This window comes from Hakea prostrata, chromosome 1 (genome assembly GCF_041222555.1).
Source record: "Hakea prostrata isolate BN-2017 chromosome 1, UWA_Hpros_2, whole genome shotgun sequence".
NCBI lineage: Eukaryota > Viridiplantae > Streptophyta > Magnoliopsida > Proteales > Proteaceae > Hakea > Hakea prostrata.
In genome coordinates this window covers 27,924,284-28,043,521 of record NC_142600.1, presented here as the reverse complement: position 1 = coordinate 28,043,521, position 119,238 = coordinate 27,924,284, and the positions used below count along the sequence as shown (strand labels likewise).

At 37.9% G+C, this 119,238-nt stretch overlaps 6 protein-coding genes and 1 pseudogene across 12 annotated transcripts; 1 reads left to right on the top strand and 6 right to left on the bottom strand.

Moving 5' to 3' along the window:
- Positions 1 to 1,031: 1,031 nt before the first annotated feature.
- On the bottom strand, positions 1,032 to 14,259 carry LOC149028588 (E3 ubiquitin ligase PARAQUAT TOLERANCE 3-like). 2 transcript variants are annotated; one of them, XM_089137978.1, is made up of 15 exons: positions 13,171 to 14,259; positions 12,623 to 12,722; positions 12,339 to 12,423; positions 12,057 to 12,223; positions 11,814 to 11,893; positions 11,638 to 11,706; positions 11,383 to 11,539; positions 11,158 to 11,306; positions 7,063 to 7,227; positions 6,606 to 6,953; positions 6,313 to 6,354; positions 5,610 to 5,865; positions 5,166 to 5,285; positions 4,838 to 4,913; positions 1,032 to 2,341 (listed from the first exon to the last, which is right to left on the bottom strand). In XM_089137978.1, the coding sequence occupies exons 1-15, from the start codon at positions 13,334 to 13,336 to the stop codon at positions 1,562 to 1,564; spliced, it is 2,760 nt and encodes a 919-aa protein (XP_088994104.1). In that variant the 5' UTR covers positions 13,337 to 14,259; the 3' UTR covers positions 1,032 to 1,561. The 2 variants fall into 2 exon arrangements, with proteins under 2 accessions (XP_088994104.1, XP_088994100.1); XM_089137974.1 differs by having other exon boundaries at positions 1,034 to 2,341; positions 4,838 to 4,916.
- Positions 14,260 to 29,831: 15,572 nt separating this feature from the next.
- LOC149028587 (transcription repressor OFP11-like) lies at positions 29,832 to 30,723 on the top strand. The gene has a single exon (XM_089148795.1). The coding sequence runs from the start codon at positions 29,919 to 29,921 to the stop codon at positions 30,627 to 30,629; it is 711 nt and encodes a 236-aa protein (XP_089004921.1). The 5' UTR covers positions 29,832 to 29,918; the 3' UTR covers positions 30,630 to 30,723.
- Positions 30,724 to 36,479: 5,756 nt separating this feature from the next.
- On the bottom strand, positions 36,480 to 39,955 carry LOC149028586 (prefoldin subunit 2 pseudogene; annotated as a pseudogene). The gene is made up of 2 exons (XR_016170332.1): positions 39,774 to 39,955; positions 36,480 to 37,195 (listed from the first exon to the last, which is right to left on the bottom strand). The product of XR_016170332.1 is annotated as a prefoldin subunit 2 pseudogene (transcript).
- An 8,937-nt stretch (positions 39,956 to 48,892) lies between these two features.
- LOC149028585 (cysteine synthase) lies at positions 48,893 to 55,231 on the bottom strand. 3 transcript variants are annotated; one of them, XM_089137944.1, is made up of 11 exons: positions 55,051 to 55,231; positions 53,994 to 54,058; positions 53,785 to 53,894; positions 53,625 to 53,682; positions 52,558 to 52,821; positions 52,342 to 52,479; positions 52,180 to 52,231; positions 51,059 to 51,138; positions 50,144 to 50,203; positions 49,912 to 49,992; positions 48,893 to 49,142 (listed from the first exon to the last, which is right to left on the bottom strand). In XM_089137944.1, the coding sequence occupies exons 2-11, from the start codon at positions 54,033 to 54,035 to the stop codon at positions 49,050 to 49,052; spliced, it is 978 nt and encodes a 325-aa protein (XP_088994070.1). In that variant the 5' UTR covers positions 54,036 to 54,058; positions 55,051 to 55,231; the 3' UTR covers positions 48,893 to 49,049. The 3 variants fall into 3 exon arrangements, with proteins under 3 accessions (XP_088994070.1, XP_088994062.1, XP_088994078.1); XM_089137936.1 differs by lacking the exon at positions 55,051 to 55,231 and adding an exon at positions 54,486 to 54,986; XM_089137952.1 differs by lacking the exon at positions 55,051 to 55,231 and adding an exon at positions 54,398 to 54,472.
- A 16,589-nt stretch (positions 55,232 to 71,820) lies between these two features.
- LOC149028584 (small ribosomal subunit protein eS1) lies at positions 71,821 to 77,199 on the bottom strand. The gene is made up of 7 exons (XM_089137926.1): positions 77,091 to 77,199; positions 76,963 to 77,010; positions 76,761 to 76,866; positions 73,627 to 73,764; positions 73,325 to 73,510; positions 72,927 to 73,127; positions 71,821 to 72,436 (listed from the first exon to the last, which is right to left on the bottom strand). The coding sequence occupies exons 1-7, from the start codon at positions 77,099 to 77,101 to the stop codon at positions 72,344 to 72,346; spliced, it is 783 nt and encodes a 260-aa protein (XP_088994052.1). The 5' UTR covers positions 77,102 to 77,199; the 3' UTR covers positions 71,821 to 72,343.
- A 4,483-nt stretch (positions 77,200 to 81,682) lies between these two features.
- Positions 81,683 to 107,249, bottom strand: LOC149028583 (Ribosomal L18p/L5e family protein). 3 transcript variants are annotated; one of them, XM_089137908.1, is made up of 4 exons: positions 106,675 to 107,249; positions 97,524 to 97,632; positions 83,689 to 83,819; positions 81,683 to 83,577 (listed from the first exon to the last, which is right to left on the bottom strand). In XM_089137908.1, exon 4 carries the CDS (start codon positions 83,375 to 83,377, stop codon positions 82,307 to 82,309), a length of 1,071 nt encoding a protein of 356 aa, XP_088994034.1. In that variant the 5' UTR covers positions 83,378 to 83,577; positions 83,689 to 83,819; positions 97,524 to 97,632; positions 106,675 to 107,249; the 3' UTR covers positions 81,683 to 82,306. The 3 variants fall into 3 exon arrangements, with proteins under 3 accessions (XP_088994034.1, XP_088994026.1, XP_088994041.1); XM_089137900.1 differs by having other exon boundaries at positions 83,689 to 83,797; XM_089137915.1 differs by lacking the exons at positions 97,524 to 97,632; positions 106,675 to 107,249 and adding an exon at positions 88,572 to 88,761 and having other exon boundaries at positions 83,689 to 83,797.
- A 3,963-nt stretch (positions 107,250 to 111,212) lies between these two features.
- On the bottom strand, positions 111,213 to 116,294 carry LOC149028582 (small ribosomal subunit protein eS1-like). Its single transcript, XM_089137890.1, has 7 exons — positions 116,156 to 116,294; positions 116,028 to 116,075; positions 115,828 to 115,933; positions 112,592 to 112,729; positions 112,291 to 112,476; positions 111,893 to 112,093; positions 111,213 to 111,465 (listed from the first exon to the last, which is right to left on the bottom strand). Exons 1-7 carry the CDS (start codon positions 116,164 to 116,166, stop codon positions 111,373 to 111,375), a joined length of 783 nt encoding a protein of 260 aa, XP_088994016.1. The 5' UTR covers positions 116,167 to 116,294; the 3' UTR covers positions 111,213 to 111,372.
- Between the last annotated feature and the right edge of the window lie 2,944 nt (positions 116,295 to 119,238).

Below are 119,238 nucleotides of genomic sequence, written 5' to 3'. Positions count from 1 at the left end.
TTCCCCAGCATGTTAGTCTCACAATATATGGCGGAATGTGAGAGAGGCAAATGACGCCTTGAGTTGTAGAATGTCCATAATAATTGAGAATATCTTACAAGGAGCTTCTTTTTTTTTTGCCAAAACTTACAAGGAGCTTCATGTGGGTGGTGTTGCAAGATGTAAGTCAGGGCTTGATTGTCAGTTTCTACTTCAATATCAGTCAGAAGAAAATCTTGGGCCTATTGTAAGGCTTGACGTATTGCCATAGCTTCGATAATGAGAATGTCTTGGGACTCAATTCTCCGTCCAAAATAGAAGAGCATGCAACCTCGATGATCCCGAGCAATACCGCTTTATCCTGCTGCCCTACGATCTTTGAAAAAGAATCCATCCACATTCAACTTGAATTGTGGGGGGTGTGGTGCTTCCCATTTTTATTCATAATGGTGTTCTACTTAGAAGCAGATTTTTCTGGTTTCCGACTATAGAATTGAAGACCTTTCCAAATTTGAAAAGTAACCTGAGATGGCGAGGGACGCTCCTATATATCAATGAGTTTCCACAAAAGTCATATCGCTATAGGAGTGGTAGTTGACCCTCCTATCAATGGGTTATCATGCCATTGGTGGATCAGACTTGTGAGTTTCTCCACAAGAATACCCTGCCGAATCATTGTAGGGAAGTGCAGAGCCTCCCAAAGAGGGAGGGTAAGGTGACAAATAACGAAAATGTGATATGGGGTTGTTTAGTGAGGATATAAACCATAATATTTCCTATTATATTAGTTTTTAGTAAAAACATGCCGATCTTCCAAACCTAAATCATGTGAGGATGGATAATGAGTAAGTTTATATTGGGGGTGCAGGCAGTTCCATATACCACAAGGACCGTCAAACCCATGACCTTTTGTTTTTGTTAGGTGTTGTCGTTGCCAACTGAACAACTCTCCTCCTCATATAAAGCAACTAATTCCAATAAGAAATCATGAATCATTTGAAATCAGCATGTCGACCAACCCAAAAGACCGAAAATTTTCAGATCCAGATGTACCTATTCCGATACAGAACCCAGTTCGATCGATCCCAACAATTTTGCTTCTTGCCCTAACTTGAGGTCCCGAGATTTGCGTTTTAGGATCGGCAATTCTAGGATCTCTTTCCATAAATCATCGGCAATCACCCCTCAGGTTCAGGTGAGACGTGAGAGGGGATCAGAAGGTTTATCAGAATAAGATAACAAAAGCGCTCAAACAACGTAATTCAAGGAACCGGCAAATTAGAAAATTTTATTTATCTCATTATTGATATGAAAGGAGTAAAAAGCTTAGAAGGTAAAGAACAAGAAAAAGAAATTGATTCAAAGGTTTTATTGTATAGATAAGTATAATCACCCTCCTCCGTCTTATGAAGGATGACCAAATCGGTAAACATACAAAGCGAATGATTCTTCCTCTCTTCTCTCTTTTCCTCTCGTTCGTTCATCTTCCTCTCGCCACCCCTCTGGGCATCCGTCGATGAGCGCGCGCCAGAGACAGACAGACAGATACGGCCACCGGCCAGACCTAGGGCTTTCTTTGTCCCTACCTGTGCTTGCTACTGTACCCTCGTTCTCGCTCATGGTCTCTCCCGCGATCTCGATCTCGCTCTCGTTCCCTCGAGCTTCGAGAAGGCCGGGCTTCATCTTCCCATTCGTCAGGTGGCGGCAGAGGTGGTGGCTCATACCGTGAAGGTCTCCTCTTGAAATGACGCTCGTCGTCGCTGGAGTCGTGATCCACCATGCTCTTTCGTCGTCCAATTAAGCCAGTTCCGGCACTCGCACTAGACGACACCACAGCAGCCGCACCCTTTACCGGAGGCTTCCACTCGTCACGGTAACCATTAGACGATGCCCTGTTATGAGATGATGGAGAGGGCTCCATATCTTTATACCCGTTGGCAACGACTTCCTTTGTCTCCTCCGTCGAAGCCGAGAGCTTCCTCTTCTTACTGCCTCCTTCCTCGGGAAAACTAATACGAGAAAACACGCTCCCCTTCAGCTTCCGCTCGGCGGCGGCGGCGGCGGCTGCTGATGTTGATGATGATGATGCAACCTTGGGTGGTGGTGGTGCCTCCACAGCTGATACCGTTCGAGCGTCATCTTCGTCCTGGTGGTGGCGATGATGATGGTGATGGTGCTGCTCCTGGCGGTGGTGGCGATGGTCATGGTAATCGTCGTCATGACGGGGCGGGTGCTCTGATCTCTTTTTCCCGTGCCGAGTTGTCTCGCCTTCGCGTGAGAACCGCTCCCGACTCGAGGCTCTTTCATCCTCAATTCTGTGGTGGTGGGCGTGATCCGCGCTCCCAATGTGCGACCCAGGCCTCTGCAGCCATCCGTGAAAATAACAGGTCAACAACTTAACGTAACCGGCTTCAAGTATCCCAAGAACTTATCATATCGTATAAAAGGATAAAACAAAACAAAATCACCAAAGAGAGAAAGAAAAAGAAAAGGAAGACCATTGAAAATATTTTAATTACCGCTACACTTTCTACATATATTTAGGATTTTTTTTTTAATTGGTATTTAAGCATCCTGACTTAGACGGGAAGCAGACCCACATAATATCTACCAATCTACCAACCACTTAAAATTACTCTAATAATTTAACTTTCGGGGCCCAGTCTAGGTCACTGATTTGTTAGTGAACTAATATTAACCATAAATTACCCGTTGCTCCACTCGGGTAGCTTTATTAATTCTCTTACATGACGTTTGGACATTTGAAAAGAAATGTGTTATGTAAATGGCATTGGCGCAGGTCAAATGAAGCAAGCCATATTCGCATTCAAAAAGCTCAAGCCTGCTCAGAATCAGGTCAAACAACTCCATTTCAAAGACTGCAGTGATTGGCCAGAACCCGAAGAGAGCGTTGATTATAAGAGCTCCACATCATTAGGTAATGAGCTAGGGCCCAACCATTTCCAACAGTGAGATTGGAATCTTAGAATCCTGATGAAACTAGCTTCGAATACCAATGGGTGAGAATACATTCGTATCCCATCTTTGGCCTAAAAATTCCCTTTTGCTAGCTGGGAAGTGTGCTCCTTAGCGACTAGATTTCTTGCACGACTCCTTGAAAACAGACAAAAGAACGAGTTTCCTCAGCCTCCTCACTCCACTCTCCCGACCCAATCCAAATTAAGGATACAAAGCAGGGTGACCAAGTAATTTTAAAAAGTCAAAACCGTATTTACCGCAAAATCCTTATACAGTAGGGTTTTTTGGCAGACACTACCCCCTACCAAAGAAAAACAGCCACTTACATTGATGTAAGGATGTGATGCTATGAATTATAGGCGTCCCAATTAAACAACCTGAATTTCCTATCTATCAAGAACTATCTTAATAGAAAACACTGCAGGTAAGCATCAAAACTATTATGCAATACGGCTTCACAAGGTAGATTGTAACCTGACAACCACTTATCTTGGCACGATAAACATTGCTAGGCCGTGAAGGAAGCATTAAAAGCAGAATATGGAGTCAAATGAGACCATCTAGGCTGTTTCAGCACTGGGGTGCTCCAACGACAGCGATATGTGCCAAAAGACAACTGCTAAATGCACAGATGCCCCCTCCATGTTTCAGATTGGTTATTACTCGCATATTAAGTTAATTAAATTTTCAACATCCTAATTGAACCCAATGCAAAAATCACTAGCAGAATATAAGCCCTTAAAACTTCAACATACAGGTGGATGCCCTCTCCAACTAACCTGCAGCCTCACCCCATCATTGAAAACTCTATTTTCTTTAAAAAAAAAAAAAGGAAGAAAGAAGGAAAGAAAGAAAAGAAGCAGAAAGAATACAACCAACCATACTATCTTTGTTTTTATACAACTAACCGGACAACACAGATATAACCTACAGCACAACATAAAACAACAATGCCGACGATTCGTCTCAAAGACACTGAATCGCATGGGCCATTTCACAAACGCGCATCATAGTAATGATACAAATGAACCCACATACCATATCTCCTAATGACATCATTATCCCCCTTTTACAGCAAACCAAAATGAGGTGAATTCTTCCACATCCTATACCTTTCTAAGTTTTTAAACAGTCCAACTGCCTTTTAAGATACAAAAGTTTCAGGTGCTAATTAAATTGGTGTGAAGCCTACTCTCATTTCAAAGCAGAAGGGCTGCATATGCTTTTCTTTTCCTTACAAAAAATACTACAATGCAGTGCGACTTTCCAATTTCCACACATTTAAGAGTTCTTTCAAGGTCATACCATACATTCCAGGCAACAAGGGTGGAAGGGTGGGAAGCCAACTAAATAATAACCTGAAATGCATGTTAGGGTATGGCCCAACTTTATAACCACCACAACTTCTATACGCATTAATGGTATTCGAGGCCAACCTTGGAGGATCATGCAAGGCGTGCATAATTCTAGACTGTGTATTCAATTTGAGAGAAATAATTGGTAGGCTAGTAAATAAAGTCAACAACTACGATGAGGGAAAATCTACAAGGAATCAAATCAATCTACCAAGGAATCAAATCTCCCAAGTATGGGCGACGACTGAACATCATCCATGGAAAGTCTAGCCCATAAATCTTAATAACCTAAATGGATATCTTTCCAAGTACTAGCTTTAGATTTTATGATCTAGAGAAAACGAGTCCAAGTGGAAAAAAGGGTAAAACCAAAAAGGGCAAGTAAAATAAAATTGAAAAAAAAAAAAAAAAAAAGACAGAAAATAGCATTTCCTGACCAAATTTTCAAATGCATGAAACACAACCACCTGAATACATGTGAATAGAGAAAACAAAAGCAAAATTGAATAATAAAAGAGACATACAGGTTTCGATTTCATCGAAGAAACACCACCACTGCTGCTAACTTCCCTAGCACCATCAAGTTCCTTTGAACGCTCCCTGCTGCACAAGGCAAAATGCCGCTAATTGAATTCAGTACAATCTTTTTAAGAAAGTTCACTGAAAATAATGGGCAATTCTGACTGTATTCACTGACAGTCAACAGATGAAAATTAACCAAACGATGTTTATGTAGACACGTGCACAACTTGAAAACTATTAACATCCAGGACACTCGGAATCACAACCACACATTATTGACATAATGAGGATGACTGATCACATATTCAATTGAGTTATAAAGCACCAAACCTTCCACGTTGCCTCTCAATTTCCCGCTTTCTCCTTAGGTCAGCCTTCCGAGCCTCGAATTCCTCCCTGCTCATAACCGGTGGTACTGGGTATGTGCCCATTGCCAACTCAGAGAGATCCCTGAACATTTGAAATTTTCTAACTTTAACTCATATACTGATTCTGACAAAATAAGACCTCACAATGGAAAACATACACACCGAACAAAAACTTGGTGAAGTTCCAAGGCATAGTATCCCCACACACTTTGGGCAAACCCAGTGCCAATGGATCCCGCACTAGCAGATTCCGGGTGCATTTTCCCTACACAGCCTTACCCCCTACAATTTTTGCAGAGAAGCCGTTTTGATACCTTGACCTCAGGCTACAATTATGGTCCACCGAACATTGTGCCAAGGCCCACCCCCCACAGTTTTAAATAAAAATATATTGTACAGTCTATACCTCTGGGGTGGTACAGCAGGTAACATAAATCCCTGGCCTCCAACATACGGATCTTGAGGAACCATTCCTCCAAAGGGTACATCAAAGGGGCCAGGAGCATAACCCATATAGGGCATACCACCAGGGTAAGGAGCAGCATATCCATCCATCCCGAACTGCATGCCAGACCAGTAAGGGTTATAAGCTGAAGGACCAAGAGGCATCATATAGTTCTCAGCTGCAATATCCTGGGAGCTTCTCCACTGCATATCTGCAGCTGCAAACATCAAGACAATGTTAAAAAGAACAAGAACAAAAAGCAGCAACAAAAAATGTAAAATTTAAATAAAAAAAAAAGGGTAAAGAGGAACATTAGAGAGAAGGGGGGGAATAAAAGAGAGGGAGTGTTATCACTCGGTAGTCCACGAGAGTTATCACACTTGTTTGTTGTAGTTTACACTCTTATCAATATCCATAAAGAACAGGGCATAGATATCAGAGAAATTTTGGTAACGAAATTGTAAAATTTAAATAAAAAAAAAAGGGTAAAGAGGAACATTAGAGAGAAGGGGGGGAATAAAAGAGAGGGAGTGTTATCACTCGGTAGTCCACGAGAGTTATCACACTTGTTTGTTGTAGTTTACACTCTTATCAATATCCATAAAGAACAGGGCATAGATATCAGAGAAATTTTGGTAACGAAATTGTGCTGGAGAAGACAAACCATTTAAAGGCAAACGGGGTTTCTTCTTCTTCTTCTTTCTGACTGCAAACAAGAGCAAATTTCAACACATACACAATCAGCCTTTCTTCAATAAGCCAAATACAATTAAATCTGTCATAATGCAGCTCCTTACAAAGGTCTATAGATCACAGTCTCATACACAATGTTGCAGCCTAAGGTTATGACATTAGATATGAGAAAACTGGATGTTTACTGAGAAGGCATATAGAGGACAAAACAACTCAAAAGAGTAAAAAACTGAGATTGCATGCTTATCCATATAAGATCTTTACCTAGCTCACCAGCTTGCAGCTTCTGCTGCACTTCCTCCTCAGGAAGTGGTGCACTGCATTGTGATGTTGCTTCCTTCACACTTGCGGACTCACGTGTAGCTTCAGAAATATCCACTGTCTTTGTGATTCTACCTTTCTCCACAGATGGCTGTGGAGCACTCATGGCGGGTTGATTGTCATTCACAGTGTCCTTCAAATCTGGAGGAACATCCTTAGTTGGTGGTGGTACATGCTCTCCCTTTGAAGTAGTAGCAGAAAAAGCCGGCGGCGGTACTTGGTCTCCCTTTGAAGTAGCAGAAAAAGTTGGTGATGGTACTTTGGGTTGTGCAGGGCGAGCAGATTCCATATCTGAAAACATAAGAAAGCAGACTAAGTATCAAAAAATAAGATTAAAAAAAAATAATGATCATCTATAAAATAGTCATAGAAATGAATACAACTAGAACACAATCTGAACCTCGTATCTGCAACATGCTCCCTGCATTTTCAGCACTGCTGTTATTGGACTCCAGAAAGCGGTTGATGGTATCCCTCACTGTCTTATTAGGCAGAAGATCATCTGCAAGTATATTTGTTGCGCCACAAACACAACTTGATTTTGACAGAATGTGGTCCCTGATACCTGATAAATTTTCAGAAATCCACATATCACAAGTGTAGGGATCAACATTCTTTTCTAATACAGAAAAAGCCATACCCACTGGTTAGATGTATTAACCATGGGCCTTGCAAGGAGAACTCAACAATACAGAGTAAAAAAAATGGTGATCAATATGGAGATCCAGTTTTTTGCACATAAATATTTTACAATTGATCCAGTGGAACTATCTCATCACAAGAGCATTCAGAAAGGCAGAAAATTCCCATTCTTCTATCTTAGTTCAAAAGGTATGTGAGTGAACAAATCATGGTTGTGAGTGTGATTGAAGCTCTAAACATCCTTAAGTCTTGGTTCTATGATGATCAGTGGATACAAAGTCGCCTCTTTTTCAATAGGAGTAGATAATTGTCGCAGGGAACAGCAATTCATCAGAGTCAAACCAACTAAAAATTTTAGACATAAATTGCTAATCCAGAGCACTATTAACCAAAAGAAGTCATTTACTTAATGAAGTTCACCAGGATGTTGTAGAATTAGAACCCGTCAGGACTTCACATTTTATCCTGGTTGTGAACTCTTATCTCATAGCAAAAGATTGACGTGGAAGGCAAGCACCCAGGGTTTTTGGCCGCTTAATAAATGGAAACCTACATAAAGAATCTCAAGGCTCACAGGGCCTGACAAGATGGGTTTGCAGGGTTCTCTCATCAGCCAAAATAGTAAGAGATTGAAAGATGCAAGGAATCCAGCCATCAAAGGACACATACAGGAGGAGCAAGAGTACAACAGAGAAGAAGAAGAACAACAAAGTAAGGAACCACAGAGGACCAGAATGAAGAGATGGAAGAAATATCATATCACCTGCTGTAGCACAAATTTTACTAAAATAAACAACTCAAATAAATCCATTCATCAAATCTATCTTTTGCAGGTTAGAAACTTGCATTTAGAACGGGAAAAGTAAGACTCCTAGTTACGGGTGTCAATTTGGTAGTGAAACCACCCATATAAAACCACACAGGTCCGAACCATTTCAAAATTGATATGGTACAGTTTTTAAAAACAGTTTCTATTTCAGTACACTATGGTAACGATTTTGGGTGCACTAGCACAGTATACACAGAAACCATACTGCACAAAACCATTTATACTATTTATATCGTCTTTGTACCATTTTACACTGTTCATATACACAGTCGTACCCTATACATTCCATTTGCATATATAGTTTTTATACTGCAACTACACCATTTCGTAAATGTAGATACAAAATGGCACAGTACAGTTTCCGTTTTGGGTATGCATTTTCTTGATCATTACCGAAACCATACCATTGACTTTAAGTCCTACCTAGACTCTAAACTGAAAGAAACGCCACCACTACCCATCTGTAAAAAACAAAAGATGGCAAGACATATCTACACAACAGATCTGAATAGACGAATAGATAAACCATTCTCTCTGATGAGACAGAACTAAATCTAGGTTCTTGATGCAGTAGAGAATGTCTAAAAGGATTGACTGGGCTCTGAGATAATTTGGGCCCACGGCTGGGTTCCGAAGTCATCAAGCTTCTTATTTTTGGGTTTATTGATGTAATGGGCCTAATTTATAAGCCCATAAAAAATGGGGGGGATAAGTTTTGTCTATAAGTCTTCCTCTCTTGAATTTCTGACCTTCTTAATTCCCCAACCCTACTTTATTTCATTTCTATTTTCATACTCCACAACGAACCCAAATTTTCAACTTAGATCTACACCTATCTAACCATATGAGGACAGCTCCAAACTTTAGGGATCATCCCTATATCCATCACCTAGGTTTTCTCCAAGATTCATCCCATATCTCAAGAACCCAAGTTTCCTTCCAGTTTCAATCCTTTCCAATAACTTTTCATCCCATATTTCAAGAACCTGCCCCCACTACAATAAACCTCTCCAAAACTATCCAACCACTATAACCTATGTTCTTATGCATCCCAATCAACTAACAAAAACTTAAAACCTGGACCTTACTTTTCAAGTTAAGATCCCAGAAAGCTGGTCCTTTGTTGAACCTCTTCAGTCCAGGGCGCATCATTTCTCAAGTGATTAAGCTGGATTAAGGCAGTGAAAGCTCCTCCATCAGAACACGTAGCTGGCAAAGAATATTTTTGGTCAATTGCAGACATACCTCAAAGCAAGATATTTCATCCTCCAATGCACTCTTCAGAAAGAAAGGTTCAAAATTTGCAGTTCCATAATGATTCTATGTTCTTCTGCATGACCAGCATTTCTTTTCATTTAATAAATGAAAAGAAAAAAATGAACCTTCTAATAAAAACTGACAAGGAAAGTTTGAATATCTATTAATGGAATATTCATAACAGACTATACAAAAGGCTTTGTTATATGCATAACGTATCCAGCTAGACATGGCCATGCCATCAGAACACATTTAACATACTAGTATGATACATTTGTTGATCCTAAAGTTAGCCTCACACTTGTGGCCTACATCACTAAATTCCCAGGTAAGTCAGTAATTGCATTCATGTTGATGCCAGTTGAATTGGCCAGGTTAAATTGGTGTGTCCTCAAAGAATGATATCTTTAAGAGGAATAACTGTATCATTGTCCCAGTAGCATATGCCTTGTGAGTTTGAGAAAACTAAAGTTCATTGTGATGCATCTGGAATACTTTTGTAACTTGGTATCAGAGACAGCAAGTTGGATCTTCAAGCCCTGCCAAGTGAGAATTTGCTTCGTGCCCCTTGCTGCAAGGTGATGGAATCGCATGCAGAGCTATGCATGTCCACGTTGTGTGCATCCGTCCGGGCACATCTGAAGGAGTGGTGTGGTTGTCGAAATAAACTATGATACTGCTAAACAGCTTGATCTTTTGGCGGTAAGCAGTTGTACCAGGTTGATCAAAATGTAACCGTCACACGCTGACAAAAATCACACTAACCATGTCCAAGATTAATTCATTTCTATCTAATGTAGAGAAGAGAGACAGAACATGGATTAACAGTGGGTCTTCCAAAAGACCTAAACCCCTACTACAGCTACTTCCCTCATTTCCAAAATTCTGAGATTGATTTGATGAGGGTGCGACAGAAAATGAGAAGTTCTCATTCCTAGACTAATATAGTGGATGAATAAATAATTTGGAAATCTAAAACAAACACAATAAAAGCTACAACCTTTTTGGATGGAAAAGGCATATCATTGTTTAGCTCCTTCAATATCTCTGTGGATTTGCCCCATCTCCAGAGCTAAGCCTCCAGGGAGTGCTAGCGCACCCCATGACCAGGCTGTGCCATATACATCTTCTTGATATCCACCCAGTCAGCCATTGGGATGTCCAAAACACAGTCCAGTCATATGATGCGCTCCGTGGATGTTCCAATCCCTGGGAGACGAGCTCAATCCATATCTCTCCTCCCAATAACTCCAAGCAGCCTATTTTACATGGATACATATTGTAAAAAATTCATTCACACCACACACTTGCCAAAATCAAAAAACATAGTTGTTGGTTTAGGTGTCAAGGAGCCTTTTGCTGGAAAGGCACTATTTGTTCAACGGACCTCACCTAGGCACTGCCCCTACACCATAAAAATTATGCATGAACCACAGAACTTTGGGTCTTAGGAAGTTGATAACTACAATAAGACCACTGTAAGACCACCAAGTCATCATTCTAGATAAATGCAATACATATGATACTTCCTTTAACTTATTTTACATGGACAATAGACTGGTTTCTCATTACCATCAGAAACTACTCATACTCGCTGCGTCGCTCAAACAGGCAATCTTGAAACACAAAAAATGACAACTCCAGAGTACCAATGAAAAGGTTGTACAGGTACAAATTTACTAGTTTATACACCATTAAAGAGAAGTCAACATAGATGGGAATAGAATATAAAGCACAAAGTATGCAATTGAACAATGTGACACTCACATTTGTCACAAAAACTTGTAAAACAGCACTTGCTTGTCAGGACTGCATCTTTCATTACTTCCTTACACAATGGACAGCGAAGTTCAGGTGGAAGTTCACTTGTTGGCCGAGTGGAAGGTAAACCTTCAATTTCCCTCTCAAAAGCAGCTCTATTTTAAATGATGCCCATCAGATAACATATGAGGCAATCAAACATCACCAACAGAAAAGCTGAATAAGTCTTACTCATTTGGTCTTAAAACAGCCACAGCACCACTTGGTAAAGCGTACGAGCCATCTGGCGTGGTCATCAGCATTGACTTTGGAATACCAGTTGGAGGTTTCACCCTTTTGATGTCATAGTTGGGATCACCATTTGTAGGACAATGCTGAATAAAATGCCCTGAACAGAACACCGATAGCCACAATTATATATAGCCACTACAGCACCACTTTTCAGGAAAAAACACCAAAGCTTTAACGACGAATAGTCTAACACACCAGGCACTTTGCATCTGTGGCAAATATAACCTACTGGAGGAGTCTTTCGCTCTGACCCAACTGCCCGACCTTCAATTAGAAAATTAGAGAACTTAAGACTCACCACAGCCAGAACTTAACACAATGTAAAAATAAAAAATATTTGTATAATTAAACATAAGAAACAGAAAAATCACCAAAACCCCGACCACCCATCATTCTTCCTCCCATGCCCCTTCCAAAACCTCTGCCAGAGCCGAAGCCATCCTGAGTTTGCCTATAACCAATTACAATTTCAAACATAAATATATTCCACATTTGTCAAGAGAAACCCCATCATTATTCAACACTCCTTTTTTTTTTTTTTTGGGGGGGGGGGGGGGGTAATATCATTATTCAACACTGCTGCATAAAGGAAAATGACAGGGATAGCATCTCACCGCTGCCAGTCCAAGGCAGGAGTATCAATTAAAGCCCTAATCTTGCTATCCTCATCAGCTTTACTTGGAGGAGGAGCATCCTGCACTGGGTTACTAGATTGCACTGGCAGCGCTTCCGGAATGGCATATAAATCATTACCAAATTCATCCCATTCCGACTCCTCAGGCTGTGCCAGAAAATGAAGCAAATCCAAAATAGTATCATAGACATGCCACCAAACCATGCAAAGACAGATATCTCGAAGATACACAGTGAAATAATTATTACGAATCAATGCTTACAAATCTTGCCGCAGAAGAATCTGGCACCAGACAGCTGCTCTTTGCAGGTTGAGCATCCTCTACCTTATTCTCTAATACTTTAGACCTGCAGGAGCATAACACATTGCGAAACTCAACCATTACTCTGGAACTTACCTTGCAACGAACAATTCGAAAGCCTATGGTACGAGAACTACAGAATGGTAGAAAGCTGGAAGCAATGGCACAACTCCCATCTTAACCAGAGAAATATAGCCCATAAAATCAAGAAAGTAAGAGTCATGATTTAAGGTCTGAGATAGTACTCGTCTTGTTCAGCAACAATGGGCATGCGAGGACGTCCAGGAACTCGACGAATTAAAACAGAAGTATTTTTTGGTATCAGTGTGGCTTCATCAGTATACTCTGAAATTGCAAATCAAAGAACAGAACGTCTATAAAATACTGCAAAAGATATTATCCACCCATGTAACCAAAAATGTAACTGAAAGAGCCCCCAAGCCGACCAAATCAACCAATTAAGCAAAAACCCAACTCTGAGCACGATCTCACAGCCCAGAAATACCTCCAAAAGTGATAGATACTCTCTGCCCTAAATTTTAAAGCTTAATCTCCCTAGGCAATGATCACATCAAGTCTTCTCGCGTCCGAAAAATGCTGAATAGTGAGTCCAATCGTATATTGATCAAACATCAATACACCAATCAGAAGAGGAGCATGCCCAGGGCCGAGACAGAACTAAGATGCTATAACTAATGAAACTAAGGGAAAAGGCATGTTGAAACGAGTTGCACAAAAACTGAGAAATGCTTAATGTCTATAAATCCATGAAATCTTAGGGAAAAGGACAAACCTTCATTAGACTGGGCGTTGGAGACCATGAGGTCAAAGTCAGTACCCCTGCCCAAGTGCTTGGATTCAAATATTTTTTCTTTCAAATTCGCAACTGATATGAAATGACCGTCAATAGAAATAGAGTCGTAATCTTTTGCACTTTTAAACTTATAGTATACAGCCATGATTTCTTTTCTTTTTCCTCCCTCAGCTCTAAACTAAAGAGATGAGAACAAATTGCGCCGATGTTGGCAGGAAACTAAGAGGCCGTAAAAAGCCACCCCAAAAAAAAAATATTAAGACCTGGTATTGCACTTCAAAAGAAATTGAAAATGAAAATAGCTCATGAATACAAGAAATTTAATCTTTTTCCCCCAGACGACTCCTGTAGCTTCTGCTAACAATAACCTATGGCCGCAAGAGGAATTGAAGATCTCTTCGAAGCAGAAGTAACCTCCGATTGCTAGAAGAAACATGTAAGGCACTCCAAAATTTGATTTATAAGCTGCTTAAAAACGCAGATCTTCCTTGCGACGATCTGTAAGAAAATTTTCCGAATGACGAAAACCAAACAAAGCCGCCGGCGAGAAACTCGTAGCTTTACGATACAGGAACTCCACCTGGTGCGCGAATTCGACGCTTTCGATTAGAGTGCAATAAAGCGATCTTCCACAGTCAAGAAATCTGGAGAAGAAAAATCCAACAATCGCGATATCGAAACCCGACAGATCAGCACGGTAACTGAAATTCTCTCTGCTAAAAATTTCAACTTGATAACAGATCCAAGATCCGCAGCACAAACCCTGTACTGATTTACACGACCGCGAGAGCAAAACGAATCCGTCGAAAGAAAACGGCGATTCAAGGATTCGAAGTCTGCACGGAGAAATCAACTGATAATAGAAAAATCACTTCAATGAGCAATAATCGAAGCCTTAAAACGATTAAGTATATGAAGAAGGAGGTTAGGGCACCACAGAGACGAGCAGATCAGATGAGGACGGCGACGAACAGCGCCGAGGGTTTCGGTTTTCCGACCTTTGTAGCGAAAGGCGCATCGAGCCTATTCATATCTTTCGCATGACAACCGTGGTTAAGCCTGCCTGAATTCCTGTCTAAGAGGGCTGTAGTCTAGTTCACACAAGCCTAACCATAGTTAACTTGCGTAGTTCGTAAGAAGGGAATACTGCCACGTCATTGTCTCGCGGATGGGCTAAGGCCGTGTCTAGGCCCACCAAGACTGGGTAGATAGAACTGCCCAGATTTTTCCAGATTCGGTAAAGATTTTATTAAAAAAATAATTCTAATCTTCAGATTCTCCGATTTCGACGCAATCTTTCCTGAACTGTTGGCTCGTCTCATTCTTTAGCAAAACCAGTTACTTGGTCCGACCAACACGGTCAAACCGAGTGATTTTTTTTCCCTAAATATCTTTTTTTTTTTGGCAAATTTTACCTTTAAGTATTGACCCTTATAATTTTTCAAATTGACATCGCGAGAGAGAAATACCTTTGGTCTTTTTTCCTGGATAATTTTCATCTAAACCAAACTTCACTTTTATTCTAGTTTAAGTTTTCTTTTGCATATAGTTCCTTGTGGTTTCAAGAAATGATTAAATAATGACACGCTAGCAGAGGAAATTTCCGATGGAGCGGTGAAATGCGTAGAGATCGGAAAGAACACCAACGGCTAAAGCACTCTGTTGGGCCGACACTGACACTGAGAGACGAAAGCTAGGGGAGCAAATGGGATTAGATACCCCAGTAGTCCTAGCCGTAAACGATGGATACTATGCGTTGTGCATATCAACCCGTGCAGTGCTGTAGCTAACACGTTCTGAAAGACGAAATTTGATATTTCAAACTCATCGCAGTATATGAATGAATTTTCAATTCAAATTAAGACGTGATTCTCACCTAATCATTCGTTTAATTAACTTCATGACGAAAATATCCTTGTGTCCTTTAGATTTTTTTTAATTTTAGTTTTACTATACTAAAATAGATACAATCAAAATAATTAAATAAATGAAAAGCATTACCAAACTAATTGAAAATACCCTCGTAAAAATAGTAGATTTTGAAAACAAAGACGGAATACGAACAGTTGTTCTGCAACTTCACAAATGAAGGAGGAAGACAAACAGGTTTGTTTCAAATCCATCATTTGGCTCTTTATTGTTGGGTGTCGAAGCTCAAACCTCAATACAGGTTTTGATCTTCTTCCTAAAACATTTGTTCAATTCTAACTTTTTTTTATTCTTATTTTAATGTTTAGTCCCAATTGTCTACTTAGTTTAAGTAAGTATGTTATATTATGCTACAACCTAAATCATTGGGATGCTTTCATGGTGATCGAAACACTTGCAGCTACCATTGCTCCAAATCAAGCTTCAAAACGGAACAAAGGATTTAGGAGGAGATTCAAAACCTCCAATCGAGGATTGAAAACCAAGACGTCAATACAGAAAAATAAATAGCTAAATAAAGTAGATTTTATACCTTTCGCCTTCGTTGTGAGATGTTGCAAAGGGAGGTGTGATACCTCAAATATTTTTATATTATTATTTTATCATTAAATGGAAATGTTTAAATCCTCAAGATTATTAAAGGATCATGGTGGTTGGAATCATGTGTCAATGGTTTAACCAAATGGTTCCGAGTGTAATTAAATTATAGTTCAAATAGAACTAGCTTCCAACTAATATCATATTATCACGAGTTTTCTCACATTGTGAATGCTGAATATATGTATTTGAATTACTTGTTGAGTTCTTTTGAACTCATCCCTTGTGAAATTTTGTTTTAGATTCTATTGGAGATCAAGATACCTCGACGTTTCAAGATTATGAGATGCCGACAACCGATGTGGACAATATATCAAATTACTAGAGTGACGATGTGCACGGTGACATGTATCATGTCTTGACTATACACATACATAGATTAGTCCTACACTTTGGAAGACGAATACTATTCTAGAAACTAAGACATTTGAGTTTTATATTTATCATTTGGTTAAAGACACATACTTGATGTAAACCTTAGGAGATTTGACTTCTTTATAGTTTCACTTTCAAGTTTTGACTTCGTTTTCCATCTGAGATCCTTATACTTAATATTATTTAAACATTTGATTATTTTATTGATTCTTGCTCATGATTATGTTATTATATGGTGTGGTGTGTGATTAACTTGAAACTTGATCTTGTGACTGTAGATCACTCCTTCGAGTATTTGGGTGGATTGAATACTGGTTAAGTGGATGTGACAGATTTGGCAGTTGAGTCGTAACTGAATGCAACAGTTTGCTACCATCTATGGGAACGACAAAGAGAAGTCAAGGCAGTGAGCAATAGTTTGGGGGTGGAGACTCGATTAAGGAGGAATTGTAGCAACTCAAAAGGACTGAAGATGACTAATTCGTCAATTCTAAGTTGGAATATTTTTTCAGCTACTACAAACTATAAAAGACTGTAGACAACACTTAAAGGTTATATCAAAATTAACTTAATGTAGTCATTCTTGTAAGCCAAACAATGTTGCAAAGAATAAAGTTCATGATTGTTTGCTGAGCATGTTTCTTAAACTCAAAATCCCCATAACCCAGCAAATTGGAAGAAAAGCAAATTTATTCGGTGCTACATGTTCAAGCTACAACTTAACTCTGATGAAATATCTAATACCCAAAGTTAAAAATATCAGGAAAAGAACTTCGATTAAGAAACAGAAAGGGCCAAACTCTTCATACATTTTATTGATCAAATTCTTGCACCTGTTACATCCAGTACTATAGCAAGACCTTATTCTTGTTAGTGTCTTGAAATGGTATGTGTTGATACGAAATCTTGCTTGTCCTTCCCTGTCACGAACCTGCAAAATACGTGCTCGACCTTGTGTGGTCGAGGTACGTCTCCGACGAGCAAGTCAATACCAATGATATGATTTCAACTACTCAATAGAGAATTCAAGTAATTGATCACACAAAGTATGAATACTTACTACATAAAGCTTGCCTGAGGTGCTTATATAGCTTTAGATATCAGAGTTAGACTCCTAATATAACTCTAAGAAGAGTTTTGTTAGGAAAGTAATTCTAGAAAGAGTCTTTTACCTGACTTATCCTTTCTAGGAAGTTGGCAGATGATAGAAGTTTATCCTAATCAGGTACTCTTGACACGATGGTTGGACCGTCCATTAACACTATGGTCGAGACAATTGTATTGAACCCGTTGGTCGGACTGGTCAAGGTAGAATGACTATTTTAGTCATTAACAATATGTTAGCATAATACAACTCTCTCTGTCATTCACATTTTAAGCAGAATGACATTCTATGTACTATCAACAATCATAAATCTTAGTTAACTTATAAACCAAATCTGAACTCTCCAGAGATATCCGGAAACAACCAACATACCAGACATGCACTAATGACCTGCAGAATCTGAAGAAAATGGTTTCTAAAATTTCAAACCATGTATAAATCCTGCTTAAAGGAGTGTAGGTAAACTAAGAGATCTACAGTAGTCAAGAAAAACCAAGGTGTAGAAGTATAACTTATAATTCATAATTTCCCTGGGATGGCAAGAAAAGTAGGTAATAGTATATTTCAATTGCCCCTTCTTTTTAGTGTTTTGAGTCTGTTCTTGGGTTTTATATGTAAGTCTGCAAGGAGCCATGGCCTTGGCAACAAAATTTTGGTTTATTAGATTGAGGATTGTTTTTTTCTCTGTGAGAGAGTGTTACGAGATGCCGATGGTGAGAGACCTCCATCTGACAGGGACTAACCTATCGTCTTCTTGCCTGCTTCAATTTTTTTCTCCTTATTTTCCCCCCTTCAATTTATTGTCCTGAAATTTCCGGAAAATCTGAGTAACTCATAAGAGTATTTAATATTGTTGGATCTGTGGTATGTGATCTTCTTTTGGACTGGTCAACATTATCCTCTCCTTTATTCAGATGTCCTTCAGCAGCTTTCCATGCAGTTAAACTCTTTAGTTTCTGCCCATGCTTGTTGAATTTCACCATAAACATGTCAAAATTTCATTCTTTTTTGGTGTTCACTAGAATCTAAAAGTAAACATCAACAGATAATAGACCAACAATAAAAGCCAAATAAGCAAAGAGACTTCTCATCAGAGCATCAGTGGGAGTAGCAGCATCGATAAACTAGGTCCAGGAAACCACTAAGCAACCTAGAATGAAGCACTATGACAAATGGAAGACTGAATACCAGATCCCCTAGCAACAATGAAGGTTAGTCCCTAGTCTGTGAGCTTCTGCCTTAGAATTCCCAGTCATAATATGCACGCATCAGAGTGAAGAAGTGGATGTATAGAAAATGTAGAACAGTAAATAAGGATTTCAAAGCACATTAACATCACAGTATGATCACCTCACCTCTGCACCCCCAACAACAATATGGGCCCTATGATCAATTCTCTTAGTGACTGTAACACCATTGACTGAACAGAGAAACGCATCTGGCTACAAGCAGCATTTTCAAGAACTGAATAATAATTCCAACAAAGGCAATGTAGTGAAGCCATGAGGGATAGACCTCAAGACAACTTCTTAGTAAATAAAAACAGAAGAATGGATGAATCAGCTCTAACTAGTCTTGAATTTCTCTATCAAACATTGCCAGGTCAACCTATATAAGAAATGCAAATTACAGAATGATGATTAGTAAGACTAGAAGCCTAAAATGTAAAACATGACTTTATAAGAAACTTCCAACTAAATTACCAAATTACAATTTCGATAGACAGTAATATGATTTTTGAATACAGTCTGGAAGTATCCTAGCAAGTTAAGGTGTAGCAATTCCAACACATCCATCACTTGGACCAGAATTTAGGAGAACTATGGTTGTCACTCTTTTTCCATACATCCATTGAAACATTCTGCCTTTGTTATCAATGAGGTAAACATTTTCCATCAGAATAGGTTCAGACATGTAGGACATAGAACCTGAAAAGCATTAATAACATCAGACGAGCTGAGCTAGTTATGACTATCAACTTCAGCTACAATTTGAAGATAAATATTCTGAAAGAATATGTGCAAATAAAGGTAATAAATACTGACTTACTCATAAACAGAAACACAAATAACTTTTTGGATTAAGAGATAAACTATAACTGATGGTAAATTGGCCATGTACAAGAGGAGGTCATAAATTCCGGTTGATACATCTGGCCTACCTGAAGACCTAAAAGGTTAGATCTGTGGCCACACTTAAGTGGAAAAATATCCTAACTAATTTCCAAAAGTTGCAGTTTGGGCTGCCATGACATCCAGCAGTGCTGAGCTCAAGAATCAGGGAAAAATAAAGAAAAGAGAAAAACTAAACAACAGCAACAACAGTAAAAACAAAACAAAAAAACAAGTCAATTGAGCTAAAAAAGACTGTTGATTGTTGTGCCTGCCAAGTGTCAATAATTCAGCCCCAAACTGCAACACCCTGCACTTTTAGGGAACTGGAGAGGATTAAGAATCATCCCATACACCATACCTGAAATCAAGATTTGGGCCTGGAAGCTAAAATCCTATAAACCCTAATTTTGAATTTCACAAACCCTAACCCTTATTCACAAGTTCGATTTTGGTTCTAATTGGATCATGGAAGAACTGGCTCCTACTGAGGACTACATTAGAATTGACTAATTGTATATTGGTGAATCTATGCCCGGTAAGAACTCAATCCCAGTGAATAAACTAAAAACTCAGTAAAGCATTTGCTTTCAACAAAGCTCTCAAGCAACCATGCCATTGATATCAAAACCATTGACAAGGAGACTTACTAGGCTTTGCAGTGATCTTAACATGATCTGATCATGGAAGACTTAAGGGTCATTTAATGCATTTTGAGAGTTCCATGAATCACTAGTGTAGAACTAAGAAAACTGAGATAATTCTGTTCTGCTCCATGTACCTGAACAATCTGAGTTTCAGCCCCCAAAATTTGAAATTTGTGTAACAGCTGGACTCTGCAAAACATGATTGCCTTATTAGTTTATGAACCATTAAGCACAAAAGACATTATTAACATACCGTAACATCAATAAATTCTAAAAAATTAAACCAAGGAAGGCTATATAGCATGTTTGGTTCACTACTAATGGAGAGCTAAATAGTACAACAATATAGGTCAAAATTTTCTTCAATTGTTTTCCCCCAAGCAAGATCCTTTCCACAAATTCCATCTCCTTCCAACTTGCTCCAACCATTTTTAGCTTGTAAACCGAATGATGATTTAAAATAATCACTACATTCCTTATTTCTTTTCCCTTCTTCACCTTGGAAGAAAGAAAAAAAATACAAAGAACTACATGATGTTCACTAAATCTCGATCCTATGAAGATAACTGGATCCTTGACTGAGATTCCCTTCTTTTTCAATTATATGACATTTTTTCACTGTCTCAACTCTTTCTGTTACTTATTTCCTAATTTACCTGGGTGAAAGAATGGATTCTGGGCCAGAAAAAGAAAATGATATGTGAAATTGTTTCACATCACCAGAGAGGAATTCATGGAGGGCCTCTAGAAGGGGAAAGAGATCACACAATGACACACTCTAAAAGAGTAAAACCAAACTTTCTGTTCAATTTGTCTTTCTAGTTTACATAATTTTATTTTAAAGACAAAAGTAAAATACTCCTAAAGCAAATTCTATAATTGAAATAGAATTTACATGGCATCCCAATAGAAGACTGTAGTATGAGAAGAAATAAAGGATTCGGCCATGTCTTGTTGATGATTGAGGGATCTGCACCGCACACCAGAACTATTGTTGTAATCACAATACTCCTTTAGAGCTGAAACGTACATGAAGTACTTTCTTTAAGGTATTTAGACACCCCGAATTGTGCAATACGGGTTCTAAAAGTGTCTTCACCCTAAGATCAGTCAGCTCAAACCTTTAAGGTTGCACCCCAGAAAGGTTTACTCAAGGTATAATCAGGTTATGTTCACTGCTTAACAGAATAACAGGGAGAGAGAGAGAGAGAAAGAGGAGGAGGAATTCTATGTGTCAAGAATGAGCACGAAATTGAGTTTATATAGAGCCCCAAAGGCTGTGGGTGAAAGGGTAAGGCTGTGAGGGTACCTTTCAGCTCAACTCTCTTCAGCAAGGTACCTCCAGCTGACCTCCCTACAGGAGAGTGCCACTCAAATGGCATCTCCACGTATTCACCCAGTAGTGGGCTTTCCAGAATAGGGCCCATGACAAACTGGGCCCTTCCGGATCAAGTCCCAAGTCCCAAGTCCCAAGTCATATAGATATATTAATATTAATATTAATATATATATCTATCTAATCATGGCAGGGTCACTATAGGGTTCAAGTAAATTAATAATACCTGGGCTCTTACTATATAAAAACCATATAATCAGATCCTCTCCACCCGATGTGGGACTAAATAAAACCATGGATAAAAGACACAATTAAAATAAATAAAATATTTATATAAAGTTTTAAACATATTTACAACATGTCTTTACAGCTTTAAAGTCACAATGCAGAAAATAAAGCAAAAAGTATAACAGGTCAATGGAGTGATCAAATCATACATAAAAATATAAAATAGAATAGTGTTGCTCCAAAATCCTCCATCTCTTGGGTGGGTGTAGGAGTTAATGATGTCTTACCAAACGAGAGTCCAAGTGACTGTTTTTATAGTTGGAAGATGTTATGGAGGCAACTGATGATAATCGTTGGATGGCCAGATATGATTCCCAATTATCCTCTCGAAGGAACCAGTACAAAAGCTCACTTTAAGCACGCTTGACAAGGCCCACTATTGGTTATGTTGATTTTTCTAACTAATTCACGTTTTTACTATAAAAATGTGTATTCCTAGATTTCATGAATCTAGGGATTCACACAACCAAACGGGCATAAATTTTCCATTTACGAATGATTCATGTAACCAAAGAGACAAAAATAAAAGATAGGTTGATTACTTAAAAATATTAGGGTAGATGAAGAAATAAGAATTTACTTTTGTGGGGGGGGGGGGGGAATTATAGGTGAAACTTTCAAGAGGAGACTTGAGTAAATGGAGAATCAGTACAAGGGAGATAGAGAATTTTTTTTAAACAGATTCAATGCTAAAATCCAGTCATTTTCTCCTTCGTTTTTGAGTAATTTTTTTTCTCCTTCTTGGATATGTGATTTTTTTTGGAAATCCAATTTAACAGCATACTAGTCCTTCTCCAATATAACTCATATTAATTTTAATTTATGAAATGTTTGTCATATGATCTACTCCTTACTGTGGAAGATCAAGAGACGAGACACTGTTAAGGACTTCATCAGGAAAGAGAATCAGGATCGATGATGTACTACTTGAAGGGTGCCCATCACCGATTGAAGACTATATAGGCTTGTTATGGGTCCCAAATCTATGCCTCAAGACTGTTTTACCAACCGGCCAACAACGAAGGTGAAGGTGAAGCAAGAGAGTCAATAAGCATGGGTGCAAGACAATCTGGGTATGTACAACCTTCCCAAGTGCACCAGTAGTAGTGGTGTTTCAAGGATGGATGTTTGTTTGTGATTGCAATTAATACATCAAGGTTCAGACAGTTCTAATGCCATTGATGGGAGACGTAAGAGAAGACGGTTTCATGGATTGAAGTGGTATTTTTTCTTTTTTCTTTCTTTCTTTCTTCTTCTTCTTTTTTTTTTTTATTTATTTATTTTTTATTAAGTTTAAATGTGAAACGAGTGGTAGAGATTTTGTTTCGACTACAAGTCTTGATATGGACCATAGGATACATTGCGCTATTCATTTATTGTGCAGCACGCAAGTAGAGCTCTTCATGGATGTGTCTATTTGACTAGTAAAGAGTATGATCTTGTCATTGTAGGGTTTCTGTTGGCATTGAGTGTCCATGCCAAGTGTGTAATAATCCCTGTATTTCTAACTTGAAACTTGTATTGTAAGTTCAAGTACCGAAGTTCTAGTCAGAAGGAGTTGTGGGCTATCCGGATTGAAGCCCATGATCTAGACCCTAAGCTCATGAATTTGGATAATGCTAGTAAAGAACTTGCTTAACTGGGAATCCAAAGAAGATCCAGTCGAAATCCGGATGGATTGGGCAGATAGATTTCCAGCATGAGACAAGTCAAATTGGAAGAAGTCTGTGAATAAGGTGAGAGCCCCCCACGTGTTGGTTTAAGTTAATTTGGTGTTAGGGATCAACCATGAGAGCAAAGCACCCGAGTACTGAAAAGTACTAGGGGGTACTTGCTTAAGGCGGTTGATTAGCTAACAAACCGCCCCCAAGCGTCTAGTCGGTTGGGCTGCGGGATTTAAACCCTATTTTACCCTTAGCACCCTATAAATAGTCATCCATAACCTAATTTCACATTATTATATTCGATGAGGCTACCGTGGACTAAGTAAAGGCTATGTATACGTGGTTGGTGGTGAAAAACCCTCGATTCATGAAGAAAGCTTGGATCTTGCTTTGACTTTTAGATCTTTTAGAGGTTAGTTAAACATTCTTTTATTTTATTTGAATATATTGTAGAGAGTAGTTTCTCCCTCTAGAATTCTATAGTGGTGAGTTGGAGTGATTAGATCATATTCAATCGATGATCTCGATTGGATCATGCCAAGAGATGGATTTTCATATCTGAATCAATGGCTGATCTTGTCGAAGAAGATGTGGATTCAAATAATTCTTCTTCTGTGATCTGATGTGGGTGACCTCTCTGGAGTTCTAAGAACGAAGTTCGGAGTTGAATCAATCCAAAATCATATTGATGATGTGTGATCAAAAGTCTGGATTTTAGACTTGGAAAACTGCCAGAAAAGCTGGCAGTTGCTTAAGGAGGTCGATTGGACCAATTGGCTTAAGCAACTGACCTACTTCCAAAGGCTATTTGGATGTTGTTTTTGCTCTGATTGGATCTCATACCTTAATGAAACTTCTTAATATTAATCTAGGTGATCTTTGAGGTCAATTGGAGTGGTTATTTGAAAGATTTAATACACTTTTTTGTGGTATTTCTGCTAAAATAGGTAAGTTTACAATTGCATGTATGGTTGAAATGTTATGATGAAATGCCTATCATTATGAACATATTTGTAGCCTCATAACCTACTGTAATAGTAGCTAAATTTGCTTATTTGATAATGACATGTTATAGATAATGTTAGATGTATTTAATTTATTACTTGATGTGGAATGATGTGTTTGGTGTGACTATGATTGAAGATTATCCTTGATGGGTATTCCTAGCTTGGAATATCAGGGATTATGGTATGAGATACTGTTCTTTGATGTCCCTAACATTATCGTGATTATTGGTTTACATACCTAGGAGGTCTAGATTGCATGGTTAGGTACCCTCACATATTAATACCCTTTCGGTAGGGGTATTGAAGTCGAATTACTCGTGATAACAGTGACGTGACTTTGTTTCATCCAACAATGATAGCCAGCCATAAGGAGATTCACTGATCCACTATTGATCATGCAATGATAGGGTTGCATATGTAAGGGTTGGGTTCATGGACGCCCAATAGGCGACTTGGGAGTCATGAGGACACATAAGAGCATCCGCCCTAACGATATGTGGATAACCATAGGGTTAGGGAATGGAGTCCAACAGAGGTAATCAGTCCGTGAGGATTTTCATTCCTAGGTGGAGAAGGATATTGAATTGAGTTGGTTGATGTCATATGGGAGGTACCTGGACCAGATGTAGTATGTTACTGACTTACCGTAGGACCTTGCATTGGATTAGAATCTCCGACATGCACTAGTACTCATGCCAATGTTTGTGGTGGGAGAGTCTTGACCTCAACCCCAACCAATGTTAATTAACAAGGACCGTACCCTCTTACCCAAGATCTTAATAGAGGTAGCCAGTTCGTGAGGGATCAAAGTGACGAGACCTACCTATAGGAGGGCAGGTGTTATATCTTAAAGCATGTTTGCCTTATTAGAGACTTGCATGGTTAGCTTCTAGATGCATCCATACTTTAGCTTATCACCTTTTCATTTTTACTCAAGATGTGCTTGTGATGTCGATGTGTATATGGGATTGTTGCCTTATTGAGTTTGTCAGAACTCATTTCTGTGGATTGTCTCTATTTTTCTTCAGATGACTATACAGAGAAGCGGGAGAAGTTCCTATGTATGGAAGAACTCCACTGAAGACACTGTGAAAATGTTAATGGAAATTGGTGCTGCACAACACGAAGCCTCATGCGGGTGCATGAAGTGCTCTTATGACACCTATTGATAGAAAGAGGATTCAAGTGGTTCATCATTTGGATAGGTCGATGAGAAAGGATTTTATGACGCCTTTTATTGAGAGACTAGAAAAAGGGTGCACCAGTCCTAAGAAAGACAAGATTAATAATTAATTCATTATATTTTCTAGAACATTCTTTTGGATACATTTCCTTCGATTCACCTTGGATTACATTTATTACTCTTCATTAGATTTTTGGACTCTATTTCTTTACATTAATTATTGAACTGTTCTTTGCTATCTTGATTTGGCGTCGTGTGTATTTATTATTATTGATGGCTAAACCATGGATCTTATGGCTGTGGATTGCACCCACAGATTGTTGGATAGGTCCAATACCGGCAAGTGGGGTGTGACAAAGTGGGGGTTGGGTGTGGACCCTGTAGCCCACATGATCAAGGGTGGAAATAATTTCAAATACATGAATTATTTATGGGGTTGCAAGATTATCCTAGATGGTTCAAAGGTACAAGTTTGATCTTGATCATGAGATTCATGGTTTGTTATGAGTTTATTTGTTTAAGTTCAATATTTTGTCCTTAAAAACAAGTAGATATGGATTTTGATAAGGGTCAGAGTTAGGTTGGGTTTGTATATTTCAAGTTTGAAATCGGATATCTTTTTGGTAAAACACACAAGTACTGTAACCTATATCAGATATCTTTTTAGTAAAGTATGGTAACAATATGGAATAACGAGTCGTCTTATTATTTCTTGGTTATGATCATGGTCAAGACCACCAAGAGGTTGGCTCAACTAGCAATAACCAACACCTCTTTTTTGAGAGATCAAGAGTTTGATTCTCTTTGGGTATATGTTATATTTCCTTCACCCGTCCCCCTTTCAGACCTTGATTGTGTCCTGCACATTAAATGTGCAGGACACGTTCAACGAGATCATCAGTCGTCGGATCAAGATCTCGACTATTGAAATCAATGGTTGAGATTGAGATCTCACTTGAAATCTCAACCGGATCCCAATCCAACGCTTCGCTGCATAGTTCTACGTATTAAGTTCGCAGGACTAAAGCAAAATACCCCCCCTCCTTTCACCCTCTTGTTTTAGGAGTCCGGATCCTCACCCCATCGGGGGAGCACAGACTGCTCCCCGACGGCTTCCCAACCACACAAACATGTGGGGCCCACAAATAAAAATTTAAAGTTTTTTTTTATTTTTTTCAAAAAATATTTTTCACCTGTGGGCCCCACGTATTTGGTTGGTTGGAAAGCTGTCGGGGAGCAGTCTGTGCTCCCCCGACGGGGTGAGGATCCGGATTCTTGTTTTAGCTATAAAAAGCTCTCTTTTAAAAAATAAATAAAATATCTAATTTAGTCCAGCCAGCCTGGTTTCATGCTTAGAGGGTCAAGGCTAGGTTAAGGCATTTAAGGTTAGGCTCAAGATTTCGAAAAATGTAAACCCAGCGTGACCATGTTGTAGACTGTTGAGATAGGGTTTCCAAGTAGGTGTGGGGGTGTGGATCGGTCTCCTAACTCACATGATCAAGAAGGGAAACTGGGAAAGAATTCCCAAAGAGAAGAATTTGGTTTTTTGGTGAAAGAAATTGAAGATCTCCAAAGTAAGGAATTGAAGAAGGCAAAATAAAGCATCCGATGAAGAATGTGGAACACAAGAGGACATCAAAATTGACCACGGTTTGAACTTGAAGAGGTAATTAATTGATTTTGGCCAAGTGCTAGCTACTCCAAAACGGCGGGAAAAACGTATGGGAAAAAGTATGGACAAAGCTAGGGTAAAAGTAAAACTATTAAAAGAAAAACCAATTGGTTTTATTTATTATGATCAACTCTTCGCTAGCTTCTGGGCGAGAATGAGAAATAATTCAAGGCTCAGAGCTCAATCAAGGTTCCAAATCCTTATGATTGGTTTCCCCTTTCAATAGGTTCAGGTGTTCTGGATTTAGATTTAGGACCACCCAAACCATGAATCGACAGGATAAAACCTACTTTTGTTTTGGTAGAAGAGGATAAAAAAAACACACTCATACAGTAAATTAAAAACACTGAAACCTGTTTCCTGGAAGGAATTACAGTAAGAACAAGGAGGAACTCGTGCCCCCTTGTCCTGTCAAGAAAGTTCCTCCACAAATTTCTTTTGAGCAGTTCTTGTGCTGTGCATAAGCATGACAAACACTGTTTGGGAACTGGGAAGGTAACCATTATTTGTCTGTGAACTCCAGGAAAATCTTGACATTCACCCATCAAAACAAAACAGTGTGTACGTCAATCTCATATGGCTTCATCCACAAGCAGAGTACGATCGATTAGAACATTGAGGCACCTCATCCCCATTGATCAATAATTGATCGAAGCTGCTTATTCATTCAAAAACAATAATAATTGAAGAAGTTTCAAGAAATGGAAGACGTTAGGGCGTACAGCTGATTGCTGTCCAAGAAGAGCCAAGGGGTCCCCTCCATAATCTAATAACTGAAAATCTGGAATTGTTGGGAAGAACTTTGTGTTAGGCCGGAGCAGCGTGGATCAAGACAAGAAGAGCATTGATCGATAATCGATCTTGTGAGTGGTCCTTATAGCTACCCTACCATTCTTCCTAGCTAGTTTGTTGCATGTAATTAAGGGAATGAAAGTTATAAGTACTTCATTGAATCATCTTCAACGACATGACTTTTTAGAATACAACTAGTTTTCATGTTCATCTCGCTCCATTGATTAGTATGTTTTCACATCTAGTAATTTCTTGTTCTTTCTCCTGCTAATCCCTATAACAGCCCTTATATTCTTATATATAGCTAAGTTGTCTGTTGGGCTGCCATCCTAGTGACCTATATGACCCTAAATAATAAATCAATGTTCAAGAAAAATGAAAAATTTTCATTTTTGATGAAAATTTCCCGTGTGACCAAAGATTGGGATTTTATACATAGCATCTACACTACACACACCATACTATGGTGTGTATAGATATTTGCTATGGTGTTGGAGAAAAGCTAAATCTGAATACGTTGATTGAGACTATCTTTGACATAAAATTTAAGGTAAATATCACTTATCATTCCTCTTAGCTGAACAAATAACACTTACACCCCCTCTTATTTGGATAATATCACTTACCTCTTTTCTTACCTAGCAAATATATCAAACACTTCCCCTCTGTTAACTTTCATTGTTAAATTTAATTTTTTATGTTAAATTTCTTTTTAAAACTCCAAAATACTTTTGACTGAAAATATTTTTTTAATTTAAACTCTAAATTACCTTAATCACCCTAGCAGCTAAAATACTAAATTATCCTCAATTAAAATAATTATTAAAAACCAAAATACCATACTTAAAACCTATATTTAATTATTAAAACCCCAACATACCCTTTTTTTTTATTTTTTTATCAAACAACTAAAAAAACACGAACTGCTTGATATAAAAATGCAATTTCAATACTGAATTATCAAAACGGTATGTTGGGCTTTCAATAATTAAAGATAATTTAAATTTTAACTATGGTGTTTTGATTTTTAATAATTATTTAATTGATGGTAATTATGTATTTTAACTGCTATAGCGATTACAATAACTTATGATTTAAACTAAAAAAAATATTTTTAACCAAGGTAGTTTGGGATTTTAGAAAAATATTTAATGATAAAAGTTAAATTTAACTAATAAAGTTAACAAAAGGGAGGTGTTTAATATATTTGCCAAAGTAAAAAGAGAGGTAAGTGATATTATCCAAGAGGAGTTATAAGTGTTATTTGTCTAGTTAACAGGAGAGGTAAGTGATATTTACCCTAAAGTTTATTTTAAGATTTTTTCATAAAATTATTTACTTGAAAAAAAAATAAGACATAAAATTTTACTTCTAGTTTTTTACTTTTTATTTTTTATTTTTAATAAAAATTTTACTTACTCCCAAAGAAGAAAATATATAAGGAAAATTTTCCTAGAAAAGTTTTTGCTTTAAAACAGCCGAAGCCTAACCAAGACTAGAAAGTAGAAACCCTAAATTTTGGGGATGAAGATTTTTCACCTTTTAGGAACCTTACATTGTAGGAGTTGCGGGTGGAACCACGTGCCTTTCCCTGCAATGCACGTAGAAGTTGATATTGAGGTAGTGGGACCCAATGGAAGGAATATTTGAAGGGCGCCCCACCGTATGTTAGACGAGACGTTATCCATAATTACCTTCCGATCTGTTCCCAGTGATAAGGGTACAATGATGAACGCTACACTGTATGATAGAATAGTAAATCCTACATATCTAAGTATCTAACGTCACATCATGAAGCTTGGGGCCCCACCTCATGTGCATGTCTTTCTTTTCTTTTCCTTTCAAGGCCTATGCCTAGTCTCGTCCTTCACATTTAGAGGCCATATATAGTTTCTAATTTCTTCACTTTTTGAACCTGCAACTACTTTTCTTACTCTTGCTCTCGCTCTCGCTCTCTTTCGCTCTCCGGCTTTGGTTGGTGCTCGCAGGGGAGACGAAGAAGAAGGTGATAGAAGCAAACAATGGCGAATATGCTTGGCAGAAACCTTCACCTATGCTTTTCAAAACGCAAACGCCCAAAAGTATCAACGCAATCGCCTCGCACGTCTTTTGCTGTGAGCGATGACGAGAATATCACACACACAACATCGATTCTGGTAAAGAATTTCAACTCTTTGTACGATCTAACCTCAACTTCGAAATCAATGAGCCTTTCGAGCGAAGATTTCTCATCATTAGACTGTGAAGACCTTGAAACTACTGTGCCTGATTTCGCTACCGTCTTCGCTTCTGAACGCTTCTTCTTTTCTTCCCCTGGTCGTTCCAATTCTATTGTTGATTCACTCGATTCGCTACAGGATCGTTATTCTCTATCTGAAGAAACTGAAAAACTATTAATGAACGGCAGCATTCCTATCTTAACTTACTCGCCGGATCCTTATACGGATTTCAGGCGATCAATGCAGGAGATGGTTGACGCACGCCAATTGCTTGACGTAAGGGCTGATTGGGATTACTTACAAGAGCTGCTTCTGTGCTATCTGAATCTTAACCCTAAACAAACCCATAAGTTCATCATCGGCGCCTTTTCTGATCTCCTCGTCAGTCTCATGGAATCGTCGTCATCGTCGACGGAATCAGATGAAAGCAGCAGCAGCAATCCCTTTGGCTCCGACGTTTCCTCCGGCAGCTGTATGATTTCATGGCGATTGCGTACCATGTCCATTTCATAAAGTATTACTTATTACTTTTTCTCTTTTCTAGGAATTTCAGTTGTGGTAACGTTTCTGTCTTTCTTGTTGGTACTTTTGGTTGTGTTTGTTTGTATATAGCATTTTATGTTGTCTTGTTACACTCACTCTCTCTCTCTCTCTCTCTCTCTCTCTCTCTCATTATCTTACTTGCATTTCCTTTTTGTTTTTCTTCTAAAAAAGTTCCTGACTGTATATGGAGCACAGAGAAGATCCCAGCAAACGAACACCCAGAGACTCCACGCTATCACAGATGACAGATATGGTAAAAATAGATTGAACCCATCTACTTGATTCTTTGTTAGGGTTAGGGTCTGAGGGAAGGGTAAAATTCATGCCCACCTTTGTCGACATTATCTCACTGGGTCTGCAATGGCAGACCTGCCCAATTGGACGATTTGGACTACTGGTCGTCTGTGCACTGAGCATGTTCGATATAAGTAAGAAATGAAAAGAAACAAAACACAAAGAGAAAGAGAGAGAGATGTTGTTTTTCGTGCTTTTAGTGAAGCAGTTGTCCGCAGGTTCAATTCTAGGTTACTGTGACGAAATCTTTTTCTCCCTCTGCCTTGAACAGATTTTTTTCCCCCTTCTCAATGAATGATATCTTTTAAAGTAAATGGCTTTCAGTTTCAGATCAGCTGTGTAAATTGTGCCATTGTTAACGAATTGGGTTGCTGTGACCACGTTGATGGCTGAACGAGACGTGGTTTCCATAACTGAACCCTAATTCTAGGTAATCTGGTCACGTTGGTCCTATTTATAATATGGGTAAGTTTTAATTATAGGGATTAATGGAGATTGTCACCCATAGGTCGCCTTGCAGTGTTGGAATGCGAACTACCATGCCTCTACCATAAGCTTCACCACCTTGATTTGCTTACAGTTACAAGGCAAGAAATCTCTCTCTCTCTCTCTCACTCACACACACACCCAGATGATGAAAAACTCTTAGACCGGTCAAATGGGTTAACATGTGAAAGTTCTGGGGTCTCTAGAACTGAAGTATCACATGGAGGATGGATGGATTCCATGGCCACTGCTTATGTCTTCTTGTGTGGCTGGTCTGGTAGCAACAGTGGTTCCAGCTAGCTAATTTGCATATACAGTCCTTGTCTGACACCTATCTTTTTGTTGACGTAAATGTCATTATCTTACATTGGTGTGGACTGTGAAATGTATGTAGGACAAACAGTCGACATAGACATGCAAGGGCAAGTGATTGGCCTGGTTTGGCAACCTAATCAGTGTCAGTCACCTTCTTGCACCTCTATGGGAGCCAACAAGAATGACAATTTTATGTAGAGTTAGAATAGTGAATTAGGTCTGTTTTGGTTTTACCAGAAGTTATTCTTCAGATCGCAATGGAGTCTGCGTTATATATACTTATCCAATCTCTAACCTAGAAATGACTCCATAAACCAGACTACCAGATCTCTTTGATTATTGAGAGATTAAGGTTAATTGGGTGCATGGGAAGTTATTTTTTGCTTCCTTCCTAGTTTTTGGAACACTAGGGGCCACGAGTTTTGGGACCAACTTTATAAATAGATTTATAAGTTTAGTCTCTACTCATTGTTTTATATTCAGAAATATTTAATTAACTAGAATATCTAAGAAAAATGAATGCAGAGGCCCCTCCAAAGCCATGGCCAAATTCCCCCCTTCACTTGGAGAAGAAATAAAAACCTCAACTCCCTTCATTAGGTTTGATTTGCCTGATTCTCCAAGTTTTGAATGGTAGTTACAATTAAAACAATTAGTTTTTGAACTAAGTGAGGAACTAAACTATAGAATAACCCTAGAAATACAAAAATGAATGAGACCTAACAGTTAAGAAACAGTTGTGCAGATACTCATGGATGATGTGACTTAAAAACCTTCCAGGATGTATACATGTATGAACCATAGTTTGAATTTTTTTTAAAATTTTTGCAAATTCGTTTTCGGTCGCCATGAAAACAAAAATTTAGCTCAGGATGAAAATGTGGATGCATCGGTCGAAATTTTGCCCGGTTTATAAAAGAGGTGAAATGTTTGAAATTTCGCTCAATTCAAGCAAAATTTCAACTTTGGTTCCATAGAGCTGTTTTTACATTCCAAGTGTGGATTGGCTTTGTTTGAGTCAGTCTTCATTTTCGATGCATACTTGCATGCATGGTTCTTACTAAAAAATACGTGCAATGTGTGGATCCAATAGTGTCTCAGTCAGATCTTAGAATTTTTCATCTTAGAAGACATGTTACGATTGGGAACACTATTTTAGATTAGATTTTAAGCAAAGATAATACTCTTAGTATTTTTATTGACATTAAATTACGATAAAAATTGAGAATCATGCCAGAATGTCCCGAAAAACCTATTAAAACTTAAGGTTGAAATTAAAAAAAAAAATAATAATAATAGATTCTAAAATTTTGGCAAAAGTTTTGACAACTTTTGCCAAAATTTAAAAATCTGAGATTGATTCAACCTTCTGGACCAATCATAGCTATCTTAAACAGAAACTCAAATCCCACAAAGAAAAAAAAAGTTCTCCACTGAAAAAGTCATTTGGGCCCTTCACAACCCCAAAGAAGTGACTTGAAAAGTACTAAAGATAACGTCAACCTCAATATACAATATCCTCTGCAACTAGTTTTCTCAAATCTCCATTATTTAAAAAAAAAATTTGTAGATTTTTTTTTTGTATTGGAATTGACTGATTCAATAAGATAAACTAAATTGAATGTGACACACAATGGTAAAAAATCGACCTTTAAACCGATAGTCAAAATTTGCTTATGAATAAGATAAACTAAATTGAATGTGACACACAATGGTAAAAATAGACCTATAAACGGATAGTCAAAATTTGCTTATGAATTTGAATTCGCAATTTGTATTCATTTATGGGTGTCCATATCTGAAAATTTTCTTATCAAAAAATATCTGTATCTGTCTACTAAGTAATCGGATTAAGATTTGGATAATTATTTATCAAATCGGATAATATCCTTATAAAAATTTATCTAGATAGAGTAAAATATTCAACATTTTTTTTCTCTAAAAAGGGATAATTGCTTTAGAGATTCTTTCCTCCATGACAAGGCGTTGCTTGCGAAGGTGGCCTGACGTTTGTGAAAAATGAATGACCATCAATTTCTCTTTGGATGAAAGACATTTGTCTATCAATCACATCCAAAGGTTGAAGTAAAATTTAAAAAATATAAGTTTTTTAAATTTTAATTTAATCTTAACCTTTAGATGTGAATGATGAACATGTGTTCTCCATCGAAAGGGAAATGGATGGTGCATTTCTTTGTCAAAAATAAACCTCGATTCCAAATGGGAGCATCTTATGAAGAAAAATTAATTTCCTGACTGTGAATTTGTTGATGCAAGATTGGGTCATTTCCTTTCATGGGGTTGGAGGGGAATCTTGATCGGGTTTGTACTGGTCAGTTGGTACGTGATGGGTCGACTGTAGACATATATATGGAGGGAGCTGTCACCTGTGGGTTCCAACATCCAACATTGGAGTCTTATAAGATCCCAAGGGTGAAACCGCAGAAGTGTGATTTAGTTTGATTTGGTGGCCAACATAATAAATCAGGAGGAGAAGACATAGAGGATTGAGATTTTTAATCAGATTTTCTAGCCTCATGAGTGGTGTTGTTGCAGCAATCTGCCAGATTAAACTCCCTCTTTGCCAACAGCAGAATAACCTTTGCTGGAACTGGAAGGCTAGCAAAAATGGATTGTTTACACTGTGAAGTGAGCATATCATATCACATGTTGTGCATGTAACCAACGACGATAACAGTCCCTCGTGCAGCAGCCCTGTACGTACGTTGCGTGGTTCTGTTGTGCAACAACAATTAAGGAAATTTGGAAGACAATCTAGAAGAGCAGCACCTTCACCTTCACCTTCACCTTCGATCCTAAGATTTAGACTAATTGCCTTTGGAAAGCTTGTGCGGTTGGTCTTCAATTCCAACTGGTGAGGGACTTATCCAGCGTAATATCCCTATCGACCTCACTGTTGCAGGTGTGGTGTTTCCCCTGAAATTGTGTATCATTTGCTTATGTTGTGCCCTTTCGCCAAAGGGGTGTGCTTTGCCTCTCCTGCATTTGTTCAATATATTGTTCGCATGGATGACCAAATGGCTGGGGCTGGGGTGCCTCGTTCAGTGATTGAGTAGCCAAATGGGGTACTGATCAGTCTAGTCTAGGGAAAAAGGATAAGGTATAGTGTCAAATGAATCCTAGTAACTTATTATTTTCCACTTTAATTTAGACTAACATATGCAAGTACCTCATCAGTAAGGATGTCAATTCCATATGATATCCAATATCAAATATACATGTATCTTATGCTAGTGTTGTTGTATCGAAAATCAAATATCATATGCAAGTCATACCATACCTTACTATATTTATTCAATATAAAATGATGACGGCATTTAGTATGATATTGGTATGGCATTATTTCATTTAATCATTTGTATCATTTTGTCCATACCATTACCAAATACTATAAATATCTTATAATTATATTGTATCATATTTATTTAGTATAGTTTTTTTTTTAGTCAAAAGAAAAACTTATAAATTTCATTAACTGAAGGCATCCATGATGTCAAAATATATACGGGAAACAATGAAGTTAGCTGGTTTCACCCACTAGACCATGGATATCTTGTGTTTCAAGCAACCAGAAGTTAAGAAATAGGAAGACTCAAAGGCCTATTAGTCCATCTAAAGTAAATTGAAGAGGAAAAAAGAAAAGAGAGTTCGAATATCTTCAATTATATCAGAGGTGGCCCCCGACCATAGAAACTAGAGCATGACTGAGTGCTGCAACTAAGGATGAACAACCAGAGAAGACTATCAGACTATATAACCAGAGAAGCATGACTGAGTGCTGCAACTAAAGATGAACAACCAGAGAAGACTATCAGACTATATAACCAGAGAAAACTATCAGACCATGCACTAATCAAGGTGAAGTGTTTTTTTTTCGGTAAAATGCCCTGATTGAAACAAAATCATTTTAGTATATGTCCTCTTATGCAACAATCTGGGAATTCACCTGATCTTCCATTCCATTATTCATTTTCACAAACTGTAATTGTCAAAAGGGGAAAAAATGGAGCAGCAAGCGTAAATTTCTAATCTACATAGTTTTTTTTTTTGGTAATTTTATAATAATATTCATGGTTTGTACTCTGTAAATGGAGGGGACCACATGTTTTCTGGAAGAAGCAATTACTGCTGTCCACGCAAAATTTCGCAGCATAAAAATGAACTTGTTCATATCAAAAGTAGTGGTAAATCAATCTGTTTTCATGTAGAAGCCTCTTAATGGAAAAAAACTCAAGTCTTCGATGGCACAAGTTATGGTGATGATTCCGGTTAAACTACATACAGATGCTTCTCAAGTTCAGAGAACCGAAAGAGCAGCAGTTGGAGTAGTTATGAAAGACCATGACAGACTCTTGGACGGTGTCACAAAAAATCCCAGTCTAGATCAACAAAGAAAGGCCTACAACCCTAGTCTCCAACTTACCTAGATAGGTTTTTTGGTTTTATGACTATATGAGAGGTTGATAACCTCCCTATGCTTTCTGCAGTTTGTTCTCCAAAAGAACATTACAGTGGTTGAAGCTAAATCGCCTGATGAGAAGAGCTAGCATTCCGTGACCCACCCATTTAAGACCAGAAACCCATTACTCACTTCCATGCATACACTGAAAACTGGAAGAAATTTAGTTGCAGCCTTAACAGCAACATGTACACTAAATGAAAGTAGTACAGCAAGGTCTCCAAGAGTTGCTTCAGGGATGTGCACTTAAGGATGAATAGATACCAGTTGACAAATTTAACAGTGCTTTGTCAATGATATAGTTGCCTTTACTATGTAAATGATAGCATTCATAACAAAGATAATAGTTTAAATAGATTCAGTATCAAGTATCAACAGCCAACAAGGATATAAAAACAGGGCAAGAGAAGACTATCAAACCAAACTTTCATTTCAACAAAAAATAAAATACAAACCGTTAATGAAAAGCTCAGACCATTGATCATTCATTCTTAGTGCCTGCAGGACCCACAAGAACTCCTTGGGCAGAACCTTCCTTCCGCGCTCCCTCATCCTTCACTTCACTGTCTGATTTTCTAATCCTGATTTTATATTTTGCCTCAAATTCAGACATCTCCTTTTTCTTCTTTTCCAGTGCTTCATTCATCCGAGAAATCACCTCCTCAAGACCCTCTTTGTTACGGTGGACTGCTGGGAGGACCTCCTTGATGGTTCTCTCCACTAGCACACCTCCAATCATCCGGTAGCATCGCCTGGATGGATCGAGTGGCTGTATGGCTCCAATCACCAAAGAGTGTTCACTCACTTCCATCTCCAATTCTGTAATTTTTGAGTGAAGTTGATTGATTTCAGACCTCATGGTGCCATATATGTGGGCAACTGCTTGCTCATTCATTGGCTCCTTACCATCTCCTTCAGCTTTGTTCAACATGACTGTAAACCTTACTACCTCAGAGAAGACCTAAAGAAGACAACACAATAGTTATACCGCTTTATCGTTAGTGGGAGGGGGAACCTAAAACATTTCAGTGGAATTTCACAATCCATTTATTCAAGGATGATATAACTTATTGATCAAAAAGCTTAAAAAAGATTGTACACATGTATCATTCATCTCTATCAGCTGCCTTGACCAGGTTGATTTTACCAAGATCTCGATAAGTATGTGCATTTTAACGGAAGCTTGTTTTAGGCTAAATAAAATAAAATTGTTTCTTGTAAATCTTGTTTGAGTGCTAAGAGACATAATATGCAATAAATTTATGAAGACACATGGTTATTTAAGAAATAGTCAAAGACTTAAAATTTCTATTACAGTGAAGTGTCATTATATAAACACCCAACACAAGTACAATGAATAATACATAAGTCATCGATACTTTACTCCCTAGTCTTCCATATCTCAACCCCCTTGCAACAATACAAGACTACGTGACTGCCTACCAATGAGGTCAAGATTCTCAGTATATATTTGGGAATTCACCTGGATTCTTGATATATTCAAAATCTCAAGTGAGGTTTTTGTTCCATAATAAAGCATTTTATTTAAAATTTGGTATGCCCTTTCATCCCAGTAAGGCTGAGGTACTGGAGATAATTGAGATCTTGCCAAGTTTTGGTACAGCTACATATTTAAAACAAACAAACAAGCGATTGAATCTAATGCATGTTTGGGCAGTCACCAAGAGATGTTATCGCAAATTAACACAATAGATCTGATAATAAACAGATATGGGACCAAGCACCTGGCTAGGTTAGTAAATGGTCAGAAAAATCCATGGAAAAAGAAGGCAAAAAGAAAGTAAAAATTCAATGTCATAGACTCCCATGAAAGACAACAGGCTATTGATCTAATCAGGACGAGACAGAGAGGGAGGCAATTGCTAGCAGAACATGAGCTAGCACACATCCATTATTCAGCACGTCAAGAAACTGCCACATGCAAAATTTCTTTCTAGTATAAAAAATACATCTTCTCTTTCAGGTATCATACAAAACAGTTAGTAGATGGATCCTTCAAAGAAATTTAGTATTCATACAGTAAATAAAACTAGAGTACTGTTTTGTTATCATGTTACCTACTGAAGCAATACAATCAAGGAAAAAACTATCATTATTCATTTTCATCTTCAGTACAGTTTCCAGCCTACCAAACATCACATGAAATGCTGTAATTCATCACTGAGCTTTGTACTGCCTCAATCTTATAAAGAAATAATTGTTAGTTTGAATTGGGTTGCTTACCCAATCAGTAAACACACACTTATATATGCAGTCTTTTATACTTATCAGAAGTCTACCTGAGTATGGACTTGTCACACCATACGGTAAGGGGTTGAGAGATATCAGGTTTTCAAAAGTTTCTTCACGACAACAAATGGAAATGGGAAAAACAAACAAAAGGAAGGGCATCTCATTTTTATTCTGACATTATACCCAAGGTGATGCACCCACCCTTCCCCTCCTAAATTCAAGGAACCTTTGCAGCCACGGCTTGCAGTTTCAGTAAAGTGATGCATAGCAAAATATAAAGCAAATGTTATCTTTTCAGGAGTTCAGAATTACCATTTTCTTTCTTCTGGGTTTTGATGTAGCTTAACATTATTGACAATTTATCTTTTCAGGGGTTCAGAATCATCACTTTCCTTTAAAAAAAAAAATTTGTGCATGAATAGAAGAACACTAAAATTTGACATAATTTTGACACTGATGAATACAAGAAATATTGACTGCTATTTCAAGAGTTCTTATGAAATTGAAATTCTAAAACGAAAGAAGGTAACTCTGAATATCCAGAATAACGATTTTAATGAAAAAGCTGACCAAACAAATCAAAGAGGATTCCCAAGCCTGGAACCAGGCTAAGCTTTAGAGAGTTTCGATATCCGAGAACAAGAAAAGGAGTTAGAATGATTGAATAACCTCAACGCCTCTGCCAACAGAAAAACCACCACCAAACAAAGGAGTGATAACAGCAGTATAAGTACTCAATCAGGAAATTGGAGAAGCAAAGCTACTGAGTTCTGATCATTTTAAAGAATGATTCAAGCAAAACTATACTAATTAAAAGTGGATCATTCAAGCAGAGCATTGCATTGCAATTAAAAGCAACGCAGGAGGAATTCTTCATCATTGTTTAGAATGTGAAAGTCATGGCTCCTGCCAGCAACATTCATAACCTTGGATTAGGGTTCACCATAGCCACGAAAACGTATTACAGATTCAGTCCCCATTTTTTCTTTTCGTTGCGTGGTTTTTGGGGGGTGGGTTTGTTACATTTGGAAAAGCCAGTTCACTTAGTTTTGATCATTACGAAGACTAATTTCTTTCTTCTTTTTGCACAAAATTACGAAGACTAATTCAAGCAACCAAAGAAGATCCAAACTCAAAAACCAGAAACGATAAAACCCTCTTCCGGAATGCATCGCCAAGAGGGGTTGTGAATCTTTCACTAAGTTCGGATGAAACTCAAGTGACACTAACATCAACTTATCCCCAAATACACACAAAAACAGAGGCGGAGAGAGAGAGAAACTCACCAACTGTCCGGGATGGGCGTTGACAGAGAAAGAGAGGAGATGGAAGTGATGTCGGGACGCAGGGGCAGCGAACAGAGAATGGGAGAGCACCGGGCTAAAGGAGAAGGAACAGGTCCAGGGCTTAGATGGCTTTAGGACTTCACTAGAGGGCTCTGATCTATGTAGAATATGTTCTACCCGTCATATAGGGGATTGGGCTTCTTTTATATCTTTTTCATTACATTTTTAAGAGGGTGATCCCCTAGTGGGTTGGTTTGGTATGTCTTGTACAATACAGGTACATATAATTATAATTTTGTTATATTTATAATTGGAATGTGTTTTATTATTTGAGCGAGAGAAGAAATTGTAATTGTATGTGAATTAGAGTTTAGGGTTTTATACTTTTATTACAAGTAGTCTTTACGGGATAACTTAGATAACAGTGTAGGTAAAATTAACACTTTGGAAAATATAAAAGTGGTGAGGTTTTTTTGGAAATAATGAATTTTTTTTTTCACTGGTGGAATTGGAAGGCAATATTGTCTAACCATGTTAAATTCTTTGCGGTCGTGCATCCCTCCCCAACACATCTCTGGTCCATCTTGTTAGGAGTTGGAATTTTCAACATGTGAGAAGAAGAGAATTTTGCTCTCCTAATACCCCTCTACTATATGTTTAAGAGGGAAATCTACTTTTGATTCCACTTTATCAGTGTTCAAAGATGCATTCCTCTCCCAAACATAGAACAAAATTCCATCGAAACTTGCGGAATTTACATTGAAATTTTCCATTTTGGAAAATGCGAAACGAAACTCATGAGGACAAAAAAAAAATCCTCAGTTCAATTGGAGTGCTAGACTTCAAAACTAATGGAGTTACTGTATCTTGGAGGTGAGATTGCAAATTCAACACAGTCTACACTATTTAAGGGGCAATCAAGGATCCTACATTTGTGTACGCCTCAACTCATCATTCTTTCATGCTTACTTTGTTGTTTTGGGATTGAAGTTGAGCTCATCATGGGTAAGTGCTTCGGACTTAAGAGATCTTATAGTCATTCATTTCTTTATACTATCTATTGTGGGTTCTTGTTTCATACTATTTCTAACAAGCTTAAGGTGTTTGATCAGTATAAGGCATGACCAACAACAACGAGACCCTCACACCTTATTCAAGGACCTTTGACTTGAACCCTCTAATGATTGCCGAAGATTTCAATGAACGTGGAACTGCCTTTCTACCATCCAATGTCATACCTCAAATGGTAATACTCCATCCCACCATGGAGAAGATGCAAATAGTTTATGAGTTTGATAAGATTGACCAGTTTTTAGTGATCAAAACAATGTTGCTATTCACTTTGACCAAAATTGGGGTTACTTTTGCCATAACAGAACCAAAACCATAACAAACTGAGAATCCGGTTCAAGAGGCAAAGAGGATGGCTTGGGAGGATGTTGATTACCAGTATAAGATCGGATACCGAACTCACTCTCACTTAAGTTGTACAATGTCTATAGTGCATATGATTATACCTATATGATTTGGGAGGCACTCCCAAATAAGTACATTTTGGAGGATGTCGGTAATGGCAAATATGTAATGGCTAACTTCTTGAACTTTGTCATGATTGTTGATGAGGAAATTCCCCCTCATATTGATTATTATCAGGTTTTGATAGGCAAACTAGCCAAGGAAAAGATGATCTTGTTGGATGCTTTTGTCACTAATTCTTTGACTGAGAAGCTTCCTACCTCTTGGAACACATTTTAAACCTTCTATAAAACACACAAGAGAAAGGAGTGGACTTTTGAAAATGTTGTTGTTTGGATAAAGATCGAAGAAAGGAACAGAGCAAGGGACAAGAAAGAGAAGAGAAGTGGAGTTCCAAAACTCTAGGCCAATTTTGTTTAGTGAGAACATGATTCTAGGCAAAACTAAGCTTCATCATGGAACCTTTTTGGGTAAACCATCATGGATTTCAAGTCTCCTAGAAGAAAGGAGAAGAAGAATTAGAGGGAAAAAATAGTTTTATCTCGATTGTATTGGTTGGCTTCTATGTAATGCCCCGCATCTTTTTCTAGTATTATTTTATTATTGTGGGCGAATGTGTCATTGTGATCGAGGTCAGACATAGTTTGTGGGTCCCACACGTGGATTGCCGACCAAGCGAGAATGATCGCGTAAATTTTTGGACCTAGGGTATGATATTGCCCGTGGGCCCTGCTAAGATATTCGCGGGCCCACAAGCCCATAACAAAGCCCATTAGTCCTATAATTAAATATATATTATATGTATAATTATATATATTATATATAATATATATTACCGACTTAGAGGACCGACTAAGAGGATGAACCGACTAGAGGAGGGGGGGGCGGAGCCATTAGAGGAGCAGAGGAGAGTGAGAGATCAGAGAGAGGGGGCGGGCAGGGGGTTGTCAGGGGAGAGGGGGAGAGTAGGAGGAGAGGAGCAGAGGGAGGGAATGGATTTCAGATTTTGCAAAAACGTCTTAAGGAGGAGAGGAAAGAGGAAGAGGAGGAATAAGAGGAGGGTGAGAAACGAAGCAATTGAAATAGAGTTGCAGAGGTTAAGGAGGGAGGAGGAGATAAGTGGAGAGGAGGAGAGAGGGGGAAGACCGTAGAAGAGAGGGTTGCAGAGGGGAGTGATAGGAGGGAGGGAGAAGTGGGGAGAAGAGGAGAGAGATGAGTGGAGAGAAAGTGGAATAAAACAAGTGAAGAGAGGGGCTGTAGGGAGGAGAGGAATGAGAGGAAGGAGAGAGTGGAGAGAGGGAGAGAGGAAACCGTGGGGAGGAGAGAGGAAGAAAGAGGAGAGAGAATGAGAGGAAAAGAGAGAAAGGAGGAGAGAGAGAAATAATATGGGGAAAATTCCCTGTTGGCCCTCGTTTCGTAATTTCCGTTGATCGATCGAGATGCAAGGAGAGCGAATTATGAAGGAACCAAGGTCGGACCGCACGGCGGTGTAATATTGAACAACCTATGTATGATAAGTGGGTATTTTCCTTTAAGTGGGTATTTTCCTTTAATAGATATGTGCATGCACATGATAACATAAAGTCCATTTTATTCATTCATTGATGCAATATATGGAAGGTGCATGATATATGTATGTTTGTGTATTGAACAAAATGCCTGGTTGGATGCGGCCTAATGATTTGACCGATCTTGACTTGGATGCTAATAGTATTCTTGAGCTGTCATCATGAATTTGAAAGGATGTTTATGCATGTTAAATGTAAATTATCATGCTCTCATATGTAAATGATGAAATGTCATAAACTATGTTCAGATGAGATTGAATGATGCTTATGATTATCGATATGGAATTGTCATGCTCACATATTTACATGATTGAATTGCGTGATTGTGTTCGGATGAGCCGAATGATGACTGGATTGAAAATGTTCATGGAAATATGCGAGCATGGTAAAGCAATTTTAAGAAAGAGTAAAAGAATAAAGGTTAAAGGCTTCGAAGACTCGGTACTTATGTCCCAAATGGGAGGGCATGAGCGGCTTCTATGTCCTGGGAGGGCATGAAGCAAGACCGAAGTGAAAAGAAAAGAAAGGAAATAAAAGAAATAAAGAAAGGAATAAATGTAATGGCTTCGAAGTCCCGGTACTTTGTCCCAAATGGGAGGGCATGAGCGAGGCTGAAAAGTGGAAAGATATACTAGGCCGATGATGGCCTCTCGTAGAGAACACCGGCCTTGAGCCAAGAGCCGATGCCACTTGTGTGGTTTTGGCCGATGCCACTTGTGTGGTTGAGGCTGATGCCACTTGTGTGGTTTGGCCGTGGTGCTCTCTCTGGGGGTGCGCTTGGTCTAGTTTAATGAAAAAGGAAAAGGAAAAGGAAAAGAAAGGAAAAAGGAACAAGAAAATGATAAAGGAAAAGAAGAAGAGGAAGTTTGGAATGTATGATGTTATAGATTTTGATGTGATAATCGATGCATAATGAATTGCCCGACTTACTTACATGGTTGTCTTTATTGCTTCCGCCGCAAAGCTCATTATTGTAAATGTTGACAGGTACTCAAATTCATGATAAAGGCAAGATGTTGCCACCTGTCAATGCCTTTAAAGATGAAGATGTAATCTCATATTCATTTCGTTACGTTTGATGTTTGTATAACTGGACAGTGAATGTATATATTTGTTTGAGACTGTATGTATTGATCTAGACATTGTTGAAAGGTCAAATGTAAATATAACAGGACTTTAGACTGTGTACATATATATGTTTATGGGTCAAACTCTCAACCAGGTTGTTTGTTTTTGAGAATGTTTTGTCTAGCATTTTGTTTTATTGATTATAAAGAGGTGTTAACGAAGAGGAGCTGTCACGTGCCCTAGTGGAATGTACATGATGTGGGCCCCACTAAGCCTGTGAGAACTGGGGTCGTGACATTCTATCTTTGCCATTTTGTGTTTTCTTTCTATTATGGAGCCTACACAATCGATATAGTTAGACTTGTTACATATGCCTTTACCTGTTTTATTTACCTATACTTAGTCTTTACACCTATAAATACTCTTGTACTTACTTGATACATAAGTCTGACAAGGCCATGGGACATATATAATATTAATTAATTAATATTAAATATCTATAATGGGACTTGGGACTTGGAGATGTGGGGCGTGGGTTATGATCCAGAAAACCTATTTTTGGGTTTTGCTATGGGAGGTGACTGTACAATTAGTCACAACTCTTTCCCTTCAGAGGTGACCTTATGAATAGATGACACTCTCTTATATAGGTGTCCATACGGGTTTAGGAGTATAAACTAGAAATTAAAACAAGAGTTTGCTCTCTGGTTTTTTGGAGTAGAAAAATTCGTATTCTGAAAAGTGAAAATATTATTGTTTTACTTTCTTCCCTTCCTGTGTTGCATACTACCTTCATATCTCCTCTGCAAGTAGAATATGTTGGAGTGATAACTTTCAGATCTAAAGGAGTTGTTGTATCTTGGAGATGAGGATGCCCAAGGTCAAATCCGATCAGCACTTAAGGGGGCGTTCAAATACCTTAAAAAAAGTATTGTTTGGTACACCTCAACTCACCTTGTTCGAGAATAATATTACTTTGTGATTCTGTGTCTTATTGTTTGATATTGGTCTACTGATTCTAACATGGGAGCGTCAAGATCATTTGATCTTGAGCTGGTTAATTGCTTCGGTTTTGAAAGAATTCTTCCGCATATTATTAGGGCTCAATCTTCTCATGAAGCCTGGGAGAAGTTGAATCAAGTGTTTTCCTCTGGCTTGCTATTAGGGATTCTTGAATTGAAGAATAATTTGTTAAGAATCTAGGGAGGTTCTCTCTCTGGTGAACTCGTTGGTTGCAACAAATTCACCAATTCCAGATGAAGATTTGGTGTTAGCGACACTTAAGAGGTTGGGAGAGGAGTTCACGTGACTTTACTACTTCTATTCTTCTTTGGGCAAACACTACTTGGTTCAATGATTTGTAGGCTGTTTTGTTTAACTCAAGCAGTGCATTTACGGGCCTTTGCTTCTCAATTGGTTGCTTTAATTGTTTCTACCAACATTGATGTTAGAAATAATTCTTCAAGGTCTGGGCTGTTTCTTTTCCTCAGAACACCTCTGTTCGTAGTTCTTCTGAGAATGTTCAAAATAATTATGGTTATCGTGGAAGGTCAAGGAATTTTACTTATGGAAGAACCATGGAATCGGAGGTTTATTGGTAGGAATGGTTATAACTCTAATGTGAATCCTTGCTTCAGGGGTTCTAGTAATGCAAATTCAAATGGTTCTTTTGACTTTAATGATCTATGTGTTGTTGGTCAAGGCAATAATTCTGAAACCGTCTCTTCTAATGGTGGTATGAGTTCCCCTTCTTTCATGCATGAGTCTTGGATTGTCTATCAATTTTTCAGTGTTGATGGCCATATGTGTGCTCAGTGTCCACAACGCTTTAACCATGTCTCATATGGTTTGGTTAATTTGGCCTCATAGTGTTCAACAGATGCATGGTTTAAGTGTTTTAATTCATCTCCTCTGTTAGGGACAGATGTTGTTTGTGTTATAACCCGCTTTCTAATGTGCCTTGTAATCATAGTCAATCTGCCCCCATTCCTGTTGATGCTTGTAATGGACCTAATGATCCACCTAATGCTGACGGGCCTTTTGGCTTTCTAGCATATGGGTCTTTTCTTGGATTGACTCAAATTGAGGTGTGTCCTTTAGTTCATAATTCAACTGTTGGTGTTGAGGTTAATCATGAACCTACTCCTAGGACGTTCTCTAAAACGATTCAACTTGGTTCTTTGGTTGCCAAGAAAAATGGGTTGCAACAACAAAGTTCGCCTTTGGTATGGCCAAATGATTCAGTTCTCAAAATGGTAACTTGTTCTCAAACTGTTTCCTTAAAACCCAGACTCAAGTTGAATCAGTCAGCGTCCTGTGAAGATGAAGTAGTGCCTTCTACCTATGCTCAAGCTGCAAAGTCTTTACATTGGGGAACTGCTATGCAAGACAACGAAGTGTTTTCTATGGTTCTTCAAGAAGAGCGATAACGTGAATTGCGGATTACTCATTCTGTACCTACTCATCCTGATGTTGCTGCCCTTGCCGCTACTCGCAATAATTATAGCTGTGTGAGTCGTTCTTCTGGCATTCATCGCTCATCCTAAGTGTGATCATTGTGAACGTGAAGGGCACTTGAAGGCTCATTGTTATAAACTCCATGGTTTTCCTCCTAAAGTGTCATATTCAAGTTCCTCTTCATCCAGTGTTGCGTGGCTCCTAGCTCTAGCCCATCTCTCACAGTTGAACAGTATCGAGTTTAATGCATTATTCATAACGGTACCTAAATTTAGTACCTCCAAGCAATTCTCAAAATGTTTTTTTTTTTTTGGATGAATCTCAGAATATTATTGGGGGCCAATGGGTCTTTCGTATTAAACAAAACCCGGATGGTTCAATAGAGTGATACAAAGCTCCCTAGTTGCTAAGGGGTTTAATCAACGTTCGGGATTCAGTTTTTTTGATACCTATAGTTCAATTGTTAATCAAACAACAACTCAGATCATGTTCTCTATTGCTATCACTAACAATTGGCCAGTATGACAATTAGATGTCTCTAACACTTTTTTCTAAGGGGGATTTTCTACTCATGTTTGTTATCTAAAGAAATATTTATATGGTCTAAAAGCAAGCTCCTTGCGCTTGGTACGTGAGCTTACCAACTTTATTACTTCTTATGGGTTGTTGGGTCACAGACCAATATGTCAATTTTTTACTACAAAACCGCAACAGTCGCTCTCTATTTTCTTACTTACATGGATGACATCCTTGTTACTAGGAATAGTTTAGAAGCTATCTCTTATGTTCTTAAGGCTCTTGCCACCGTCTTTGCTATAAAATATTTGGATGATCTTCATTATTTCTTGGGTATCGAAGCCAAGTGTACTTTTGATGGTCTTTTGCTTTCACAACATAAGTATTACTAGTGATTTGCTAGGTTGTACTAAAATGGGTGATGCACAACCCATGGCTTTGCCTGTTGCTTCTAGCCTTTCTCTTTCCCTTTTTGAAGGTCGTCCTTTTGCTTGATGGGACCGAGTATTGTCATACCAATGGCGCTCTACAATACTTAATTAATACTTGCCTAGGTATTGCCTTCACAATGAGTGATGTAGCACAGTTTATGCATGTGCCAACTGATGTTCATTGGAGTGCAGTTAAGAGTATCCTTCGTTATTTGCAGGGAACCTCTACTTTTGGACTTTTATTTTCTAGTCAATCTATTGGCTGGCTATTCTGATTTGGAGTGGGTAGGGTGCCCTCATGATTTTCTGTCTATTACGGTTTACGGTTTTTTGTGTTTATCTGGGCAATCACCTTATCTCTTGGACTGCTAGGAAGCTGAAGATTGTCTCACGTTCTTCTACTGAGGCGGAATACCACACTATTGCCTCTATTGCTACAAGACTTATTTGGATTCACTCATTGCTTGGCAAGATTGGGGCATTTCTTCCTTCAGCTCCATTAATTTGGTGTGATAACATTGAGGCGACATATATGACTGTCAACCCTATATTTCATGCTAGCACAAAGCATGAGGAGATAGATTTCCACTTTGTGTGGGATTTGGTATCATCTGGGTAGTTTTCGGTAAAGCTTGTATCCATTGTTGATCAACTTGCCGACTTGCTAGCTAAAGGTCTTACTCAAGCTTGATTTCTTTCTCTTCGAGACAAGCTTACGGTGTTGTTTCCATTACACTTGAGAAGGCGTGTTGAGGAGCATACACAATTAGCGTAGCTAGACTTGTTACATATGCCTTTACCTGTTTCAGTTACCTGTACTTAGCCATTGTACCTATAAATACTCTTATACTTACTTGATACATAATATACGAAACATTAGTTTCCACACTTTACTTTCCTGAACCTGTCTGCATAAGTAGGGTTCCAGCCTGAATTGCTATTGCAATCTCTTTACTTCCACCGCCCCCCCCAGGGGCCCCGGGGCCCTTTTCCTTTTTTTTTTGTCCCCCCCCCTTTTTTTTTTGTGGGCGCCCCCCCCGGGGGCCCGCGGGCCCCCCCCGGGGGGGGCCCCTTCCCCCTTCTCCTATCTTTGTATAAATGAGTTCTTTATTCATCCAAGAAAAGAAAATATCTAATAGAAATTTGTACTCATCAAAACGTCAGATTAAAGGAATGAAGAAAAAAATGAGAAGTACTGAACAAATCACTAAATACAAGCCCTTAAAATCTCATGCTTTCTACCACAAATAAAAAATAGAAAAAAGAGCTCACGCTCACATTTCAGAATTCCATGATTGAGCTTTGACGGTGGAAACGATAATGCCAGCGTCGGACCACCCTTTGCTCTTTTTTTCTACTTTTCTCCATTTGGCTTTACATTAGATGAATTGAGATTCCACTAGTGTCTAGTATTAATGATTGAAGAATGAGTTTGTTTTTAAAAAAAAAAAATGTTTTTTTTTATAAAGGAATTATAATCATAATCTGTTCTTTCACTTATATCTTAAAGGAGTAAAATTTGGCTGCTGGCAGCTAAGGAGATGAAATCCTATGATTTGGGCATACTAAATAACATAAGTTACTTAACAGAAACCTCAAAACAGAGACAGGAATAACCTCCATCATAAAAATGAAATTGTTATTGAGCAAGAAAAATCACATAAAACAAACCCAGAACCAAGAACAATTCAACTAAGACACGATATTTCTTCCCAATTCAGACCCAGCAAGCAGGTAAAGCTAAAATCCTCAGATACACATCAAGGCTCGAAAATCATGTTCTCTGCCTCACGCCTTACAGTGTCAAACAGCACAGAGGATAGATAACGCTCGCCGAAGCTGGGGAACACGGCCTGTACAACAACAGAATGAGAAAGTTTAGTGAAGATGGAATATGAAACACAAACAGCAGAAACAGGTGAGTTAAAACATCACCAGTTACTAATAGAAAAATATCTCCATCATCAAGAAGACCAGAAAAGGAAATAAATTTCATGGTTTAAAAACTTCTGAAAAGGAAATTAATTTCATGGTTTATGAAAACACACAGAACAGAAACAGGTGAATAAAACATTACCAGGCACCAATAGAAAAGTAGCTCCACCGTCAAAAAGACCAGAAAAGAAATAAATTTCATGGTTTAAAAACTTCCGAAAAGGAAATTACACATGATCCACCCCATCTCAATTTATGGGCTAGTATCTAAATAGATGATAGCCTGTATATTATAGAAACCAGAGTATCTTAACCTCTTAGTTAGCCATTTGGATTTTAAGGATCATTAGACAGTAATTTTTATTTTATTTTTATTTTATTTTTATTTTTTGATAAGTAAGCGATGTAATTCTGTAGATGAAGACTGATATATGTGATTTCTGGGATATGGTTCATCCAAAAATGTCTCACAAAATTGGATGATGATTCAATTTGGATCAGATGTAACAACTAATCAAACACATCATCCAAACGATCTAGTAAAGTTACCCCGATGTGATTTTCTTAACAGCATATGAACTGCCAAACAAATGTCCAAAAATCATATAAAGTAGAATATAATTAGGTCAAATTTGGCATTGAGATATCTACAAAGCAAAATGAACTGTCTACAACAGCCTGACTTACCACAATGAGTTTTCCAGCATTTTCTGGTCTTTTGGCGATCTTAATTGCAGCAGCTGCAGCAGCACCAGATGATATTCCAACCTGTAACCATTATCCCCAAAATCATTAGAAACCGAAAGACCAGACATCCAACTACAGGCAGAATAGATATTATGTGATAATCCAAATACCAATCCTCTGTAATTGTCCTGAAAATATGTTAACGGAGATTTTAGTGGGTTCACAAACTTACCAGCAAACCTTCTTTCAATGCAAGGTTCTTTGCAGTTTCAATAGCTTCCTCACTTGATATCTAGACATCACAGAGACATGAAAATCAACAAATGCTAGTCCTTTTTGGTAAAGCTTTAACGGTGTGCACACATGGAGATTCATACATGCAAATTAAGTGCATTTTTCAATAAGGTTCATCAGAGTCACAGTAAACAACGATTTCGGGCATGGCCCACCTCCACTAGTCTGACAAGCAGGGGCTCAAGAACAAATTCATTGCCATATGGGTGACAAATAATTACCAGTAACTCCAGCTTCACGCAAGCGACTTGTAGCCCGCTATCCAAACTGAGGATGGTTTTCTTGGAGTTAGTTTTACGTGGAGGAATCATATCATACCATTACCAGGGGATTCATACACTATAATAAGGAAGTATCTGACTGTTAAAATGTCAACCAGAAGAAAAGTCCCAAGACCTGAGACCTCAACCTATGGGGTATACGCAAGGCCAGTAACTAGACTAGGCATCCGTTGCAATAAGATAATGGAGGTCATCACTTATCAAACGTGGGATTCCAGGAAAATGACTTCTCGGATACTGCAGTCTTGATGAACTACAATGACCATAGTCTGCACGGCTTGAAGGCATTAATTTGTGATGGTTTTGGAATGTGTGAGTTTTGAGGATGGAGGGTGAGTTGAGGTGAGCATCAAGGACAAACTATCTCCCATTCATGTCATTGGCAAGTATTGGAAATTCTGGACATGCAATATTTCATCAACAGAGGAACAAATACTTTTCTTTTGACAGGGATCTCACTGCAAACCACTTTTAATAAAGGATGCAACAACGGCAGTTTCATAAAGCACCACTAGATAAATACAAAGTCAAAACTTTTTCATGAAAAGCAAGTTCATACTCCAGAGTCTTACTTGAATAATCTCATCAATGAGATCAACTTCCAAAACCCCTGGAATAAAACCAGCTCCAATACCCTGGATCTTGTGTGGACCTAATATGGTTAAACACAAAATGCATCAACCAAGAGAAAACAGTTATGATATAAAGTCAATTTGAGGAAACAAAATAACCATGGCTTATCACAATTACATAGTTGAAATTGCCAAAGACAAATATGGGTGCATAAAATTTTCATGTTAGAACTTCATAAATCTAAAGAAAGGAAATTATAGCGCCCACTGAAATCTCTGCAGATGGAACAATTGAAGCATTATCAAGAGAGGAAATTCATACAATTGAAAGGAACATTGATTATTCTTATCCATGAATTCCACATCAAAAGAGCTGTGTCTGAAGGATGAATCTTCTAAAGCACTACCAACGCTATAAGAGTCTGTATATCTTCTCATATGAACATATCTTTTATTTAACTAGACCGCAATTTCATTAACTTCCTTTAAATTAAAACAGTATATTTGAAAGAACTCATAAAGGGCATCCAGTGCATGAGGCTGCTGCTCCTGCAGGGTATGGGAGGGGTAGATATATGCAGCATTAACCTCCCTTCTTCACAGGACAGACTCTTTCAAGTTTCAAACCCACAACCAAGGTGGCAAGTTTTTAAAGTACTCAAGCATAACACATTATACACCTACTTGAAATACAAACACCTCATACTATGGAAAATATTAAAACATCAACCAAATCTCTTGAAGACTTTTGAGTATTTTTTCACTCATTCGTTATTAATTAGATCTTAAAAGTACATTGCATATTTTCTGGCAGCTTAACTACCAATAGGGTGCATAAGATATATTCATGTGTGGCCCCTGAACAAACAATTTTAAGTTCTATTCTATTTATTTAGTTCTCACGTAAGCACATTCCTTCAACTGATTAATTGCGACCATATGTAAACTGTTCTTTTCCAGAAAAAGGTTATCATTTGCAGCTTTAAAGTTTCTACTTACTACAGGATCCAAAAGAGGCACAGGATAGGATGCAGAGAGTACAGCAAGGTTCTCATAAAGAGATGGAACGTTAGAAGAAAAATAAAAAAGACATGAGTTCCAATACATCCAAGACTACTCACCAGGCTTTCCCCCAGCAAGAACTGCACTTTCAGTTGGTTCCACAGCATACAGCTAAAAGAACAGAAAAAACATGTTTAGCAAACATCAAATGAAAAACTTGCATATGGTAAATGATTCGGTAAATACTCTGAACTTCAGTTCTTATGTATGACCAGACTAACCTTGATATTTGGGTTTTGTTCTTTGAGAAATTTCCCAGCACCAGTTATTGTACCACCTGTACCTATACCAGAGACAAAGGCATCCACTTGCCCACCTGAACCTTTCCAGATCTCCGGTCCAGTGGTTTCATAATGAATCTACAATGTCAAATAAAATTTGTCAGTAGGTCCTGTTACTGAGCTCATAATCTGAATATGATATTTGACAACTACTACCTTGGGATTGGCAGGATTTTCGAACTGCTGTAAGATAAAAGAATTGGGGGTCTTCGCTGCAATCTCCTCTGCCTTCTGAACAGCCCCCTTCATACCCCTAGCTGGATCAGTGAGAACCAATTCAGCTCCAAAAGCTCGGAGAATGATCCTCCTCTCAAGACTCATTGAAGCAGGCATTGTAATGATAAGCTTGTAACGCTTAGCTGCTGCCATGAAGGCTAACCCAATGCCAGTGTTTCCACTTGTGGGCTCAATGAGGACACTCTTCAGCCATCATCATTAAAAGACGTACATAACACAGGAAATTCATTAGGTTCCAAGAATTAATAGTGAAAAGTAATCTTCCCACAACTTCAACTAAACAATTGTTGGAGCAATAATTAATTGATGCATGCAGATCAGACCACTAATGTCCCCTTGTGTGTTGATAAGCAATGAAGCCATTTATTAAAACTCAAGTGCAATTTATTGAATTTTTACAAACTGGAAAGCAAAGGGAAGTACAATAATTTCTTACAAGGCTACACCGGGTGAAGCAAAACCACAAATTGTATATTCTTGAAAGTTGATAAAAACATGAAGGGAGAGGGTTTTCTGAGCAAACAGGAAATAGAACAGTAACAAAGTGCATCCAAGTGGTATTGTACATGGGAGGGCAGCAAGGCCATTTCAAGCTTGAAAAGGAGAGATAGACATGGGGATGCTGGTGAAAGATGCCTCAGCAGCTCAACATACCTTCTCCGAAACATCATTTATTTATTTATACTAGCTATCCAATATATTCACTATTCACTTGCTGCATAACTTGCCACAATTGTGTGGTACTTGAAAACAGTAAAGCCCAATGGAGTATATCTATAAAAAAAAATTGCAATGAGAGTAATGATTTGCAAAACCGGCTGGATTGGTCTTTTACTCTGTATCAGAGTGACTGGCTGGACATAATCCGGATTGGGATCATATCGATTTCCCTCTCCGGGAATAATATTTTTATCCCTCTCCCACCACACTTATTTCCTCTTTGGAAGGATAGCACTCCTAACAGAGGGGAAGAAGAATAAACCAACCTCCCCTGGAGTAATGAGACCCTTTTCCTCTGCGTCAGTGATCATACTATAACCAATCCTGCAAGTTGGACGAAAGGGTATGAGAATAATTATCTAATTCAAATCAACATAGAAAAAGCAAAATTCATTAGAAGTTGACAAGCAAAACTGGGATTAATACCTGTCCTTAACACTAGAGCAAGGTTCCATCATCTCTAGCTTGGCAGCAACCCGGGCAGCGCAGCCCTCCACAACGTTGTTGAGATAGACTAACGGGGTATTTCCTATTAACTGTTCAAGACGATTTCAAAATATCATAATTAAGCAACTATAACAGTGTGCACACAAAAATGAAAGAAAGCAGGAAGTCCTGGAATGGATACAACGTACTTCAGTAACATCCTTTGCGATTGTAGACCCTTCCATTGCCATCTTCTCAGTCAGTCAACTGCAAGCTGAAAGGGAAGAGAAATAAGATACAATTGCACAGAAATAATCAAGTTAAACAAAATAAAGTTTAAGGAATCCAACATGCATCCCCTATCACTGGAAAATTAGATTAAAAAATAAAGGCCCGATAGAGATAGAGAGGGAGCTTGAAACCGAAAAATCAAGAATACTTTCAGGAAAATTAAAAGAGTTGGAAAACCAGAACTATGTAGAACTCTCCAACACCCATTTCTGAAAAATCCGGAAAGCAAGAAAGCATCTAAACATTAAAACACAGAAACTTGCATGAAATCAACAAACTAAAAGTAAGAGTCAATAGGAATGCAAAAAATCAACATTCCAACCATGGAAGAAAGAAAGAAAGAAAGAAACAGAGAAATCGTTCATTCACAGCAAAAGAAAAACGAGATACGAAGCATCTTCATATCTCACCGAATATATCTGTAATCGCGGCCAGTAGCAATGGCGGGGTTGCCTAGAATATATAGCAAGCAGCTTGGCTGTGACGTAAAATTTATTATTCTGTATCGAAGTGGCCTAGGAGTGGTTGAGATTTAAGAAATCAAAGAAGCTTGGCTAGAAGGTCAAATTGATTGTTCTTCGGATCCAACCTCGCAATTAAAATTTGATTACAACTATTCGCATCATCATTCTAATTGGCACATCTTCTTCCAGGAAAAAAATTTAGTTAACCCATCTTATTAAAAATTATATGACAGGGACCATTAAAAAGAAAAATTGGAAAACGATTGGAAAACTATAGAGCAACAATAATTGTTGTTTTGAACCCAAAGAAAAAGAACAATTATCGTTGAAAACATTTTTGTTTTTTCTATTGTGATGAAACTTGAGAATGAAGAAAAAGAATAATTATTGGATTGTTTTCTAAGTAAGAAGTCAGAAGATAATGGAAATAAGACAACGAGGAGAAGTAGTGAAGAGAATTATTAATGAAACCCTATGCAATCAGAAAAGATTGAGAAAGGAGAAACCTTACCAGACCACCAGAACAACTACGGGCCCTCCTCTCTAGTTCTTGTTCCCCACTAATTTGATTCTTGAGTGTTCCTTGATGAAGCTCAAGGTTAATATTGTATATCAACTATTTTTCAGGTCAAAACTGCGAAAATAGCCGCCGCCTGCGACTATAAATCGACTTGAGTTTCAAAGCTGTTGAATTTTATTCTCGTTTGGTAAAAAGCTGTTTATTAAATGACGTAATCGTTAAATATTCAAGTTCACGTGGTTTTCTTCGAGAAAATATTTTCTGTTTTGCACAAGCACAGATACACCAAATAATTGGTTGAGATAAAAAAAATTATTAAAAAAACTATTAATTTTTTAAATTTAAAACTTAATTTTAATTTTCACTCAATTAAACGTGCAGTAGAGATTTTTTTTTTCCACCTTTTTTTTCTTATGAGCTCCATATTTCTAGGTAACGAAAAAATAATAAAAGGATAAATTATTATAAAATTTCCACTTTCATGTCATGAATCACGCGATTCCATTTTATAAGGCTTTGTTGGTGAGAAAACTATAAAAGCCGAAAATGGTGAAAGAAAAGAGCTGGCAGAAATAAATAAATAAATATAAAAGGACGAATTGGAAATCTCTAGTGGTTTATATAATACATTGATCTTCGCACTTCCTACGTGGCACTCGTTTTTAAAATGGAAGATAACATGGGAAGGGAATATTACTTCGTGGCTACGCATGTCTCAACAGATGCTGAGATTTTTTTTTTGCTTGTTACACACTTGTCACACCGTCAGAATGACAGCTGTGGCCATGCTTACTATCTATTGTAATCTACTTCAAGTATTTAATACTATACACTACGCGCCCTTTATTAAAAAAAATATTACTTAGATTCCGTGTAAATTTGGGAGCGACGTGGTTCAGTCTATTTTTTCCGATAAGTGACATGTGTCCTAATATCACATGTCGAAATTCGTTATATGTCACATTAAAAAAAATTTTAAATATAATTGCAATTTATAGATTTGACTTGTAAATAAACCTCAACCCTTTATGTAATAATAGAATACATGTCATACTTCTTCAAAAAAATATATGATCTTATTTTCGAGGATAAAATTCTTGGGAGAGACTACTCTTGCCTATCATCAAATTTCGAATTTGCCAGTTTGGTATGTGGGCCCGACCACATCATGTACCTTTAAGCCCCATACTTTTAAACTTGGGCAGGCCCATCCCCATGCATGACTGATGCTGACCTTTACAGTATCATATCACATGCATTTGGATTTACGTGATTTACGCCTTCCATATATATTAAAGATGAGAATATTACATAATATACCTCTCTCTACTGGGAAACATTAGTTTTATCAACCGAGCAATCCTAACATGATTGGCTTCCACATATCAGGTGAGTTTTTATGGATGTGTCTTATGGGTGACGTGGAAGCATCAAGAGAGAAGTTTCAAAACTTTCACCCTTCATTCCGGGGGCAGAAGAAGATGAAATCGGACGGTGGCGACCTTTATTCAGATGGGTATTTTTTGGAATTTGCCTTCAAGAACACTAGAACTGTCTAGAAACGGACTTCTAGAGTTATTAATGAGCTGTGTCATATCGGTCGAAATCTAAACGGATCAAAGCCGAGTTAACGATTCAGGAAGTGTTGGATTTTAAAAATCATGAATAACAGAGACGTCAATTTTGCATTTATGGTTGATGATATCTGAGAGAACATTTCCTTTTCCTTCCACGTGTGAGGGGGTGCAATTTGCAAACACCACTTTCATTCCTTTTTAAAGGAAAAAAAGAAACAGGTCTTCTCACAAGAAAGAACGAAAGAAAGAAAAAAGCATCAATCAATATCACGATGGACCATGGCTGATGGCCACAGCTGTTTGGTTCAGTGAATAAACCTCACCAGCCTACGCTACATTTATATCGTCTATACGTTTTCATCGTTGCCTTTGCGCCGCGTCAAGTTTACAGTATTCCTGTTTATCCGAAAGTAAAAAAGAAAAAATTACAGTATTCCTCTAATTTTTGCATCGTATGTGCTCCTGTAAATTGGAAAAACATCCTCCACTGTTCACAGTGCACAAATATATCTAATGATTGGCTGAGCTTTTACAAGACAATTGAAGATTTTTTAAATTTAAATTTGAGCTTTTAATCTCAACCAATCATTTGGGTATAAAAATGTACCACTGTACACAACAAAGAATGTCAGCAATTTGGGCAATACTAGTGGTGGAGGTCAGTTGGATAAGACCATGGCGAACCTGATCGCGAACCACATGACAATCAATCTCGATGTGCTTGGTGCGCTCGTGAAAGACTGGATTCACATATTGGATTCACAGAAATATGTAATGCAGCTTGATTGTCATAAAATAAATGTATTGGTTGAGGGACCATGACACAAAGATCTTGGAGCAATGTAACTAACCACATGAGTTCACAAGTGGTGACGGCCATGGCACGATATTCAACCTCAGCAGATGTGTCACGCCCTCCCAGCCGGTACCCTATCTGGCATACCCGAGAGTGTGATCCACAGCCCGAAGATCAGGTATCGAGTGATCAACCTCCCACATAAACAATAACATAATCATGAACAATCATAACAAGAGTGCGGAAAATAAATCATAGATCCAATAAAGAAAGAATGAAGCATAAATGAATCAGAATAATAGATATAATCAAAGTATCAAACAGATAAGTAAAGTGAGGCAAAAATCCCACTTTACAACCAGCGGAAAGTAGCTCTAAAAGAATAAACTAGACAAAATCTAATCCCAATAACAAGTACATTGGGTAACTAAATTGTTCTCCACTTTATAGACAACATCCTTGTAAGTGTAAATCTCATAAATAGCACAAGGACGCTTCCACTCAATGGTCGGACTAAGCATCGTACGGAGCATAACCACTCGCGGAATCTTCAGAGTAATTGTGGTAACCGCAATCACCTTCCTGGAGATATGCCTCTTCACCTTGCGCTTCTTCATAGGGACCGTCATAGTACTCGAGACTGCAGGATAGTCTAACAACATTGTACAATAAAGGAATGAGTTTCAAAGAAACTCAAGGAGGCGATTAAAAATCCATAATAACATAAATGGCAGGATTCCGAACAATCATGAATGCAATATGATATGAGACAAGCAATGAATGAATGAATCTAACTCTATGCATGATGGTCTCTATTGGCAGACATGCTTTAAGTCATAGCACCGTACTTCTTTAGGAAAGTCCACTCACATCCTCAACCATTTAAGATATCTTGGATTCTCTCACGGATCATTTCACCGGTCTTGAGCAGCCGATCCGTAATGGGTCCTTCATCCCTCGGACAAACCTTGGCGGGGGGTTAAGTCAACACACTCTCTCACAACCATTTGGTATAAGTACTTGGCGCATGTCGGGGTAAAACCTAGCCAAATGCAAGTCTTCTACTTAGTTACATCAAGTCGATCCGGATACTTCCATTCCTCGTCCCCGACGATCCTTTCCGGTATCCTTCACACTAGAGTCGGCGTATCCTATGGCACCGACCAACTCGGACTACGGACTCATCAACCCTATTGATCATCCACATATGGTAAACGGGAAGCTCTCACGTCCTCTCACGGGTTGGTTACCGGTCTTAAGCGCCCGTGAGCCCAAGTCTAACCATATGCAACCCTACCAATAAATGGCCCCCACAATGTGATTCCTGTCCTCTCACGGGTTGGTTACCGGTCTTGAGCGCCCATGAATCCCCATTGCTACCACGGGTCGTTCGGTCTCAATACCCCCTCCGATTAGGGTCGACATAACAGGACATCCTAGCCAAACACTACTAGACAATCCTAGATATGTCATCCAACAGGTTAGGAAGGTGTCCAGAGGGCATCTCCGGAAACATCCCATAATATTCCCGTAGTAGTCCAAGGACAGAAGTGTCGAAAGGACACCTCTCCTTCCCAAACCATACTTAAGCATACACATGCATCAATTCATATCATCACATATATGGTAACTTCATATATGGAAAGAAATCGATAATTACAATCACTTGTATATAATTGGTAAGTAAATCATACATGAATCAATTTATTATGAATAAGTAATGCTACTGTAATCAAAGTTATGCAACAAAGTAGTATATCATTGTAAGAATCTAATTTAGGAAACATATTAATGATATTCAAATATAGAAACTAGATTCATGCTATCTATGTAATTAAGGAAATAACCATCCTTACCTTTTATAACTCGCAAGGAATCCTAAGAAATCAAGTAAGATCTTGGCAAACTTGAGAAGAAGGTCCTAAACAAGTATATACAACATATTAGGAAAGATCCCTAACAAAAGATATCAAAACATCCGAAACAGACCAAATCTGGAGTTGCTTGTACTCATTGGTCGAGTGGATTGGTCGAGTGGTCCAACAGCGACCAATCAGTCGACCAATGCGGATTAAGCCTATAAAATCGAGTTTTAAGATATGAAATCCGAATTTGGTGGTTCAAAAGGGTACTAATCAAGGGGTAGACTACATCAGTAGTATTCTAACAAATAGGGGACCTCAAAACACCAATCAAATCAAGATATCAAGATCCAAATTAGGAAACAAAAAGTTACCATAATTAACTCAACCATGGATCTTGATGAATTTGAAATAGAAAACAAAGACAAGAACAATAGGAGGATGGATCATTGCTTTCGGGTAATGAAAACATGAAACATACATAGATCTTCATGGAATAAGGCTTAGAAGCATAAATCTAAATAAGGAAATAAAACCTACCATATATGTAACTATCATGCATCATGAAGAACACATAGTATGGTAGAAGAGAACAACTAGAAATCTATAGATTATGGATCATGGAAAGAAAACACAGATAATTAACTACTAACATGATCCAAGAAGAAACAAAGAAGATCCACAGAATTCAGATTAGAAGTTTAACGAGAGATTAAATCATGGTTTGATCATGATTCCTTCAAAAGCTTGCAATGATCATGGTTAAGATCATTGTTCTAGCCTCAAATCCTTAGGATGATCATGAGAACATGTTCGGAGATGTTTGCAACAGAGAATGCAGCATCTCTTCTACTGTCTCAACTCAAAAAGGAAAGAAAAACAAAGATGGAGGAGAAGAAGAGAGAGTAGACATACCTTTTGATGCAAAAAGAAGAGTTTCGACGAAGATCCGTCAAGAAAACAACAAGGATGCAAGAGAGATGACTTGCAGAGGTCTTTGGTTCGCTCCGGAGGGTTTGGAGGCAGCAAATACGAAGTGGACTCGAGATTGGACTTAAATAGAGCAAGAACAACCTAATTGCCAAAGACAAGACTCATTGGTCGAGTGGATTGGTCGACTGGCCCATCGACCAATCAAGGGACCAATGCGGACAACCAGAAGACCAAAACAGGGAATTGAAGGTCCAGATCAAATCCAATCCTAAAGGGGTTTTGCACACAAGTCAAGTGACTTACCTAATAGGTAGAAATGCCTTCAAACCCAGATAGAGAGCACTCCAAGTCCATCAACTAATTAGATCTTCATCAGGATTCAGTTTCCATAAATAGAACCTCATCATCAACTTTCATGGATTCAAAGCCAGACACCAAGTCCTCTACTGGGATGGCCCAAAGCTGACTTCTTACTTTACTTCGGGTCATCGGACCTACAAATAACAAGGTTTCCGGGTCAAGGTTAGGGCTGGGTTTTACAAGATGAGTGGGACACAGTTGCTTGTTTTTTAGATTTTCAAGATAAAGGGCTAAAACCAAGAAACACACAATATCCAATGGTAGATCGTCGAGTCATAGGGCAACTTGCCCAATCTGAATCACAATAATCACGGAGTGATAACTCACTATCAGCAGATAAAAAAATCCCTTGTCTTGGAGCGCCATGGAGGTAACGTAGTAAACGATTAGCAGCATCCATATGAGGTTTACGAAGCTCATGCATGAATTGACTAAGAATATTCACAGTGTGAACAATATCTGGACGATTAATTGTGAGATAAATAAGTCGACCCAATAACCGACGGTATGGTGTTGGATCTGCTAAGGGCTCACCATCAGAAGCAGTTAACTTGAGGTGTTGTTCCATTGGAAGTTGAGTCGGATTAATACCTGTGAAACCAACATCAGTTAAGATGTCCAATGTGTATTTTCGTTGGTTAATGAAAATACCTTTCTTGGAACGGGCCACCTCAAGACCAAGGAAATATTTAAGCGATCCAAGATCTTTAATCCGGAAATGTTGCTGAAGAAGTGATTTTAAGTTGGAAATCACAGATGTGTCAGAAACAACAATTAAAATATCATCAACATAAACAAGCACAAAGGTAGATGAAGACTCTGTAAGTAGAGAAAATAAGAGTAATCTGCCTTAGATTGTGTATATCCAAGATCAATAAGGGCACCAGAAAGCTTGGAAAACCAATTACGGGATGCTTGCTTAAGCCCATATAGTAATTTGTGCAAGCAACAAACCAATTTCTCCCCCTTTCGATGATACCAGGCGGAAGTGTAACAACCCCCGTATTTCTAACCCGATATCCGTATTGCAGATCTGAGAACCCGAAGGTCTAGTTGGGTAAGTTTGTGGACTGTTCGGATAGAAGTCCATGATCCATACCCTGAACCCATGGATCTGGATCCCCTATCTAAAGAGCCTGCCTTGCTAGGTAGTTGGTCTTCTGGAAGGCAAGTGATGTCTGGAGATGTCCGGAATGAAGGTAAGATCTCCCCTATCTCTTCTTTAGGGCTAGGTTGTACTTGGATATCAACCCCCTAGCAAAAGCACCATTGTATGGCAAATTACATGGGGGCGGTTGCTAGTGGCGGTCGATTGAACCAAGCGACCGCCCGGTCTATTTTTTGGGTTTTGCCCTATTTTGCCCCCTGACTTCTATAAAAGGTAACCCTCGTCCAACTTATGAATATTTTATTCGTGGTTACCGTTTTTGGAGATCAGACGGGTGCGGAAAAGTGCCGAAAGTGGATCTGAAGTGCTGGCAGTGAGCTGGAGATCAGTCCTTCCCTTTTTCTGGTGTTATGAAGTGAGGTAATGGATTCACCCTTCACCCTTTATCTCATTTGTCTTTAAATTTCGTGTTAACCCATCCCCTCATCATTGTGGTTACCTTTTTGATTCAATTGTGACTCTCTTTCCAATCTTCTTGAGGTGATTCATCCGAAAACGAAACCCTGCTTTCGTGAAAAGGATAATCCAGTCAAGGGGAGGGTTCTGGGTAATCCAATGATGGAAATTGTTAGGATTCCTTCACCCTTTGGCTATAGGAGTGTTAGATTCGATATTTAGGTCATGATCACTCAAAATCCGGATTGAAAACGGGTGATCAGAAGCCTAAGTTTCGGATTGAAACTCTCTGTTTTTGGGGCGGTCACTAGTGGCGGTCGCTCAATCTAAGCCACCGGCATGAGCGACTGGCTCGTAAACAGTGACCAAATGACTTTTGGTTTTGATCCACCTTGATTCAATAACTTATATATTATTGTAACCCTGTGTTTAGGTATACTCTGTTGAAAAGAAAGTCTTGTAATAGTTTACGGATCTCTTTTTACGGACAGTTTACTTATATGCAGGTAAGGACATTCAATCATATCTTATGAATAGACTTGAACATGCTAGTCCAGTGTCTGTTAGCATTAGCCTTTCTTTATATATGCTGCTGTAGTCATGTCTTATATATTAATCTTGTTATATTACTGTTGTTTGTCTTGTTTACACATATACTTTGTTGGTTAGGATTGTAATATACTGATGATACATAGTGTGAGGTTTTGATGGATGAGGTATTCCTTTGGGATATCTTAGCTTGGGATATCAGAAGGCTGTGGAATGGGACATATGCCTGCTGATGTCTCCAGCACTGTCATGACTGTTTGATGACATTCTTAGGTAGAGTCTAGAATTGCATGGCTAGGTACCCCACATGCTACTACCCTTCCGGTAGGGGGATTGAAACCGGATGACCCGTGATGACAGTGATGTGACGTTGGTCTACTGTTAGTCATATAAATATGGTAGGGTTGCATATGTTAGGGTTGGGCTCATAGACGTCCAAGGAACGGACTGGGAGTTGTGAGGAGTCATGAGAGCTTTCGCCCCAATAATATATGGATGACCATAGGGTTAAGGAGTGGAGTCCAACAACGGTAGCCAGTCCATGAGGATTCTCATTCCTAGGTTGCGAAGGATACTGAACCGAGTTGGTTGGTGCCATAGGGGATGTATCTGGACTTCATGTAGACATGTTACCAGTATGACCTTGCATTGGAATAGAAACCCCGACATGCGCTAGTACTCATTACCAATGGTCGTGGTGAGAGAGTGTTGACTTAACCCCAGCCATGGTTTGAGAGCCAGGTGTGGACTTTCCCTTTTTGCCCAGGATTCCTACAAAGGTAACCAGTCCTTGCCGGATCAGAGTAACTAGACTTACCCAGAAGAGAGCTGGTGTATATCTTAAAGCATGTCAGCTGTTAGAGACCTGCATAGTTAGAAATCATAGTATCATTCATACTTTGCACTCATTCATATCATTTATGCATTTATGCTTTATTGGATAATTGATGGGAATTGTAATTGTTCTTACTAAGTTCTCTAGAACTCACTCATTTATTTGTATATGTTTATTAGTCTGCACAGAATAAGAAAATGTATCAGAAGATGGACTGGTTTCCTATGAAGGAACCATCCCGTATGAAGAAGATGTGGCACCGACAGTGAAAAATGGAGATAGCCTGTGCGGGAGCTCCTGCAGGTGCATGGAGTGCGCTTATCGCACCTATTGATGGTCAGAGACGAAAAGTGGCTAGACTGTACGCTCAACGAATGGAGAAGAACTGGAGGACACCCTATCTGGAAATTCATAAAAAACACTATTTAGACTTAGAAAAGGAAATTGGAAAGAAACTGATATAATTCTTTTGAATTGCTTCCGCTGAACTCGTATTCGTTTTATTCATTATTCTTTCATTTATTATTGTTGTTGGAGTATTTGAATTCTTGTAATTCTTTAATTTAGTTATTGAACATTTATTGCTCTTGATTGTCTATATTTGTATTTATTATTGTTGATAGATAAAACCGTGGATCCTGTGACGGATCACTCCCACGTGTTGTCGGGTGGGTAACCGAGACCAACGGGTGGGGTGATCATTACCATTGTAATTATATAAATTACTAAAATTTCCTTCCAAACTTAATTTCATTACTCCCTTAGAACAACGTCATAGTTCATTTTTGTTCTAAGAAAGCTGAAGTTTCGGGCATAGGGAAACTAGAATCTGACGAATTATGATATCCTATTTTTTTGATCAATCATGCACGCATATATGTCATCCTATGATATCATATCCTAAGTTACCTAGAAATAATCTTCCAATGTGAGAAAGATTCTATCTTATTGCATTCTCATTGCTTTATTGGCAACCATGCTTATGGCTTACTACTTATAAGGCTAAGATACCTGGCTATATGTGTTATGAGTATATTCATAACATCAACCATAGTCTGCATGTGTGTTTAATTGGTGATTGAGGCCGTCTAAATCATTTTCTGGACATTTGGAATTTGATCCTTGTAGTAATATGTTTTGGCATAATTAATTTTTTTTTTATGAGAATAAAATTTAGATTAAAACGAAATTAGTGCTGTAAGCACTTATAAAGGCTACATATTGTACTATTACAGTCATCCACCTGAGAGATTCCTATGTCTACATAATATTCAAAATACAATTGAAGCATTGGGTTGTGGAAATCAAAATAATGCACCTGTTTGGATATATTAGCGAGGTTCATTAACTTAGGTAATTCTTTGAGAGACCATTTTTCTCCTGATAGGCAGGGTAAAATCTTCGAAATGAGATGATAGTTTGTCCAAATTTTGTTTATCCTTATCCCCTTTTCTGTCGCTTTGTCCATTCCTATCTGAATGACGTCAAGCATTGTCTCTAGAATTCCATTTGTTTTCTTATTTTCAAAATTGACAGACTGTAATTGTCCATCCTATACATCCCAATTTTGGCATGATTATGATGGATCCACTTCCCCAATTTTTTTATAAATTTTGTTTCTAGTCACTGTTTTAGAGTCAAGAATTGATTCTGATGTTCTTATCCATTCCCACCACGCCCCCCTCCCCCCAAAAAAATAATAAATATATATATATATATATATATATATATATATATATATATATATATATATATATATATATATATTTCTGGTGATGCCATCATCAAGTAGATTGTCAAAAACCTGAATTTCATCTGGATTATTCCAAATGGTGTTTATAAAATTCCTTTTGGAGTTTTCCTAGACAGTTTTTCAACTGGGGCAGTTTCTACTTTACTTTAAATAAGTAGAATGGTCTTCTTTCACCTACCTGGTTTGACAATTAATTTGTTCATCAATGATCTAGATATTCTCTCTGCCACAATTTTCCACCTTGTCCCTTTGACATGAAGACTTGAAAGGAGCAAAGAACCTAAATTTTCCTCTCTAAGCATCTTTGTGTGGATTCTACGTTGATTCTTGCCCTATTTGTTCTTTGCTTTGGGAAATGGGTATTCTAAATAATCAAATTCAACTACGTGCATATACACGTGGAGTTTGCTAGTAATAATAAATAGAGTAGTTTTCATTTGGACCCCTGAAGGCTTAATATATGTCATTTTTAGTTCAAATAAATGGATACTTTGCATCTGCCTCCCATGAGGTATCCAATAAGATCAATTAAGGACAAATTGTGATTTTTATGATCACATACCTTCACATCTATTATACCGTAAGATTTGCATAATTTCTTCACATTTAAATCCAACGATAAAAAAATAAAAAAAATAGAATATTTACATCTTGTAAATTTATAAATTATTAAACCTTTGAATATATTAACCAAAAAAAAAAAAAACCTTTGAATATAAAATCAAATAATGTGGCTTCACTGTAAAAATTATTTTTTATTTTGACATTTAAAGATTTAAAGATTTAAAGTTTTTTAATTTACAAAATCTAACTCCTTGGATGCATTGTCTCTGTGTCGTTCTAAACCTAGGTTTTCCAATTTCAGATTAATTGGAAGAACGGATTGGATAAAGGATCAGCATCTCCAATGCCGGCCATTACCAATATGCAAGAATCTACCCCCGAAACGACCGTTACCAATATGCAAGATTCAAGAGCTTTAAAGATTGCAGTTCATTAACCAAGAGCAACAACTAGTTATCATGAGGAGAATCAATTAGTTCTAGGAGAGCATAAGAGAAAGCGTAAAATCTCACTTTTAATAGCTTCTCACCCTTCTGTGATTAGCTTTTGATTCTTGTTCTTCTCCTTCTGCTACTTTCTTTCAACAGTTCTGATGTTTGTTTCTTAGATTCATTGTCTTTTCTACGGAATTTTTTTCCCTTTTCGAAAACCCAGAAGCCCCATCATCTGTTTCAAGTGACTTTCCCCAATTTAGTTTGGTTTCTTTCTTTTCTGCCAACAATGTTGTCTGGGTTTTCAGGCGGTGGCGATTTCTACAATTCTAACGGGATCGGTGGTGGATCGGCGGCGATTAACAACACCCAAATTAGGTATCGGTCTCAACTTGGAGGAATTCTCCGGGATGGCTCTTCCCAGATGATCCTTCCTCGAAGAACTGACATGGTTGCAAAGCGACCCCTTTCAGAACTAGAGATACAGCACCACCTACAACAACATCATCATCAGCAGCAGTTGGGAGCAGGAGCATTTCCTCTAGAACATTGGTTGTTGCTCTTGGTTAATGATCTGCAATCTCTGAAGCTCCTGAATCTTGCATACTGGTAACGGTCGTTTCAGGGGTAGATTCTTGCATATTGGTAATGGCGGGCGCTAGAGGTGCTGGTCCTTTATCTAATCCATTCTTCCAATTAATCTCCAATTAATCTGAAATCGGAAACCCTAGGTTTAGAACGACAGGGAGATACAATGCATCTAAGAGGTTGATTTTGTAAATTAAGAAACTTCAAGTCTTTAAATGTAAAAATAAAATTTTTTACAAGTGAATCCATACTATTTAATTTTATATTCAAAGGTTTAATAATTTATAAATTTACAAGATGTAAATATCCCACTCATTTGATTTTCACCATTGGATTTAATTGTGAATAAATGATGCAAATCTTTACGGTAGAATAGATGTGAGGGTATTGTGGTCATAAAAATCACAATTTGTTCTTAATTGATCTTATTGGATACCTCAGCGGAGGCAGATGCAAAGTGTCCATTTATTTGGACTAAAAATGAAATAGTCCAAACCTCAAGGGGTCCAAATGAAAATTACTCTAATAGATAAGTAAACTATTACTTCTCCTCCTTTTTTTCTTTACCCTTTTAAGATTATTGATTAAATACATCTTTTATTGTTTTTTAAGATTTTGCTTTTTCTTTTTCTTTTTCTTTTATGTAGAACTTTCTTACTTCTATTTTATAGGAATCATTAAATGTGAGCAGATGTATTTTCTTTTCTATTTTTCTTTAAATCTTTAATCTAAATCCACTAAACATGATCAGATCCATCTATGGAAAAGAAAGGAAAAAAAAAACTATAATAATTTCCTATTAAAAAAATGAGAATACAGAGGAAAAATGATAAATCAAAGGAATTTTACTATAATTTGAACATTTTGAAATATTGAGGAGTAGTAATAAAACTTCATATGGTATTTATTGACTTATAAAAAGTTTATGACAGTGTTTTTAGAGCATTAATTTGACAAATACTAGAAAAAAGAAGTATTGCAAGTAAATATATAGACATAGTTAAGGATATGTATATGATTTAGTGACAAATGTAAGAATAGTGGGGGAACAAAGTAATGGAATTTCTAATTACAGTTGGGCTACATCAATGATCAACTTTAAGTCTTTATTCGCACTTGTAAGCTAATATTTATTTGCACTTGTAATAGATGAATTAACTAAAAATTTCAAAACGAAGTCCCTTGGTGTATGATTTTTGCTGATGTTATTGTCGGGCCCGGGAAATTGGGGCCAACACGAGGACAACTTCCCTGGGCCCCCCTGGGTTCCCCTTTTTTTTTATATGAGTCCCTTTTGGGGCCCCTTTTGCTGGTAACTTTGTTGTTTTTTTTCGTATGATTGTATCTTCAAAAGACCTGACTTCCCCCTGTCTGCCTTTTTTTGGGGTCCCTGTGTTTTTCCTTCTGTGCTTTTTTTCTATTTCTCTCGTCTTTCTTCCTATGTTCTTTTTGGTCCTTTGGTTTTTCCCTTTTCCTCCCCTTTGGTTGGGTGGATACGGTTGGTTGTTGGTTTTTTTCTGGTCTTTGTTTCGTTTTTTTTTTCTTTCTTTCCCCGTTTGGGTTGGTGTGGGGGGGGGGTTGGTTGGGTTGTTTCTGGGTGCTTTCCCTTTTTTCCTTTTTTCTCTTGGGGGGGGGGGGCCTTGCTTTCCTGGGGGGCTGTGGTTTCGTGTGGGGTCTTTTTTTCCGGGGGGGGCCTGGCCCCCTCGCCCGTGGTCCGCCCGTATTGTTTGATAAATGAGACTCACTTGGGGATTAATAATAAGTTATAATCATGGAGAGCAACTATGGAATCAAGAGGCTTTAAATTAAGTAGAAAAAAGACAGAATATCTAGTTTAGTCATGATCGGGTAGACGATGAGTTGGTGAAACTTGACGATGAGTTGGTGAAAATTGGCGATAAGGAGATTCCTTAGAGTGATTCTTTTAAGTACATAGGTTCAATCATAAACAAAATATGTGATATAGAGGATGATGTTTCCCAAAGACTTAAAATAGGGTGGATGAAGTGGAGAAGTGCATCTTGGGTCTTGTGTGATCGATGTATTCCATTAAAGCTTAAAGAAAAATTATAAATTATATAGGACCATCGTTTGACCAATTATGACATTCGGTGTAAAGTGTTAGGTTGTTAAAAAGAATTATAAAGATAAACTAAGCGTAACAAAAATGAGGGCTAAAGATGGATGGATGGCAAAACTAGGAAGGATAAGATAAGGAATGATCATATTAGAGTTGGTTTGGAAATTGATACCATAAGTGATAAGCTTCAGGCATGGCCATGTTCAACGAAGACCCATAAATGTCCCTGAAAGGAAAAGTGATATAATCCATATTAAAGGAATTAGAAAAACTAGGAGTAAACCTAAAATAACTTAAAAAGTATGAGAAATGATATGTATAGTTTAGGCCTTGTATCTGGCATGACCTAAAAAAGAACTAAATGGAAGACAAGATTCCATATAGCCAATCCCATTTAGTTGTGACAAGACTTATTGTTGTTGTTGTAGATAATAGATCATTTTCGGGAGAGTAAATAGAAAAAGGAAATATAAAATTTTTTCCATATATGTTTTTAGGTTTCTAAATCCATAAAACCCAAGATCGCTCTATGGACTCAAAAATTGGGCGGAGGCCCCATCCAGGGTACAGAGGGGCTAGGATGGGTCCAAGATCACTAAGACCTAGTTGACACTACTTAGCTATACCATATCTTTTCTCCTTTCTCTTCGGTGAAGAGAATTTCATTCAAAAGAATTTGCAGGTGAAGTATCTCAGAAGTGAACAACCAAGGAGAGGGTTACCATTCAATCCAGGAAGCACATGACATGGATGGAAAAATGGATGGAAAACCAGAATTCCAAGGGGATATCCTTTTCTTATTTTTTTTTTTGTGGTTTTTAATATTTGCTTTGTTTCGCACTTCCTTTTCTGTTGTTGTTTGTTGTGGACTTTGTTGAACTTTTGAATTAGTTATGGTTTCTTTTTGTTTGTTTGTTATGCCTGGGGTTGGGGTTTCTGTTTTATGTTTTTTGGTTTTTGTTAGTCGGTTTTTTTGTGTTGGCCTTTGTGTGTTTTGGTTTTTTGTTTTTTATGTCTCTGTGTTGGGGTGTTTTTTTTGTTTTTATTTGTTTATGTTTGTGTTTGTTCTTTTTGTTTGTGGGCTCTGGTTTTTTGTGCTGGTGGTTTTGGTTTTTGTTTTTTCACATTTTATCGTTGGTGTATTTTTTTTGGTTTTCTTCTTCCGGCGCTCCTCCGGGCTTTGTTCGGGAAAACTACAAAAATAAAGCAAGTGAGCAAATACTGACACCATATATCATGAAAGTAATTATAGCTTCTAAGATGTTCCATCTAACAGGAGTACACGCAGATTCGGGAACCACATAATTATGAAGTTTGGAAAAGAAATGCTATTGTGGCACGAGTAGCATTTCCGTACACCTACTTGAATTGGGAGTACATTTACAATCAAAATCCTTTGTTCCTTTTCTTATATCTTTAAATCTCTTCTCTAAATTTGCCTCCTATCATTCTCTTATTCTAAGTGGTGGAATTTTCTCGGTCAAATTGGCAAAACAAGCGTTGTTAAAAATAAGAATGGCATCATGAGACTACACCTCAAAACCATTGTGGAAGTTTTGATAGAAATTACCCCTACATCCTCAATTTAAAACTTTATTTTGGTAGATCTTGAATGCAAGATTTCGCATTTGAGTATAAGTCTATTTTAAGACGGCTAAGTCCATGACATCGGCACATGAGGCTTAGGGAATATAGATATTGTTGAGGTTTTAATTGTCGAACTTCGCATAAGAATAAATCAAGCCCGAATCTCACAAGTCAAGCTAGTAATGTGTGGTATAACATGTCAAAGAAGTGATTGACCTAATTCACAACCTAAAAAACAAACAATGCCCACTTGCTCATGTTTCCTTTTTGGCAAACTTAGTTTTTTGTATTAAAGGTATAGCCACCAGGAATTTCAGAACCCAACAGTCTAATTATAATTCACCTATTTAACCCATGGATAGTCAATAAAACTTAAGAATGATTGGAACGTAGTGGGCCAAACTAAGCTTCGTAATTGTCTTTCTTAGTAATTAAGTTTAACTTTTTATCAAAAAAAATAAAAAAATGTTCCTTGTAAAACTTCATTGTCTTGCCCCATTTTTGACTTAATAGAATTGCAGAACAAGTCAGACATAAATGGTTTGAAATAGTTTTCAGGACAACTGACACCGAAAGGATGGGCAACGGACGGAAAATGAAATTGATACAACCAAACATAGGATTTTTATTTGCGGCAGCAGTTTGCCCCATTGCTGTGGCTAACTAAAAGACAACAACACGATGTGATGATGGAATTCAAAAATATCCTTCCCATATCTGCAAAGCAGATAAATGCTATCCGGTCACAAGAACAGACAAAGCTTGGCATCGAGTGTGACTTCAGGGGTTGGGGTTTGTCAAATGGCAAAATAAACTGATTTTTTGGTTAATGACTTCTCTTTTTTATTTAAGATAAACAAAGTCATATTACTTAAAAACACTTGCAACCACCATAAGTTTGCAAGCCATTTGCTTGTATCCCTGTAGCTTTTAACATTAATAACCCATTGATGAATCACTAGAGATGGGAATGCCTTAACCCTAATATTTTGTGTGATACTAGCTATTTAATCATTAAATTAGCTATTACATGAATTGCCAAAAAAGTAACAAGTTTTGGGTAAGAGATTTGGTAATGCAGTGTAACTACTCCAGACCTCTTCCACTTCCACTCTTTAAGCCTTTGCAGTGTTTAACCCTTGTAATCCCACAAGTGTTGCTTTTAATATATCTCCAATGTTCAGCTTGGGTAAACTAGACAAAATTGACAGATGTAATATGTTCTTTTATACCAACTAAGTCTAACATTATATTAATGTGTACAGGAATTCTTAACAAATGGATGAAAACTACTGGATGGAGCATGGGGATTTTTGGAAGCAGAAGTGGTGGTTCCTGTCATTAAAATGAGGAACATTATTAAAAGTACAAGGGAAAACGCTAACCGTGCTCACGTTGAAGCCCTACATGAAACAAGCAATAAACTCTAGCCCTTTAAATAAATGGGGATCACTACAATCAATGGATTATGGATTCTGCAGTAACAAGCCACAACTATAATTGCTGCGGGATTGAGAAAAAAAATTAAGGCATCATGCCACTCTTTCCTATCAAAACTTTCTGAAATAGTTGCTGCCACAGGAATGGCAGCACCAGGAAGGACAAAATTTAGCAGACAATGGGGCAATGGACCATAGAGGAGGCAAAATTTATGTTCCTGCTTCTTAACATCAAATAATTGAACTACACAATACAAGCCAAAATCCTTGCCTGGTTAGTTAAGCTTTTCACCAGCATCAAGGATGAATAATACTTCCAAAATTTGATCAAACGATGAGAAGGGAAAAAAATGCTGAACCTATAATTTAAGCTCCAACTACTTCACTATCCTCGGCCGCTGGTTCCTCGGCCGGCCTGTCCACCTTCACGCCAACATCCTCTGAATAATCCCCATGGACCTGCAAACACAGCCAAGGATGACTAAGCATTGAATACATTTGACGACTACCGCTGTATAATACAGCAAAAAAGGATAGACTAGATATCATCTGTGACACATTTTTCGAACCATCTAATCCACTGGATAGGACATAATGATCCTTACTTAAAATGCTCGTGATATTAGTTGTTTCATGATTAGGAACTCAAATATAGCAAGCAAACAAAAAAGCCAAGAACTGCATACTTAAGGCACGCTAAAACTGCTTAGTCAAAAGTGATGACACAAAAGGACCATTCCTCAAGGCTTGTATCCAACCTCCCCCCCCCCCCCCCCCCAAAAAAAAAAAAAAAGAAAAGAAAGAAAGAAAAGAAAAAAGAGGGAGGAGAAATAAGAAAACTACCATGTACTTAGCAGAGACAAATTACAAGGAGAATATTCAACCAGAATCTAAAGCAAAAATAAATATATAAATAAAAGCAGGTACAAAAGGACCATAAGAGACTTGCCTCCATCAACTTGCCAAGATCAAACTTGGGAGCTTTCAAGATCTTAACCTTTCGAATAAAGACATTCTGTAGGGGGTAAATGCTAGAAGTGGCCTTCTCAATTTCCTTCCCTATCATCTCAGGGATGAACTTCTGTACCAACTCCTTCAAGTCACATGAAGTCGCCTGGTTTACCATAATTTCCCTCATCTTACGGCGAATCTGATAAGAACTCCAATCAAAATCCATATTAGGAAAAGTCAACCAAATTCACATAATCTAACATGATAAAATGCAAATGCGTTACATGTGTATCTGGCAAGCCAGAAAAGCAGGAAAAATATCAAACCATACACATACAAGGTATGGAATAATAGAATAAACGGAACTTGCAAAACAAAATAATAATAATAATTCACCTGCCGAATCTGGCTTGTTTGTGCATAACAGGTTCGCTTAACCTGGTTAGGTCGTCTCTTTGTGAATCCAATGCAGAACATCCTCAAAGTATAATTGTCTGTAGTCTTCACATCAACATGTGCCTCAATCAAGGTCTGCCACTTACGTACCAAAGACCTCAACTTGTCTGTAGTGAAATTCATTCCCTGAGAAAACACAACTTTTTGAGCACATCTTTTCCTATGATCTTTTCAACAATAAGTTGGCAGCTGAAGGAAAGAGGAAAGATAAAAACAGAATAAGACATATAATATATGATTACCCAAAAGTTAGTGAGGACATTCTTCCCTTGAACGTCCTCAGCTCTGAGTCGGATCTTCCTATAGGACTGATCCTCATCATTCTGAAGGTCAGCAAGAGAAACCTCAAACACTCGGTGCTTAAGTCCTTCGGAGGCAATCTGGAACAGAAAGTAAACAATTTAAGACTTTAAATTATTTTAAAAGTATTTATATCCACAGTGATCAAAGCAGTACAGTGAGCATCACATTTGAGAGCTCCCCTAAGCACCATGGCGCTTAAGCAGCCGCATAGCATCGCCTTGGCAAACAAAGCATTCTAGTGCACATTTTTCTTATACGACCATTCTATTTGGCACAAACAGCATGCTAAAACTTTTAAAATTCTAGTTATAAGCTAAACAAATATCAAGGAGCCATGATAATGCAAGACTATCTTTACCCAAAAAAAAAAAAAAAGAGTTCATCTTATCATAATAAGAACTAATAAGTTCTACTCTTTTTACAATTAGGTTTCTTTCGCTTTTAATGTTAAAATGGTTCCATGCTTCTCGTTTCAAAGTAACAAAGTGAACCACCAACCAATATGAGGCGTTGCGGAAATCCTGATTGTAGAAAAGGACCCCAAAAATGATATCTAAATAGAAAATGTCAAAAAAGTGACTACTCAGCCCATAGGACGTCATATGGCATACAAGGCGTCCCCTTGGCATCACCTAGAGACACAAAGTGTAGATTCTTTTGGATACACAAAAAATGTGTGATCGCCCTCGGCCTCCTAAGACGGACATCTTGGTGATGCTTGGGTAACTATCTTAATACCAAACCAAAATAAACAACAAAATTATATTCTATTTCATTCTTGAAATGCTTGGTAAAGCACAAAGCAGCTAACATCTGATGGAAGAAGAAAGAGGTGCAAGATATCAAAGCAATGCATATGGACCACCACCGGATGAGTTAATTAAGGTTACCATGTGTGATACATATAGAGTTAATTGTTTAAGTTGGTCCAGGTCTCTACAAAGGCAGCCATTGTCATTGTTTGAGCAGAATAAATGAATATAAGAAATACAGAGACTTTATAGCAAAGTTAACAGAAAGATTCCATGTTTTTACACCAAGGATAGCTGAAGATGAGGGACACGGACTTAGAGAGCCACTCCCCAAACCCCAAACCATCCCCCCCCCACCAAAAAATAAAAAACCATTTCCTACAATTTTTTTCTCCCTTCTTTTAGTTTCCCTTTCCTTGCTTCATATTCTGTGAAGATTCCTTAAGGATTGAGATAATCCAAATTCAATAACATACGAAACTGCTTAATATGGTTCCAACTTCGGGAGTTAAAATGCCTGTGTTCATATCTGCTCTAGTTTTGGCTGGAAGGCTTCATGTTCACACAATTCTATATTCCTTCATCAAATGGAAAAGCATATAACTCCCTCAACAACCACCCTATTCAATTCCAATTCTAGCCCTTTCCATCAGCTGAGCAATGATATCTGCAAACCTCCTATTTCAATTTCAATTTCATATATCACTTCGGTCCCTCAGAATCTCATAAAACTTGCACCAAAGCTTCTTCATACATAGCCCTACACTTGGGCATCATTGGAAGGCCCGCTGCAGCACTAATTTGCAAATTACCTCCAACCTACTAATTTGGTATTGCTGCCATATATCTTAATTCAGCCAACCCCAAATTGGTAAAAAGTTTCAGTAGTGTCCCCAATCCAAACATCACAGCTTAAATAAATGAGAAATACATTATCAGACTTAACTCTTCTTTCCCCCTTTTACTTTGTCAGGGGCTAGGGTTTGACTTTAAAGAGTTACTGATTTGCCTGGGGTCACTTGGATACCAAACATTACCAAATCCAAGCTGCACATAAAACAAAATTTGTGCAGTGATTGACTGCTTATTCATTAGACCTATGTCCAAGATTTCCTATTGAATTTACGAAAGGTTGACCATCATCTTCAGAGTATCTCCTTATAGTTCCAATCTTACATGATTTAATATCAGAGGCACAGGAAAAACAAGTTCCACCAGGCCACCCAAAATACCAGTCAAGCAAGAGTCATCCAACTAGTCATGCAAATAGCTGATAAGCTTGCTGTCATGGATAGAGAGAGAAAAGAGATAAAGGGAAAAACTAACAACCAACAGTAAATAATGTCTCTAGGAATGTATCATGTCCATTTTGGCGAACTTACGCCTTGTTAATCCAGCTGAAGATGAAGACGGTGATGAGATCATGCAGAAGGATAGAGGATTGGGTAAATCATGTTTTAAGAATCAAGACCAGACGCACAAAACAGAATGCATAACAGGATTGGCTCGAATTTGTCATTATTTCGTAGTCTCTGGTTTTTCCATTTACAAGCAAAGAACATATGACAGGAAGAGGGGACAAAAAGGCCGAATGATAATGAAGCAGGACAGAATAGTAAAATTCTAAAAATTAAAATTCAACCCCAAACGTAATCAGGATGTTTGAATTCCTGGTCTCCACTTCAGTATTTCAGATCTAGTGTCTAGTTCACTCTGTTACAACAACTATAAATGTTGGCTACAATCAGAACCCAAAAGTAGATGTATCTGAGAACTAAAAAACTAAACGAAACTTGAAGATCCATATATTTCAGCAGAAATCAACAAGGAAAAGTATATGGGAAATCTCCCACCCAACAGAAATAAGTGATATAAGAAAAATATAAAAAATGTGTTTGATCCACCAGTGCGCCGTTTATTTCTCAAATACAACGTTATAGAAATTGAAGACCTGTTACTAGTCATCTCATAAAACTATTCTCGTTCAGAAAATGCATATAGAACATTGTGGGCATCAAGTAGCAGGAGCGAATCAAAAAATTGCCACATAAATCTAATTTTCCAAATAACACCACCCTCAATCAGCTTCATCGATTAAGAGATAAGAAGTTCATAGACAACTTGAATGAAAACGACACCATCTAACAGGAGTATCAATAGCCCGTAGTTGGCGCTAGTAATGACAAATAAATATCACAGTCTAAGATCACTGCTAACTGATCCTTAAGTTCCAACTCCAGTACACCACAAATACAGATGCTATGGATTGGAGGATAAATCACAATTAAGGAGGACGTCTAAGCAAAGGACAAAGTCATCACCTTGGTCCCCTGCGTTCTCGAAACTAGGGTTTTCCCAACATTTCTAGTGCTGAAGATCGAAGGAGCCTTGATGTCATACCAGTCCTTCTTAGTGAAAGGATCAACCCTGTGAGTTGAGAATCAGAACCATAACAGGTCAACTTGTGAAAAAATGACACGCCAAAGAAAAATACAGATCAGTGTCGCTAAGGTGACAACTTACACTTTCTTCTTTCCTCCTTTCTTTCCCTTCGAAATCCTCTTGTTCTTCCTGTAAAACATAAATACACACAATCAGATGCATTGAAGACAGAATGCAATTAAGAGTCGATCAGATCGATATCGACGTACCCGACCGCCATTGTAAACAATGTAGTTAGAGAAGCTTCAGAAGCAAAATGCGGAGGACGACGACTCTGAGAGCTGAAGAAAACCTATTTGCCGAAACCCTAATTAAGAGAACGTGTATGTAGTAGGGGATGACTGAAAACGTTATATTACACAAAACCCCACATAGTTTACTAATTTCGAAATTTCTCTTCATGACTTTTTTTTACGAAAATAAGAAATTAATTAATTGGAACAGAAAAGTATTTTACATTTTTTTGGGGGGCAAACTGTTATATATAGGAATGAAAACTTCCGTGTATATCAAAACCTAAAGAGTCTAGTAACAAAGCATAGCAGAGTGCCACAAAATACATGGTACTTCTTACATTTTTTCAAAAACCCAAAATAATCTTTAAGGTTTATTACTATTTATTCATCTCATCTAAATTCACGTCTTTGAAATCCAAAATGACAAGAATATCAATGCAAAAAATTTGTATTTCATATATTTTTTTCTAAATAGTGGTAGTTTCATCTTTTGGCTTTTTAATTCCAATGAAAGGCAAAACCTAGATCACATATCCAACCTAAAAACCATTTTTACATTCAAAAAGTGAGGGTAATACTATTTTCATAAAAAAATAAAATTTTACTAGTAATTAACCTTATAACACAATGGGACAACAATAATTTTATTTATTTGGTTTTTTGTATTTTAAATATCAAAGTATGATTAGTGTATTAGATTTCATAATTATTTTTTTTAATTTTATTTCATGCATGTATTAACAGTATCTTTTGTCATAAAATTATTTTTAAAAGGGATAATTACTATTGGCCCCCTGTACTTTGATTTTATTAAAACTGTATCCCCTGTACTTTTGAAAATTACTAATCCAACCTTCAATTTTGTCTATAATTACTATTGCCCTCCTACCGTTAAGTTCCATTAGTTAACTGATGATGTGGCATCTTTATATTTTCTTAAAAACCCCAAAATACCCTTATACTTATCTCTCTACTTATTTACCCTTTTGTGAAGTTACAGTAGTACCCTTAATTAACTATGGACAAAAAAAAACTATAATCCATTTTATTCTCAAAAAAAAAAAAAAAAAACTCAAATAGAAACGGAAGAGGAAGGAAAATCGAATTCAACTCAAATTGAAAACTGAATATCACCTAAATTTTTTTTTTAAATAAATGAAGTTTAGTAAAGGTGGGAAACCAAATTGGATTTGGATTTTGTAAAAAATCTTCCTTTGCATATGGCTCTACTGAGGTTTCTAAAAATGACTAATTAAAGACAAATCATAATTTGATAACCAAATTACCCTTATGGTGCAATGGTCAACATTGTATCATATATGCCATTTCGATCTAATAGTTTATATTAAAAAAAAAAATTTTAATTACACTTTTAATCTTTTTATTTTATTTTCAAGGATCTTAGGCATTCAAATTTACAAAAACTTATACTCTTGATTGAAAATCAATAAAATCCCATTCCCATTGCAGAAAACATGAGAGGGACAATTAGGGTTTTGATCTGCAATGAACCGGATTAGATTTCTTTTCTTCTTGTTTGTTCTTCTTTTGCTTCTTAATGATTCCAGAGCTTTTTCAATCAAATTGAGAAGTGAGGTGAGCGTGTGATGAGGGAATAATAGGATGTGTCATGGGTTGCTGTGAATCATCCTCTTATCGCTCTTAAAAAGGAAGGCTCGAAGAGATAAAGACAAGGTACAACAACATCACAAACAACATCATAGCCAAATTCCGCCGTTGAAGCACTCACCTCAAGCTGGTGATTCGGACCCTATTGTTGTTGCTGTTGGAGTTCTTTCTTTCTCCAAGTTTTCACTTCCGACCTTAACGCCGCCACCAACAACTTCAGCTAGGAGTTTATCGTTTCCAAGAGTGGGGAGAAAGCCCCCAATCTAGTCTACAAGGGTCGTCTTCGAGGATCGCCGGGGGCACCGCCAAGAAATTCACCAAATTCGCGTGGCCCGATCCCAAGCAGTTTGTTGTATTGCATCCCTCTCTCATTTGCCATTTGGGTTTTCTAATTCTCTTCTCTCAATCCCGTCTTGATTCTTCATTACTCCTTAGGTTTTGGGTGTTTTTGCTCCCCTCTTTTACTTGACTCTGATCCTTTGTCTCTTCCTTCCTGGTGGGTTTTAGGAGAAAGCTTGGGGCGTCGAAAAGTTGCGACATCGAAGGCTTGCGAATTTGATCGGTTATTGCTGTGATGGCGATGAGAGGTTACTTGTTGCTGAGTACATGCCTAACAATTCCCTTGCTAAACATCTATTTCACTGTATGTACAGTTAGTCTGGCTTCCAAGGGGCGCTGGCTAAAATCCTAATTGTCCCTCTCATGGTTTCTGTAATGGGAATTGGGATTTTATTGATTTTCAATCAAGGATTTAAGTTTGTAAATTTGAATTCTTAAGATCCTTGGAAAAAAAGAAGATTAAAATTGTAATTAAAATTTTACTTTTTAATATAAACCATTAGATCGAAATGGCATATACGATACAATCTTGAGCATTGCACCATAAGGGTATTTTGGTCATCAAAATATGATTTGTCCTTAATTAATCATTTTTAGAAACCTCAGTAGAGCCATATGCAAAGGAAGAGTTTTTTTGGGACTAAAAGTGACCTGGACCAAACCTTAGGGGGTCCAGATGAAAATTACCATTTTTTTTTATGTTTTCGTACTACAAAAATAATTTGTGAACAATTTTGAGTGTTTGACAAACATGTTCCAATGATGTTTTCTAAAATATTTTCAAAACAGTATTAATAGAAATCTATTTTGGATGGAATTTCATTTTAAACCAGCATTGATAATTACAAAATGACATCATCGTCTAATTAACTACAACCATATACTTGAAGTAAAATGAAATTTACACTTTACAAAATTCTTAAACAAGGCTATTCAATAAAAAATAAATAAAAAATAAAAAATAAAAAATAAAAAGCTCTTAAATTTTAAAAGCATATAATTTGTACATTAAAATTTAAAAGCAAATTGTAGAACAAATCTACAAAGGAATTTGAGGCATATCTTGCCTTCTAGCCACTTCATTAGCAATATTAGCCCTAATAATGCTGATTACATTTGAACTAGCTCTTTAAGTTATACTATAATTTTCCACATCATACTTTTGACGAAATAGATTTAAATCAACTTCAATTTTCCACATCATCCCAAAATTTCACAAACTCTTCATCTGCAATTTGCTCATCATGAAGAAAATCGTGAAAACCACAATAAGCAACCACAGTGTCACTTTTGATGTCAATTGGCATGGTTTTCAATATTTTTGAGGACTATACAACTCTTTATGATGTTCTAATGTTCCTTTGCAAGAAACAACAACAACAACTCTCAAGTAGCAAGGTGAAAGATCTAGAACAACTTTTACATTCAAAGTCAATAGTGATATATCGAATAATTTCAAGCATGATCTAAATTTGCGTGCGTTTGTGTGTAATTGGGTTTAACCAATAGGAAGAGAAATCCTTTGAAATCCCAATTATAAACTACAAACATCCTTTGAACCCTAGGTCAGAACACTGACAAGTAATTTTTGATATCAAAAAGAGAAATCCCTTGAAATCTCAGTTACAACTAATGAGTAGACTAGAATTTCAGAACTACTCCAATAGCAACTATAGATGAACCAACAGTAATAGCTCACAGCCATCTCTAATGGGACTGAAACTACAGAATAAGTTCAGATATGGAAAATTTTAAACAGCAGCAATTTAGGATGCAAATAAAATTGGTAATCACATCATGTTCATAAAATATAGGATTACTTCCAGCTGAACCAAGTGGGTATAACCACAACTCAACATGAATAGAAATCAGAGAGCAAAAGCTAGATGAGCAACAATATACGTTATCAATTTCCTGTCCAATCAAGTTCATGAGATAAGTCTAAGACATTTTGAGTTAAACTCAAATGACTCCCAAGCAGAGCAGATGGAAGGGGAAGATACTTTCATGAGCTTTCAAGACCACATAGCAGCGAATTGAGGTCCACAAGTAACAATTATGGAGTTGTGTAGCGATAATTGTTATTATTTCCATTCTAGTTACCTTCAAAGTCAAAAAAACCCAAGAACCCCTCTCCAATCACCCTATCTGAGAAAGAGTGTAGGACACTTCCTCCACACAAAAATTAGAAGCCACAAAGACAAATTAGGATGCAAGTCTCCCTTGAGGAATTCTTCTCTAAACATTGCCAACTCATTGAGACCAAATTATATCTGAAGCAAAGTTACTGAACGTGGTGGTACCTACGGAGATGAGATGGACAGATCACAGAATAAAATTCCAGATCGCTAATTCAGGTGAAAGTATAGGAGGATTACTGAACTTGGTTCATATGTAAATTTCTTCAGTTCTCTTAGACCTTTGAAGTAGCTTTTAGCAATGGATTCTAATGCTATTTTTTCTCATATTCTATTCTTCTTTTTTCTACTTTAAAGATGGAATTCCAGAATTTTGAAGGGAAAAAACAAAAAACAAAAAACAAAACCAAAAAAAGAAAAGTAAGAAGAAGATACAAATTATCAACAAAGATGGTCAGATTCTATGAGGGAATTACAGGGAGTTGTAGGGAAAGGAATTACAGAGGATGTGAATCCATGCTTCTTAATTATCCAATATTTTGCACATGCATCATAGGTTGCCATCTACTCCAGCCTAAGCTAAATTTGGGTTAGATTGGAGAAAGTCGAGAATGGAGAAATGAAGAAGACGATTTCAGAGATGGGATGCCTAAGACCAAAGGAGTGATCTAATTTAGATCGAAAAAACTGAAAAATCCTCAGGAAAGATCTAAAACGACCTTGAGAGAAACAGGGAAGGATATGCATAGCTTTTGCTTTATATAGCTTTTGCTTTATATCTAATATGACCTCGAACAAACCTGATTAAAAAGGTAAGCCTCAATGCGATCAACCCCACTTAATGTTGTTGTTTTTGTAATATAGAACCCCTTTTGCCCTGAAACCTCTGTGACTCATTAATCATGAAAACTAACCAAAAATCAAACCACCAGCCTCAAAAATAGAAGAAGAGACCCGAGTAGAATTTAACAGGTGAGGAACCATTCTATTGCAGCCAAGTTACAGAGGAAACAGGAAATGTGATAGCAAGCTGCTCCTCTTCACAAATCAAAATGTGGATACTAGATGACAGCTCTTAAACAACTACTCTGCCAATCGGTTCCCAACATCCCCCCTCCCCCTCCCATTTTGCTTAATCTTCACCTTGACATTGATTCCATTATCAATAACAGACTGAAGCACTAAATGAAGCTTCCCTTCTAATTTCTCCCCTTTCCTTGGCACGTAAATCACATCATGGATGTCATCTGCTAGTGCCCTTTGAGCCAGAAGTTGACCGACAGCAGCACAAGCAGTAGCATTCTTGGTTGAGGTCAAGTCAAATTTCATGTCCTTGGAAATTGAATGAGCCACAGCAACAACCTTACTAGTCACCCGGTGAACTATGCAGGCACGGACAGAACCTTTTGATATGTAAATGTCCAAGCAAAATGGCTCATGGTAAGGCCCCGTCAGTTGATTAAATGTTGGAGTCCTCAGCTTCTTGCCTGCAGAAGAGGTGGAAGAGCTCTCCTTTTCCACAGGGGAAAGCGTATTTGGTTTGTTCCTCAAAAGATTTGAAAGTTTTTCATTTCCACAGGCTGATTTTTGGTTTGATTTCTCTTTGTTTTGACTGGCTTTTTTTGTCTCCCTGGTGGTGCCCCTAGAAGTCTTCTTCCGGTGGAAACTTAAATTGTACTCTTCAAACTCTCGGGAATCTCTATCAAGCTTATAGAAGAGATTGCCTCGGATTCTCATGTCCTCAATCTCATCAAAGTCAGCTTCATCAGCGCATAAGGGGGAGCAGTTCACCGGCTTATCAACAGTTTCTGTTAAAGAAGAAATCTTTTCTTTTGCTCCATCTGTTCCACTCAACGTCTGAGCTAAACCAGCGGAAACTCGCCAAGTATCAGGATCTACAAGTTCAATTTCCAGATCTTCCAAAGGAGTCATACCAGGGGAAAGCAAGGGAGAAAGATTAACTCGGCTGAAATGATTAGCAAGAGCATCAGAGTAAGCTCCCCAGGGACAACCCGTCTTTGGATGCTTCACCTCATTCTCCTTATCAGTAATTGTGGACGAAGCCCGAAAACAAAAATTGTACAGCATGAAGCTAATTGGACAGTTCACCTTCGAGGTGAACATGGTGCTTCTTCCCAACAATGCCCGTGCCATTACACTTGAAGAATCCAAATAGAAAATGGAAGAGCTTAATATTGCACCATCTGTATGGGTGTTGCAATTCTTCCGTATCCTAAGATTAACATCCTCAAAAGTACAGTTTGTCTGTATTTCTTCACATTAACATGAGCCTCGATCAAAGTCTGCCACTTTTGGACCATAGACCCCAATTTGTCTGTTCTGAAATTTATCGCCTGAGCAAACTTAATTGTATCAGTACATTTTTTTTCCCTCTGACTTCTAACCAATCAGTGGGCAGCTGTTGAGAAGGGGGGGGGGGTAATTATAAAAGATAGAATCGTTACCAAAAGTTAATGAAGAATTCTTTCCTTGATCATCCTCAGCTCTGAGTTGAATCTTCCTAGAGGACCAACCCTATCATTCTTAAAATCAGCAAGGGAAACCTCAGGCACTCTGTAAGTCACGGGAAAGCAATCTGTGAGAGCAGATTAACAATTTAAGGCTACACAATTCTAAGAGCATGTATATCAAACATTCTTTTACACTAAAATAAACAACAAATAATGCGCTGTTCCATACTCAAAAAGTTGTAACCTTAACCTTTGGGAAGGATGGAGAATGGGGTAGCCATGTTTTTAAAATTAAAACCAAAGAAAACACGCACAAAACAAGCACCATAGCAGGAATAAGTCGGAGGCAAGATAAATTCAAGTTCCTCATTATTCAAAAGTCAATGGTTTTTCCGTTTTTCATGCCGAAGGATAGGACGTTTAATAAATTATTATTATTATTATTATTTTTTGGGTGGTAAAAGGACATTTAAAAAACCGATCACAAGAAAATGCTTAAAAAACAAATATAGGGCTCCCTTAGGAAGCAACAATGCTGACAACCAAAGGAGGGAGCAGATCATACGGTGGAGGGTTGGTCCCCATGTTATTGAAACCATAACTCCAGCACCCCATTCTATTCATTCTGAAATTTCATACTAATATAAGCTAGTTAGAAGAAGAAAAACCAACTAATAAAGTAAAGAGAAATTTTAAGGGCCACCCTAAAACAAATCAAAATATCACTTACACCCCCTATAGATTGTGTCAGTCAGACTCCTTGTCATTTATAAATCTCAAAGTGATGACTCAACCAGTTAATATTTGTAGCATGACTAAGATACCCCCACCACTATTGGTTTCTCTTCCTCCTGTTTCTTCGACCACCAACCCAACCGCTGCAACAACCGGATCACCCACCACTTGCAAGGAGTAGAATGGAGGGCTTTGAAGCTGCTTCAAGGTTGAATCCAAAAAAGAATCTTGTGCTGCCATAGGGCCTGGTTCTCTTTTATAACTTTTTCGATTTTTCTTGTTCCCTTCTATTTCTGATTTCTCCCCTACATCAACTCTGTCAAGTGAGCAGGAGATTGGTCCTTTGTCAAACAAGGAAAAGTAAGATGGTTTTCTTTTCTGTGAAAAAATGTGAATCCCTCATCTCCTGTGTTTCTATTTCCTTCCAACTAGATCAATTCCTTCATCTTCTGAGGTTGTTTCAGTCCATTGGAGCCATGGAAGGTGTTATCCTTTTTCATCACAAGAAAATACACATATTATGATCCCAAAATAACTTCATATACTCTAGTAAAAGAAATACAACAACAACAACAACAATAAGAAGCCATATCCCAACTAAATGGGATTTGCTACATGGATCCTTGCTATCCAATCCACTCCATTTGAGGCCATACTAGATACAAGGCCTAAGCTACGTAAATCCTTTCTCATCACTTCTTATAAGGTTATCTCAGGTCTGCCTCTGGTTCTCTTTAATCTGTATTAAATCACTTCTCAGTGCAGGGGCCTTTAAAGGCCTCCATTAGACATGGTTGTGCTGCCTCAATCAATTTTCTCGTAGTCATTTATCGGAGCTACTCCTAGACCAGCTCTAATATGATCATGCCTTACCTCATACTTCCTGATAAACATGCATTTATCATTATTTATTTGATTTTTCTCATAATTAATTAATTAGAAGAGAGCTAATTGAATATCTTTGTCTCTTTTTCAGGAATAAGGTTATTTTGGTTTTTACAGGTAATATGCAGCAAAGTTGACAAATATATTAGATATTGGTGGATTTTAATCAAAATAAAATCATGGGATTCAATCATGCTGCCCAAGAAATCATGAATGCCAACATCCAATTTAATGCAAGGAAAGAATCTTAGCCAAATTGGAAATAGGTGGAGATCAAAGGAACAAAATTGGTAACAAGATCCAAAAATCTTGCAAACAGACCCACCTTGAGTATTTTGAGCAAAACTCTCTCGTCTGAATTGAGATTGAGGTGATTCAAGATGCTATAGAAAGATAACTAAAAAATCTACAACTTTCTAGTTTTGAGTTTTCCCATAATCCAAACGAATAAGGGTCGAATTAATGGGTAAAGAGGATGAATTCATAGTGTGCGGGATATATAAAGAGGAGGAGCCAGCCACAGAGAAAAGAAGAAGGCAAACAAGGATCTTGGCTTTCATCTCTCTTTCATTGTGCAAGAAGAAGACCACAACCCTCTCTCTAAATTCCATTATTATTTATTTTATGAGCTTTGTTATAATGAGTAGCTAGTTCATTTTTCTTTGGGATGTAGATGAAACATTGCTTATTTCATTAATTTGATAGTTCTATGCCTTCTAGTTTATGCTTTTAATTGTGTATGAATCTTGTCAAAGATGCTCTATAGCTAAGCAAACTAAGCATGCCAAAGCTTCGGCGAAGAACGACAATCTTGCGAAGATAGGGCATATCTAGGAGAGACCATCTTTTGTTTTGAAGTGTAGAGTTACATCGGTTAGTGAAAAGCATAGATGATTCAAAATCCCAAAGATCCTCACATATTCAAAGTTAAAGTTTATGCATTGATTAATAGTTTAATTTCTTTGTGTTTCTTAAAGTAGAATAAAAAAAAACAATTCAGATTTAATTTAAATTAGGTTTTGTTGAATTCAATCTTGGTAACTGTTCCTTGTAGTTCAACACCGTACTTTCTACTAGCTAGATTAGTATAGGACTTTATTTTTTATTGGTTAGCAACATGATCACTTCCTAGTTTTTTCACTCATCCATCTTAGCATTCTCATAAGTTTATTTATATGATGTGATGCAAGACAACCACCCAGGAACCAAAGCAAACCAGCATTGAAGGTCACCTCAAAACATGAAAAAAATTGGCCAAAATACTGTTCACACTAACAGTGTCACAACACATTATTTGACATATTTGGAACATTCATACAAGATTTTGTTGGGCCCAAGATCAGATTTTATTCTTGGGAGATTTAGGACCTTAGTTTAGTTTCTAATAGTTTCCATTTTAGTTAATTCATGCTTGTGGCTGAAATACAAAGCCTAGTAGTTTCTCACATATTTGCTACCGCTATGATTAACATCACTCTCTCAACTCGACTTACTTCATTCCACAAACCTTCCCCCCCCCCCCCCCCCCCTTCCCACAAAGAGGGGGAAAAAAAGAAAAAAAAAGAGAGAACGTACTTCAAGCGCTTTCCTTACAATACCAGTTTAGTTTTATTTCACTAGAACTCGAGGACGAGTTTTTTGTAAGAGAGGGAAAATTGATGCGGGACAACCAGCCAAGAACCAATTTGAGCCAGCATTGAAGGCCACCTTAACAGATGAAAAAGGGATGCCAAATACTGTTCCCGTCACTATTCACATGAACAGTGTCGCAGCCCATTATTTGACATATCTGGAACATTCAAACAGGATTTTTTCAGGCCCAAGATCAAATTTTATTCTTGGGAGATTAGGACCTCAACTTTAGTTTCTATTTTACTTATTCATTCATGTGGCCGAAATATAAAACTTAGTAGTTTCTAATTCTAATTAGTTTCTATATTTATAGGATTCTATTGTCACTCTAGTAACTAGTATATTAGTTTCTATTTTTCGTTAAACTTCAGCCAAGCTATAAATAGGCCTTTCTTCAAGACTGATTCTTCTGAAATTTTCCCTTCTTCCCCCTATATTCTTTATCCTTCTTTCATCTCTATTCAGTCCCCCACTTGAGTACAATTGCATGCAAAGTGCTCTCCCAAACATGTTCTATCATTAGTTGTGAGCGAAATTAAAGCACCTTCAGCCTCATCCACTCAAAGAGGCACAACTGATTGGGTGTGAAACGTCTAGAAGACCTTCTCTACTTACACTATAATCTGAGACTGCGGGAGGATCATATTAGACAGGGGATGGACAGAGAGAGTAACATGATCAAGTTGGCTAACATATTTGAGATGGATGACGATGATAACCCAATAGTTGACTAGATCAAGGACAATGGAGAGCCCTTGCTAGATGAGGAGGGAGGTCGTCTCAATAGACAGATTGTAGAGGAGATGGGGGCTAATGTGGCGGACTTTATGGCCTAGGAAGGGAGTGTCCAAGCAATGCCCGCCCCGTCCCTTCATGCCACACCCTAGTGGATCCACTTAGAGTGAGGATTTGATTGTCTAGTCCGACATCGACGATGATGCGACTCAAGCATCCCCCGATGACGACAACAATGACGACGATGACGATGATTATGATGGAGGGGATGAGGAGGGTGTTGGACCTGATGATTAGGATTTAGCTGATCCTAAAGACAAACCACCACCATTAGCAGTACGTCAGAGTCAGGAATGCAGAGGACAACCATCGAGATTCACATGTGAGAGTCAGTTCACCCATACAACACAGGATTCAAACCATAATGGAGCTGCATCTTAAGGCAAAAATGTTTCGTCAACATATTTGAGGAAGAGGAAGGGGAAACAACACGGATATGGCACGGAGGATACGCCATCATATAGGTCTTTGTTGGATTCTATTAGGAGTCTAATAAGAGTTTGTATAGGAGTTAAATTAGAGTTTGCATTCATGTAAACTTCTATTCCTTGTAATAGTCTACTTTCCATTTTATTATAAATAAAGGGCTTGAGATCATGGATCAATAAGCCATTCTACTACAATTGTTTCTTTCAACATGGTATCAGAGCCTAAATTCGATTAGAATTTTTTTCTCTCTTTCAAACCCATCGAAACCATCGTTCTTCAGTTACTACGATTAGTTTTTTTTTTTCCTTTTTTTTTTTCTTCTTGTTCTTCAGTGCACGATCTTTTCTGTTGCAAACTTCAAAGACCAGAAAAAAATATAAAGAAGAGAGAAGAACAATCACCGCTGCAACTAAGCTTCTTCTTCTTCATCTGCAACATCTCTTCTTCATCTGCAACATCCCATCACACCTAATAGAGATCTGCTTAATCCTTGCTTCCGCCATCGACCAAAGAAAAAAAAGAAGAGAAGAAGAATCTCGCTCCCTATTACCGCCACTGCTGCTTCCTGTTGCCACCGCTGCTGCTAATGCTCGCTGATTCCGATTCTGCCGCTGCTTCTGTGCAATCTACGTAAAAAGAGGAGTCAAAACAGCAAACAAAAACACTCTGCTACTACTGCATCTGCATCCTGCGCCTACCAGTGAGTTTTCCTCTGATTTTTCTCACAAATTCTAGTGTTTAAGTCTCAGTTTCGTTGCCAAAGTCCCTGTGATAGATCGAGATTGAATCGCTATTGAGTTTATGTTTTGTGGTTGCTTTAACTTACCATCAATCTATCGAATTAAAAGGAGGGGTTATTTTGAAAATTTGAATTCTCTCAATGACCTATTAGTAAATTAGCATAACTACAGGGACTTATGCGTAATTTGCAATTTTTAGGGGCCTTATTATCATTTTCCAAAATTCCAGGGACTTATTTGTAATTTCCAGTTTTATAGGGGCATATCTGTAATTTTCCAAAAAAAAAAAAGAGGAGAAAAATTGTCTGAGTTGTTTGGCTATTGCATTCTGCGACGTTTCTGTTACTTCGAAAGGGTGAAGACTGAAGAACTACAGATAATTTTGTCAATATGACAACTATTGATGATACTACTGCTCCCACTGGATCCGAATATTTTTCCACTTTTCATTCTCTTTCGATAAGATTTGACGGCACAAATTACTTGATCTGGTCTCGATCTGCTTACCCGACTATTCTTTGGAAGAGGACTAGTTGGATACATTACGGGCACTACTATCAAACCCACTACCGCAGTGTTTTTTACAGATAAATGGATATCAAAAGACTCTCTTATTATGTCATTCCTTTTGAATTCCATGCATCCAAATATTGCCCGGGTTACCTATTACTTGATACTGCAGCCCAAATCTGGAAGGCTACTACTGAAACATATGGACAGTTGGGGAATGATGCACAGGTTTATGAGCTACGAAAAAAGCTTCATGAGACTACCCAAAAGGAACTAACTGTGGCCCACTATTATGCTGAGTTGCGATCTCTTTGGCAAGAGTTGGATCATTATGGGGATTATCACCCCACTAATCCAGATGATGTGGCAACATATAAGAAGTACATTGATAAGATTCGAGTATATGACTTCTTGGCGAGGTTTGAACGTGGAGTACGATCGGATCGAGTGCAAGTCTTAAGTCGTTCTCCCTTTCCTACACTAGAACAGTCTTATGCTCTTGTTCGGTGTGAGGAAAGTCGTCGATTAGTCATGCTTCATACTCCTATTATGGAGAAATCAGCTTTACAACTGCTCGCACTAAATCTGATCCAGCTAAGGAGATTGTTAAGTGTGAGCACCGTCACAAACCATATCATACCAAGGAAAATTGTTGGAAATCGCATGGGAAGCCTGCTGATTTTGAGCAAAAACGAGCACAAAGACAAGGGAAAACAAAAGGCTAATCTTTCCGATACGCTTTCCACCACACCCTCTGCAGACGTTGGTTTTTCGAGAGAGGAGTTCGCTACTCATGGACGTATTATGCGATCTTCTCATCGCCGATACAGCCTCGACCACTGCTTCCTCTACTACCCCTACCAACTCCTACCTAGCTACTTCAGGATTTGGGGAAGGAGATTGGTCGTGGTAAATGGACTTTATTTGCTCGAGCCGATTGGAGGATCTACTTCTGCTTTGACTACATCTTCTAATCCGGTCCATTCGGTAATATCGACCTTCATTAGTGGCACCGTAGGCTCCGGTCAACCCCCTTTCAAATTTTGTCATTTTCTCTAGATTTGTTTTCCTGATACTTTTATCTTACCATTACAAGTTCTTCCTTTCCAAGTTTCCCCATTGGAATTTCCTTTGTTATTATATTCCCACGTGTAACGCTACACGTGAGGGGGAGATTGAAGATGTCTACAATTCAAAGCCTTTCATGTAGACTTCCTTATGTAGAATTTGATCTTTGTTACCTTTGAAAGTTTGTCCCTTACCTTCGCAATCTTCCACTTTGGAGATCTAACATTGCTATAGAGCTATCTTTTTGACTGTGCAGAACTTGATCTCTGTTAACTCTGGAGATTTGCCCCTTAACTTGACATCTTCCCTTCGGAGATCTAACCTTGCAAAAGACTTGTCGTTTGACCTTTGCAAAACTTGATCTTTATTACCTTTGGAGATTGTCACTTATCTTGACGAATTTTCCCCTACCTTTGGAGATTGTCCCTTGGCAACCTTTCCCTTTAAAGATCTAACATTGCTACAAATCAAAACTTTCACTTTGGCTGATTTACCCTAGCTATTGTTACCCCAAAAATATATTTTCCCTCAGATTTGTGCAGAAATTTAGTCTTCTCAACATTTGAAGATTCTACTTTTTTACTTGGCCGTTCTTCCTTGGAGACATAAAGTTGCAGTAAAGATGAGGACAAATCAAATGGAAGTCTATAAGGCAGACGTAATCTATAAGTTTGAAGATCAAATTGCATATGTTTACCTGGACAGATGTTTTATACTTTTTTGGTCAAGTTGGACATGTGTGATATCCATTCCTCAACTTGAGGGGGAGGGTTGGATTCTATTAGGAGTCTAATAAGAGTTTGTATAGGAGTTAAATTAGAGTTTGCATTCATGTAAACTTCTATTCCTTGTAATAGTCTACTTTCCACTTTATTATAAATAAAGGGCTTGAGATCATGGATCAATAAGCCATTCTACTACAATCGTTTCTTTCAACAATCTTCCGTCCGACTGATGCGGAGAACTTGGTGGGCTCTATGAGATCGATGAACACAGATGATTCCAGAGAGTCATAGACTCCACCTCTAAAGGATCTAAATGGCATAGACCCGCAGAGTCCTCATAATACTGCTATGGAGAGTGTTGATTCTACTAGGTTGACTTATAGACCTTATGGTGTCCCTACTGGCTATGAGACTCAGAGTCAACCACCAATGGAACCTTATAGTCATTGAGCTTATGATGTCCTCCCACGCTTACCTATCAAAGTTAGCCACTGTTATTATCATTATGGAGCTTATGGTGTCCCTGCCCCTACCGACTAAGGTGGTTCTTCGTTTGTTGAGCAGATCTTCCACTCTATACCACAACTAAGGGTGTCAATACAGTACGGTATGGTATCGTACCGCATTTCAAACCATCCAACCATAACCGTACCATACCATATAAATTCGGTACGGTGTGAAAATGGTATTTTAAAAACGGTTTGGTACGACAAAAACGGAACAGTTCGGTATAAAATCATATCATTTTGCTAATGAACCTTAATTTAGAAGGGCACCCTAATAGATGAGAAAGAGAAGAGATTGATTAAGCCAAATAACAACCAGGGGAAACATACCCTTAAGATAGCCTGAAGGACATGGATGAGACAAAAAAAATGGAGACAACATTAGCTATTCTAGAATTCAAACTTGCCTACATGTTTGTCTGTTCTCTTCTATACAAGACAACATTTTTTAGGCTTCCATATAACGAAACACTCATGTAAATTTCATACTTGAAATGCTTGGAAAATTGCAAATACAAATGAAACACTATGCTTTTTTGGCTCTTGCTGCTAGGAGGTTAATGGTTATTAGGCAAGTAGGCAACTTGTTTGGTGGGGAAACAAATAAGAAATACAATCCCAAATTAGCACAAGTTGTTTAGAGACTAACTGGTTAAGATCTACAGAAATGGAAGAACCATCTATTACAATTATAGTCCTTTAGCACCTTGGTTATTCACCTATTAGGGTTTAAAGGTTAAACTAAAATTACAAAACTAACCTTAAAAACGGTATTTGATATGGTTCGGTATTCGGTAATTCGGTACAGTATACGGTATGTATAAGGGTGTCAATACGGTACCGAAACCGTTTAACCATACCGTACCATACCGATTCAAATTCGGTATGGTATGTACCAAAACCGTTTTCTGGAATTTGGTACGATACGCTTTGGTTTCAGACAGTATACCGTTGGTACAAACCGTATACCATACCGAATTACCGAATGCCAAACCGTACCAAATACCGTTTTTAAGGTTAGTTTTGTAATTTTAGTTTAACCTTTAAACCCTAATAGGTGAATAACTAAGGTGCTAAAGGACTATAATTGTAATAGATGGTTCTTCCATTTCTGTAGATCTTAACCAGTTAGTCTCTAAACAACTTGTGCTAATTTGGGATTGTATTTCTATTATTTGTTTCCCCACCAGACAAGTTGCCTACTTGCCTAATAACCATTAACCTCCTAGCAGCAAGGAGCCAAAAAGCATAGCGTTTCATTAGTATTTGCAATTTTCCAAGCATTTCAAGTATGAAGTTTACATGGGTGTTTCGTTATATTGGAAGCCTAAAAAATGTTGTCTTGTAGAGAAGAGAACAGACAAACATGTAGGCAAGTTTGAATTCCAGAATAGCTAATGTTGTCTCCATTTTTTTGTCTCATCCATGTCCTTCAGGCTATCTTAAGGGTATGTTTCCCCTGGCTGTTATTTGGTTTAATCAATCTCTTCTCTTTCTCATCTGTTAGAGTGTCCTTCTAAATTAAGGTTCATTAGCAAAGTGATATGATTTTATACCAAATTCATAACGTACCATATACTGAACCGTTTTTAAAATACCGTTTTCATATCATACTGAATTTATATGGTATGGTATGGTTATGGTTGGACGGTTTGAAATGCGGTACCGTACCGAACCGTATTGACACCCTTAGGTATGTACCAACGGTATACTGTCTGAAACCAAAACCGTACCGTACCAAATTCTAAAAAAGGGTTTCGGTACATAGCGTACCGAATTTGAATCGGTATGGTATGGTACCATATGGTTAAACGGTTTCGGTACCATATTGACACCCTTAACCACAACCACCACCAGCCCTTCCATCAACAGCTAAGCCAATTCTTTATTCGAAGATTTCCACCTTCCCACCATCCAGACATCTTAGGCATGTGGATAAGGCCACATATAGAGTTGCAACGTTGACAACTATATGGAGCATACATCCTCATACATGTATTGTGGTTGGTATGGGGTGCAAAGGGAAGAGGATGACATGTATTAGGTAGACTTGTACTTGGTAACATCCTCGGTTCTTCTCATATATACCATATACTTGAATGTTAACTTCTTAATGGTTTTTTTTGGTAAACTAATAGTTCCGTTATGTTTATTATGCTTGATATAGGTAAAAGGCAAGAATCCAGATCATTTTGAGTCCATAGAAGGCTCGAAACAGAAGTTCAAAACTTCAGGGGGGGGGGAAAAGGTCATCTATTTTGACTGAAATTTGGTCAAAACTTGGAAGTTTCGCATTTTCAATTTGTTCCTTGGATTTGACCTCAAATTTTGGGTCTAGAAAAAGTTCTGAAAATTGCAGAAAATTTCCAAAAAATAGAAAAGGGTCAATAAAGGTACTATGGTTGATGGAAATTGCAGCTTTGATACCAATTGATGGAAGTCCAATTTCAGGGTTAGGGTTTCTAAAAGGATCTCCCTAGAATTTGAGCTTTACCCAAAATCTTCCAGCAAATTAATGGAAAGGTCTAAAGAACCAAGGGTGATCTTAAGATTATTATGGGATGGAAAGGATCAATCTAAAATTATATGGGAAGGCTCTTGGAAAAAAAGGGAAGTCTAGGGTTTTAACAAAATTCTATATGGGCAGGGGGTAACGGGGAGGAAAAGTAAAATTGGATTATTTCAACCTTTGTGGGATGCAACAGAAATAATGGGGAAAGGATTAAACAAAGATAAAGGACTAAATTTGGGTTAACAATTAGATGGGATGGGAGGGCATTAAGCTTCAGACTTAACAAAAGGATATGGGCTGAATCTGAAGGAAGAGAATCTTTCTTTCTTGCTTTCTTATTCTTTCTTTTTTCTTTCTTTTTCTTTACTATCTTTCTTTCTTTCTTTCTGTTCCTTTTTCTGTTTTCTTTTTCTGCTGCAAGAAAGAGAGACAGAGCCCAAGAGAGTTGGGAGGGAAAGGGGAGGGGTCGTCAGGCAGGGACAGGATTGGGGAGGGACTCAATAGAGTCGTGGGGGGCTAGGGGAGGACCTGGGGTGTCATGAGGGGCTGGGGGGGCTGTGATCTGGTGCGGCAGCAGGGGCAGGAGTGGGGAACTTCTGTACTTACTTGGTTAATGCTGAAGATCTTAAAGAAGGCTGCTGGACTTCTTGAAGCTTGCTGGAATGAAGAAAGGCTGCAAATTGATGGCGGGTCACTTGATCTTGAACAAGTCCTTAACCATATAGCCCCCTCAACTTAGGAAACCATGATCCTTAATAACTTTATTCAATCAAGACTGCAGAATAACAAAGAATACTTGGCTATTATAGCCTTTACAAATAAAGAAGAAGTTGACTCAAAACACAACTAGGACTTAGAGAACAACTTAACTACCACCTAAAATAAAAGACTTCTTGAAATAAAAGACTGGCTTATCTATAAGAGTCCTCTTTAGGATAAATCTCCCTACCTAAATAAACCACAACCACTTAATAAAGATTGTTCCACTCAAAGGCAAACTCCTAAAAGATAAGAACCCTTCTTGTAAAGAGTCTTATCCTATCCACAACTTAACTAGTGGAAGCCCACTCAAACACAACTCAAACAAGAATTAAAATGGACTGTGACTCTTTCATAACTGACAAAATACTAAACCAAACAAGAAATAAAGATAGATCCATAACCCTTGGATCGAGGGGGTTCCAACCAGACCCTTCTCGAGCCCTACAAGGGCTTAAAAAATTACCAAAATACCCTTGGAATGGGGGTTTGGCCAGCATATTTAGGTGGGTCTTGGGGTCCACATTGGGGTTTGGCCAAGTGGAGGTCTTTTTGTTCACATTAGCTGGTTATAGGGTTCTAATTTCTCATACTCCTTCAGCAGCACATCTAGGCTGCTTGCATTCATCCATCTTCTCTCCAAGCCCTCTACACCTTGTAAGTAACACTCCCCAACACCTCTTTGCCTTTTCCCTCCATCACACCCCTCTATTTCCTTTCACTACTCCATTCGGCCCTTCCCCTTTCTTCCCCCCATAACCCTAAATCCCGTGTCTCCCAATCCCCTCCTCAAAATCCCCTCTCCTCCTAGCATCACAGCCCTCCCACTCCCATTAGCCATTCCTTGCCTAGTTACCATCGAGAAACCCTAAGCCTCGAAACCTCAAGTACCCAAACCCTAAAACCTACGAACTTGAATCTGAAACTGAAATCAATACAGTTCAGATTTTTTTTTTTTTTCAAAAACCCTAAGCCTCGAAACCTCAAGTACCCAAACCCTAAAACCTAGGAGCTTGAATCTGAAACTGAAATCAATACAGTTCAGATTTTTTTTCAAAAACCCTTGGCCTATAATCCTAATTCAAACCCCATTCACCAAACCTAGAAACCCCATAGCTCTAAACAGCCTTGAAAACCTAGTTGCAGGGTTTGTAAGCCTAGTTGCCTGCTGATCATCAAAGATCTTGGTTTATTGGTCCTCATCCCAGTGAGGCTACGTTACTAGCACTTGCAAATACATCCCATTTTCTAAAATTGATTTTGACTGAGTAATAAATTGTTATCTAAAAAAGGTAAATTCCTAATCTCATACAAGACCAATATTCAAACTGGATTCATTCATCTCCACTTGGACACCCGACTAGGTCCAAGACAGTGTATCTGCATCAGGATGCATATGTGAAAATGATAATAAAGACTGGAAAAATAGATGAGGAAATCTTAAGTTCAACACCAGTACAGTTAACTATTACTTGATCACTTTTTTGCAGCAAATACTAATGTTGGCTAGAACCAATAGCCAAACAGATGAAAGGTGAGCAGTCAGCACTAAAACACTAAAAGAAATTTGCAGGCCCATATGTTTTAGCAGGAACCATCAACAAAAATTTATGGAATGACATTCGCATTGTAAGTAATTATAAAAAAAAATATATAACTGAAATGAGGAAGCTAAAATTGATGAGTGGAAATACTAGGAAGGATAAGATAAGGAATGATCATATTCGAGCTGGTCTAGGAGTAGCTTTGGTAGGAGATAAGCTTCAAGAAAGTCATTAGAGGTGGCATGGTCACGTTCAACGGAGTCCTGTAAATGCCCCTATACGGAGAAGTAATTTAATCCAAATTGAACGAATTAGACGAGCTAGGGGCAGACCTAAGATCCCCTTACAAGAAGTGGAGAGAAAAGATATGCATAGCTTAGGCCTTAAACAGAGCTGATTGGAAGGCAAGAATCCATGTAGGCAACCCCATTTAGTTGGTAGAAGGCTTGTTGTTGTGTATTCACATTGTAACTGATTCTAAAAAATACAGAAATTTTGTTTGATCCACATTCACATTAGAAGTAACTGGTAATTAAAAAATTAAAAAATAGAAAATTTGTTTGCTCCACCGCTGCACCATTTATTTCTGAGGTATATTATTACAATAATTGAAAAACAATTATTGGTCATGCCATTAAGTTTTTGTTCAGAAGACATCCACAAAACATTGCCGGCATCGAGTAGTAGGAGTGAATCAAGCAAGTGCCCCATATATCCCATTTTTAAAAAAAAAAAACTGATTTTCTAAGTAAGGCCAGTCTCAATCACCTTCATCCACGAAGGGGTAAAAAGAATCTTATAACTTGAATGGAAATGATTCCATTGCTTTTGATTATCACAACTCATAGGTGGAACTAGCAATGACAAATAACACTATCATTAATGGTTAACTAAGATCAATTTCTGGTTTTAGTACCTCCAACAATACAAATGTTATGGACTGGTTAATAAATCAACAATTAACGAAAAAGTCAAAGCAAAGGCATCACCTTGTTCCCCTGCACTCGTGAAACTAGGCGTTTATTCTTTAAATTTCTACTTCTGAAGACTGATGAAACCTTGGCATTGTACCACTCCTTGTTGGAGTAAGGATCTTTCCTATAAGTTGAGAATCAGAACCATAATATATTAGTACATAAAAATGACAGAGGAAACAAGTTAGCATTGCCAATTTCTTGCTTTTCGTATAAAACCCATATACAATCAATCAGTTGTTTTAAAGGAGGTTGGTAAGAGAGTAGCAGATTGAAATTGTAGTACCAAACTGCCATTGTAGGCAACATACTTAAGGGCACCTTCAGATTCAAACACTTAGGACTCGAGGAGTGTCTGATGGCAAAAGAATTCCAAATTTGCTCAAACCCTATATAGTTTGATCAACATGTTCCAAAGACATTTCTTAAACATTTTCGAAAAGAGAAAATACTAGGTTGTTCAAACTGGGATCGATCATGCTTGGGTTGATCTCAGAAGACTTTCGCAGCTGAGAGGTACAAGAAATTTATTACTTAATCTCCATCTTCTTTGATTATCATCTTTCGAGTTCAATTCGAATGCCACACACCAACTTTCTCTCACAGTAGATTACCTCATGAATTCATGTGGATTGTCACCAGAATCAGCTCTCAGAACCTACCAAGTATATTGATCTGAACCACCAGATCATACTCTGTTCTTGCTCTCTTCAGGAAATATGGAGTCTCTCATCCCGAAATTTGAAACGACATTTACCACTACCACAGGCTCATAGAGCTGATCCAGATAAAACCCTGAATCCCAAATCGAGTTGCTATGTAAGATTGGGATATCAGGCTCAGACCTTGCAAATGTCCTCATTAGATACAGTAATTTCTTGATCCTAAATTCAGAATGATCCCATTCCTTCCTTGAATTTCCTCAAGAGTTTTGTTCGTACAGATTCAAAAGATGGCTTTGACTCTGCGTCGATTATGATGGACCCCAGAATCCAGCATTTGGAAACTAATAATCCAGCACCCTCGGCTATTGACTTGGAAAACTGAACAATTAAGGCAGATGGATGTTGGAGTTGAGAAAATGGGTTTGAATCCTATGAATCCAGTCTTTATCCGCGGGGTTCGCACATTCGCAGACTCAAAGAAGCCTGCAGTGGAAGCAACATTTGCAGTTTTTCAGAGTTTTGGATGGTGGGAGGGCGATTTTCTTACACAGTTTCAGAAAGCCAGTATGTTCCCTATTTTGCAAATTAGGGTTTGATGGAGCTCAAAAAGAGAAAGATCACCGCTGCCGGCAGCTTATGATGGAGGAGAAGCGGGAATTTCTGAGACAGAAACAGGGATAGTATGAGAGAAGAAGAACAGAGATTAGAGGAGGGTACCTGAAATATGGATTTGCAGAGATTGGGTACCGGGCACACTTTAGTTAAATTTAAAGTCGGTCTATTTTTCAAGCATTAAAAAAACCAATCGATTCATCGAACACAAAGCACATGAAAACAGAAGAAACGTTTTCTAATAGCGTTATCAAACGGCTCCTAACGATTCGTTTGAAGAGAGAGAGAGGGAGAGAGATAAGAAAACTAACAACGAGGAGGAGAGACTGGGAAACGCCAAAGCAAATTTTCAGGATAAAAAATGATTGTTCAGATATACAAACCAAGGAACAACGGAGAAAGAAATCAACTGGCAATCGCGAGGTTCAATAATTATCTGTTTCCTGCAATTTAAATTGACAGCATACATCGATTCTGCCCTCCGCTAGCTTCTGTCTTTCTTCCTGAGTTCTAGGGCGTCGTAGAGATTCTCAGGGAATCTGCTCTCTAGAACCATGAATCTTCTCTTGTGCACACTGACCAAGTTCTCTCCCTGTGTTGAGTGATTGACAAACTCTTTTTTTATATTTTCTTTTTTCTTTTTTCTTTTCTTTTTTTTAAATTGACACATATATTCAGAGAGGGCAAAAAACCTGACACTTGCATTAACTCTCCACAACTAATCTTTGGGAAGACTAATGGGGCTGCTTGTGGAGGGTGGTTGCTAATGGGGCTACATGTGGTGAAGGTTTTGTGTGGAAGAATTTAAATATTGACCCTTCATGTAGTTGCTATGGGGAACCTTCGGAGACCATGGATAATGTTCTACTCCATTCATCCTTGGCTAGAGCTACTTGATTTGGCAGTTCCTTAAGTATAAATTTGGGTATGGACTCAAACATGACAGTAGCTGAATGAGTTGCACAGTGCAAATTTTTCTCGACAAGTGGAAAGGCTGAAGGGCAGCAATCCAAATGTCTAGCATCCTTTATTCTATGGCAATTGTGGTTAGCATGAAATGAGAGAGTCTTTAAAGGCCGTCATACCCACCAACAAATGTGATAGCAACAGCCTCACAGTATGCAAAGGAATTTTTGGACAGCAACTCTATCAAGAATGGATCGGGGAGAAGGGGGCTACTAGTCAATGAACCCATCGCATGGACCCCTCCTCCACAAGGTACCATTAAGGTAAACACAGATGCTGCTTTTAGTAAGACCACAACCAAAGCTAGTCTAGGTGTTGTTATAAGAAACGAGGAGGGTCAGTTGTTGTCTGCAAAATCGTTTCCTATGGAGTTGGTGGATATTTTAGATGGTGAAGCAATGGCAGTTCATGAAGGGCTTCGAGAGGCCCTTGGGTTGGGCTACTTGAAAGTTGTGATTGAAGCAGACAACAAGGATTTGATCTCAATCCTAAATAACAGCAACAGATCAGCTCCTTTAAGTGCTCAGCCTATAGTTTCAAATGCTTTTTCTCTTGCTTCCCAACTTGAGAGTTGCTTTTTTTGTTTTGTTCCTAGAATGGCCAATGTTTTGGCCGATAAACTAGCAAAGGTGGCCTTGTCGATTCCGAGCTCGACATCATGGCCCATTACCACTCAGTGGCTGGATGAGTCTTTTGCTGTCCCCATGAGCTTGTCTTGGTCTTTTGGTCTTTGAATGAAGAATCTTTATACCAAAAAAAAAAAAAAAAAAAGGAAGAAACAAAGGTCGGTTCTACAATAAACCTAGGTGTATATCTCACCCAGTTCAAGCCATAGAAAACTTCAAAGGTGTTTCTACAAGGAGATCAACAAAAGTATCTTCAGATCTACAAATACATCTAAAGCAAATGGCTTCGAAATCCCTAGAGAGGATTAAGACCTCATCTAAAATGCTGCTAGTAGCCCAATCAAGTGAACTAGAGCAGACATTCATGGCTTGAATTACATACTTACAATCAAACATGAGCATGACCCGCCATAGATGAAGATGACGAGCCATCAATACAGCATCTCACAAGGCCTCTAATTCAAGCATTGCAGCAAAAACTCTAATGCTAATAGTTGCTTTTGCAACAAGAAAACCTCCTTCAGGGTCCCAACCGATGCAAGCTCTTGCCCTTGGTGTATGTCTTTAAACCATGATGCATGATATGGGAGGATTTCTACCCGACTGGTTTAGACCCGGGCTAGGACTGAACCAGACACTCGGTAGGGACGGTTACCGACTGACTAAAGCAAGGCGTTTCTTACGCTGGGCTTATATGGCAACAACACTTAAGATGGAAAGTCAACTCAAAGCATGATTGAGTGGGACCAACGACAAGGAGACGTAATCTCAGGAGAAATAGCAGCCCTCGTCGGGTAATCTTACCAAATCCAGAAAAGGTAATACATACACTATAAAAGCAAAGACTCACCCCTCCGGTAAGCATCCAATACATTTTGAACATTATCTCCTGTAGCTCTTGCACGGGATCTTAATCTGTTCACCATTTGACTTAGCCATCGGAGGCGGCTGCTCGGCATACAAGCGGGCCCGCATCTAACCTTTTTTGTAGGACTCATCGTCTCGATCACGAGAAGGGGCTTAGTCGGAACCAGAATTATAACTGTGACGCATCAGTTAGTTTCTTCCTCACCTTTCAATTTGATTTTTGTTCTCCAAAGTCCCAATTTTCACACTCACGAGTCAATGTTTATACTCAAAATACTCCTAATCACATAAAAGAATAGTAAATATTAATTTGGGAATTAAAAGAGGTCCATAAACATGCTTCCCGAACTCAATTTGTTAAATGGCCTCAAACCACCGTTCTTAGCCTAGTTTCGGCAAAATCATTATTTTGCCTCTGATTCAGAGTTGAATCTAAACAAAACTTTGGGGGACTTCTAATTAATAGTAATAGGGTCTTACATGTATAAACAATTTGTCCCAATTTGGTCTCAATCAAAAAGCCCCAAATCTAGCTCTTGCGAGTGCCTACGAGCGTCTCTGAGAGTCAAAATTGTTCACAACGAATCGCACAAACCACTTCTAAACCAAAGAGAAACATAAATGAATTTATTTTCACGCATTTGTTGCATCTAACAAGCCCCAACTATTGAGATCTAACATTTATTGTGAGGAAATACCATAAACTTAGGTTTAGAGAAGAGAGGTTGAAGAACACTCACCTTTCCCAACGATTCTATTATGATTCGGGTCTCAAACAGCCTTCGTGTGGATGGAATCCAATATTCTTCCTGGTTTTTCCTCCTCTCCAAACCTCAGCCTCGCACTAACATTATAAAATACATGTAAAGGTGAATAGAGGCTTAAAATAGGGTTTTTAAACCCAAATTCCTGAAACTGCCCCGAAAATGGGGATGGACAGTCGATCTAGACCAGTCAACCAAGGTCACATTTAGGTGAATCTTGGCTTTAATGAAAGGTCTTTCGAATATCTACGTCTGGGTATAATTACCTCATCAATTGGATTCTCCATCGTCAGTTTTCGGATGTGCCAAAATCGTCTTTTAACACCTTCGTGATTGACCTTCTCTCTCCTCTTAAATTCTAGAAGAGGTGTCGAGTCATCACTAGGGTCATCCACTAGCATAGGGTCCACTTCCAGACCTTCGGGCTCGATTCGAATGGTCCAAAGTTGTTACTGACTAGAGGCCCGGGTTCAGGGTTCTGAAATCATGGGTTAAAGGGTTAGAAATCCGGGGGATTTCACAGGTATTACCTACTCTTATGTTTTGGTTTCTGGTTGTGGGGTTCAGAATTTGAGTCATGCACTATTCCATTGTACACATGCACTCTCCCCATTACGCATTGATACTCAGGCTTTTAGGGGAGAACACTTACATGATTGGATGAGATTTATTCAAGTCCAATTTAGGGGTCACGATAATGGGCTTCTTTGTCAACCAAATTTGGAGTGCAATGATGGTGCATTTAGGACTTCAAAAATGCAAATGTGTAGCAAAAGGATAGATGCTTCAATCTTATATACTATAACTATGTTCTCTTTCTTGTTTAAAAATATTGAAAATCACTTATGCACTACTCTTCTTAAGGGTCATTTAGTCTGGAGAGCTCTTGATGACCCAATTGTGGACTAGGATTTTTTCCCCAGGTTTTTGTTGATGCACCATGGGATGGCAAGACTTTGAAGAGGGGTAGCGGCTGCACTCTTTGGGATTCATTAGTCATTTGTAGCAGCTCAATGTAAATTTGGATTGGGTGGTTCAGCTGCATCTTTAGACCTTGAAGTAATTCGAGATGGTATTTTACTTGGATTATCGTTGGAGATCTCAAACTTACAAATCAATTTTGACTGTTTTGAAGTAGTTTTAGCTCTGCAGGGTCACCCTTCTTTAGATTGGAGGAGTCATAGTTTAGTTAGAGATATTTGGAGGTTGTCCTCTTGTTGTCAGCCTATTTACTTTCATTATATTCCTAACGAAGGTAACATTTTTGCTGATTTTTTTACTAAAGGAGCTTCAAAGTTATCTTTGCTTAGATCTTGGTCCACCTTGTTTGTAATTGATACTTCTTTGTTGTTTATCAGGTTCCCTAGTCTTCTTGCCTTCACTTAATACAACTTTTTGCTTTTGACCAAAAAAAAAAAAAAAAAGACTATGCAGCAAGTGAAAAGGAGACTCATGAGATTTAACTATGAGACAAAGTGAGAGGAAACCCCCCCCCCCCAGGCCTACAGGAGCAAATCCAACTAGGTTGGACATCATCTAGCTAGGGTTCTCACACATTTCAATTTCAATAGGAGTTTTGGAACTACACTAAAACCCTGAAGATCAAGAGTAAGCAAATTTTCAAGTGCCATCTAGGAAATAATTGCACCTTAAGAATCTCTAAAGACAATTTAGAACCAAATTCCATCCCCCTAAAGTGAAGTCCAGGACGCAAACATTGTGATGAAAATGGTCTGATTGATGAAGGAGGAAGTGATATTATCATCAAAGGCCTAGGATCACATGGTTAGAAGCTGGAGATAGGAATATTGCTTTCTTCCACACAGTCACAACCCAAAGAAGACAAATTATTACAATTCACCAACTATATGCCTTACTAAGCTAATGGTTGGCTGAGGAAGTAGCAATATAGCATGAAATATGGTCCTATTTCTCGACTCTTTTCTCCTCGTCCCTCCCCATTTCTCCTACCCCTTTTCTTTCTAGTTCAACACATTACATTTCACATTTCGATAATAAATGATTATGCAAATCTTTTCTTGGGGAATAAATTAAATCGTCTTTGTTCAGATGAAAGCGGGGAAAGCCCTTGGAGTATATGGGTTCCTAACAAGTTTTTTCCCCAAAGGGGATACCTACTTAGGAGTCTCAATAGAAAATGACTCTCTAATCCCTAAAAGGAAGAAGCCACTAGAGGTGAGCCACCTAAGACCAATTAGCCTTCGCAAAGTACCCTGCATAATTATAGCAAAATGTTTGGCAAAACCTTATTAGTCAAACCCATAGTGTTTTTGTCTGAGATAGGTCCATTTCCGATAATATGTACCTCACACATGAATACTTGCACTTCATAAAGAAATTTGCTTCCATAAAGGGGTATATGGCTCTAAAACTAGATCTTTGCAAAGTTTATGATAAATTAGAGTGGACATCAAAGCAGCATCTTGTAGACACCTTGGGTCTGTAGAAAAATGGACCCATTGGGGGTTGCAATGCATCGCCACTATAGAGTACTTTGTTATGGTCAATGGTCAACTCACCCACAAAATTACACCTCAAAGGGGGCTAAGGCAAGGATGTCCTCAGAGTTCCTATATTTTTATTCTATGTCAGAAGCATTATTCTAGAGAAACTTACATCTTATGTTGAAATTCCTAGGCTGCCATAGATTAAACTTTTAGGGTTGGGCTTGAATCAAATCATTTGTTTCTTTACAAATGATTGCACAACATATAGCTCAACTCTTTGAAAAATATCAATTTCACAAAATCTTCTATTTAAAGACTAAGAACAAAAGACAGAAGTCTTAGTCAGGCCAGAGAATCGGCAGTCCCGTGGGAACCGGATACCACCCATCTGGGATCGCCTTCCCCTTATGGGCTTAAGGGTAGGACTCATCCCGTTGGAGATGGAGTCAATGAGGAGAAGATAAAGGCGAAAGCATGTGAGATTCAAAGACGCTTGAAGGCAAGTTGGCTATGAGACGCAAAAAAACCCTTTTCGCTCTCTGCCACCCCAAGTTTGGCCGGAATGTCTTCTTCCAATGGGAGCCCCGCGCCTCCGGGGGGCAAAGAGGCGGGCCAGCCCTTCGGGGGGCGGTTTCCTTTTGTTCAATCATGGCATCCCAAGCACCACTAGAAGGACAATTGCCTCTTTCTTAGGTATTCTGGAGGCATCCTCTCATGAAACCTATCGTTGTCTTCCATCCACTTTTGGTAAATCTAAAAATAATTTGTTTGATTATATTTATAATAGACTTAATTCTAGATTGGATGGTTAGGAAGAAAAGCTACTATCCCAAACAGGCAAAGAAATACTCGTTAAAGCAGTGGCTACTGCTCTTCCATCCAATGCCATGTCTAATTTCTTATTAATGAAGGAACTCTCAAAGAAGTTAACAAAACAGATTAAAGGCTTTTGGTGGAAGGGGAATCAGGCACAGGGATAAATTGGATAAATTGTGAGATCATGTGCAAAAGCAAGAAAATAAAGGGGGGGGGGGGGAATAGGTTTTAGGAACCTACACTGCTATAATAAAACTTTATTTGCTAAACAATGTTGGAGGCTTCTTAATAATCCAAACTCTTTATGGGCAAGACTGATGACTGCCAAGTATCTTGAACATAAATCTTTCTTGCACTCACCTATCCTAAGAGGAGCTTCTAGGGGGTGGAGAAGCATACTAGCAGAAAGGGATGACCTTGTTAGAGGGTTAGTAAGGAAAATAGGAAATGGCTGAATTCTTTTATACATCTTGATCCTTGGCTTCCTAACCACCCAACCCATAAAATTACATCCTCATCCATCAAGCCCCCGCTTGGTGTTAAAGCTGATTGACTAGATTGATTGGAATTTTAATCAATGGAACATTGGATTGTTAAATTCCTTGTTTGCCATGCATGAAGTTGCTGATGTGCTAGCACTCCCCCTTCCTCCTCTCAATCACCACATTAGGCCACAATTTGGAGAATAAAGACACTTCCTAAAGTAAGACACTTTATGGAGAGCTTCGCATGATGCATTTACTATTAGCCAATCTCTGTTTCAAAGAAATGGCTCTCAATCTCCTTTATGTTTAGAGCAAATTGCGCTGGCACCCCAAAATAGAGGCCTTAAAGCACTAAAACCCACTTTATGTTTAGAGCAAATTGCATTGACACCCCAAAATAGAGGCTTTAAAACACTGACACCCCACTTTATGTTAGTCCATTCTGTTAGTGAAACCATTAACTCATTATTATTTTTTTTAAATCCCAAAAATGCCCCAACCAAAATCTGTGGAGAAAAAATGGGGAAAATTTATTCTCTCTCCACACTCGGTTCTTCCTCTGCTTCACCTCTCCACCTTCAGTTCCGGCAGCCCAGCGACTCTCCGCCACCATGATTACCGTCTCTGGACTGGAATAATCGGCAGAATCGGCAGGAAGCAAAATTGCAAAGCTAGGGTTCATAAAGCTAGAAATTTGAAAATATTCAAGAAACTGGAAATCAGGATATGCCGGATGTAACACCTAATAACTTGAGGAAACAAAACTGAAGAATTCAAAGCATAACATCGATATTCAATTCAATGGAAGACTTAATCATCCTAAAACGTAGAAATCTCAATTCCAACATGGAGAGAACCAAAGGGAATTTAAAATGTTAGGGTTAAAGGAGGGCTTACTTGACTAAGAGAGAAGACGCTTCTGATCAGCGGCGATAATATGGTCTGCTGAGGTAGGAATCCAGCGAAGAATGGAAGGTCAGGACCATCTCGATGTTGCTGCATCAACCTTGCCAATCTACTCCGCCATCTTTGCCACCGAGCTTGACCACCTTCGACTCATAACATTTGACAGCAACACATCGGCGGCAAGCGAGGGAATGAGAGAGAGAGGGAGAGATTTAATCGGTGGCTTTCGTGCACTGCAAGCTTGTTGGGTCGAACCAATTCCAAGTGAGATTGAGAAATCCCATTAATATTTTTGCCTTTTGACTTTGGAATATGAAGCTTCAACCTTCCCGATTGACTGAGCTTGCAGGTTAAAGACTTCTCTGGCGTCGTCAAACGACAGTGGTCGTGGCTGTTACTGGTGCATACTAGTGTAATGAATCCATTGTTGTTAGTATTTGAAACTCTTTAGGCTCTATGGTCTTTCAATCCGGAGGCGGTAATCGTGGTGGCGGCGCTGCCGAAACTGAAGGTGGAGAGCTGAAGCGGCGGAAGAACCGAGTGTGGAGAGAGAATAAATTTTCCCCATTTTTTCTCCACATATTTTGGTAAGGGTATTTTTGGAATTTAAAAAAAATGATAATGAGTTAATGGTTTCACTAACAGAATGGACTAACGTGTTTTTAAACTAAGGGTGTCAGTGTTTTAAAGCCTCCATTTTGGGGTGTCACTGCAATTTGTTCTTATGTTTAAAAAGCATAAAGACCCAAAATTGAATTTTCATGGGATATATTTGTCCAATTTATCATTGAAAACCTTTCAGATAATATTTATTATAAGGATATTTTTTTAAATAAATAGTAATTTAATTATTTTTAATGATAAATTTGACAAATATATCCAATGAAAATTCAATTTTGAGGTCTCTGTGCTTTTTAAACATAAAGTGAGGTGTCAATGCTTTAAGGCCTCCATTTTGATGTGCCAGTGCAATTTGCTCTTATGTTTATTATGTGGTTCAACTTATAAAACAACTTGCCATGCTTTATTTCATTGTTCTCTACCTATTGAATGCTGGAAAGCTTGTCCTCTTAGATTGGATGTTAGTAGGTTCACAAGTTGTACATTATTTGACTGGATAGGTTTCATCCATTTTCTTTATCAAAGCTCTAACCAATTAGAGCTCATTGACTCTCTAAGGAGCACTCCTAGTTGGAAAATCAGGAAATGTAAAAACTCTGACCCTTTTTAAAGCTGGAACATCTTCTCTTCATAAGTCCATGGAAACCTACTCTTAAGTTATGGTAAGACATCAAGTCATCCTTTTTCAAACCAAACACCTACCACTCTAGGGACATTAATCAGCCTAGTATAATATCAGATGTTACAACTCACAATGTTTCTAACTGTCGTAAGATTTACATAGAAGTTGCTTGGGGTGCCTCTACTTCACTAGGAGGTCGTGGATGTTTGATTTGGGATCCAGGAGATTAGTTCATAGCAACAAAATAAGTAGGGCCCTTTCTTCTTCTTCATTGGAGTTGGAAGCAATTTCAGTTGGCTATTTCTTTATAGATCTCCAGAATTGTTCTCTGCTGAGACTGCAAGCTGCTGTTCAGGCACTAAATGGAGAGAACCATCTAATTTGGACTGTATTACTTCGAGTTTAGCTGCTGAAGTACATAAACTTTCCTCACATTTTCAGGTTTTAAAGTTTGTTTTCTTGTTCATAGGTGTGATAATGCCCAAGCAGACAATCTTACTGGAGGGTCTAAACTTTTTTCTATCTATCTTGCCTCTAATAGAGTTACTTTTTTGGCTTTTTGTTTTTTGGTCAAGAAGAGATTTGCTCTAAGGATCATTTGTTACTTCATAATATGTTTTATGGGTCACTTTATTTAGGATATAATAGTTGCTTTGGTAGTAAGGATACAATAGTTCTCTCCTCCTTAATTAACAATTTGTTAAGGGAAGTTTTCCTAAGCGTATGTTTCCATCCCTCAGCCACATATTTAAGAGAGCGTCTATTTATGAATATTAATAAAATAAAGAGCAAATTGTCTGGCACCCCAAAATGGAGGCTTTAAAGCACTGACACCCCACTTTATGTTTAAAAACACATCCTTAATAAACACACTAGTCTTCTTGTCTTATTTTTTTAATAAATAGTTTATGTCGGGATTTGGTTTGTTTTCGTCTTTTTCATTACCATCTCTGAATTCGTCTTTGGTCGTGAATAGGTTACATTTTCATCAACTTTGCAATATCCAAACCATTGTGAAGCAAAAGCTTGGCCTTCATTTAATGATCGATTCGTCACAAGCCTCCATTTAGATCTACCTTTTGGCCGGTGGTTCCGTTTCTTGGTCTTTCCTGGTCTTCCATATATGTTCCAAATTTGGTAGTGGGCTTTTGCTTCATCCCTGATCTAATTTATGCTTTTTATCGTGAAACCTTATTAAAGAGGGAAATAGTATTTATGTGAAAGACGGGAGAGAATAATACTTGGGTATGGCAAATTAAGACATAAGAAGTTAATGGCTTTTACCTTTGTGGAGGTGACTAAACACGGCCATCCTTGATTCCTTGCCATTTGAGAATTCGGATGTATGTGTGGACCCGTCCATTAGATCAAACAATCTTTCAACTCCTTCGAGATGGTCTGCTCTTTGAGATTGTCATGAGATCCGGGAAGGCTTGTTCAAAGAAGGAAGTGGTTAGTTAGGGGTGTGTTTTGTTCTGGTTCGGTGTTTTCCTCCTCCTTCCTCTTTATCTCTATGATTTCTTGGGATGTCAGGTATAATGGTCTTTACAAAATATGATTAACCAATAATAATCATTTAACGAATAGGACTTATGTATTTTTTAAATATAAGGGGTGTCATGCTTTAAGGCCTCCATTTTGGGGTGGTGTAATTTGCTCTAAAATAAATTATAAATGGGATAATTACTATTGCCCCCGTACTTTGATTTTATTACTAATGTATCCCGTATTTTGAAAATTACTAATCAACCTTTAACTTTGTATATATTACTAATGCCCCTCGTTAGTTCCGTTAGTTTTTGATGTGGCATCTCCATATTTTTTAAATCCCAAAATACCTTTTTACTTATCTCTTTACTTATTTACCCTTTTGTCAAGTTACAGTAATACCCTTAATTAATTGTGAGAAAAAAATAATCATAATTTACTCTAAAATTAATCACCAAAATAAAGAAATAATAATTGAATAAAATTAAAATAGAAACCGAAGAGGAGGGAAGATAGAATTCAACTCAAATTTGGAAACTGAATATCACCTACTTCGTTAATTCCTTCTCGGCAAGATTTTGTGGTTTCGTCAATGGTGGGTTAGTAAAGCGGTTAAAAATCTAAACTCCCATGGGGAGGTGTTACGTTTCGTTTCCAATATTAAAAAGCACCAGTCCCCCCAATTTGTGGTTTCCTTCCCTACGTATGCTAGAGGAGAAGGTGGGAAACCAAATCGATTTGAATTTTGCCAATTTCTTTAATTCAAAATAAATAAGTTTAGTGAAGGTGGAAAACCAATATTTTTTTAATTCAAAATAAATGAAGTTAGGGTAAAATTGACATTTAATCTCGTTTTTATAAATGGGGTAGTATCGTCTTTTGATTTCTTAATTTTAATGAAGGACAAAGTGGACATTACATATTCAAACTTAACGGCTACTTCACACCGTTACAAGGAGGGGGCCACAGTAATTTTGTAAGAGAACATGTATTTATTAATAATAAAATCAAAGTCGGGGCCGTAATTTCCCATTATAAATAGATCTCCCTCTTAAACATGTGAAAGAAAACACCTCTAATCGGGATAAAAGATACTTTTACTGCAAAGAGTCACATTTTCGATACCATACAATATGTACAGAAAACAATAGCGACACCTTGAGTCAACATTCATTTAAAAAAAAAAAAACCGTTCCCTTCACCGAAAAAGTACAGTTCCCCAAAGGAATTAAAGTTTTATTTTTGGCCAAATTAGGGGAGTTGAAGCCTTGAAGGCTTAAAGCCGTAAACCCAAAAACCATGTCATTGTAGAAGCCCATTTTAGAGATTCGTTGGAGGCGAATAGAAAAACCAATTCTGGCTTCATAAACAAGGAGAGCTAATTCTTGTGGTTACCTTAGGGTTCATTGAGGAAAGACCCTTGAGCACACATCATGACCCTGGGGGATTAATTGGGAGTTTCCATCACCAAAATAGAGGAACATATGTGACACAAGAAGAAAAAAGGGGAAAAAGAATGCAGCTTAATCGTTTGACACGAGAAAATGTAAAATTTATAACCAGAGGCTCCTGTAATCAACAATCACATCAGTGCTGATAAACCCTTGCCTGCGCTCTCACTGGGCCGTTCTGATGCAAGGGCTACACAACCACGGACCAACCCCTTGTCCAATAGATAAAGGTTATGCAGTGACAACCACAACCAGAAGGCATTGAGAAAAGATGATGCTATTCTCAGATCAACACCTCCAGAATGAACAGATTCAGTTAAAACTTAAAAGCCAATGGGTCGAAGACAAGGCAAAAACCACATTCCTGTTCCTCAAAATCAAATAACTTAACCTTCACAATGTATGACCAAAATCGTTTTCTGGTTGAGTTGCTCAAATGTATCAAGGACAAACAAAACTTCCAAATCTTGAAAAGGACAACAAAAACAAAATCTGCGGAACATCCATTTAAGCTCCAACTACTTCAGTTTCCTCAGCCACTGGTTCATCAGCTGGCCTGTCCACCTTCACACCAACATCCTCCGAATAATCCCCATGAACCTGCAAACAGAGAACGGAATAACTAAATATCGAAACACTTTCAAATGATAAAGGGGCAACTCACACATGTAAACACAGATGAATCAAAATGTCATCATGATATTTTTTTCAAGCAATTTAAACCCTTGCAGAGAACATAGAGGTCCAATGCCAGATATATCAAGCAGAACATTTAAGCAACAAGTACTTTATACTTCAGGCAAGCTGGAACAGTTCATGAATAAGAAAATTATGACAGAAAAGGACCAATGCTCCTTCAGGTAATGCTTTGTATACAAACAACCCCCCCCCCCCTTTTTGTATTTATGTCTATGTTTATTGTTTTGGAGGGAAGAAAGAGGGGGGGGGGGGGGGGGGGGGGGACATAAAACTGTACATGTATAAATGTTAAAAACTGAACCGGAACCAAGGTCAATGAGAGACTTGCCTCCATCAACTTGCCAAGATCAAACTTGGGAGCTTTCAGAATCTTAACCTTTCGAATAAAGACATTCTGTAGAGGGTAAATGCTGCTAGTGGCCTTCTCAATTTCCTTCCCTATCATCTCAGGGATGAACTTCTGTACTAACTCCTTCAAGTCACACGAGGTTGCCTGGTTTATCATAATTTCTCTCATCTTCCGGCGAATCTGATTGGAACCCCAATAAAAATCCATATTATGAAAGTCAACCAAAATTCACATAATCTAACATAGTAAAATGCAAATGCATTACAAGTGTATATGGCAAGCCAGAAAAGCAGGAATAATATCAAACCATACACATACAAGGTATGGAATAATAGAAAAAACAGAGCTTGCAAGACAAAATAATAATAATAATTCACCTGCCGGATCTGGCTTGTTTGTGCATAACACGTTCGCTTAACCTGGTTAGGTCGCCTTTTTGTAAATCCAATGCAGAACATCCTCAAAGTATAATTGTCTGTAGTCTTCACATCAACATGTGCCTCAATCAAGGTCTGCCACTTACGTACCAAAGACCTCAACTTGTCTGTAGTGAAATTCATTCCCTGAGAAAACATAACTTTTTCAGCACATATTTTCCTATGATCTTTTCAACAATAAGTGGGCAGCTGTAGGAATGAGGGAAAAATAAAATAAAATAAAGATATAATATATGATTACCCAAAAGTTAGTGAGGACATTCTTCCCTTGAACATCTTCAGCTCTGAGTCGGATCTTCCTATAGGATTGATCCTCATCATTCTGAAGGTCAGCAAGAGAAACCTCAAACACTCTGTGCTTAAGTCCTTCAGAGGCAATCTGGAACAGAAAGTAAACAATTTAAGACTTAAATTATTCTAGAAGCATCTGTATCCACAGTTATCAAAGCAGTGAGGTGAGCAACGCATTTGAGAGCTCCCCAAGCACCATGGTGCTTAAGCAGCCGCATGGCATCATCTTGGCAAACAAAGCATTCTAGTGCACTTTTTTTTTACAACCATTCTATTTGGCACAACTAGCATGCTAAAACTTTTATAGTTCTACTTATAAGCTGAACAAATACTAAGGAGTCATGATAATGCAAGACTATCATTAAACAAAAGTTCAAAAAATAACATAAATTCATCCCATCATAATAAAACCCTAAATAAGCTTTTACCCTTTTGAGGGTTAGGTTTCTTTCCCTTTTAATGCAAAAATGATCCCATGCTTCTCGTTTCAAAGCAACAAAGTGAACTACCAACAATATGAGGTGTTGCAGAAATCCTGATCATATCAAAGAACCCAAAAAATGAAATCTAAATAGAAAATGTCAAAAAAGTGACTGCACAGCCCACAGGACATCATATGGCATACAAGGTGTCCCCCTTGGCATCACCTAGAGACACAAAGTGTACATTCTTTTGCATACACAAAAAGTGAGCAATTGCCTTGGGCCACCTAAGAGAGGCGTCTTAGTTATGCTTCAGTAACTATGTTAATACCAAACCAAAATAAACAAATTATATTCTATTCCATACTTGAAATGCTTGATAAAGCACAAAACAGTTAACATCTTATGTAGAATCCACAGGTGGATGGAAGAAGAATGAGATGCAAAACCATCAAACCAATGCATATGGACCACTACTGGACCAGTTAATTCAAGTTACCATGTGCAGATACATCATACATATAGAGTTAATTGTGTACATTGGTCCAGGCCTCCACAAAGACAGCCACTGAAATTCTTTGAGCAGAATAAATGAATATAAGAAATATAGAGACTTTCTAGCAAAGTAGTAGAGAAATTCCATATTCCATGTTTTACACCTGGGATAGCTGAAGATGAGAGACATGGACTTAGAGAGCCATTCCCCAAACCACAACCCACCCCCCAACCTCAAAAAAAAATCCTACAATTTTTTCTCTCTTCTTTTGTTTCCCTTTCCCTTGCTTCAAGTTCTGTGAAGATTTCTAAAGGACTGAGATAATCCAAATTCAATAATAGAAAACACTGCTTAATATGGTTCCAACTTCAGGGGTTTAAAATGCATGAGTTCATATCTGCTCAAGGTTTGGCTGGAGGGCTTCATGTTCACACAATTCTGTATTTCTTCATCAAATCAAAAAGCATATAACACCCATAACAACCCCCTATAAAATTCCAATTCTAGCCCATTCTGTCAACTGAGCAATGATACTTGCAAATCTCCTATTCCAAATCCAATTTCATGGATCACTTCTGTCCCTCGGAATCCCATAAAACTTGCACCAAAGCTTCTTCATACATAGCCCCTACACTTCAACATCATTCGAAGACCTGGTGCAGCACTAATTTGAAGATTTCCTCCAACCTCATAATTTGGTATTGCTGCCATATATCTCAATTCAGCAGACCCGAAATTGGTCAAAATTTTCAGTAGTGTCCACAATCCAAACATCACAGCTTAAATAAATAAAGAAAATATTATCAGACTCAACTCTTCTTCCACCCTTTTTCATTGTTGGGGCAGGGATTCTGAAATCAGAGTTACTAATTTGCCTGGGGTTACATGTCTACCAAATGTTCCCAAATCCAAGCTACAGATAAAAGAACTATTGTGCAGTGGTTGACTGCTTATTCATTAGAGCTGATTCCAAAATTTTTCTATTGAATTTATGGGAGCTTGACCATCATCTTCAGATTATCTCCTTAGGGTTCCAATCTTACATTAGTTAATGTCAGAGGCACAGGAAAAGCAAGTTCCACCAGGTGACCCAAAATACCAGCCAAGCAGAAGTTATCCAACCAGTCATGAAAATAGCCGATAAGCTTGCTGCAATGGATAGAGAGACAAAACAGATGAAGGGAAAAACTAACAACCAACAGTTAATAATGTCTAAAAGAAGGTATCACTTCCATTTTGGCAAATTTAATTTACAAGGACCCTTGTAGATCCAGCTGAAGATAAACATGGTGATGAGATTATGCGGAAGGATAGAGGATTAGGTAAATCATGTATTAAGAATTAAGACCAGACACACAAAACAGAATGCATAACAGGAATAAATATCGGGATTGTTCAAATTCGTCATTATTCCATAGTCTATGGTTTTTCCATTTACAAGCAAACAACATATGACAGGAAGAAGGGACAAGAATGGCAAAATGATAATGAAGCAGGATAGCATAGTGAAATTATAAAAATTAAATTCAACCCCAAACATAATTAAGAGGTTTAAATTCCTAGTCTCCACTTCAGTATTTCAGATCTAGTGTTCACCAGCTACTAGTTCACTTTGTTGCAACAACTATGAATGTTGGTTAAACTCAAAACCCAACAGTAGATTTAAATGTATCTGAGAACCAAAAAACTACAAGAAATTTGAAAAATCATATATTTTAGCAGAAATCAACAGGGAAAAGTATCTAGGAAATATTCTATCATCAGATATAATTGAAATATGAATAAATATCAAATATAAAAAAATAAAAATAAAAATTAAAAAGTGTTTGATCCACCAGTGGACCGTTTATTTCTCAGATACAACGTTACAGTAATTGAAGACCAGTTACTAGTCATTTCATAAAACTTTTCTCGTTCAGAAAATGCATACAGAACATTGTGGGCATCAAGTAGCAGGAGCGAATCAAGAAATTGCCACATATATCACACCTACATAAATCTAATTTTCCAAATAAGGCCACGCTCAACCAGGCTCCATCTAGTAAGAGATAAGAAGCTTATAGAAAAATTGAATAAAAACGACACCATCTCATTGGAGCATCAAAAGCCCATAGTTGGCGCTAGCAATGACAAATAAAGGTCACATTTTAAGATCCCTGTCAACTAACCCTAAGTTCCAACTCCAGTACGCCACTAATACAGATGCCTGTGGATTAGTGGAATAAACACAATTAACGAGGACGTCGTAGCAAAGGAGAAAGTCATAACCTTGGTCCCCTGCGTTCTCGAAACTAGGGTTTTCCCGACATTTCTAGTGCTGAAGATCGAAGGAGCCTTGATATCATACCAGTCCTTCTTAGTGAAAGGATCAACCCTGTGAGTTGAGAATCAGAACCATAACAGGTCAGCTTGTGAAAAGATGACCGACTAAAAAAATACAAGTTAACGATGCAAATGTGACAACTTACACTTTCTTCTTTCCTCCTTTCTTTCCCTTCGAAATCCTCTTGTTCTTCCTGTAAAACACAAATACAAACAATCAGAGGCAATGAAGACAGAATGCAATTAAGAGTCGAGCAGATTGATATCGACGTACCCGACCGCCATTGTAAACAATGTAGTTAGAGCAGCTTCGGAAGCAAACGCTCAAGACGACGCCTTTGATAGCTGAAGAAACCCTATTTGCCGAAACCCTAAATAGAAATAGAACATCTACGTGGAAGGCGATGACATCAAGTAGGAACAGAAACAGAGGGGGAAAGGAGTATTAAAAACGTTATATTACACAAAACCCCACATATTTTACTAATTTCGAATATTTCTCTTCATGATTTTTTTTTACGAAAATAAAATTAATTAATGGGAAAAAGAAAAGTACTTCTTTTTCTGTTGGAGGCAAACAGTTGATTTATAAATTGAGATGAAAACGTATAACCTAAAGAGTATCTACCAAAAAAAAAGTACAACCTAAAGAGTCTAGTAACAAAGCGTGGTAGACAACCACAGGGCAATCGGGTAAGAGTTATTTCCTTAACAATAGTACCTATAACAAAATTTGCCTCTCGAAAAACATGGGTGAAGTGCACTTGGTCGAATGTGAAAGCAAGAGTCTTGATATCCTTGATAATATGGTAGAGCTAGAGCCTCCATGGTGGAGTGGTTATAGTATCTGTATTGTCAAGAATAGTGATGATAGCTTGGTCATGAAATTTTACAGTCGCTTGTGAATGATGGATGTTGTGATTCCATTGAAGCGCTCTACGAATCACCAGTTAAGGGTGTCAAATGTGTATAGATAGTGTTTTATTATATCGAACCACATCGTACTACAGCGTTTTCAAATTTTGTATTATATGTACTGAAATTGTTTTTAGGAATTCGATATAATGCAGTTTGAGTTTCAGTTCAAGTTTCAGACACTATACCCTTCATGTATACCAAAAATATCACCGAATTACTTTATACCAAAATCGTACCGAATTTGACACCCTTAAATCTAGATTAAATTGAGTTGGGCCTAATTGTTAAGAAAAGAAAAGAAAAAAAAATGGACCTCAAACTTTAGTACAATTGGTTGGGTTTGCTTCCAACTCGACTTCCTGAGCACTCTCTCCCTTGTTACGTCTGGTCTTAATGTTATTGGTTCCATTGTTAGTATCTAATTTTTTTGATAGATATAGGAGTAGAAGATTGCATCTTTGGAGTTTCGTTTCCAGCGTTATTTGACTTAATTGTTGGTCCATTTGGGGTGATCATATGGCAGTAGCTACACATTCTCCAATCTCCACTGGAAAGTCATGTGGCATCTACCCACTTTAGCGTGAATGCTACATGTCCCGTATACTCAAAAAGCAACACGACGCATCATCTTGGAGCTGCATGACATGCTTAAAAGGGTCGTCTGATTGTGCTTTTTGTTCTAATGGCCAAAAAGCTAGTGCATGTGTAGCTTCCTGCCCAAGTACAGAAGATGGGTGCATGTCTTGGAGAGCACCACGGGCACGAATGGCTCACTAAATAAATAAGGTTCTTTTTTGTATCAATTCTTATTATTTATTATACCTATTTAAAATAAATAAGTACAAGAATTCATTATTAGTCAAAAATGAAAAATGATTTAATGAATTTTGTCAAAAATAAGTTTGGTATGTCAAAATAAAAAATTATTAAAAAATAATATTGAACAAGTGAGAAAAGAGAAAAAATTTATAAAATAATATGTATTGACTATTTTACCTTCATTTTAATTATAAAATTTGAAGTAAACTTTTGCATAAATGAAAAGAATAAAATTCTTGCACCATAATTCATAATTGAAAAAAAATTTATTTTGAATTTTGAAGGTTTTTTTATTATTTTAAATAAAAACAAAGCTGATAATAGATGTCAAACAATTTAAAATAATAAAAAAATCTCATAATTGAGAATGATAATTGATACCATAAAGAGTTTTTGGATTTCTAGCAAAAATGATTTTTATCTTAGTAGCATATATAATTTCTTATTCACCTAGTATGGGAAGCGTCCCTTGGATTCTGAACTCATAGATATATCCATTGAGATATAGAGGGGTGTGTAGAGGGATGGCCGCAGTTGTTAAGTGGTTTTCAAACTTCTTTGTGAGCCTAATATTCTGGACTCTACCTCAACTCATTGGTTCAGCATATCATTTCTTTTTTCAAGTTCTTGTGTGCTGAAATTATATCAAAACCCTATCGATCCATTTAAAAAAATATATATTGATACCATTGGATATAGAGTTTGGGGTGCCCTTGTTAAGTGGTTTCAAACTTATCGAGGGCTCCTTGACTCTACCTCAACTCATTGGTTCGGCATATCATTTCTCTTTCAAGTTCTTGTGTACTGAAATTATATCAAAACCCTATCCAACCGTTTAAAAAAAATACCATTTTCCCGGGGGGGGGGGGGGAAAGGCCATACCATACCGTATGCCACCAATGCCTTCCACTATCAAATTGACCCCCCCCCGGCGATAAGATCTTGACCTTCATTACCTTGTCCAAAACAAAATATGAATTGTGCATCGTGTTCTTTTGTGATTCCTCCAAATTTATAAATTGTCTTAACCTTGAAGGATGACCCATCGACGTTTAGCTTCCCCCATCCCAGAGGTGGTTGCTTCTAGTAGGTATGTAGTGACTGGTTAGAAAGATTGGAAGTTGATAGACTACTTGAAGCAATAGTACTAATTTTTTGTCCAAAACGAGTGATTGAAAGACAAAATTGGTCAACTAATGAGGAGGCTGGATTATCTATAAGGGCTAAAAGGTGTTTCCACAGTGTCAAAGGGATGATTTGTCACATTTCACCCGATGACATCAAATCTGCCCCAACTACCCGTGGATGTGATCCATAGTCACAAGATTAGATTACAACCACAATAATAAATATCGCACACAACATCATAATCATGAGCAAAGAACAAGTAATAAATGTATTAAATAATGAATGAAAATCAACTATCAACAAAACTAAAAAGAATGACAAAATTATGTGAAAATGTTCAAAACTGATAGGGTTAACATTTGCTCCAAATTAATATCCTATCATCGTTAACCGCCACCATAAGAGCATCCCAGATAGCTCCACAAACTATGTGCCTCAAGTACATCTTATGTGGCATAATCCTCTAGGTTGGGTCCCATCAAAAGATGCAAA

Excerpts from the sequence above, each read along its gene's own strand:
- LOC149028588 (XM_089137974.1), bottom strand. The coding sequence starts at position 13,336 with ATGGCTGTATACTATAAGTTTAAAAGTGCAAAAGATTACGACTCTATT. Across the intron at positions 12,224-12,338 it reads ATTCTTCTGCGGCAAGATTT|CCTGAGGAGTCGGAATGGGA; the intron begins GTAAGCATTGAT and ends TTTCTGGCACAG. Across the intron at positions 11,540-11,637 it reads CCACAGATGCAAAGTGCCTG|GGCATTTTATTCAGCATTGT; the intron begins GTGTGTTAGACT and ends TGTTCTGTTCAG.
- LOC149028587 (XM_089148795.1), top strand. The coding sequence starts at position 29,919 with ATGGCGAATATGCTTGGCAGAAACCTTCACCTATGCTTTTCAAAACGC.
- LOC149028585 (XM_089137944.1), bottom strand. The coding sequence starts at position 54,035 with ATGGCAATGGAAGGGTCTACAATCGCAAAGGATGTTACTGAA. Across the intron at positions 53,683-53,784 it reads TGCTCTAGTGTTAAGGACAG|GATTGGTTATAGTATGATCA; the intron begins GTATTAATCCCA and ends TCCAACTTGCAG. Across the intron at positions 52,480-52,557 it reads AAAATCCTGCCAATCCCAAG|ATTCATTATGAAACCACTGG; the intron begins GTAGTAGTTGTC and ends TTGACATTGTAG.
- LOC149028584 (XM_089137926.1), bottom strand. Across the intron at positions 76,867-76,962 it reads AAAGGAGGAAAGAAGAAAGT|GGTTGATCCTTTCACTAAGA; the intron begins GTAAGTTGTCAC and ends CTCAACTCACAG. Across the intron at positions 73,511-73,626 it reads ATGTCCTCACTAACTTTTGG|GGAATGAATTTCACTACAGA; the intron begins GTAATCATATAT and ends GTGTTTTCTCAG.
- LOC149028583 (XM_089137908.1), bottom strand. The coding sequence starts at position 83,377 with ATGGCACGGGCATTGTTGGGAAGAAGCACCATGTTCACCTCGAAGGTG.
- LOC149028582 (XM_089137890.1), bottom strand. Across the intron at positions 115,934-116,027 it reads AAAGGAGGAAAGAAGAAAGT|GGTTGATCCTTTCACTAAGA; the intron begins GTAAGTTGTCAC and ends CTCAACTCACAG. Across the intron at positions 112,477-112,591 it reads ATGTCCTCACTAACTTTTGG|GGAATGAATTTCACTACAGA; the intron begins GTAATCATATAT and ends ATGTTTTCTCAG.